This window comes from Acinonyx jubatus, chromosome E1 (genome assembly GCF_027475565.1).
Source record: "Acinonyx jubatus isolate Ajub_Pintada_27869175 chromosome E1, VMU_Ajub_asm_v1.0, whole genome shotgun sequence".
Lineage (NCBI taxonomy): Eukaryota > Metazoa > Chordata > Mammalia > Carnivora > Felidae > Acinonyx > Acinonyx jubatus.
Genome location: NC_069397.1, coordinates 54,020,214 through 54,156,168, shown reverse-complemented (window position 1 = coordinate 54,156,168; position 135,955 = coordinate 54,020,214). Strand labels below are relative to the sequence as shown.

The following is a 135,955-nucleotide window of genomic DNA, read 5'->3' as shown; positions in this document are numbered from 1 at the left end:
TACAAATTTATTATATTCTTGACTGTATTCCCCATGCTGTACTTTTCAGCCCCATGATGTACTTATTTTATAACTGGAAATCTGTATTTCTTAATCCCCTTTACCTGGTTCACCCACCTTCCTACCTGTCTCCCTTCTGGCATCCACCAGTTTTTTCTCTGTGTTTGTGATTGTTTCTGGTTGTTTTTTAATGTTTTGTTTATTTTTGAGAGACAGAGAGAGAGAGTGAGCGGGAGTGCGTGCATGTGGGGGAGGGGCAGAGAGAGAGGGAGATGGAGAAGCCAAAGCAGGCTCTGTGCTGTCAGCGCAGAGCCCGATTCAGGGCTCACACAAACTGTGAGATCATGACCTGAGCTGAAGTCAACACTTAACCGACTAAGTCACCCAGGCACCCCATTTCTGTTTTTTTTGTTCATTTGGTTTTTTTACGTTCCACATATAAGTGAAATCATGTAGTATTTGACTGTTTCTGTCTGACTTATTTCATTTAGCATCATACCCTGTACATCCGACCATGTTGTCTGAAATGGCAGGGTTTCATTCTTTTTTATGGCTGAGCTGAGTAATATCCATTTTCTTTATCCATTCATCTATCAGTTGACAGGTAGGTTGCTTCCATATCTTGGCTATTGTAAATAAGGCCGCAGTAAATGTAGGGGTGTATATATCTTTTCAAATTAGTGTTTTTGTTTTCTTTGGGTAGATATCCAAAAGTAGCATTACTGGATCATATGGGATTTCGGTTATTAATTTTTTCAGGAAACTCCATACTGTTTTCCACAGTGGCTGCACCAGTTTACATTCCCACCAGCAGTGCACAAGGGTTCCTTTCTCTCCACATCCTTGTCAACACTTACTTCTTGTCTGTCTGCTACTAGGCATTCTGACTGATGTGATCCAGTGTTGACTTTATACCACAACAGAATCAGTTCCCTTTTCCCATTAGCAGCTCTCTCTTGGAGGGGGTGGGTAGGAGGAATGAATGGGTGGGGGAAATGAATTTGAAAGGTGTTTGAAAACATTTATGCCGAGAAATGTTTTGGCATGATCTGAAATGGATGTTTTTTGCCATTACTCCCAAGGGTTTTGCGGCCTCCAGGTGGTGGATCCAATTTTTCATTAGGCTTTGATGAACCAACAGAACAACCCGTGAGGAGGAACAAAATGGCCTCTAGCATCTTTGGGACACCTGAGGAAAACCCCCCTTCATGGGCCAAGTCAGCAGGTACTGCTTATATGTGTGACCACTGATCAAAGGTACAGACCCAGCATGAATAACTACAGTTGGTTTTGTGCTGAGGAGCAAAATCTAGCCCAACCATAATGAGATCAACAACAGTTAAGTCTTGTCACTGGAGGAAAGCCTGGGAGAGGGGTCAGAATAGGGATTGAAGTCAAATTGGGCTATTTGGTTCCTCTGTAGAATTTTTAAGCTCTCACTTAACCTGTTTGCTCATTTTTTGATACAAGACTAACATGAACATCATTCACAAAAGAAGTGTTTTGCTTTCAGTCTTTCTGTCATAGTCCTTAAGGAAGTATGTTTTAATTCAGGTGCCAAGTCTAGTGGTGGCAGAGAGGATTCTGAGTCATCTGGACCCCAGAGAAGGAACTCTTCTGAAGCAAACTCTGGAGACTTCTTAGATCTGAAGGTCAGTGTGACAACACAGGGTTGGGGGGGAAAGAAAGGCTTTGAGGTTAATCCGGTTTGGAAATTGACTTCCTTCCTATTATAATAAGAGCTTCAGTTCTGTCACTAGAGCCTTACATAGAGGTGACTAGGGAAGGGCCTGAGGCCATACTGGTGCTGGAAGATCCATAAAGAGAAAAGTCAGAAAACTGAAGTGACATGATCTGGGTTGGTTCACATGCCTCTTCTACCAGTTGGATCAGTCTCTCTCTTTTCACTATCGATTTTGGGAACTTCTGGATCACACTTCCTACCTAAGTCGTATATAGTAGTGTGTGTGAGGTCAAAGACCTGACGAACCCAGTTGTTCTGAGCTGAACTCGAGGAGACTGCAGCCTGGGTGTTATCATCAGTTGTCTGCAGAGGAACATGATCCCAATGTCCCCAGGCAGGTGTCTGGAAGCCTGGTAGGGTGGCCTCCTAAGTAGGGCCCTCTGAGCACACAGTGGTGTCAGCTGTCCCAGTGTGGAACCCTCTTAATGGACTTTGGAATTTATAGAGGCCCCTCAACAGCTAGATAAGGAAAAAGGAAAGGGAGCATGGAAAAATAAACACCAGTTTCACATTCTGATAAAAGATCCTCTGAAATGCTAATTGATATTAGGCCATCGGTGTAAATGTTAAGGTTTTTTTGGTGTGTTGGGTATTGCTGGCACCGGGGCAATTTGTCATGCAGCAGTTTTGTATAGCATTGTCCCAAAGTCAGTATAAAGGTTGTAATGTAATTGTGTTGTGGCCTGACCCTGAACTTGACTGCATCAAAATGAACTTCCACGTTTGGTTTCAAATAGTAGCCTCTCAGAACTGTGACTGCTTTATTTGTTACAAAATTAAAATCCGAAGTAAAATTTTCTTTTCTTTTCCAGGGAGAAGGCGACATTCATGGTGAGTCCTTCTGAAGTACACATTTCTGGTTCTGTAAATGGTTTTAGAATAGAGCGGAATTTTTCTTGAAATAGTGTCTTGGGGAGTGAAACCTGGCTTTGCCCCAAGGGCCAGCACAGCATACCCTGGGTGGAGAGCAAAGAAACACAAAACTGGGAAGTTAGCAAACATGGCCACATGTGCGTCCACCGCAGTGAGAGCAAGGCCGGGAATGCACAAGAAAGGAAAAATGGAGAGTCCTTCACAGATAGGTGTGCAGTAGTTGGGCTGGTGGGTGTTCCTGTTAATGAGAGCTTTTTAGTAAAAGGCTCTGGCATTTCAAGCTTGGCACACAGCATTTAATTTACAAACTTTGTTTGATTTTACACTGAGGTGCTTATTCAGCAAGACGTCGGCAACTCTGTGATCTTGTGGCTGATGATTTAGGAGGCAGATATAAATTTTCATCCATGTTACCAATTATATGTGGAAATGAGCTATAATCATTTCTTTAATGATGTTAAGTCTTTGAAGTATTTATTGGCACTTCCTTAACAAGTGCCAGAGAATGACTATTGCATGTAACGAAAGGCGTAAGTGTGTCGGGCAGCAGGAATCGGGTGAAAGTTGACTCGGTGAAATGCAGCAGTCAGAAGGCCCTCTGGTCCGGAAGGAAGACCATTACATTTTGTGAGGCAGTCTTCCCGTGAAACAAGTGTTGATGAACCAGACTCCTCTTCTGCCCTCTCACACAGCGCTTCTTTCTTTTAAAAAAAAATTTTTTTTTAACGTTTATTTATTTTTGAGACAGAGAGAGACAGAGCCTGAACGGGGGAGGGGCAGAGAGAGAGGGAGACACAGAATCCAAAGCAGGCTCCAGGCTCTGAGCTGTCAGCACAGAGCCCGACGCGGACGGGGCTCGAACTCACAGACTGCAAGATCATGACCTGAGCCGAAGTCTGATGCTTAACCGACTGAGCCACCCAGGTGCCCCACAGACAGCGTTTCTTGATGGGCACGGTGGGAAGAGAGTCTGTTGGGCCTTTGTGAGCGTTACCTGGGTTCTTCCTCCGTGAACAAATCACTTTCTCACTGGATTGAAGATGTATTAGTTATTGTTCATGTCCTGTGTGTTCTGTCTGAAAAGACTCTTCCGGGGTTTAAAAAAAAAAATCTTGAAGTCTTTTCAGTTCTTCTGCTTTTCATATTCTGAAATACTTCCACTAGCAGACCTTACTTAGCAAGAATTAGCTAATCCTTAGTCACTACTTTTGGGCAATGGATATAGTTACGAATTTGGGAAGCCTGGAGAAGGATGAGAGGGCCTTGATGGAGTTATAAAAAAAAAAAAAAAAATGTGTCACTTGACGTGCTACTAGTAGTTCTCTCCTAGCTCGTTTTTTTTTCAGATTCTTCAGGTGAGTAGCACACTCATGAAATTGTCATGAAATGACAAGGGGCACAATGATTCAAGATCCATCTGGGGGAGTAGAGGTCAACCCCGATTCTGTTGCCAAATTTACTTCGAAGCCAAGCTATTCTGCTTGGTTTAAGATAGATTTGGTTTGGATATAAGGAAGGTTGCCGTTCTCTCTTAGAGAATTAAACCTAGGGATGGCTAAAGGGAGCAGTGGGAAATCTGCAGCAGAGGGAGTAGGTCCGCAGAATTTAGGTACAAGTCTTTCCTGCCTTTAGGCAAGTTAGTCTGCTGCATCTCTTGCTGTTCTGATTCTTTCACCCTCGAAATGAACCACTTTATCATTTATCCTGACGTAGGTATCTGTTCAGTGCCTTGTTGATTTGCCAAAGAAGAAAGACAAGTCAGGAGTATATTAGATGTGTATTATGGTGAAGTGTTTGTTTAAAGTCCCGTTTTTCAGTCATTAGATTCAATAAGCAAAAGCTTTCTCAGTCAATCCTCTAAAGTTTCTAAAGCCTCTCAGTTCCTGTACTTATTACTTCATTACAGACTAAGGGGACGTAGTAACAGACTAGCCTCTGTTCTTTTTGGCTGGAGCATTTCTGACTAGACAAAGGAGCATTTATTTATTAAAAATGTTTATTTATTGGGGGGGGGGTGTGGGGCAGAGAGAGAGGGAGAAAGAATCCCAGGCAGGCTCTGAGCTGTCCGTGCAGAGCCCAACACAGGGCATGAACTCACAAACCATGTACTCATGACCTGAGCTGAAGTCCAAAGCTTAACCAACTGAGCCACCCAGGTGCCCTGACAAATTTGAGCATTTATTTTTTTTTTATTAAAATTTTTTTAATGTTTGTTTATTTTTGAAAGAGACAGAGCATGAGTGGGGGAGGGGCAGAGAGAGAAGGGGATACAGAATCTGAAGCAGGCTCCAGGCCCTGAGCTGCCAGCACAGAGCCCAATGCGGGGCTTGAACTAAAAAACCACGAGATCATGACCTGAGCCAAAGTTGGATGCTTAACCAACTGAGCCACCCAGGTGCCCTGACAAAGGAGCATTTAAATTAAGGCCTACTGTTGTTTATCCTCCATATGTGCTTTTTTTCTTTTTCGGCATGTTATCTAGTGAAAGACAAAACAGTTCCTTTAATAATGAAAGACGGGGGATACCTAGATGGCTCAGTCTGTTAAGGATCAGACTCTTGATGTTGGCTCCAGTCATGATCTCATGGTTTGTCAAATCCAGCCCCACGTCAGGCTCTGCACTGCGAGCGTGGAGCCTGGTTGGGATTCTTTCCCTCTCTCCCACTCTCTCTTCCCCTCTCCTGATCATGCACGTGCTCTCTCTCAAAATCAAAACAAAACAATAACAACAAAAAAAACTTTAAAAAAAATAATGAAAGACAAATATAAGAATGGTAGGTGTGAGCTTGATTTATCCAAAAATCAGTAGGAAATAAATGATCACAGTAGATCTGCGAGGTAATGTTTTGTCCTTTAGAAGTACTCATAACTGCTTGATCCAGGCAGACAATGGATACCTGTGAGAGCCTGTGCAGTGGTGAGGCCAAGTCCTAGTAGCAGCAATGAAATTGCTTGAACTGACAGGCTGGCTGGCTCAAGTGGAACTCATGCCCTGTATTTGTCCATCTTGGATTGTTTCAAATCATGGGTTTTGGGGTTTTGTTTGTATTTGTGGTAAATGGGACATATTTTTCTAGGTTATTCACGGGACACTTATCAGAAGACTTGGGTTCTCAGTGTTGATGCATTTAATCCTGCTTCCCGTGCAAACAAGAATGTAGCAACAGGAAATTAAGGCGTGACCCTTTCTCACCAAGCTTTAAGTTAATTATCATGAGGGCTGTCATTCTGGAAAGCTCCATACTGATTTTTACTCGTAGTTCAATACTATAGAACATCATATGTGTTATGTTACTTCTATAGAATGTTATAAAAATTCTTAAAAGGAAATGTCAAAAGCAGCAGTAGCATATTTCTGAGAATTTGTTGAGTTTCTCATTGAAGACTTCTTCCCCCTTGGACTTCTCGGTATCAGTTCGCTAAAACTTGGTACAGGTGCTTTTAGGAACATGAGCTTTTAATGGTTAGTCTTTGGGGAACTTAAAGTACATTTTTTCAAAATTAGAACTTTTCATCGGTGTCAAATATGAGGGCCATATGAATTTCTTACATGGTATAGATCATAACCAGTATTTCTGTTTCACTGCTTCCAGGGCTTTGGAACACCTTAATCTAGGGGAGGAGGGAATAAATGTCTTTAAACCTTAAGGTAGTTTTCTCCCAAGTTTTATGAATTAGTGTTTGGTTTCTTACACTAAAGTTGCCTTTGTGTGTGTGTGAGAGAGAAAGATTGAGGAGAAGAGATTTTAATTCTTTTTTTTTTTTTTTTTTTTTTTTAGCATTTATTTTGAGAGAGATAGTACATGCATACATCCAAGCAGGGGAGGGACAGAGAGAGAGAATCCCAGCAGGCTTCACGCTGTCAGGGCAAACAGAGCCCATCTCGGGGCTCGATCTCATGAACTGTGAGATCATGACCTGAGCAGAGATCAAGAGCTGGGCACTTAACCAACTGAGCCACCCAGGCACCCCAAGAAATTTTATTCTAAAATTTTTTTTAAATGTTTATTTTTGAGAGCCACAGAGCACAAGTTGGGGGAGGGGCAGAGAGAGAGGGAGACACAGAATCTGAAACAGGCTCCAGGCTCTGAGTTGTCAGCACAGAGCGCAATGCGGGGCTTGAACTTGGGAACGGTGAGATCACGACCTAGGCCAAAATCAGATGCTTGACCGACTGAGCCACCCAGATGCCCTAAGAGATTTTATTCTAAAGCAGGTGTAAGATTATGCAACTGAATTGAGACCTGGCATTTTATTGTCACTTTGGACTTTGAACAAAGACTTCCATATTTTGGAAAATGCCTCATTAAGAATATATATTTGTTGGGAATTTCACAGATTAGTGAATCATCAAGCAGTCTCTAGGATGCTGGATAAATAGTACACTAATTCTGAAGCCTTTAACATGGAAAGTACCTAGTTAATATATATGGGAGTGATCTAATGGAGATATTACTAATCAGTAGGGGAAAGGTAGACTCTAATAAATGATGTTGGTACTATGGGTTATCTTTGTGGTTAGAAAAAGAAATCAGGCTCACCTAGTAATCATGGAAATGTAACATGAAACAGGAATGAAATAATATTTCACCCATCAGTTTGGCAAATTTTAAAGTGAGGTGGTTATCAAATGATGGATGTGCAAAGGTGTACGGACAGCACAGTCTGACACGGGTTGGGGGTAGAACATGGCACAGCCTCCTCTAGGGAGGGCGATGCATAGTGTCTGTTCAGATTGAAGATGGTAGCCCTTGTTTCCCCGTGGGCACCTTTGCCAGTCTATATACATTCCAACTTTGTTTGGAATGGTTGGGTCGGTTCCAGTTTTCATGACTAGTACAGCTAATGCAGTACTGTATTATATCAAATATATTGAATCATGTGATAAAATACTATAAAGGAGTTAAGTAGGGTAAATTATGACCATGTGTATAAATATGGGTAAATTTCCGAGTATAAAAAAAGGAAGTTGGTATCAGTACAACAACAACAAAACCCAGAAGTATATATTATCTGTTGGGAATAAAGTACGCTTATAAGTAAGTATAACAGAGGGGCTAGAATGGACACAATTCCGAGTAGGGCCTCTGGGAGTCAGAAGAAGAGACCCACACGGAGGTGGACTTCTAATTTAAAATACTACATCTTCATATATTTGTACAATTTAGAAATGAGCACACACAGAAAAAGGCCTGGGGACAAATAAGGCAAAACACTAAGTGGTTAGTTTTGGGTTGTGGGAACATGGGTGAATGATTCTTGTCTTATATATCTCTAGGTATGATTTAAACCATCCTCCAAAAAAAAAAAAATCTTAAGACTCTCCATCTTTCCTAGAAATAGTTGCTTAGTAAGCCTGAACTTCCTTCTGTTTTTCTAGAAAACGTGGACACAGATTTGCAGGCCAGCCTGGGGCAGAGCGAGGAGAAGCCCGTGCCCGCTGCCCCCGTGCCCAGCCCGGTGGCCCCGGCCCCAGCGCCGTCCCGAAGAAATCCCCCTGGCGGCAAGTCCAGCCTCGTCCTGGGTTAGCTCTGACTCTCTTGAACTCTGTCGTTTTATTTGTTTGTTTTCTCCATGCTTGTGAACTGCACAACTTGAGCCTGACTGTACATCTTTTGGATTTGTTTCATTAAAAAAGAAGCACTTTATGTACTGCTGTCTTTTTTTTTTTTTTTTTTTTAAGAACAGGTTTCTCTTTATCTGTCCTGATTCCTCCGGGTCTGTAGGCCATGGCATGAGTGTTTTCTAGTAGTAGATTGGAGGGAAAGTTTTGTGACACTTAGTATGGTGTTTTTAAGAATAATCTGGTTCCAAATGTGTTAGAGGATCTTTTGTACTGAGGTTTTTAAAACCCTTTTCTTGTCAGCTTTACTTGGGTTTACCAAGCCTTGATTGGGCAGACCAGTAAACAGTCCACAGGCATGTTCCTTCAGGCCCCCAAACACAGGGTTGTCTTTATGCCAAACCTACTCATTGTAGCCCTACCTTGTCCGTGCCCTTTGCTAAAAGCATCTTCCTGTGCCATATGGAACAGTAGAGGTCTGTGCCTCATGCCTTGCTGCCTGCAAAGCAAAAAACAAAAACAAAAACAAAAACTGCCTTTTTAATTTTTGAACCTTAAGAAATAAGCCAGATACGAACTCAACTAGCTGATGAGCTAAGCCTGCTGCTGTCTTGCAGAGGAATGCTTCGATGTGCACTCAAACTGACAAATTTCCAAGTGGTAAAGCAAGCGAGGGCGGTGGCCACACAGAAGTGGGTCTTCGTCATGAACAGACCCCAAGGGGGCAGTGCTCTTCTTAGATAACTTGAAGCCGTGTGCATGATGCTGGTGCTTGACCATGAACTGAAGTCTCATCCTTAACATGTGTGTTGTACTTCACAATCCTGGACTGTTGCTCAAAGTAAACAATGTGCAAATTTGGAACATCGTGTCCTGTGTCATCTTTTTGAGATCGTTTCACTGTTCTACCTGTTCAGTTGCTTTTTTCTTTACTATAAATCCTGTTGCCCAAGAACCGATGAGTCACTAAAGTTAAAAGACTATTGGAAGGCCCAGAGAAGTAAGTGGGCTTCTCTCAAAAGAGAACAGGTTTACAGTCATAGCAGGAGTTCAAAATGCCAAAAAGATAGTTAACTGATACCTGTGCTAATAAAATACAGGGATACGGATAAATGATAAAATATTTATTAGGTAGTATATTTTAGACTCTTCTACCCACTCTCTTTGCTGGGCAGTAACATGTAAGTAAGTTTTTAAGTCCTCTCCTCCATCAAGGTGCTTCTCAATGGTGGGTGGCTACAGAAGAGCACTCCAAACGAAGGGGAGGAGGATCTGAGCAGACAGAAGAGAGAAAAGCTCTTTGCGTTCAGGCAGAAGGTTCCAGATCAACATGCTATATTTATATTAAATGTCCAAATTGGGCATTAAGACTTGGCTTTTAGGTCTAGCTGCACTACTACCCAACTGTGTTCTTTAGGCTTGTCATCTTGGATCCAGTTTCCTATCTTAAAATGTAAGACCGTTGAGACGATGAGCATAACCACTGGCTTCATTTGAACTATTGGGACATTTCTTTAGGAAGAATAGATTCAGGGGGTGTAAAGCTTTTCTCCCTTAAGGTGCAAAGAAAGCGTTTGCAAAATGGAGAATCAACAGCTTTGGTATAGGATCCGTCTGATTTGATGAAAACAGGTTAGCTCTGCAAATACTAGCCTGAGTTATGGTTTCTATTGGAACCTCTTTGGAGGTAGGGAACCTGTCTGTACCCTTCTCTCTCTAATGGTGGGGATCCTGGAAAAGAGATGTCCCTGATTTGTGTCACACTTGTACCTTGGCTTTAAGTTTTTATTTTTTGAAGATAAGTGCCTAATCAAATTTCAAGTGTTGTGAGGGAGGGACAGCTCTGCCAATCATTCAGATACTATCAGAACAGATTTTATGAAATTCTATGTAACATGTTTGGTAAGGGTGTTAAATTTTCTACTTAGAAAGCTTAGGGTTTACAAAGTGGAGTTGAATGATTTTATGATGATGGCAGAACAATCAGTATTTCGTTGACACTTTGGCCTGGGTATAAACTGGGTATAAATCCAGTTTGTGTGACTTGAATGGGAAGGAGGGGGAACATTGGAGGACTCACTATTGCCTACAGCGATTGTACCTCTTCTTGAGAGTTTTTTAATTAGATCACTTTAGAAGGAGAGGCTAGTCTCCCCTTTGTAATGTGTTTCAACATTAGTTTGGAAGTATTGGGTGCTCAGATGGGGAACTAGAGGAAGACGGGTCACTTAATCAAATCTGAGTTTATGGTTTGTAGGAAAATGTATTTGGACGTAGTCAGGAAGTTGAGAAAAATCTACAAAGGAGCGTCAACAAAACTTAGCCATGTTAGGCATTTTCTAGAGGGGGCTGTAACTGCCAATTCTAGAACAGCGGTGTCCCTTCCACAGAAAGGACCTTCCCCGATTACGTGAGTTTGTTGGAAATCGTGTCCTCTGGGTGGGACTGGATGCATAAAGTGGATGCTCCCAACTCTGGTTTATGAGTTCATCTCTTAGGAGCTCCACTCACACGAGTCAGGGGTCTTCAGCAGTCATTCACTTCAAAGTTACTGGGAGCCCCCATGATTCGGGCCTCAGGGAGTTCTGGCCCGGGATCCGGTGTGATCCTGTGCCCTGTCCCACAAGCAGGGAATTGTGCCGGTGGCCCCGGGACTCGCGGTCGCGACTGTAGGGGCGGAGCCAGCCCCACAGGATTCACCCATCGCAGAATTTGAGATCCGCCCTCGAGCGGCCCACGACCCGCCCGGGTCCGCTTGGGGTGAGCGGGTACGGTCCCCCGCGGAGTTGGGGGAGGTACACGTGCAGGCGGGCGCGCTCTCGGGCCGCTCCGCGCCGCCTCCAGGGGAAAGTCGCGCCCTCCCGCGAGGCCCGGCTCACCGGCGCCCATGCAAATGAGCCCGGTGCGCCCGCCCACCGCGCGCCTCCGGAAGCTACGGCCCGCGCCTGCCCGCCCCCCCTCCCCACCAATCCCAGCCCGGCCTCTGCGGCGATGGCGGCGCGGCGCGCGCGGCCGGTGCGGGTGCTGGTGGACATGGATGGCGTGTTGGCCGACTTCGAGGCCGGCCTCCTGCGGGGCTTCCGCCGCCGGTTCCCCGGGGAGCCGCACGTGGCGCTGGAAAAGCGCCGCGGCTTCCTCGCCCGCGAGCAGTACCGAGCCCTGCGGCCAGACCTGGCGGTAAGTAGGGAAAGGGCGGGAATGCAACGCCGGGTGTCCGCGGGCAGGGAGCCCCAGTCCCCACAGTGTCCCCGGGAGCGAGGAGTCCCGACCCCGCAGGATACCCGGGAGCAAGGGCCCGAACCCCATAGGATGCAAGGGAGCCCGAGCCCCGACCCCACACGGCACCTAAGAATGGGAGCCCACCCCTTGGGCAAGACTGTCTTCCCCCTTTGTTTAACAAAACCCTCCGTTTAGAATCCATTGTTCGCCCTGGACGAGAAAGTCTGTCAGAGCGCTTCCCCCTAAGCAAAATCGTCTCCCCGAGGCTTTGATTTGGAGACCAAAACCCCCCAGGAATCCTTTGAGAGTCCTCTCTGGGGCTAGATCTGCTGGAGGCAGAAGCTGGGACAAGAACATGGTATCTTTCAGGACAAAGTGGCCAGTGTGTATGAAGCCCCAGGCTTTTTCCTAGACTTGGAGCCTATCCCTGGAGCCTTGGAAGCCCTGCAGGAGATGAACAACATGCAGGAGTGAGAAAGGGCAAAGAGGGGAGGGGCGGTGGAGAAGAAGGGAGGGCACCACCCTAAGTCTAACCTGCGCCCCTTGCGTGCAGCACCGAAGTCTTCATCTGCACCAGCCCTCTGACGAAGTATGAACACTGTGTGGCCGAGAAGGTGCGGCTGCCCCAGCGCTTGATAGCAAACTGCTTCCTAAATCTTGAGGATTAAAGTAAACTAGGAGAGGGGCACCCGGGGGCTCGGTCGTTTAGGGCTCAGGCTCTGTGCTGAAGGTGCCTAGCCTACTTGGGATTCTCTCTCTCCCTCTCTCTCTGCTCCTCCCCTGCTCTCTCGCTCGTGCTCTCTCTCAAAATAATTAAACTTAAAAAGCCCTTTTTTTAAATAAACGGGCAGAAACACAGGAAGTGTGGGGGGAGGGGAGCAGCATCTCTCAAGGGCTGGAGACCCCACTCCCACCTACTTACTCACTGGCCCTGCTGACCGACCTGTGCCCCCTCCACAGTACCGCTGGGTGGAGAATCACCTGGGGCCGCAGTTTGTGGAGCGCATTATCCTGACGAGGGACAAGACGGTGGTCTTGGGGGACCTGCTCATTGACGACAAGGACACCATTCGAGGTTAGACCCGTTTTCCTGGCAACCTTCCAGGCATTTGGCCTGCTGGATTAGGGAGGGAGTAAAAATAACCAGATTATAGACTGCATCTCCCTGCCTTTCTCTTGCATCCTGTCCCAGGCCAAGAGGAGACCCCAACCTGGGAGCACATTTTGTTCACCTGCTGCCACAACCAGCACCTCGCCCTGCCCCCCACAAGGAGACGGCTGCTCTCCTGGAGTGACAACTGGAGGGAGATCATAGACAGCAAGCGGGGGGGGGGGGGGGGGGGGGACAGTGGGTAGTAGCTGAAGGAAGGGAAGGCAGGCCATCAGGGAATACCAGCAGAGCTGGATGACAGGGCAGTGCCATGGCGGTGGCCACCAGCACCGTGGAGCAGGGAGACACAGTAACCTCGGTTCTCACAAGGCAGCCATCTGGAACCCCACAAGACGGCTGGCAAGGAATCATGGTGGGAAAACTACTCAGGAACCTGTTTAATAAAACACTTTGGCTCACCACTCTTTAAAGGCCCTTTATTTGGGAAAGTAGAGGTACAGGAACCCTAGGGAGGGCAGCTGGAATGCAGGCTGAGGAGGCTTTCTCCTGTCCTCAGTCCCACCTCCACACCCATCTGGATACCATGCCTCTTGCATCTGCCATCTTTCATCGTGACCATGGAGGTCAACCTTGAGGGACTGCAGAAGGGAGGCCAGGAAGCTCCCCATTGCTCCTGAACCCCAACTTCCCATGGTCGTCCCACACCGCTTCCCCTGTGCTGGTCAACATACACTGTGGACTCTAAACCACAGATTTTTGTCAGGAGGTCCTCTGTGTTCCCTGAGCACCACTCTTGCATTCGCGAAGCCCTCCTGAGTCTGAGACTTCCAGGGCCAGGGACCTGCCCTCACTAACCCAACCCTGATGACAGAGGAGGAAGGCCAAGGCGTTCAGGCCAGGGCCATGGGGTGGCGAGGGCAGAATATGAAGCTTCAAGGATCTGTGCCTTATTCTGATATGTCCTCACCCTCATACTCGTGGTCTTAACACCTGATGGCTACCTTCACAGTCAGCGGACTGCATCACTCAAGAGTAGAGACCACACCTTCGTCTTTGAAGCCCATGGTGCCCAGCAGATAGGCCTGTGTGGATAAACAGGTGATCCCAGGCCACAGAGTTCTCCAGGCCGGTGTCCACCATACCCAATGCCCAGCCTGGAGACCTTGTGGTGTAGGTACCCAGCTTCCATAGCCCTGGAGTGGGCATGACCAACTTCCCAGAGCTGGCTTCTCACTTGTATTCCTCAAGATTACTTCAGATACTTCTGTTATTCCCTCAAGCATGAACAATTCTAATCCCAGGCCCAGGTGCTCCTCATGAAAACCCCCTTCTGCAAGGCCTCTGGATCTAGGGTCCCAGCTGCTTCTCTCTCACATTAGGTTGAGAGCCTGGCTCAAGTGGGGGGTTGCAGGCGGGGGGGGGGGGGGGGGGGGGGGGGGGAAGGAGGCAGGCTCTTGACTTCTAGCTGGTTAAGGGTGCCAACCTATGGAAATGGCCTTTGCTCTCCTCCATGGGCCTCCAGGTCTGGCTCCCTCACTCATCTAATGCCTCTCATCACAGTGTAAATATGTGTCACACTGAGAAAACTCACCTTTAAAATACCTTAAAGGGCACCTTTTGGGGAGAACACACTCAGTGGGAGCCAGGCTGCTCCCGCTCCCTGAGTCCCCACTGGGATTGTGGTCTTGTCTCTAGCAGTCAGGGTGTCAATGGCCATGAGATCTCCCTGGATCAGGGCTGCTGCAGGGCCTCAGTCCTTGGCAGTGGGATACCCAGGGCAGAGTGAGCCCGCCAGCTACGGGCTTCCGCCACCTGGCTTGGGGAACAGAAGTCTTCGAGGAAGATCTGGGCCAGGTTCCGGAGCCTGGTGTTGGCCGAGAGAGAGAAGCGCAGCATGCACTGCACCACGGGCATGGCAGTCAGCTCAGGGTGGGAGGCAGAGCCCGGCGAGCTCAGGTACATGATTGTGGTGACAGCGGACAGCACGGTCTCCTCATTGGGACTGGACAGGCAGTTGATGATGAGGGGGATGCCCCCTGTCTGCAGGATGTGCTCCTTGTTGGCCCTGTCTGGACACAGGTTGCAGAGGCCTCCTGGGGAAGGGCAAAGGGAGACTGGATGCTCAGGCCTAGGCATCCTCCCACCACCCCTCCCAGCTTCTCTTGGCCCACTTTGTCCTGAGAAAGGGCCCAGGCCTATGAGAAGGTGGCCCAGGGACAAGAGGTCCAAAGTCCATTCTGGTACCCAGCCCTTCCTTTCAAGATTCCCGCCTGCCCATCACAGCCTAGCCTTCAGGAAGTGGGTACCAATCCCTTCCCCTCTTGGTTCAGCCAGTTCAATGGTTAATATGCTTTCCTTTTTTTTTTTTTTAAAGCAAAAACACAGGGGCGCCTGGGCAGCTCAGTCGGTTAAGCGTCCAACTTTGGCTCAGGGCATGATCTTGTGGCTTGTGAGTTAGAGTCCTGCGTCAGACACTGTGCTGACGGCTCAGAGCCTGGAGCCTGCTTTGGATTCTGTGTCTCCCTCTCTCTCTGCCACTCCCCAACTCATGCTCTGTGTCTCTTTCTCAAAAATAAACATTAAAAAAAAAATTAAAGGAAAAAAATAAAATAAAATCTGTAATACATCACTTTACAGAATTAAAAAACATAGGTAAGGTGATGGTCTCACAGGTGTATACGTATCAAATCATATCCTTTAAGGATGTACAGCTTATACTATCTCAATAAAGCAGTTATAAATACTAGAAGCCAAATTACAAGCCATCTTAATCCTACCATCTATTTAACATTTGCTTTTCATTCCTCAGTTTCAAAATATGTGAATAAATATAAACATTTAATAAAAATGTGATACAGGCGCCTGGGTGGCTCAGTTAGTTAAGCGTCCAACTCTTAGTTTCAGCTCAGGTCATGATCTCATGGTTTGTGGGATCAAGCCTTGAGTCAGCATGGAGCCTGCTTGGGATTCTCTCTCTCTGTCTCTACCCTGCTGTGTGTATGCTCTCTCACTCTCAAAATAAATAAGCTTATTTTAAAACCAAACAAACAAACAAACAAAACCAAACAAACAGGGTGCCTGAGTAGCTCAGTGGGTTGTGTCCAAATCTTGACTGCAGCTCAGGTCATGATCTTATGGTTCATGAAATGGAGCCTTGCACTGGGCTTTGCACTGACAGCACGGAGTATGCATGGGATTCTCTCTCCCTCTCCTCCTCCCCTGCACTCTCTCTCAAAATAAACAAACTTTAAAACACAAAACAACGTAGGGGTGCCTGGGTGGCTTAGTCGGTTAAGCGTCTGACTTCAGCTCAGGTCATGATCTCACAGTCCGTGAGTTCGAGCCCCGCGTCAGGCTCTGTGCTGTCAGCTCAGAGCCTCGAGCCTGCTTCGGATTCTGGGTCTCCCTCTCTCTCTCTGCCCCTCCCTCATTCATGCTCTCTCAAGTGAATAAACGTTGAAAAAAAAAAAAAAGCCCCACAACGTATTTGTAAACATCTTTCCAGGCCCACAGATCTACAACCATGGCACCATCTAATGGCCATGCAGTGACTACCTTATGGATGCAGTGCAATTTATTTATTAAAAAACATTTTTTGGGGGGGGGGGGGCGCCTGGGTGGCTCAGTCGGTTAAGCGTCTGACTTTGGCTCAGGTCATGATCTCACGGTCCGTGGGTTCGAGCCCCGCGTCGGGCTCTGTGCTGACAGCTCAGAGCCTGGAGCCTGTTTCAGATTCTGTGTCTCCCTCTTTCTCTGACCCTCCCCTGTTCATGTTCTCTGTCTCAAAAATAAATAAAATGTTACAAAAAAAAATTAAAAAAAAAAATTTTTTTTTTAACATTTTATTTATTTTTGACAGAGAAACAGAGCATGAACAGGGGAAGGGCAGAGAGAGAGGGAGACACAGATTCCAAAGTAGGCTCCAGGCTCTGAGCTGTCAGCACAGAGCCTGACATGGGGCTCTGGGCTTGAATCCACAAACCAGGAGATCTTGACCTGAAGTCAGATGCTTAACCAATGGAGTCACCCAGGTGCCCCTAGGGAAATGTCTTTAAAGGTTTTAATCCAGCTACCCTCTAGGGACTTCTCACTGTATTTGGGATAAAATCTGAACTCCCCTTTGAGGTCTTCACAGCCCCGTACCATCTAGTCTGTCCTCTCTGTCCCTGTCACTCGCAACAGCCACCACCTCAGCCCATCCTTAGGGCCTTTGGGCCCCAGATTTTCACATGCTGCCTCCCTCATGCTGGGAATCAACCCTTCACTGCTTCCTCACCAGTAAGGTTTCCCTGGAATACCCACTAGCCACTCCCCACCATGACCATGGCACTCGCCTCATCGCTGCACGTCTTCTTTATACGCTTAGTATTCCCAGAAACCATCTTGGCAGGTTGGTTTTCTTGCTAACTGCCAAGCCCCACCAGAAGGTACGTGCCTTGAGGTCAAGTCCTTGGTGCTCGGCGCAAGAGGCGCTCCACAAATATTTGTTGCAGGGGTTGTAAAGCAGTGAGCCGGGGGAGGGGGGGGTAAGGTGGGGGCAGGGGAGTAAGGGTGGAATGGCCGCGGGCTGGGGGATGGGACGGCTTCCTGAGGTGTTGCCCCCCCCCCCCCCCCCCGCCCCGACTTCTGCAGTGCTGGCATTCGAGCTGTGGCTCAGAGCACCTCCGAGGGAAGGAAGCAGCTTAGTGGCGCTCTCAGAGTCACGAGGTGAGGGAGACCAGGCACTCTGATGGGGAGCTCCCTCCCTATGGGACACTCAGAGGCCTGAGCATATCCTGGGGTCATCCTGTTGACTGCCTTCCATACTTGCTGTCTGTCCCTGTCACTGGACACCATAAGGCAAGGCCCTGCTTTCTGGTTTACTTCCGCAACCCAGGGACCTGCAATGGGGTGCTCTCACCAGAAACATGCTGGGAACATGACTGAACCCCATGAAGTGTTGCTATCACCCCTATTTCAGCGGAAGCTGAGCTGTTGGGTAACTTGCCCCGAGTCCCAGGGATGGAAACCCTATGCCACTCTCATGGCACAAGTAGAAATGCTCTGGCAGGCCTCTGGCTTCCCGGACTCACCTACACCACGTCTTCTGAACTACAAGCGGTGAACCAGCCTCCTACCCACACCGTAGTCTAATGGACCAGGGGCAGAGGGTAGGATTTATCTCCGCTGTAAAGTATGATAAGATGAATCCTGAGTCACTCTCAGCTAGTGAGTCACTATCACACGCAGATGTGCCTGGGCGGGACACTGCCACCCAGGATGGGGGATAACCAGATGGCACGTGCTGGACGGTGAAGGCAGGAGGAGGCCTCAGGACAGCTGGCCCAATCTGCTCCCTATCTGGAGACCTAGGAAGTCTCCAAGGGTGGATCCTGTGCCTGCCAGATCTCACCACTGCCTGGGGCCCAACCACAGGCACTTCTTCAAGCCCCTCTGCCTTGCTGGCAGCGATCCTCAGAGGGGAGAACACGAAGGTCTGGAAAGAGAGGGGCTTCGGGGGGGCAAGAAGTCTCAACACGAGCACCCAAAATGGAGCCAGAGGACCCAGGAGAAGCCCAGGCCGTGGGTGCTTTGAGCTTTCCCTCCTGAGTCTACCTCTGTGACCCTGCCCTAAAGAACTAAGGAGGGCTGTAGGAAGAGGGTAACACAAAAAACTGGAAGCTTCCTAAACAATGCCCAACAATAGCAGGCTGGTTAGATAAAGTTCAGTACGTCCATCTGATGGAAAATTATACAGTTCTTAAAAATCATGTTTTCAAAGAATATTTAATACGGGAAAATGCTTACAACATAAGGTTGAGGAGGAAAGAAAGTCATCAAACTGTATATACGATAAAAATACAATAAAAAAAGCAAGCTCAATAAGATGTCACCTCTTCTGAGAGCCTTCTGTGACAGCCCTAACCAGCCCCCTCCCGACCTTCATTTCCTTCCTTCACACCTAATTACTGGTCATCATGTTTACTGAAGGTTGCCCCACTAGACAACAAATCCCACAAGGGTGGGAACTTTGTCTTGTCCCATGCTGTCGCCTCAGGCTGGCATATAACACATGCTCAGTAAACAGATACATTAAAAAAAGACAAGCTGGAAACACAGCAAAATGCTAACAATACTTATTTCTGTGCAGCAGGATTAGGAGTCATTTTTATTTTATTTTCCAAGTTTTCCTCCATGAAAAAAATTTTTTTTGTAACCAGGAAAAGGATTTAAAAAAAACAAAACAAAAAAGCTGAATTTCACCTAGAAAGTAAAAGCCAGGGCACATGGGTGGTTCAGTCAGTTAACCATCTGACTCTTGATTTCGGCTCAAGTCATGAGCTCGTGTTTTGGGAGTTTGAGCCCCGCGTTGAACTTGGGATCCTCTCTCTGCCCCTCCCCCACACGTGCTCGCTCTCTCTCTCTCTCTCTCTCTCTCTGTAAAGAGAGCTTTCCTATTCTTCCTTTCTAATCTTATATTCTAATAAACTTTTGCTTGCTGCTCAAAAAAAAAAAAACCTCATCAAATGACACCATTTAAAAAAATTAATAGACTTAATATATAAAGTCTATTAATATATATTAAGTATTAAATTATATAATAATAGACTTAACATATAAAGGAATATATATTACTGGGGCGCCTGGGTGGCTCAGCTGGTTGAGTGTCTTGATTTTGGCTGACTGACTCTTGATTTCAGCTCAGGTTATGATCTCACAGTTCGTGGGACTGAGCCACACATCAGACTATGTGCTGACAGTGCGGAGCCTGCTTTGGATTCTCTTTCTCCTTCTCTCCTCTGCCCCTCCACGGCTTGAGCATGTGTGTGTGTGTGTGTGTGTGTGTGTGTGTTATTCTTTCTCTCAAAATGAATAAACATAACAAAAAAGATTTAAAGTATATTACTATCAATGAAAGATGAACACAATGTAAAAAATGAACAGAGACTTGGATAACTCTGCACAATAGGGCCAGTGTAGGACACAGTGCTCATAGCTACTTCTCAGAGGCAGGATCAGATGCCTCCACATGCCTATCATGGCTAAAACAAAGCAGAACAACAATAGTAAGAGCTGGTGGGAGGTGGGGATGCTGGAATTCTCATACACAGGGGGTATGGGGGTCTCACACTGCATAATGAAGGTGGAAAAGTATGTGGCAGCTTCACAAGTTAAACATCCACCTACCCTAGGACTCAACAATTTCACTTCTACGTAATTCTGAGAAAAAGGAGTACATACCTATACAAGAAAACTTGTGTACAAACTAACAGCTTTCTTCATAAAGGCTCTAAATTAGAAACAACTCAAATCTCCAGCAACAGGTGAACGGATGAACAAATTGTGGCATATTCATACGAAGACATGAACTAAGGACACTGTAAAAATCTGGATGGATATCAAAAACACTGAGTGAAAGAAACCAGACACAGGAGTACATCCTGTGTGATTGTATGCAGATGGAGTTCAAGAACAGGCAAAACAGGGGCACCTGGCTGGCTCAGTTGGTGGAGTATGTGACTCTTGATCTCAGGGTCGTAAGTTCCAGCCCCATGGTGGGTGTGGAGATCACTTAAAAATAAAATCTTGGGGGCACCTGGGTGGTTCAGTTGGTTAAGCATCTGACTTTGGCTCAGGTCATGATCTCATGGTTCGTGAGTTTGGGCCACATTGGGCTCTGTGCTGACAGCTCTGAGCCTGGAGCCTGCTTCGGATTCTGTCTCCCTCTCTCTCTGCCCCTTCCGTGTTCATGGTCTATCGCTCTCTGTCTCAAAAGTAAGTAAGAATTAAAATAAATAAATAAAATATGGGACACCTGGCTGGCTCAGTCGGTTAAGTGTCCGACTGTGGCTCAGGTCATGATCTCACAGTTCGTGGGTTCGAGCCCCATGTCAGGCTCTGTGCTGACAGCTCAGAGCTTGGAGCCTGCTTCAGATTCTGTGTCTCCCTCTCTCTCTGTCCCTCCCCTATTCACGCTCTGTCTCTGTCTCAAGAATAAATAAACATTAAATAAATCAAATCAAATCAAGGAAGGGAGGGAGGAAGGAAGGAAGGACAGACGGACGGACGGACAGGTAAAACCCATGGGTTAGAATATTGGTTACCTGGGGGGGTGGAAGACACTAACTGGGAAAGGGACCTTTCTGGGGAGATGGAAACATTCTAGGTCTTGATTTTAGTGGTTACATAGACATACATATACCTTAATGAATTTAACAATCCAATAAACTGCACTGGATGTTGTGTGGAAATGCTGAATCACTATATCATACACCTGAAACTAATATTACACTGAATTTTAACTAACCAAAATTTAAAACCTTAAAAAAACAAGAAAAAGTTCAAGAAAAAAAATTCGTCAAACTGACACTTAAGATATGTGCACGTCACTGTATGTTGATGGTGCTGCCATTTAAACCGTGGTTACCAAACAAAAGGGAGACCAAGTTCTGACTGGCTGATGAAAGTGTTTCAGGCAAACCAGACAAGACAAAAAAAAGAATAAGAGGCAAAAGCAGGGCCCTTCTAGACACACGGAACCACAGAAACCCCCAGGAGAGGCAAAAGAGAAAAACACCAAGTAAAACCAAGGATGAGAAACCCGAAGGCTCAGAGAGGTCAGGTAGGGGACCTCAGGTCACACAGCAAGAAGGGCGCTGATGCCGCGACAGGAAGGTCTAAGGATTGTTCTGGGGAATTAAATGAGGTCATGCCCTAGGAGAGAGTGGCCCAAGACTTTATGCCCTCTGATGACTCAGACGCCTCAGGGCACTGGGCTGGATGCAGCCCATCCCAGATAAAAGTCTTCATCTGAGCCTATTTATTCTTGGGTTTTACTTTAGCATCTTGAAAACAGTTCTTTCTGAAATTTAAATGTGGAGAGACAGAACAGTAAGTAGAGAAAGCTACCATTATGTGTAAAAAGGAGGGGAACAAGGTGACAGGCTTAGAGATGGAAGATAGGCTTCTCTGAAAATGCCTTGCACGTAGTTTTGACCTAAACTCATGAATGTTTCCCATAATAACAAACGTCAAATTACATCAAAAGAAGAAAAAACAAGGCTTTTCGCACTTCTGACCTATATTTCACTTCTGGAAATTTACTCTACAGGCATACTGCATACAGGGGAGAAATGACATACAAATAAGGTATTCCACTGCAGCACCACCTGTGAGGGCAAAGTGGCGACAACCTGAATGGCCACCCCTAAATGTGCCCCTGCCTCCGTTGCACAGAATAGCAGGCAGCATTCACAAAGAATGAGGCAGCTCCTTATGGGCTGATACTGCAGGTGCACTGAGACATGATGCTAAGCTAAAAAAAAAAAAAAGAAAAAAAGAGAGAGAGAGAGAGAAAAAAGAAAGAAAAAGCAGAACATACATATCATATGCCACCACAAGCGTAGAACTTGTAAAAAGGTGTAAGTGTAAATACACATATTTGTTCATAAATCCTGAAAATAATCTCTGGGAGGATATAAAAGAAACTAGTAAATGGCTGCTTCCAGAAGAGGCTACAGAAGGTGTTACTGTTGACGACACATCCTTTTGAATTCTGTACCATGTGAGTCAATCATGCATTCGCATAAATTAACACACACACACACACACACACACACACACACACACACACACACACACACACCTTGCTTGGGTCCAGAACTAAGTGGAAGGGAAACTGGTCTCTGCAAGTCCAGGAGGGAGGGCAGAGACTGCCCCGGTCCAGCTAGTGTGGAAGGAAGCAGTGGGGTGAGAACACTGACGTCACCCCCTTTCTGTAAGGGGAATCCTGCCACAGATGGATGGCTGAGGAATTCCTTTTTTTTTTTTTTAATGTTTATTCATTTTTGAGACCGAGAAAGAGAGCATGCGCTCGAAAGAGAACAGGGGAGGGGCAGAGAGAGAGGTGGACATGGGGCTCCACACTGACAGCAGACAGCATGACATGGGGCTCAAACCCACGAACCATGAGATCATGACCCGAGCTGAAGTTGGGTGCTTACCTGACTGGCCACCCAGGCACCCCTTCCTTGTTTTTTGTTTTGTTTCATTTTATTTTACGTGAACTCTAAGCCCGTGAGGCTTGAACTCATGACCTCCGACATCATGAGTTGAGTTGCATGCTCTACCTATTGAGGCAGAAGGTGCCCCGAGGTATTCCTTTTTAAGCAGAAAGCTGTATGATCCCAGGAGCCTACCTAACTCATCAGTGAGAGAAGGAGGTATAGTGAAGCCCCAGAATATGGAGGATGAAGCAAAGGTGGGCAGATCTAGTTAGATTCTTGGCACTGCCACTGAGGACCTAGGTGACCAGAGCAAGCAACTCAGTTTCTCTAAGCCTCAGTTTCTTTATCAGCAAAATGGCTCAAGATAATTGAAAGAATGTGATCAAGTACCACCACCGCCCCCGCCACCCAGCACGCAGTACATGTGGACCAAGCATGCACCTGTTTATAGCCCCAGAGGCTGGCACAGGGCCATACCTTCAACCCACATGTACAGAAAGAAATGACACATACAGGTAGAGTTTAACAATGAGAATGCACGTGCCCATGTAACCAGCACCAAGGTCAAGAAGGAAAATAGTCAGCAACCCAAAAGCCTCTGCATGTCCCTTCCTGATCCAATTCTCTCCCATCAGAGGTGAACACCTTCCTGACTTGTAATAGTTTAATAATTTCTAATTAACAAGCAGGAACTTTTAAATTTTTAATAAAAAATAATTTTACTATATATACCCCTGCTATACTAATACCATAACTCACTTCCGCCTATTTTTGGATTTTACGGAAATATAGTTACACTGTATGTATTATGTGTGGAGCACCATTTGCTTAACGTCAGGTAAGATTACTACATGTAGCTACAGATTGTTCATTTACCTTGCTCAGTGAGCAGTATGAATATCCCATAATGTCAGCATCCACTCTATTATTGACTGTTTCAAGTTTGGAACTGTTATAGATCATGCTGCTGGTGACATTTTTGCATGTGTCTGCATGTGCATGTACCCTAACCCTATGAATACAATTCTGGGTCATGGGGAGTGCCTGCCTTCAATTTTATTAAGTAGTATTTCCAGGGGGGCGCCTGGGTAGCTCACCTGGTTAAGTGTCTGACTCTTGGTTTCAGTTCAGGTCATGATCTCACGGTTTGTGGGATCGAGCCCCATGTCGGGCTTTGCACTAACGCAAGCCTGCTTGGAATTCTCTGTCTCCCTCTCTCTCTGCCCCTCTTCCATGTGTGTGCGCTGTCTCTCAAAGTAAGTGAGTATTAAAAAAAAATTTTTTCCCCAGAGATTGCTGAGGATTTATCTTTGTCTTTTTTTCTTTTCTTTTTTTTTATTTTTTAAATACTGGTCTTTTTCTGAGCACCACCACCATCTGGTGGCAACTACATGTATTGCAGGAAATAGAAACCGGGAAATTAATTTAACATGAATTCTGGGAAGCCACTTACTTGAACCCCGTTTTATTTATTTTTATGTATTTTTTAAGTAGGCTCCACGTCCAGCGCTGAACTCAAGACGTGAGCTAAGATCAAGAGTCAGACTCTTAACCAATGCAGCCACTTAGGTGCTCCCCGGAACCCTGATTTAGTAACAAAACTGCCAAGTATTCTGTGATATCCTAAGATTCAACCAGTTTTCTTGGAGGCAGAGAATTCTCTTCTGGCATCTCTCTCTCTCTTTTTTTTTTTTTTGTAAGTTTTCTGGCACTTTTTTAAGTTTATTTATTTTGAAAGAGAGAGATACAGCGTGAGCGAGCACAAGAAGGGCAGAGAGAGAGAGAGAATCCCAAGCAGGCTCTGCACTGTGTGTGTGCAGCCCCACTCGGGGCTCGAACTCATGAACCATGAGATGATGACCCGAGTTGAAATCAAGTCAGATGCTTGCTCAACTGACTGAGTCGCCCAGGCGCCCTCTCCTGGTTCCTTTGTGTCTCCATACAGCATCTAGGCTGATGCAGTGGTGAACACACTGCATCTAGAACGCGTCAGAGTCAACCAATAGTGCTTTGGGCAAACATTCCCAAATTAATGCCAAAGGCTTCATTTGGAGCAAGAGCTCCAAATTCTTTCACTCATTTGAGTATTTACTGAGATCCAGGCTTTTTATCTGGCTCTCTGTAATTCACCCACTCCCACCTCCCATCCCCAACAAGGGCAGCTCTGGCCCGAACCACTGCTGTCTCCCAGTGGCAGCTCCTCTTAGTGGGCGATCAAGCAAGGCCCTGGGCTGTGCACGGATAGCGTGGAAATGGCAAGGTGCAGTGGAAACAAAGAACAAAGGAAGACGATGCTCTGTAGTTTCAGCATTGGGTCTGCCAGCTGGGTCCCCTGGGCATGGAATTTGGATCCAGGGAGACTGGGTAAATTCCTGGCTCCAGTCATCACTAACAGTGTGAGCCCCAGGCAATGGACCTAACCTCACTGAAGAGCTGTTTCCTCATACATAAAGAGGGCTGAGTCCTACCTGCCTTGCGGCTGGTGACACATTCAGAGACCTTGCAGGCGGTGCTGGTACAAGGTGGGCATGTGCTGGCAAGTTGTGGGCACACCGTGGGCAGACAGTAGGCATCCAGAAAGGCAGCTTTTATCATAACAGCTCCCAACCAGAGCCCTTCACCCTGAGGGGAAAAAGGAAGCCAGGACTACAACCAAAAGGTAAAACAGTTCTACAGTTGTTCTAAACGGACAAATCCACAAAAGAAAAGGCCAAGAAAGGGGAAGGTACAGAGACTCAAAAATCCCTGCGGGCTACAGGCAACCACCGGAACCAGATTCTTCTTTAAGGTTGTAGTCATCCTCCCCAGGGTATTTCACAGGTCACAGGAAGATGGCCCCCCGGCAAGTCAATGGTCGGGGACCCCAACTCGCCACAGTGCAGCTCTCAGACCTGCCACCACAGCCCACAAAAACAACTGCAGCTGAACCAAAGTGCTGGCGGTCAGGCCCTCAGCCCCCAGGGCGGGCAGAGCCACTTGACAGGAGGTCTCATCTCAGCGCTGAGCGCATCAGCACCACCCCAGAAGCATGCCCGCCACTGTGGTGGGCTGCAAGGGCAGGCGGAAGGAAGCCTGCATTCGGACCCTGCCCTGCCATGAACCAGCCGAGGGGCAGTGCTCTCTCCATGCCTGGTTCCTCATCAGTAACATGAAGGGTTTGGAGGAAGTGCCTTTCAACCTTCCACAGACCTAGGAACTGGGAACTCCTCTGCCCTCTTCTAGAATCTGACAGCCTTGGTTTCTGTCCCAGGCTGGCACTCTTTAAACCTCGGGCCAACCCACTGATCCTTCCTAAGCCTCAGACTCCTTATGGAAAATGGAAGTTATGAGCACCACTTTCAGTGTCTCAGGGTCAGAGGCGACAAAGCACAGAAGGCAGTGCCTGGCACACAGAGGGTGCTCCCTGAGTGCCAGCTATCACTCCACGTCCTCCGAAGTGCGAGAGCACCAGCTCTGTAGCTAGGGGGGCCTGGGTGCAGCGCCAACACATGCATTAGGGCCAGGCTCCCTTTGCCTAATGCTGCCCAGACACTCGCTGGGAGGCCAACGATCAACTTTCTTTATTTTTTCTATTATTCAGTGTTTTTCCAGAAGGAAAGAACCCCTGAGGCAGACAAGTGGTTCCCCTCGTGAAGGACAGCATGCCATCCCACCTCCTCTTTGGGAGATGAGGGAACTGTTTATCCTCAGAGGGGGCCCTGGACACCAGGCCCTTGGGGTGGGGGCCTAGGGGATCCTGCAGCTACAGACACTTGATCTCATTTGATTCTCTCAACAACTCTGTGAGGCAGGTACTGGTGCTGCCCCGCCTGACATGATGAGAGAAGGCAAATCACAGGCCAGGAGTTAAGCGGGAGAGCCAGGACTTGAACCCAGGCCTGCCTGACCCCAAAGCCCAGCTCTTACCAAACTCACTACGCTCCTTGCCAACCAACGGACACTGGTTTTGGTTCTGTGGGCCACAGGCAATCTAACCCACCTCTTCTCTCTGCCAGTTATTCCAGAACCAACCCCACTCAGGGCTGCAGCAACAAGTCATGGTTAGTGCTCTGCACCTTCTGGGCCCTTCCCTCCCCTTCCCCAGAGATAGGCAAAGCTGGGCTCTGTCCTCGTGGAGATCACAATCTCAGGCCTGCCACAAGAGCCTGTTAGTAGAATAAGCACCCGGCAGCTGGCCATTTAGGGCCAGCGACATTAAGAGAAAAGGAAATGACAGCAATAGCAAAACGTGCACCTAAGTACGACGGGGACTCCCTGTCACGCACAATAAATACAAGAGAAATCTACTCTGCCGACAACCCCATGGAGGGATTCAAGGCTGGGAAAGCTACTATTCTGGGGATTAGGGATCTTGCGCTGGTGGGAAGGAGAGGAAGAGAAAATAAAGAGGAAAAGTGGCAGGGAAAAGCTTGGTGATAATGATACTAACAGAGTAACCAGCTAGGCAAAGTACCTTCACAGAGACAGACACACGCACCCGTGCGTCTGTTCCCCCCGACAGTCCTGCAGAGTAGGGCAAACACAGGTGAGGGAATGAGTCTCAAAGAAGGGACAGATGGAACTCAGCCACAAGAATCAGCTAGGAAGTGGAACAGCTGGGACTGGGGATTCCAGGTCCAGGGCTTGATCACCCACTCTGGGAAGCTGCCCAGGAGAGCAAGAATCCAGGCCAGGCCCAGCACACCAGGGGCTCAGAGAGCTCCTGCCTTGGGAAAGTTACTTCCTGATCCTGCAAAAACTTTTTTTGGTTGACTGCTCCTTTCATGCAAGTTTTCTCCAGTCAAAAGCTTGAGCTGGAGGAGCTCTACTGCTCCCAGGTGGAGGTTTAGCCACATGCTCCGCAGGGGCCACTGTCACCATTCAGATGGCAGAAGCTGTGGAGCAGAGGGAGGGGCTGGAGGACGTACACAAAAGAAAATCTTAAAGTGACCGATTGTTTAGAATATTTACTTAGCATAATAACCTTCCAGAGGGACACAGACACGAGCCAGCACCACTCGTACACCTGGGCAACTGGGGCTCCTGGCCCTGCTTCAGAGGGCCTCACTCTAAGGGCCTTCTCCACAGGTTGAAGAGTCCAGGGAGTCCACCCAGAGCCCATCCTCCTCTGCCCCATGCCTGGAGCTCTAGGCCCTGAACCTGCTCCCACAACTGCATGGGCCTCTTTCCTGGATCCTGACTCCCAGGGGGGTGGACTCGACTGATGGTGTGTACAACCCCTGTTGTGCGGACACTCCTAAGTCCGAAGGAGTGGCCACAGAGCAGGTATGGACAGAGCCAGGATGTCCACACATAAGGAATGTGAGACCTACTGTGGTGACAAGAGGAGGGACGACCCCCATTTGTACTCTGGCCCCAGGTACCCCAAATAGAAGGGGCCAACCTGGATGGTCTTTCAAAATTTTAAATCACACCTACCTATGATGTATTCAGCGCAAAAAAAAAAAAAAAAAAAAAAAAGTGTTAGTTAATTCTATCAAGGCCTACAGCCTAACTTCTAGGCTACAGAAGATAAAGGGGAAAGAGGAACAAACTAAATGACACCAGAAAGAGGCAACCAGACAATTAGGAAGGCAGGAAATTCTGCAGAACTAGTCTGGATCCTTTAATATTTAGTGTTACAAAAGAAGGGTCTACTAATGATTAAAAGAGATAACTTATTTTTTAATTTTTTATTTATTATTTTTTAAAGATTTTATTTTTTAAGTAATCCCTACACCCAAACTCACAACTCCAAGATCAAGAGTTCGATGCTCCACTGACTGAGCCAGCCAGGCTCCCCAAAAAGAGACAATTTATGTAGTGACTTCCTTCCAAAGAGTACATGGAAAGAGGAGGAAAAAAGAGTAACTTTACAGTGGAGAAACTTGACCAACACCACCTCAGCCAGGTGATCAAAGCCGTCACCCACAGTGAGAAGTCATGCTGAGAGCACGGCCCCATGACATGGTGTGATGTGATGAAAATGGCACTTAACCTCTGTGGCTGTCCTTCCCCAAACCCATAACCCAGTCTAATCAAGAAAAAGGCATCAGACAAATCCCAGTTAAGGCAGAGTTTACAAAATACCTGACCAGCAATCCTTGAAACCATCAGTGCCATCAAAAAAAAGGGAGTGTCTAAGAGACTGGCAAGTCCAAAGGAGCCTAAGATGTGACAACTAAAAGTAATATAGTATCCTGGATGGGATCCTGGAACAGTAAAAGGCTGTTACGGAAACACTAAGGAAATGTGAATAGTGCGGACTTTAGTTAATAATGTATCAATACTGGGTTTATTAATTGTAACAAATGTACCATACTAATGTCGGATGTTAATAACAGAGAAGCTGGATGTGGCATATATGGGAACTCTCTGTATTATTCTTGCAATTTTTCTAAAACTGTTGTAAAATACAAAGTTCATGGGGCATCTAGCTGGCTCATAGATGGAGCATGCAACTCTTGATCTCAGAGTCATGAGTTCAAGCCCTTCACTGGGCATAGAGCTTACTTAAAAAAAAAAAAAAAAAAAAAAAAAAATTTTTTTTTTTTTTTTTTTTTTTTAGGGTGCCTGGGTTGTGCAGTCAGTTAAGCAGCCAACTTTGGCTCAGGTCACGATCTCACAGCTTGTGGGTTCAAGCCCCACAGTGGGCTCTGTGCTGACAGCTCGTAGCCTGCAGCCTGCTTTGGATTCTGTGTTTCCCTCTCTCTCTGCCTCTCCCCTGCTCATGCGCGCGCTCTCTCTCTCTCTCTCTCTCTCTCTCTCTCTCAAAAAATGAATAAACATTTAAAAAATTAAAGAAATAAAACACGAAGTTCATTTAAAAAGAGAGAAAGAAAGAGAGAAAGAGAGAGCTAAGGAACATAACAACCAGATTAGATGCATGAATTCTGGATTGGTTCCTGGTTTATACAAACCAACAGGAAAATGTCATTTTGGGAACTATTAGAAAAATTTGCATAAGTAGGTATTAAGTGATAATGGATTTATTATAAAATGTTTTTTTCTCAGGGCACCTGGGTGGCTCAGTTGGTTAACCATCTGATTCCTGATTTCAGCTCAGGTCATGATCTCACGATTCGTGAGACTGAGCCCCACATGGGGCTCTGCACTGACAGCTCGGAGCCTGCTTGTGATTCTCTCTCTCTCTGCCCCTCCCCAATTGGCAGGCATGTGGGTTTTCTCTCTCTTTTAAAATAAATAAATAAACCTAAGAAATAAATAAAAGGTTTCTTTATGTAAATAAGATTCCTTTGGTTGTGTAGAAAAACGTTATTTATTTTTTTTTTTAATTTTTTTTTCAACATTTTTTATTTTATTTTTTGGGACAGAGAGAGACGGAGCATGAATGGGGGAGGGGCAGAGAGAGAGGGAGGCACAGAATCAGAAACAGGCTCCAGGCTCCGAGCCATCAGCCCGGAGCCTGACGCGGGGCTCGAACTCACAGACTGCGAGATCGTGACCTGGCTGAAGTCGGATGCTTAACCGACTGCGCCACCCAGGCGCCCAAAAAATGTTATTTTTTAAGATGCATATTGAAAAATGAACATTTGTCCTCAGAATAAATCCAAACTCTTTTCCATGGCCTAGATCTAAGTCCCTATAAATTGTGGTGCCGCCCACCTCTGTAACCCATTTTGTACCAATCTGCTTCATTCACCATAGCCTGCCACATCAGCCTTCTTTCTGGCTCCTCCTGCTTTAGGGTTCCTGACCATGCTGGGCCTCTTTATACAATGACTTCCCATGATGGCAGAAATGAAGCAGCTCCCACCTATGCTCTCCATCATCACCCTGTTCACTTCTTTCAGAGCCTCAGCTTTTTTGTTTGTTTGCTCACCATCTGTCTCCCCCTACTAGAATGTAAGTTCCTTGAGGGCAAAGACCTTTCCCCAACTTGTTCCCCATATCTCCAGCATTTAGAACAGCAGGGGCCCCTGGGTGGCTCAGGCGGCTAAGCATCTGACTCTTGATTTCAACTCAGGTCATGATCTTATGGATCCTGAGATCAAGTCCCACATCGGGCTCTGCACTGACAGTGTGGAACCTGCTTAGGATTCTCTCTCCCCCAACTCTGTCCCGCCCCTTCTCCCTCCCTCAAAATAAACTTAAAGAAAAAAACAAAACAACAACAGTAACTTCCTCACACAGTACATGCCCAATAAGTATGTCCACTGAATAATTCATGGGTTTTAGACCATAACAACTACAGAAGTCATAGCCACTCCAAATCACCTCTACGTCTCCTGATATTAATACATTAAGACACAGATGTTTACGGGGCACCTGGGTGACTCAGCTGGTTAAGCATCCAACTTCTGCTAGAGTCATGATCTCTTGGTTCCTGAGTTCGAGCCCCGTGACAGGCTCTGTGCTGACAGCCTGGAGCCTGCCTCGGATTCTGTGTCTCCCTCTCTCTGCCTCTCCCCCATGTGCACGCTTTCTCTCTTAAAAATAAACATTAAAAAAATTTTTTTTTCTAATAGAGATGTTTATTTTTTTTTTAATTTTTTTTTCAACGTTGATTTATTTTTGGGACAGAGAGAGACAGAGCATGAACGGGGGAGGGGCAGAGAGAGAGGGAGACACAGAATCGGAAACAGGCTCCAGGCTCTGAGCCATCAGCCCAGAGCCTGACGCGGGGCTCGAACTCACGGACCGCGAGATCGTGACCTGGCTGAAGTCGGACGCTTAACCGACTGCGCCACCCAGGCGCCCCTCTAATAGAGATGTTTAGAAACGGCATTCTATAAACGTTTTTCCCTTCAAGTGGCTTCAATCCATTCCCTCAATTATTATCTCATCTCTAAGTGGGAGGGAAAGCACGCATGCAGAGGAAGTCCTGGGCATTAGTTGCAGACCTGACTCAAGCTAGCTGTGACCCGGGACAATGTGTTAACCGAGGAGGTGGCACAGACATCGCTGGTACAGACAATGAGACGACCTGCCTTCTCAGCAGAGGGACTGCTTAAAAGATTCCTTTCCCAATGACTCACTTATCTCACCAAGTCAAATCAGGTATCTGGGAGATCTGCCCCATCCTTACCAATTGCAAACTCCACCAGGTTTTCATTCTCCTCCGACAGCGAATCGAGGAATAAATCAAGGACCTGCAGCTGCCGCAGATACTGGTAGTTATTGGGGTCATAGGCGAAGTTGGCGAGGTTGGCCAGTACTTGCTCCTTGGCGTCTGCGGTAGAAAAGCGGCATTGGGGCCAGGTTCGGAACGGCTGTGGCGGCCGGACCACTGCCCCGTCTTCTGCCCCCCACCCTGCCCTTCTCACCTTGGCTCTCCGTCTCTTGGAATTCCGTGACCAGTGCCTGCAGGTATCCCAGGCGCCCGACGTGGGGGTCTACCTTCGGCTTCTGGGCCATGGTCAGGGGGGCAGAGGGGGACCGGGGAAGGACAGGAGAGTGGGAGGTGAGGCCGGAAATAGGTTCCTTTCCTGGCCTCAGGTTCTGCCGAAGTTGGAATGTGGGGGTGAGGTGGGGCCTCAGGACCTTGTAAAAACTGGGCGTGAAAACCTAAATTTGGACGCAGGAGACGAGGACGAGCCACTAGCAACACCCAGAGCTTAGCTTCCGAGCTTGGTTTCCTGCTCGATTCCAGGTTTCCGGCGGAAGCCTCACTTAGCCCCACCCCAGAGGGCGGAAGGGGCGGGCCTAGGCAAACAAGGGGCCGGATCGTTCCTGCGCTCGGCGCGCGTGAGCGGCGCGTTCTGTGCCTTGAGCCCCTGGCTGGGGGCGACGCGCGTCCGGAAGGGTGGTGAAGGGTCGAGGTTGCATCGAGGGGTGTCTCTAAGGGCCCTTGGGAACCCAGAGGAGTCGGAGGGCGCCCATGTGGGGGGAACGTCGAAGCAGAAGGACCTCAAAACCCCCTTTGCTCTTGATGAGGGGCGCACCCCAACCTCCCAGACCAAGGAACGACTCTGGAATGAGGGCGTCAGTTCCTTGCACCCCAACATGCGTCTTTTGACCATGGTGCCTGTAGTCAGCCCCTGCCCTATGCACACCCCTTGGGACAGGAGTTATGACTAGAATCTGGGTTCTTGGGTACCCTGGAGGCTCTACTTAGGACAGTGGCCCCAAGACCCCTCATCAAGCCCTTCAACTTCTGTGGGGAGCTGATACAACCTGGGGAAGTACATCTCATCCCAAGGTGGCCAGGGGCTTCTCTGCCTCTGGCTGGACAGAGAGGCAAAGTCCTGGGCGCTAAGGGGCGCAGAGCTTAGGGACAGGATGTACGTGAGCTCTACTCTCCACTGGTCAGGAACTGCTCCAGACCCTCTCTAGAGAATTCCCAGGAAAACAGCTAAGTGTGGATTCTGGAATCAGATGGGCCGCCTTCCTTCATTTCTCTCTTCCTCATTTGTCCCCTCCGAGAGACTCAGGGGCTTTCCTCCTTGGGGAACAATTCTCGGGCCTTGGTTTTGTGCTGAGGGCAGCACCAAGACTTACTCTTCCCTGCCCAGCTCTGGCACGGAGTAAATGCTCAATATTTGTGGAAGGCATTCTGCCCAGAGATTATTGCCACTCTTGGCTGGGGGCAGATGAGGTTGAATTTCCCTCTGCTGAATGTTCACTGGTATCTTTTTTCCTTAAAAGAAATCTGTTGCCAGGAAGTGGGCCTATTAGGGGTTGCACACTTCAAAGCCTGGTGGCTACTAGCACCAAAAGCATCCACCTTCCCACCAGTCCCAACTCTCTCCTTTTCCACTCAGTTAAGATGGAGGAGACAGGACCTGGTAAAATGTGTCCAAGCATTTCCCCTTCGGTCCACAGGCTGTAGATGGTGGCCAAGTGCAGGACTGGGTGAGGAGCAGGAAGGCAATGGGGGTCTTCAGGATCAGATTTTTCAAACAAGAAGAGACTCTGATTCATCCAGTTCATCCAGGCCAACCTCCTCCTTTTTTTTTTTTTTTAATTTATTTTTAAAAATTTTTTTTAACGTTTATTTATTTTTTTTGAGACAGAGAGAAACAGAGCGTGAACGGGGAGGGTCAGAGAGAGGGAGGCACAGAATCTGAAACAGGCTCCAGGCTGAGCTGTCAGCACAGAGCCTGATGCGGGGCTCGAACTCATGGACTGAAAAATCATGACCTGAGCCGAAGTCGGCCGCTTAACCGACTGAGCCACCCAGGCGCCCCCTCCTGTTTTTAAGGCCCAGTGATGGTGCCCAAAATTACACAGCAAATTATGACAGCCCAGAACCCTTTGCTTCACCTCTGCACTACTTTCCTTGACCATAAGGGGGCACTCATGGCAGGGTCCTGGAAAAAACTGAACATCCCCAAGGATGCTTACTCACGCCAGCTGGGCAGGAAAAGAAGGAAGGCTGAAATCAGGTCACGAAAATAAAATTTATTTTCCCGATAAGGCTTTCTTGTTGGAGCCTGGTTGAGCCTGAATCAACAAACAAGGACTTGGGTCAGAGCGGACCCCTGCTGAGCAGGGAGAACTGAAGGGGGAGGGGCAGGACTTACGCCTGTTTTCCGGTTTCATTAGTTCACCAGGTTTATAACCTGCGGCAGGAACGTTTTTGTGTGTAATTCAAAGAAACTCTTTTTCCATTGCCTCAGTTGGTACCCTGCTGGGACAAGTTTGGGCTGATGACAGCTAGCCCCCAAGTGATGACCACGGTACCAGCAAAAAGAGTATGCATGTGGAGAGCACTGACCTCCATGTCACAGGCACAGGCCAACAGGGAGCAGGGTGGACACCTGTGACACAGTAAAGAGAGCAGGACAGGAGGGAGGAGTAAAAGGGCTTCTGTTGCAAAAGCAGCCCTGTCTTCACAGAGGTCCTTGGGCTCTGCCTAGCAATCCTTCCCCACCCTGCTCAGTCAAATGTCAGGTTTCCATCTACCCCAGCACTAATGTTCATGGCAAAGATTGGGGGGCAGGGGGAGGGGAGGGCAAGGGAGGGAGGGAGACCCTAGAGCAGGCCCTGCTCAGTGTGCAGGGACTCCTCACACTGATTCTAGTACTCAAGCCAAGGAAGGGCTCCCCTCTGGTTCTTTGCTCGGATGCCAGGATGGCTCTTCTACCCAACATTTCATCTGTCCATAGCCTGCGTCCAGGCCAACCCCTCAGCCTGGCCCTCCACCATCACCGGCCATAACTCATTCTCACACGAGGTTCTTCTTCCCAAGGTTCCAGTAAGCATGAGGCCCAGCAACCTGTGCTGTGGGCAGCCCTAAGGCCAAGGCTGGGGCACTTGAGAAGAAATGGGGCAGGAGGGCCTCAGAGGTGGGGTGGGCTCTTTGGAACTGTCTGGAGGCCAGAGAAGGACAAAGAGATCACATCAGAGACATTGAGCTAGACTGGAGGGTCTAGTGTGCTGAGTTGCAACAGCAATACTGGGCAGCCAGCTGAGCCGAGGAGGGTTTAGACTCACTCTGGTACCCAAGGGGAAAAGTCAGGAGGACCCGCTCCTGGATTCTGCTGGTTGGAAGGAACCCTGAGTCTTTGGAGGCCAGCCTCCAAGGTCCCAGCTCCTGGCTGAGTTCCAATGTACAGAGCCTGGATGGCTTTTGGTTCAGGCTTCCTGGTGAGCCCTTCACCCCAGCCTCTGGCAGCTGGACATCACATCCCTAGGCTGAGGCAGTGGTCACTCACTGACCTCAGGGCTCAGCCACTGGTCACACACAAGACCCTGGGGCTCAGCCGCTGGTCACACACACGATCCCAGGGCTCAGACGCTGGTCACATATGTGATCTCGGTGTACAGCTGCTTCTCGGAACTACGTGGGTCCTCCACTGTGAGCCCTCGCTCTGAGGCAACTTCTGTGATGGCTCCTTCGGCCTCGGCCGGCCTGCCTTGCCTCTCCTTCTTCTGCAGGACACAGAAGCTGCCACCCATGAAGAGGGCAGCTGATATGAGGAAGAAGCTTGACATGTAGAAAACGTAGCTAAAGTTGTTGGTGGTGTCGAGGAGGAGCCCTGGGGGACAGAGAGCAAATTAGGCCACCGTCCCAGGGATACCAGGCCTCCTTCCCACTAACTTGTGTGCTCTCAGAGAGCAGGGACTTATTTTTGGCTCTGCCATATCCCCAGTATCAGCTATTGTGGCTGGCATCTAGAAGGCACTCAGTAGAGATCTGTTGAATGAAACGAGAGGAAACAGGAAACCTGCTCTCCCAGGGGCAGGAAGAACCTCTGGGCCAGAAAAGCACCTAAGGGCCTGTCTCCCTTACCCTTGGTAGCAGGAAGCTAGCAGTCTGGGATGTCTGCCCAGCCACGCCCGGGCCCTCCTGTACTTCCTCCTGGGTAAGCTGTCTCCACTTGTTGGCTTGTAGAACTCCCTTGGAAACTGGGACTTCAGTGCCACACTTGGGAAGAGTCCCCATCATCACTGCACTACAGTACTAACCCCTGCCATGTACTGACTGTCCCCCAGCAGCAAGGGCTTCACACACCTTCGCTGTCACTTTGAATGTCACACTCTCAGCTGCCTGGCAAGTCTGCTCATGAGGGTCTCTGCTCCCACATCGGTTTGTTTCCCTCCCAGCACAAATCACCGTGCTGAGCAAATCGTGTCTCTCTGCTTTAATTCCGGACTCTCCCACCAGAAAGTCAGCCTTGAGAGGTGGGGACTAGGCCTCCGTGTTCAGCCGTGCCCACCAATGCCTGGCACAGGCTGATCGGTGGCGAGGGCAGGAGTTCTTGTCTGCATTTTGTAGATGACACTGTGGCTCAGAGAAGGAAAATGACATGCCTGGGTCCCACAGGCAGGAAGTGGGAGAGCCAGGATGTTAATAACAGGAAACATGTGCGCGCGTGGCACTTATTACGTGCCAGGCTTTCTCGTAAGCTCTTTGCTATGTAACAGTGATCCTCACAAGCCTACAAGATAGATTCTCTTATCGCCCCCACTTTACTGATAAGAAAACAGAGGCACAGAGAAGAAGGGGAAGGGCTCCAGTACAGCTGGTACGAAAATCCTTATTTTTAACTATTTACACCCTGGGTGCCAGCTGGGGAACAGTCTGCGGCCAGGCCCCTAAGGTGTTTGGGAAAAATCGGATTCCAGGTTCCTAGCCCTGGAGATGCTGGATGGCACCCGAATCTGTCCAGACTGTTCCTCTCCTCCCTGTCTCCATATCCCGCCACCCAGGTCCCGCCCTCCCTCCCTCCCGGGGCCTCACCAGCCAGTGGCGGGGAGGTAAGGATGGAGATGCTCTCCAGGATGGTGAAGAGGCCCAGGGCGCTGGAGAACCGATCCATGGGCACAATGTCCATGAGCACCTGGAAGAGGAGGGCACCAATGCCACTCATGGACACGCTGTACACCAAGCAGTAGACCACCAACACCCGGAAGTCCGCCGACGCTGCACACACCAGGTTGGTGAGGCCATTGAGCAGGGCTGCCAGGCTGAACAGGTACTTCCGGTGGCCAGCAAAGTCCCGCCGGCCTGCCAGCAGCCCAGCCACAGGCCGCAGGAAGATGTTGCTGAAGCCGATGATGGAGATGAGCAGGGCCGCCTTGTGCTCGTCCACCCCATGCCGCGTGGCGTACGGCACCAGGAAGACGTGAGGCAGCGGGAAGCCCAGGATCATCCACATAACACCCAGCGTGAACACTCGGTAGCCCGCATTGTGCCGCAGGATGTCGAAGGCCAGGTGGCGCTGGATGGCCGCACCGCACGCTGCCAGGCAGCCAGGTGAGGATGTCTTGGAAGGTGGAGGGGGGCCTTCTTTGGTCTCAGGGGCCGTGCTGGTGGCCACAGGCCTCAGGATGGCCCCGCAGACGCAGCAGTGGAGAAGGACCCCGCCGAAGATGAGGAAAGTGCCTCTCCAGCCCAGGTTCTCCAGGAGGTAGCGGGAGAGCAGTGGCCAGAGCGTGATGCCCAGGGAGACGCCCACTGAAGCCAGTGCGTTGGCCAGTGCCCGATGGCGGGAGAAGTAGAAGCCCAGCACCGTGATGCTCGACTGGAAGCTGAAGCACATGCCCAGGCCTGCAGGGGGAGAGAGACCAGCTCAAGGGCATTGGGGGGGCCTCCCACCAGCAATCAGAGCGGGGTCATGGGGTCGTGTCCCATGTCTGCCCTCCTTCCGCTCTAGCCCAGACCTACTTCCAGGTCCCCAGGGATGGAAGCAGCCTGCCTCACCACCTCCTTAGAAGCGTCCCACCCCTGCCCTCAGATCTGCCTTCCCAGGACTGCCGGGGTCACACCTGTTCCCCTTGGCACAGCACCAGAGTGATCTTTAAAGACCTAAATTGAGGGGCACCCGGTGGCTCAGTCGGTTGAGCGTCCGACTTCGGCTCAGGCCATGATCTCATAGTTCATGAGTTCAAGCCCTGCATCAGGCTCTGTGCTGATAGCTCCGAGCCTGGAGCCTGGTTCAGATACTGTGTCTCCCTCTCTACCCCTCGCCCACTCATGCTCCGTCTCTCTCTCAAAAAAGAGTAAATAAACATTAAAAAAAAAAAAACTAAACTAAATTGGGGTAAGTCCCTTCCCCGCTTAGCTTTCCAAAGACTTCCCATCACATGTAGGAAAAAAAAAAATGCCACAGAATTTACTATGCCCTGGAAGGCTCTGCACAGTCTGGCCCTGATCATCTCAGGCCATTGTCCCTGTCACTCACCATGATTGAGCGACATCAGCTTCTTTCTCTTCCTCTGGACACCAAGCTGCCCCTCACCGCTGGATATTTGTCGGTGCTGTTCCCACTGCCTAGAATATGCTTCCCTTAGACCTCCCTCTCCTGGCTCAGTTCAGATGCCACCCGCGACCCAATCCATGTCTGCCCTGCACAGCTGAACATGTTAGAGGGAAAGCTCACAACTACACCATGACCACGGCCCTCGGGCCACCTGCGATGCCACCGTCCATTTTTTCTCTCGCCCTCTTGGAAGATCACCAGTCCTTCTCCATGCATCCCCACCCGTTCCCCATCCTCACTCCCAACTGACCACCTGCCTCCCACCTGTGACACTGGACGGTCCAGACTGCCAGCTGAGACCAATCCTCCACTTACAGCTGCATCTTGTCTACTCAAAGTTGTATCCCTCCAGCAATTTCCCTCTCCTGCACCAACCATTTTCTCCTTTTTGCCAGATCATTCTCCTTTATCGTTATTTCTCCCATTAAAACCAAACCGAAACAGAAACCCTGCCATCGCTCCCTTCTCAGTACCTGCTCCTGGTGGCCCTGAGGGTCCCCAGCCCTCCCTTTGGAAGCTGGTGAGTATCATGAGCCTAGAGTAAATCATAGGCCATTCTATCCTGCAGTATAGGTGAGACAGGAGTCAGAGGCTTGGAGAGCCACAGGCAAGGGTAAGAGAGGAGAATTTGAGAAGGATTGAGGAGGAAGTGAGACATCAGAGGGAAAAGCAACTCACTTATGGCCTGCGAGCAGTTAGCACTGACCCTCCTCACTGTGACCATCATGATGAGTTTTGCCTTATGCCTTGAATCCTGATGTTTTCCCTCAAGTCCATAAGAAGATGCACCTGCTTCCTAAACTTACATGTTCACGATGTACCTTGATTGTAAACCTTTTGGTGTTACCTGTTTCTTGTGGGGCTCCTGTTATCAGCTTTTTTTTTTAATGTTTATTTTTGGTTTTTTAAAAAATTTTTTTAACGTTTATTTATTTTTGAGAAAGAGAGACAGAGCACAAGCGAAGGAGGGGCAAAGAGAGAGAGGGAGACACAGAATCCAAAGCAGGCTCTGAGCTGTCAGCACAGAGCCTGGCATGGGGCTTGAACCCACAAACTGTGAGATCATGACCTGAGCTGAAGTTGATGCTTAACCGACTGAGCCACCCAGGCACCCCTATTCTTGAAAGAGAGAGCGAGCAGGTAAGGGGCAGAGAGAGGGAGACAGAATATCCAAAGTGGGCTCCGTGCTGACAGCAGAGAGTCCAATGTGGGGCTCAAACTCACAAACAGAACTTGACCTGAGCTGAAGTCGGACACTTAACCACCTGAGCCAACCAGGTGCCCCAACCAACTTCTAATTGAATGTGGGTTTTGCTTTTGTTTTAAGTAGGCTCCATGCCCAACATGGGGCTTGAACTCACGACTCTGAGATCAAGAGTCACATGCTCTACCGACTGAGCCAGCCAGGCACACTTTTAACGTTATATTTTGACCCAGTCTGTAAGATTCTGTCAGCAGGGGAGTTTTACTCTATTGCATGGAACGATACTCTTTATATATTGTGAAGTTAATAAAGCAGTTTAAAAAAAGCAAAAAATGGGGGGTGGGGCGCCTGGGTGGCTCAGTTGGTTAAGCGTCGGACTCTTGCTTTTGGCTCAGGTCATGATCTCACTGTTCGTGAGATTGAACCCAGCATCTGGCACTGCACTGATGGCTTAAAGCCTGCTTGGGATTGTCTCTCCCTCTCTCTCTCTGCCCCTCCCCCACTTGCGCAAACATGTGCTCTCTATCCTTTCTCTCAAAATAAATAAACTTAAAAAAAAAAAAAAAACATAGGGCGCCTGGATGGCTCAAATCTGTTGAGCATCCAATTCTTTTTTTTTTTTTAATGTTTATTTTTGAGACACAGAGAGAGATAGAGTACAAGTGAGGGAGGGGCAGAGAGAGAGGGAGACACAGAATTGGAAGCAGGCTCCAGGCTCTGAGCTGTCAGCACACAGCCCGACGTGGGGCTTGAACTCATGGACTGCGAGATCATGACCTGAGCTGAAGTTTGATGCTTAACTAACTGAGCCACCCAGGAGCCCCTTTAAGCATCCAATTTTTTTTTATTTTTAAAATTTTTGTTAATGTTTATTTATTTTTGAGAGAGAGAGAGAGACACAGAGTGAGTGGGGGAGGGGCAGAGAGAGAGAGGCAGACACAGAATCCAAAGCAGGCTCCAGGCTCCAAGCTGTGAGCACGGAGCCCGACGCGGGACTCGAACCCACAAACTGTGAGATCATGACCTGAGCCGAAGTCAGATGCTTAACCGACTCAGCCACCCAGGCACCCTGAGCATCCAATTCTTGATTTCAGCTCAGATTAGGATTCCAGGGTCGTGGAATCGAGCCCTGCATCGGGCTCTGTGATGAGTGTGGAGCCTACTTAAGATTCTATCTCTTCCTCTGTGTGTGAGTGCGTCTCTCTCTCAAACAAACGCACAAACAACACAATCTAAAAAAGGCGGGGAGGAAAGTGCGCCCGGGTGGCTCAGTCCCTTGAGTGTCCAACTCTTGATTTCAGCTCAGGTCATGAGATCCAGCCTGTTCTGGGCTCTGCACTGAGCATGGACCCTGCTTGAGATTCAATCTCTCTCTCTCTCTCTCTCTCTCTCTCTCTCTCCCCCTCCCCTGTTCATGTGTGCACACGTTCTCTCTCACTCTCTAGGAAAAAAAAAAAAGGCAAAACAAAGCAAAGCAAAACAAAAAAAAACCCTCTCTTGACCCCAGCCTCTTCTGGATACTGGCCCATTTCTCCATTCCCCTTCACTGTAACTTCCTGGAAATACTGTTTATCTTGGCTGTCTCCAATTCCTGTCTTCCTATTCTCTTTTGAATCTATTCCAATCAGACTTTCACTCTCACCTCTGCTCCAGAATTGCTCTTATCAACGTCACCAACCTCCATATTGCCAAATCCAAAGATCAAGGCTGGTCCCCTCCATCCGATCCACAGCAGCCCTCACTCCCGCCATGACCCCGTGCACTTTCTTTGCTTGCTTTCGTGAGAAATCCTGCTCTCCTCTCTTCCTGCCTCTGTCACTTCTTCCCACCCAGAATGCTGGGCACTGCAGGGTCCTGGGACTCAGTGTTCAGGCCTCCTCAGCCACCCACCCTTGTTCCCTCAGGGAGAGCAGGATGATACTTCGCCTCAAGACCTGAATGCCAGCCATGTCTTCATCCCTAACTGCCTATTGCAGCTCAGATTGGATGTGTCCACACCTGAGCTTCCCAAGCGCCCGCAAACCTGCTCCTCCCCTAGTTTCCCCATTGTAGTTAAAGGCTACTTCATCCTTCTGGTGGTTTGGGGCAAAAACCTTGGTGTCACCCTTCTTGGGTCCTAGAAGCTTGGGTTGTCCTTGATTCTTTTCTGCACCTCACCTGCAGTCCTGAGCCTGACCACTTATCGTCTCCATCACATTGCCCTGGTTGAAGGTGTAGCCACTTCCTGTCTGTACCTGTTCTCCTGCTCCAACCTGGTGCGCCGCCCCCCCCCCGCCCCCCCCCCCCCCGTGCTCAATACAGGAGCCAGAGTGGTGCTCTACAAATGGCAGTTGGATGATGTTACTGAACCCCCCATCCAGCCGCCACCCCACCTTTTGACCCCCTTACTCATGTGCTTCTACCCTACTGGCCACCTCACTGCCTGCTGGGTGCTTCTGGGCCTTTGCCCTTGCTGTTGGAATGCTCTTTCCCCAAGGGCCTGGTTGCAGATTCCCTCACCTCCCCATTAGTTCTCTGCCCAAATGTCCCCTTCTCTGCAAGGCTTTCCCTCACTGCCCTGTTGAAAGTAGTAACCTCTCCCGCCCTTGCTTTACCTTCTGCATGGGGTGTTCTAGATATTTTACCTCTTTGCTTGTTGAATCTCTGCCCACCCCCATCCCGAGCCAGGACACGATCATATCAGCTGTCCTGTCTTCTCAGGTGCTTGTCATGATCAGCAACAATCCTTCTTTATTTATCTGTTCGTTGTCCTTCTCCCTCGTGTGACTAGAAGCAGCCCCAGAAGATAAGGCACACTGCCTGCACTTACGTCTGGCACTTTTTAGGAGGCACCCAGAAATTCTAGAAGTGGGAATACAGTCACCTGTGATGAATCCTGCCGTGAGGTAGAGCTGGCTAAGGGTGTGGCAGAAGGAGCTGGCCACCATGCCGAGGCTGGCCAGTGCGCCCCCCAGCATCACCGTCACTCTGCAGCCAAAGCGTCCCACCAGGATGCTGCATAGGGGTCCTGTGAGGAGGAGCAGGGAAGGGCAGGGGTGAGGAGGCAGCCAGCAGGCGGCAGCTGAGTGAGGAGATCTGCAGGGAGGCAGACAGGGGCGTCGGGAGGTGCTTCCAGCAGGAACTAGTGTGGCAGCTTAAAGGGCACAGCCCTGAGGCCTGTAAGCCTAGATTTTGATTGCCACCCTGCCACAGGCTGGCTCTGGGCTGGGGCAAACACAATCCCTCTCTGTGCCTCAGTTTCCTCCCCTACAGGAGGTCACACTGGATGACATCTGACCAGCTGCGAGGGGAGGTCCCACGAGTGTTCAGGCCCTTGCCTACCTCCCATTCTCAAGAGGACTGGCCACAGTCCTCCCACTGTGCTCCATCACGTCCAGGGTGGGCAGCCTGGGACCCTGGAGAAAACTGGGTGGGGTGCCCGCTCCCCCTACCCCCATCACATCCAGCCAACACAAAGTCTTGCACTCAGATGTTTGGCTTCTGGTGGAGAAGGGCCTGTTCTCTTCCACCCCACCCCCATCCCGAGCTGCTTTCTCACGACTCCAGAGCCAGGGCAGAAAGCAGCCAGTCCTGGCTGGCTGCTTCTCCTCACCTGGCAGGGCTTCATTCACCAGGTGCCCTGCCCTCAAGGACACATAATGGAGTTTCTCCAGAGTTACTCTCCCAGAGCACAGCCAAAGGGACAAGGGAAGTGTGTGTGTGCGCGTGCGCATGTGTGCCTCTGGGGTAGAGGGGGGTGTGAGCCAGTATGAGTAAGGGAGTGACAGAGGAAGTGAGTGGCCCATACTCAGAGATAATCAAGCAGAGGCCGCTATAGAGAGGCAAGCCTCTGCAGTGAACATGACTGCTGTCCCACACTTCTGCCATCTTCCCCACCCCAAATTCTGGCCTGACTTTGGAAAAGTTCTGAGTCATGGAGTTCGGGGTGGGGCTGAGACCTGTGCCAGCTGAGGGTGCCGGGAGGCAGGGGGTTTCCCTCTGCAGGGGCACTGCTCCCCAAACCCACTCTGCTACCCTGAGCATGCCCTGTACTCTGTGCTTGCTTGTTTTCTTCATCTCTAAGATGGGTGGGGCAGGGAGTGCCTGGGATCAAGGACACATTCAAGTTTAAAATGTCTACAATACTCTGAATGAGTATGGGCTCAAGGTGTATGTATGTGAGGCAGACAGGAATCCCAGGCCGACTGAGGGGCTGGTGTGCCTGCCAGGGGGCGGTGAGTCTAAAGCTGGTGGAGAAGTGGGGGTCCCCACTGGGTGCCGGTTTCCCAGTACCTGACGCAGACCCCTCTCCGGAAGCATGGAAGGAACTGCCCGAGGTTCCCACTTCTGCTCCAGCCTTGTAGGTGAAAAGGTCATGCGGTCTGGGCCAGTCCCAGCCTTTCCCAGGGCCCCGAGCCCATGCCCTGGGGTGGCAGGTGCAGGGATCACCTCAGTGAGGGCATCTATCCCAGTCTGACCTCCCGCCCAATTGGAAGGAAGGACCTGGAATAACAAGGAGGCTGCTGGTACCAGGTGGAGGGAGTGGCAGGAGGTTGGTAGGGAGATGGGGTCACCTGAGGCAAGCAAGCACACCCATGGGGAGAGTCCTGAGGACTGGGAGATCTGGCTGCAGTTGACCGGCCCCCACCCTGACACCGGGAGGAGGTCACTGCCTATGGAGTCTCCGTGATAGAGCTCTCAGGAGCCAGGGGCAGGCCCCTGAGCCCAAGTCTATTGTAGAGAGCCTCGCAGGCAGCCCTGGCCTTCCCCCTTCACAAGGTGAGGGGGTCACATTCCTGGAGGAGCCAAACAGGAAATGAGGTGGGGCACTGCCATCCCGGCCACCTCCCCAGCCCTTCTGCCTCAGGGTGAGAGATGGGGCTCTTGCCCTGCCCCCATCTTGCACCTGGTGCGTACCTCAGGCCCCCTTTCCCATACTGAAGACTCTAATGAGGGCCTCCAAATACTACTTTCCGGGGAGTCATGTGATCTCCCCTATGATCCCATGTAGGAGGTGGGTAGGGTGCTGGGCATTACCTCTATATTGCAGAGGAAGAAACAGGTTCAGAGAGATGACTCAAGTGTCTCTTCCTGAAGTCTGCTGACTGCCTGACATTCCTACAGTCTGCATTGATCCCCCAGCCACTGAGAGGATTGGCTTTGTATCCCAGGAGCCTCTAGCCCTCTCCCCCTCCCCAGCCCAACCTAGCCCAGACCTGCCCAGCCCAGACCTACGGGATTCCAGCCAGGGGGGCTGGCCCTGCTGAAATCAGGTGACATCTTAGGAATTCACCCCATGAGACAAAGCCTGTGGTCGCAGAGAGAGGGATCCAGGAGGCCAGGGAGACTGTGGCTTCCTCTCTCACCCCCTGCTCTTTCTCAACCCTCCCTTGGGCCCTCCCCAGGCTGCTCACCCCCAGCGTGGAGCATGGCTGTCAGGATGGAGGGGAACCAGGAGGTCTCACTGTTGCTGGCCTGGAACTCATGCTGCAGTTCAGTGAAGAAGATGCCAGTGCATGTGGGGAAGCCCAGGGTGAGGCCCTGGGTCACCAGGGAGGCCAGCAGCACTACCCAGGCCCAGCAGCCCTCTGCACGCTCCGGGACCTGGGGCATCCTTTGCCACAAATTCTGCTGTCACCGCCTCACTGTCACGGCTGCCACTGCCTGGGCCACCTGTGGAGGGGACAGAATGGAGCTGCCGACCCTCCCCGTGTTCACCTGCCACTTTCCCTGGGTGGCTGAAACCATTCCTTCCTCTTGCCCCAGCACTAGGTATCACCAAGTGTACCGCCCCCTAGGAGATGGCCAGAGGCAAACACGCTGGCCTTGGCATTTCCTTTCACCCACTTCCCAGAGCCAGCCTGGCAGGAGGGGCAGGTAGGTGAGCCAACAATGCAACAGGGCAGGTGGGTGGAACTCTTCCTAGACTTACATCGTTTGGTGGTCAGCGGGTGGTACTTCCTGGCCCAGTCTTGGGGTCCCCTCCCGCACACAGCAAGCACTCAGTAGTCGCTTGTAGAATGGAACAGACCTCTAGAGCCAGCCTAGTCCCAATGCCCCCGCAGGCACACACAGATGTATTTTCAAACATCCATAAGCAGGCCTCCTGCACACAAACACAGACTTTCACAACGCTGCCGGCTCTGCCGTCATTGCTGTTGAGACTGCCTAGGTGGGTGAGCCGGTGCTGAGTGTAGTCAAAGGAGCACACACAGAATAGTCCTCCAAGGGCACCAAACCAGCAGCTTTCGGGAAAAGGCTCAGGTCTCATCCAAAGGCCCTTGGCACTTACTCCTTTCACAGGGAGCCCATGACAGAGTCAAGTTCTACAGTGATGCTGGATAATGACCCACCACCTGCCAGGGCTTCTCTGAGCAACCCCTCCACCCACCCCGAAACATGCAGATACATACACAGCCACACATGGGCATATGCCAAGATACATGTTCACAGACACACACACACACACACACACACACACACACACACTGCATAGACAGAACCACACAGGTACACAGACGTATGTGCAGACACACTTACACCGATACACGCTCACGCAGAAAAATCTAGAGACACAGACACACACACAGAGTCACACATGCAGACATGCACAGACATATACAGACAGACACATGCAGACATCAAATGTACAAATACACACCTACACGGACACATGCAGACAAACCCAGAGATAAGCAAATGCTACACAAATATACAGGCACACCACATGCACATGGGGTCACACACCATGCAGATGAAACCGTACCACCCCCATATCTGGCTCAGTCTTATCTCAGTTTCTCACCTCCCCCCCACTCCACACCGCCCATCCGGGCCACCCTCCCATCACAGAAGCTGCCGTAACCAGACCTCAAAGCCCCAAGGCCCCCTCCTCAAATGCAGAGTGCTTTTCCAGTCCCCTCTCTCTGGGCTCTCCTCCTGCTTCCTGGTTCCCCGTGGCCTTCAGACCTCACCCGCACTCAGAGCTCTGGGCTCTGGCAGCCTTCACCCCAGTGAAGCCAATGGATCCCCTGAGCTCCGGTTCCCACAGTTTTCTTCCTTTTAGCCCCAGGTCCTGGGAAGATCCATGGAAACTCAGGAAACTATCAGAAATATGCAACCCCATCTTCCCAACATGCCGAGCGCTCCACACCTTCTGCCCCAGGCTCAGGTGCTTTAAAATAGCACCTATGGGAACCGCCCTAAACTGCCTCCTTCACACGCTCCAATCTCTCTCTTCTCTGGACACAAAGTCTGCTCCCTCCCCAGAGGACCCCCAGGAGCCCTGCCAAAGTGAGTGGTCCATTCAGCCCAACCTCAGGGTGAGTGAGAGTGTGCGTGCGTATGCTGTAAGCGCTGGCGTCCTGCCATCCTGGCTCCTGCATGTGATACTGGCCCTAGAGATCCCTCAGCCCCAATCCTCCTGGCCCAGTTCCGGGCTCGGGCAAACCTCAGACTCAGACACAGTCCCTTCTAGGATTTCTGTATCCACAGCAAATGGAAAGGCCACCAGCGCCACCTGATCCTGTCTGTGCTGGCCCAAATGTCCCCTCCACACCCTCGCCACAGTTTGTACCCCCCCCCCCCCCAGCCTTCCCGGACCGGCTGCTCTCCCCTCTTCCTCCCAGGACGCCCAGGCTTCCTCCACAACCTTCACCTCCTCCTGCCCTTTCCGTCCCCACTGCTCTACTCCTGTCCCATCCGAGCCCTGGGACCCTGCCGGTTCCCTTCAGAGTAGCACACTGTCACTGACCCCAAGGTGGCAGGGAGGAGGTGGGTGACAGGGGAGACATGTGGGGGAGGGGGTGCTGGAGGCTGGACCTCAGCCCAGCCCCTCCCCATTTCCCAGTTCTGGTCCTTTCTTGTTCCTGCTTGTCCTGCCCCTCTACAGAGAGGTTTCTATAGTACCCTTCTCAGCAGCCACTTCTCTGGGCAGCCCTTTGGGGACTTTGTCCAGGATTCTGACCTTTACTCTGAATCTTTCAATGGGGCTGACTCTTCCCCGTTTCTCCTTCCTCCAGGCCTCCAGGGACAGTCAGAGCCTAGGAAACCCCAAACACCTTTGCTCTTTCTTTGCTGGCTGGGAGCCCTGCCTCCCAGGTCTGAGGACCCCTGGCCTCCCTCTGGGAGTTCCCTTGTAAACTCTGCCTGCCACAAGAGGGCGTCCTCTTCCATACCCCCAGTGACTCCTAGGTCACAGCTTTTTGGTCCCTTTGGTCCTCCAGCCCCTTCGTCCAGTAAACTGGGCCCTCCTCAAGAACTAAGCTGTGGACATTCCAAAATCCTAGCCAGAGAGAATCCTGTTGGTCCTTCAAGATTCAGTCCTGACAGCACTCCTGGGAAGCTCCCCTGGCCCCCACCCAAGGCTGGGCTAGGCCTTCTTCCTCTATTTCTCTCTTTTTTTTTTTTTTTTTAATGTTTTATTTATTTTTGAGGTGGGGAGGGGCACAGAGGGAGGGAGACACAGAATCCGAAGCAGGCTCCGGGCTCTTGAGCTGTCAGCAGAGCCCAATGCGGGGCTAGAACCCATGAGCAGTGAGACCATGACCTGAGCCAAAGTTGATGCTTAACTGACTGAGCCACCCAGGTGCCCCTGTTTCCCTTTTTTGAAAAAGTGTTTTATTTTGGGGGCACCTGGGTGGCTCAGTCGGTTATGCATCTGACTCTTGGTTTCAGTTCAGGTCACAATCTCCCGGTTAGTGAGTTCGAGCCCTGCATTGGGCCCTGTGCTGATAGCTCAGAGTCTGGAGCCGGTTTCAGATTCTGTGTCTCCCTCTTTCTCTGCCCCTCCCCCACTCACGCTCTGTCTCTCTCTCAAAAATAAACAAAAAAATTTAAATATAAAAAAATGTTTTATTTTATTCATTTTTTAGAGAGAGCAAGTGAGAGAGGGGGGAGTCAGAGACAGGGAGAGAGAGAATCCAAAGAAGTCTCTGCACTATCAGCACAGAGCCTGATTCAGAGCTCAAACTCACAAACTGTGAGATCAAGACCTGAGCTAAAGTCAGAGGCTTAGCCTACTGAGCCACCCAGGTACCCCTGTTTCTCTCCTAAATAGTACTTTTCACACCACATTGGAGTGGATTCTTCCCTTGTTTATCATTGTCGACCCTCCTCCCCCCACCCCCACGCTATGAGCAGGGACCTCTTCACACACCCCACCCAGCCTTGGGTGAGCACAAAAGATAATATCAATGTGAGTGACCCACCTGTGTTCCCTGGGAGGCAGGCAAGGCCAGGACCAGGGGTGACCTGGCTTCCTGGCTGACAGGTCCATTCCAGGAGAGTCAAGCAGAGCAGAGCAGAGATGGGGCTGGGTGTTTTGGCTCCAATTCTGTCCCAGCAGGGAAGTGGTCTTTCCTTTGTACTGGGCACCATGAATCATGATCACTGCCTGGCATGTGGTTGAGGCAAAGAAAGAAATGCGGCTAGAGACACTTCACTCTCACTTCCTGGGACTGGAAGTGAGCAGCTTTTCACAGGAGCTGCCCACCTCAGCCCTCAGGAACCCCTCAGTAGCCCTCAGCTACTCAGAGTGAGACTCAGCCCAGAGTGAGACTACCTTCACGCCCAAGTGGCAGGGAGCTGGGTTTATGGGCAGGGCACAAATTCAAATAGCATTTCTTGTCCTTCACACATTGCACACACACCTTGGTTTGTTTTTAGGGCCTCCCATCTGATGCCAGAGCCCTCCCTAGGCCCTCAGAATCCCCTCTCTGCCCCGCTAAGCTTGCAGGCATGGTCACAGGAGTGAGCCAAAGCTCTCTTGCAGGGTCTTGGTGTGCTGAGTGGAGGGGATGGCTCCTTTCCCACGGTGAGGGGAAAAGGAAGAACCACCAGCCCCAGAGCAGTCCCTGAAGATCCCTCCCTTCCCAGACCCCATATGAGGCAGGGCCCAGGACACAGGGTGGCAGTGGTAGGGCTTCCTCTGGACAGAAGAGCTGCCAGAACCAGCTTGAGGTTGGGACTGACAAGTCTTCAAACCTCTGCACTTGGCAGGGGCTATGGAAGGAACAGGGCGTTCCAGATCTCCTCGAACTGGGGCAGGTCACCCTCCTCCTCTCTCTGCCTCCAAAGGTTCCCCCACATTCAGGGGCCGGCTGACCTCAGCCTGGGTGGGGGATGGGATAGGTAGGCCACAGGGACTTCATGAGCTCTTCCCAGCCTGGCCCCGTCCCTGCCGTCCTGGCTCTCCTTTCCATTCTGCTTTCCCACCCTCCCCAGGACGGATCTCCTCTGGGTGGGGCGTCTGGGACGCCCAGGCGGCGCCCGCGTGATTTCAGGCCAGGCCTTGCGCGGTGCCGGTGCCGGTGCCGGTGCCGGTGCCTCCCCCAGCCCCCTAGGCCCTGGAGGATGGGAACGGCTTGGGAGAGACCCCTCAGGCATGGGAGTCCCCAGCCATCCCAGGCTGGGGCAGCTCAGGAATGGGACAAGACTTTCCTGGATCCTCAACCCAGAGCCCGTCACAAGCGGGAAGGGGCCCAGGACGCCCACGGCGAGGCGGGTCTGCGACGGCGCTGGCGAGGACCTCGGCGGGAGGGCACCTTTGGGACAGTGCGGGGGAAGGGGGTCCCGGGGGGCCCGCTCACCGGCTCGCGCGGCCCGGCAGAAAAGCGGCTCCACTCCCGCCGCGCCCGGCTTCCTGCAGCCCGGCCAGCGGGCGATGGAGGAGGCAGGACGCCGACAGGCGGAGAACCGCGCCCTCGAGGGGCGGGCACAGGGCGCCGGTGGGCGGGCCCACCTCCGAGTCCGCGTCCGGTGGGGAAGGAGGCGGGGCCTCGTGGTGGGGGGGCGTGGCTGGGCGTGACTGGGTCCTGCACCTCCAACCTCAGCCTGGCCCAGTGCTCCGAGTGGCCTGGACCGTCCAGTAGCTGGGCGGGGCTTGAGATGCCAGCTCCGCGAGACGATTAGCATATCATTAGCTTGTGATTTGCATAGGTCGCAGACTCTTTTCCACTTGTGGATTTTCCTGCTCCCTCTACGCGCTAGAGCCTCCAGGAATGGGAGGGAGGGAGAAAGCGTGCCATTAAGGGGCTCCACCTCCCAGCGGGAGTCGGGTGGGAGGCCAGGGTGGAGCGTTCTTTGGCGGCTTTAGCTCCCCAGTGGTCCTTGCGTTGAAAGCCTGGAGCTTGAGGGCCGCACCAGGAGAACGCAGGCAGACACCCGCGGTCGAGCGTAGAGGGCCACCCTCAGACCTTTGGAGGCAGATCAGAGGACGCCCACCACTTCCGCATGCGCTCTTCAGAGCTGCGGGCTCTTTTCCATCTTCCTCCCCACTAGCCAGCCCTTAATATGTATTATTTAAAGCTTATTCAGTTACTACAAAGTTACGGTAATCAAGACAGTTTGGTGCGGGCGTCAGGATAGACATAGGTCAAATAGAAGAGAATTGAGAATAAGCCCTCATATTTCTGATGAGCTGATTTTCCACAAAGATGTTGAGACAACCCAGTGTGGAAAGAATGGTCTTTTCGGCAAATGGTGCTGGAACAACTGAAAATCCACATGCAAAAAGATGAGCTCGGATTCTCACCACACACCATTTTAAAAGGGGGGGGGGGAGGGGAGAGCGCCTGGGTGGCTCAGTCGGTTAAGCGTCCAACTTTGGTTCAGCGTCCGACTTTGGCTCAGGTCATGAACTCTCTGTTAGTGAGTTTGAGCCCTGAATCAGGCTCCGTGCGGACAGCTCAGAGTCTGGAGCCTGCTTTGGATTCTGTGTCTTCCTCTCTCTCTGTTCCTCCCCCCCACTCACACTCTGTCTGTCTCTCAAAAATATATAAAAAATAAGGGACTCCTGGGTGGGGTGGCTCAGTTGGTTAAGCCTCGGGCTTTGGCTCAGGTCATGATCTCATGGTTGGTGAGTTCCAGCCTAGCATCGGGCTCTGTGCTGACAGCTGGGAGCCTGGAACCTGCTTGGGATTCTGTGTCTCCCTTTCTCTCTGCTCCTCCCTCACTCACAATCTGTCTCTCTTTAAAAAAAAAACAAAAAACATATATATACACACACACACACACACACACACACACACACACACACACATATAATTTTTAAAAAAGGATCATCGGGGCGCCTGGGTGACTCAGTGGTTAAGCATCTGCCTCTGACTTAGGTCGTGATCTTTCAGTTCTCAAGTTTGAGCCCTCCAGTGGGGCTCTCGGCTGTCAGCCTGGAGCCGGCTTCAGATCCTCGGTCTCCCTCTCTCTGCCTCTCCCCAACTTTCTCTCTTTCTCTCAAAAATAAATAAATAAATAAATAAATAAATAAATAAATAAATAAAATAAGTAAATAAAATAAATAAATAAATAAAAATAAATAAATAAATTAAAAAAATAATCAAACACTTTTGTGTGCCAAAACACTATCAGGAAAGTGAAAAGATACCCCTCAGAATGGGAGAAAATATTTGCAATAATATAGCCGAGAAAGAACTTGTATCTAGAATATGCAAAGAACACATATAACCCAACAACCAAAAGACAAATAACCTCATTAAAAAATGGGTAAAAGGTCTGAGTAGACATTTCTCCAAAGAAGACATACAAATGGTCAACAAGCACATGAAAAGATGCTCAACAGCATTAGTCATCAAGGAAACTCAAATCGAAACCACAGTGAGATACCACTTCACCCACCCTAAGATGCCTTAACTTCTGGGTGAATTGTGTAGGAGATGCCTGTATTAGTTATAAGGTACATCTTGGACACATATCATCACTGTGCCTATGTCTCATTTCTTGCCAGCAGTCTCAGTGCTGGGATTGGCTCTTACATGAAGGGTCATTTAGCTTAGCCTGAATTTCCTTAGATACAAACACTGGGAGGAGGGGATGGGATCCATTAAAGTGCATCCTTGGTCCTCTAGGGATGGTCTCAAGCCTTGGGGGGGTCTGGTATGGGAGACTGAGGGGATCATACTCAGGGGTCTGCACCATCTCAGCACCCCTCATCTCAGCCTGGCTTAGTCCTGTCAGTGGCAGTTCCTGCCCCTGGGTACTCAGAACAGGCAGGATACAGCCCTCCACCCCATCCCTGGGTACTCTGGTGGGATCCAGGGTCTCAATACCCAGGGATTTCCTGGAAGCTCCTACCCTCTCTTTGCCCCAGGATCTCACTGTCCTCTGGGGACCTCCACCCTTACATTTGACCTCTGCTTCATCAAGATAAAATTTATATAGCTGTGGGCACACTCCTTCCACCACCCTGGATCCTGAGTGCCTTTCCACGGCGAGGTTTCCTCCAGGCTGGGGCATGGTCACAGTGGCTGCAGAGCTCAGAGTCAGTGTCTGGGGCTCTCAGACATTCTCTATACCTTCCCCAGCCTTCCTCTGTGACTGTCCCCTAAGTGCTGGTCTAAGTGCACAGCCTAGTTTCAGGTCCTGTGTTGTTAGGGCCTATGACAGCTGTCAATAAGGAGTGGGTGACCAAGGACAGAGTTGGAAGGGTCATCATCCTACAGATAAGGGAACTGAGGCATCTGCTCAAAGAGAGAGGGAAGCACTTGCTCAAAATCATAAATCTTCAGGAATTAATAGTAAGTAATCAGTTAATAGCACCATTGCCAAATATCAGTAATGATAGCAACCACCACCACATTTTGTCGCTGGTTGGTCAAACCCCCTGAGATCTTTGCATGTGCATGGTTGTTCACTCTCCCTGGAACACTGTTTCGAGGAGCCTTGTCTTTAACTGATTGGTTCCCGATTGGTCTTCAGGTGTCAGCTTAGAAGCTCTTTCCTCCATCCAACAATACATTAAAAAAATTATTCACCACGACCAAGTGGGATTTATACCTGGGATGCAGGGCTGGTTCAATATCTGCAAAACAATCAAAGTGATTCATCACATCAATAAAAGAAAGGACAAGAACCACATGATCCTCTCAATAGATGCAGAGAAAGCATTTGACAAAATGCAGCATCCTTTCTTGATAAAAACCCTCAAGAAAATAGGGATAGAAGCAGCATACCTTGAGATCATAAAAGCCATATATGAAAGACCCAATGCTAATATCATCCTCAATAGGGAAAAACTGAGAGCTTTCCCCCTAAGGTCAGGAACAAGACAGGGATGTCCACTCTCACCACTGTTATTCAACATAGTATTGGAAGTCTTAGCCTTTGCAATCAGACAACACAAAGAAATAAAAGGCATCCAAATCGGCCAGGAGGAGGTCAAACTTTCACTCTTCGCAGATGACATGATACTCTATCTGGAAAACCCAAAAGATTCCACCAAAAAACTGTTAGAACTGATTCATGAATTCAGCAAAGTTGCAGGATATGAAATCAACGCACAGAAATCGGTTGCATTCTTATACACCAACAATGAAGCAACAGAAAGAGAAATCATGGAGTCGATCCCATTTACAATTGCACCAAAACCCATAAAATACCTAGGAATAAATATAACCAAAGAGATGAAAAATCTATACACTGAAAACTATAGAAGGCTTATGAAAGAAATTGAAGAAGACACACAAAAAAAGGAAAAAATATTCCATGACCCTGGATAAAAAGAACAAATATTGTTAAAATGTCAACACCACCCAAAGCAATCTACATATTCAATGCAATACCTATCAAAATAACACCAGCATATCTTCACAGAGTTAGAACAAACAATCCTAAAATTTGTATGGAACCAGAAAAGACCCCGAATAGCCAAAGCCATCTTGAAAAAGAAAACCAAAGCAGGAGGCATCACAATCCCAGACTTCAAGCTGTAGTACAAAGCTGTAATCATCAAGACAGTATGGTACTGGCATAAAAACAGACACTCAGATCAATGGAACAGAATAGAGAACCCAGAAATGGACCCACAAACGTATGGCCAACTGACTTTTGACAAAGCAGGAAAGAATACCCAATGGGATAAACACAGTCTCTTCAGCAAGTGGTGCTGGGAAAACTGGACAGCGACATGCAGAAAAATGAACCTGGACCACTTTCTTACACTGTACACAAAAATAAACTCAAAATGGATGAAAGACCTAAAAGTAAGACAGGAAGCCAACAAAATCCTCGGGGAGAAAGCAGGCAAAAACCTCTTTGATCTTGGCCGCAGCACTTCTTACTCAACACATCTCCAGAGGCAAAGGAAACAAAAGCAAAAATGAACTACTGGGACCTTATAATAAAAAGCTTCTGCACAATGAAGGAAATAATCAGCAAAACTAAAAGTCAACCAATGGAATGGGAGAAGATATTTGCAAACGACATATCAGATAAAGGGTTAGTATCCAAAATCTATAGAGAACTTACCAAACTCAACACCCAAAAACCAAATAATCCAGTGAAGAAATGGGCAAAAGACATGAATAGACACTTCTCCAAAGAAGACATCCAGATGGCCAACCGACACGAAAAAATGCTCAAAATCACTCATCATCAGGGAATACAAATCAAAACCATAATGAGATATCACTTTACACCTGTCAGAATGGCTAACATTAACAACTCAGGCAACAACAGATGTTGGCAAGGATGTGAAGAAAGAGGATCTCTTTTGCATTGCTGGTGGGAATGCAAGCTGGTGCAGCCACTCTGGAAAACAGTATGGAGGTTCCTCAAAAAGTTAAAAATAGAACTACCCTACGACCCAGCAATTGCACTACTAGGCATTTATCCACGGGATAGAGGTGTGCTGTTTCGAAAGGACACATGCACCCCCATGTTTATAGCAGCACTATCAGCAATAGCCAAAGTATGGAAAGAGCCCAAATGTCCATTGATGGATGAATGGATAAAGAAGATGTGGTATACATATACAGTGGAGTATTACTCGGCAATCAAAAAGAATGAAATCTTGCCATTGGCAACTACGTGGATGGAACTGGAGGGTATTATGCTAAGCGAAATTAGTCAGAGAAAGACAACTATCATATGACTTCACTCATATGAGAACTTTAAGACACAGAAGAGATAAACACAAGGGAAGGGAAGCAAAAATAATATAAAAACAGGGAGGCGGACAAAACATTAGTCTCTTAAATACGGAGAACAGAGGGTTACTGGAGGGGTTGCAGGAGGGGGGAGGGGCTAAATGGGAAGGGACATTAAGGAATCTACTCCTGAATTCATTGTTGCACTATATGCTAACTAACTTGGATGTAAATTAAAAAAATAAAATAAAATATAAGAAAAAAAAAGAAGCTCTTTCCTTCAAGAAGGCCTTTCAGACCTCACAGTTTGAGGCATTAATCCCACTGAGTGCTGTGTGCCTCCCACTAAGCTCCTTGAAGCTTAGGAGCTTTCTTGCTGGATGATCAGTGCCTCCCCAGCCCTTAGCACAGTGCATAACACGGGATTATAAGAGCTATGAGAAGGGTCGATGTGTATGGAGTGCTGTCCAGGTACTGCCTCATTGGCTGAATAAAGAATTGCCCCTCCAAGTCACTCCTCCATTCCCGGCTCTTAACACCCCAAGCCCACAGCCTGTGTTTCTTTAAAAACATTTTAAGGGGCTTCTGGGTGGCTCATTTGGTTGAGTGTCCGGCTCTTGGTCTCCACTAGGATCATGATCTCACGGTTCGTGAGAATGAGCCCACGTCAAGCTCTGCACTGGCAGTGCGGAGCCTTCGTGGGACTCTCTCTCTCTCTCTCTCTCTCTCTCTCTCTCTCTCTCTCTGTCTCTCTCTCTCTTTCTCTTTCTGCCCTTCCCCCACTCACTCTCTATCTCTCAAAATAAATAAATTGGAAAAAAAATTTTATGTACTTAAAAGTTCCAGGATGGGGTCTTGGTCTCTCTGCCCCTTCCCCCCAGCTCTTGGCCTCTGGCTGTGACCCTGTGGTGTCCCTGGCATGGCCAGAGTACCCTCTGCCGGGACAATGGGGACAACCTGTCTGGGCTCCCCTGGGCACTGTTGGTGGCAGGGTCCCTTCACTGCTTTCTTGTTTACAGCTCCTTCCCTTCTCCACCACTGCTCAGGCGGCTTCTCTAGACTTTCTCCTCTTCACCCCTTCTGCTTGTTGCCCTACTCTGCTCAGGGCATGTGGCAGCTTGTCAGCTGGCCCTGGAGGTCTAGACCATGCCACCCAGCTGGCTGTTTGCCCAAAGACCCCCTGAATTCAGATCTGATGGGCACAGTGTGTTCTGGAACTGGCCATAGATGCTGGCCGTGATGTTGGGCACTCACTGCTCCCACTCCCCAACTCTGCTCCGGCGCACACTTCCCAGGTGACAGATGTCTTGCTCTCTCCCACTCAGGGGCAACATGTTGCCTCATGCCGAGGCTGGTCTGGGAAGCAGAACACGAGGAACCACAGGTGACCTCATATCCCCTGACTTGGGATTGTTGCTGTGCTAAGCCCTGCCCTGATTTCAGGTGTGTGGGAAGGGGTGATGATCATAAATCAGGCAGGCAGGCACTTCTAGAACCCTGGCCTAGATACGGCACACTCCCCAAATACTGCCTTTACTCTCTCCTAGCCTAGGAGGGGGATGTTGTGGGGGGTCTCCCTTGGCTTTGGTGATACTCCCTCATCTTTTAAAAAAGACTTTTTTTTAGTCTTTATTTTTGAGAGAGAAACAGAGCATGAGCAGTGGAGGAGCAGAGAGACAGAGGGAGACACAGAATCTGAAGCAGGCTCCAGGCCCTGAGCTGTCAGCACAGAGCCCGACTCAGGGCTCAAACTCACGAAGAACCCATGAAATCATGACGTGAGCCGAAGGCAGATGCTCAACCGACTGAGCCACCCAGGCGCCCTGACACTCCCTCATCTTGAGTCCCCTCTTTCTTCCTCCTGCTTCCTCCTTGTCTCTTACCCAGACTCTCCTCCTCCAGCCTGGCTCCCATCTCTCCAGAGCTCCAGGCCCCTGTCCTTGTGATTTTCCCACTGTCAACCCAAGTCAGCCTGTCCCCACTCCGGCTTTGCCATCTGCCTCTTCAGACCAGGCCTCATCTCTATTCTCTGACTTGGGCCTGGGCCTCCCTCCCTCCCCTTCACCTCCATCATCATATCCAGCTAATCGTTAATTCGACTGACTTTCCTCTTTCCCATCTTGTTTGTATGCCTTCTCTCCTTCTGATGCTGAGCCCACATCGGGCCTACGCAGTGCAGACACTGAGTCTTGATAGGATCTCTCTACTCAGCCTCCCTGCCTGGACCACCAGATTCATCTTCCAAAAGCACCCACTTATTCAGGTGCTGTACCTGAATGCCTTCCCTGGCTTTGACTTCCCGGACCACTGTGCCCACACCTTGGCAGGGCTCGGACTGACACCCATTTCCTGATACTCCCAGCCCACAGGCCTATAGCTCACCCACTGGATTCATGTCTTCATCAACCCCACCACACGTGGGTTCCTGCCCTTACTTACTTCCCCTGCTGGTGCCCTCACTTCGTCTCCAGGGGCTTTCTCTCTCACTCCCACCTGGCCTTGATCATGCAAACCGAACCATGCCACTTCCAGAAGGGCCTTCCTCCATGGTGCCCAGAGCACGCCGGAATCAAGTTCAGATTTCTGCTGGCCCCTTGTCCCTTGCTGGTCCCTTCCCTTCTTTTGCTCCATTCTTGAGTAGAGCTTGGTCACCTCCCTGTTTCCACACAGGCACTACCCCCCTACCCTGGATAACTCCCACTGTTTATAATGACAGACAGAGACTAAGTGCCACCTCTTGTAGAGAGTCGTCCCTGGTGGCCCCTGATGTCACAGCCTCCAGAGAGCCAGGATTATCTGCTTTGGTATCTCCAGAGCCGGGCAGAGCCACCCAACACATAGCCTTCAATAGGTCCTGTGTTGGTTTCTTGGAGCTGCCATAATAAAGAACCACAAACCGGCTGGGCTTAAGACAACAGAAATGTATTCTGTCACAGTTCATTGGTCAGAAGCCTGAGATCAAGGGGCGTCTGGATGGCTCAGTTGGTTAAGCATCCGACTCTTGGTTTCGGCTCAGGTTATGATTTCACGGTTCTTGAGTTCGAGCCCCGCATCAGGCTCCACACTGCCGGTGTGGAACCTGTTTGGGACTCTCTCTCTCTCTCTACCCCTCCCCTGCTTGTTCTCTCTCTCTCTCTCTCTCTCTCTCTCAAAATAGGTAAATAAACTTTAAAAAAAAATTTAAAAAGAAAGACGCTGGTCATTGGATCAGGGCCTGCCATACTCCAGTATAACCTCATCTTAACTAATTACCTCTGTGAAGACCTTATTTCCAAATAAAGTCACATTCTGAGGTTCTGGGTGGATACGAGTTTGGGGGGGAGACACTATTCAACCCAGTACAGTTGTCCAGGATGCATCCGTGGCCTGATGGAGTCACCCATCCTCAGGGTGCTGCCTGGGGCCCATCTCCTCCAAGACATCTTCCCTGGTGCTCCTGGCCTGCCCCTTCTGCACCTTAGTCTCCTTCCTGTGGGAACCGTGCGGGCTTTAGTGTTTCCTGCTAAATCTAAAATTCCTGGGGGGTTGCAAATCTACCCGGAGGAATTCTGAATCATCATGCAGATAGGCTGTTGTGCAAGATTGGCATTTAAACAAGCTCAGGTCTCTCCTAAAATGAAAGCAAGCCAGCAATCTATCCTCCTTAAACTCATATTCCCCTCCAGCTCCTGCCCCAGCCCCCCCCACAGTCCAACTTGAAATGAGAAGCGTCTCCTCCCACTAGGTCCTTTTCCACACTTTCCCTTCCTCCCTCCGTCTTCAGAAGCTGAACTTCTGCCCCTTCTGATCATTTTCATGTCATCACATCCAATGGACCTGTTTCGTCCCCACCTGCCTCAAGTGTCTGACCCCGCTGACCCCTCCCTCCTTGAAACTCCTCGGGCCATCATTCTGTCCTGGGTTTCCTCCCACTTGTCTTGCCACACTTGGCAAGAGCCACTCAGAGGTCATTTTTGGAACATTGGAGCAAACCGGGCAGAATTCTAACCACGAGTGTCCTCTCCAACTACGTGTGAAACACAAAAGCACTAAGGCACACGTTCTCCGGGCAGGAAGAATCTAGTTGTAAATGAGGAAGAATCAGCTTCCAGAAACACTTGGCAGGGAACCAAAAACCTTTTAATGGGTGCCCTTGGGCTTCTGACACTTCATTACTGATTTTGGCAGAGTGAACAAGTAAATGAATGTTATTTAACTTTTGACTTGACGTATCTGTGCACATATATATGCTGCTAACAACAGGGGTGTTTGGGGATGGCTCTTCTTTTTTTAAAAAAAAATTTAAATGTTTTATTTATATTTAAGAGAGAGAGAGAAGGAGCTGGGAAGGGGCAGAGAGAGATGGAGACAGAATCTGAAGCAGGCTCCAGGCTCTGAGCTGTCAGCACAGAGCCCGATGCGGGGGGTCAAACCTGCGAACTATAAGAACGTGACCTGAGCCGAAGTGGGATGCTTAACCGACTGAGCCACCCAGGTGCCCCCAGGGATGGCTCTTCTGAGCCTTGCAGGATATTTGACATCCGTGACACCTCCCCCTGGTCCAGCTACTCAGTTTAGCTACGCAAAGTGCCCATCTAGGTAGGGTGAGGTGAGTGAATCACTTGCCTGGGGCACCAATTTTACAGGGATACCAACAGAATTCAGTAATCAAGGTAAGTAATTTAAGACAATAATTATAGACAATCAGATCAACAATTTATGGCCAATGGAATCATCTAGTTTCATGGATAAAATTTTGTCAGAATCAGGGCCAGGCTTAGTCTGAGGGGTTACAAAGCAGGTGCTGCAAGTCCTGGGTCAGATCTGGCTTTTATTTACAATTTTGATAACCTGTCCATCATAGATTTTTGCATTCATTTTGATTTTGTAAAATATTGCGTTAAAATATTTATCCTTTTTTTTTTTTTTCGAGAGGGCGCGTGCATGCAACCTTATGCTTGGGCAGGGGAGGGGCAGAAGGAGAGGAAGAGAGAGAATCTCAAGCAAGCTCCACACCCAGAGCAGAGGCTGATGTGGGGCACCGTGAGATCATGACCTGAGCAGAAATCAAGAGTTGGAGGCTCAACTGACTGAGCCACCCAGGCGCCCCAAATATTAATCTTGATTACTGAGTCTTTTTGACCCTTTTCTTAAATTTTGTGCCTGAGGTGAATCCCTTACTTGCTTCACTCTAGTCCTGGCCCTGCTCAAAATGCACGTTTCCCAGCTGCTTGGTTTGAGAAGTACTGGGAGTTGTATAATCTTTAGCAAATATGAATGGTATCCATATCCATCAGGAAACAAAGGCTGAGAGAGGTATGTGTTTCTCATCTTCGCGCACTTGCTGGAGGATACTCAGCCTCAGAGAATCTTCAGGCTAAAGGCGAGGTTGAGGGGCACCTGGGTGTCTCAGTCCATTGAGCGTCCAACTTTGACTCAGGTCATGATCTCGCGGTTCTTGAGTTCCAGCCTTGCATTGGGCTCACTAGTGTCAGCGCAGAGCCTGCTTTGGATCCTCTGTCCCGCTCTCCTCTCTGCCCCTCCCTTGCTCTCCCTTTCTCAAAAATAAAAAAAAAAAAATAGGGGCGCCTGGGTGGCGCAGTCGGTTAAGCGTCCGACTTCAGCCAGGTCACGATCTCGCCGTCCGGGAGTTCGAGCCCCGCGTCAGGCTCTGGGCTGATGGCTCAGAGCCTGGAGCCTGTTTCCGATTCTGTGTCTCCCTCTCTCTCTGCCCCTCCCCCATTCATGCTCTGTCTCTCTCTGTCCCAAAAATAAATAAACGTTGAAAAAAAATTAAAAAAAAATAAATACAGGGAAGGTTGAAAATGGAAGCAAATGGAGGAATAATAGGAAGGTGCTTTGCTTCCACCTGGATGCAGGGCGTGACAGACTTAACTTAGCAAAAGGATGGCAGAGGGAAGAGAAGGAAGTCCGTGACAGCTGTGCCAGGACAGTCACACCCAGCCTGACCTGACCCAGGAAAGGATCTGGGTGGCCTCCCACCCTGCAAACTCTGAGAAGCTTCCTTCAGTCCTTGGGTCAATGCTTATTAGGCACCTGCTCTCTGACAGGCATGCCTTAAAGCACCAGAGGCATGAAATATGCAGCCTGCCCCTACTGCCAATGGAGAATTCACACATGAAACAAATGGATGACAGCAGGGATGCATGCAGAGGTGTTATGGGAGCAGAGAGGAGGGAACCCCACTTGGCTTAGGGAGAGGGGGGTTCAAGACAGGCTTCTTGGAACATGGAGCATCTTAAGACCACCACAGTACCTGATAAGTGATCAGTAGGACTTAAGGGCATGAGGGCAGAAGAGGGCTCCAGGCAGCGGGGACAGTATGAGCAAAGGCCAGGAGGGAAGATGCTTTGGAGGGCTACTGGAGCCTGATGCTTGTGGCAAGGAGATGGGGGGTGGAGTTGGGGCGGGACTGGGCCAGCAGGGCAGGCTGGAGATGGCCCCCCTCTCCTTTGCTGGTGGTCTTGGTTCAGGTCACCACCAGGGGCCTTCCTCACAGGGAACGCGCAGAGTTGAGCTTACGCTCTCTTGGGTGGGATACTCCCGACAGCCATTGGGTACCCCCCATATGCCAGGCATACTCTGCCCAAGGCTCCCACAGACATCCTCTCCCTTCCACACCCAGTCTGAGCACACCATTCCTTGGGGGTGGGAAGGGTTCAGGCTCCTTCCCTAGGTTCCTGCCACCTGGTCCTGCTTCTGTTCTCCCCACACTGTGGGACAGCATGAAGAGACGGAAACGATTGCTGCTGCCAGCATCCTTTGCCTTCCGCTTTGACCCTTTTCTGAGTTTGGGTCACACTTGAACATGGAGGAGGCAACATCTGTGGCTTTGGCTGGGTTTCCGCATGCCACCCACCTCCAGTGGGAATCAAGGAATCAAAGACAAAACAAAGCTACGGGAGGGGTGCCTGGCTGGCTCAGTCAAAAGAGCATGTGACTCTTGATCTCAGGGTCCTGAGTTTGAACACACCCACCACATTGGGTGTAGAGCTGAAATATACTTAAAAAAAAAAGAAAAGCCACCAAAGCTATAGGACAGATTTGTAGGATGTAATGTTATGCAGCCAGTGAATAATTTCGTATTTTGAAAGTAATTTTTTTGCATTTTGAAAGTGCACAACTATATCGTATAAGTTTTCTAGAGCAAATGCGGTATGGGAGAGGCAGTGTAGCATAATGGTTAAAAAAAAAAAGCTTAGATTTGAATCCTGGCTGCTCAATTATATACCTTCATGACAAGGACATGGGACAAATCACTTCATCTCTTCTCAGTTTCCTCATCCATACAACAGGGATAATACCTATTTATAAGGTTATGAGGATTATGTGAGTTCGTATTTGCCATGAACTTTTCATTTGCCGTGAATGGTGGCTGGCCTATGATAGATGCTATGTGTTGTTAAATAAAAGCAAAATTGCTTTGGGGCGCCTGGGTGGCTCAGTCAGTTGGGGGGCTGACTTCGGCTCAGGTCATGATCTCGCGGTCTGTGAGTTTGAGCCCGGCGTCGGGCTCTGTGCTGACAGCTCAGAGCCTGGAGCCTGTTTCAGATTCTGTGTCTCCCTCTCTCTGACCCTCCCCTATTCATGCTCTGTCTCAAAAATGAATAAACGTTAAAAAAAAAAAAGCAAAATTGCTTTTATGAAAATGCAAAAAGATTAATTTTAAAATTACCCAAGTAATACAAGAACACAATCTTTTTGTAAGGTACAACATGGGCATTTTTAAAGCGAAGCAATTCTTGGAGACAGACTAGTTTATAGCCTGCTCGGATTCACAATAAAAAAAAAATATTTGTTGAGTGCTAAGGCAGAGCAGGAAGGCATGAGAAGTGTGTGGGTGGCATTCCAGCGACGGTCCCCTCTCTGGTCTCTCCATAGGGAGAGACCTTCTTCTTCCCTTTTTCCCTTCTTCTTCTCTTCTTCCCTTCTTCTCTCCAGGGAAGGGGTGGGATTCACAGGCGTAGATTATCCAAGAGCACTGGCTGATCTTGCACCGGGAAGGACCCCTCTATATTTCCTCCACGAGGCGCATGCTGAGCCGGGAGCAGAGACCCTGACATTTCGGTTTGCTGGCTAGCCCCCCCTGATGTGCAGGCTGGCTTGCTGGTTGGCTTTTTGAAATACTAATATTTCGAAATACTAATAAATATTTCGAAATACTAATAAATAAAAACTATTTGAGGACCCCCAGCACTCTCATTGTGAATTCCCAGCAGCCCAGGAACTGCAAACGAAGAGCTGTTTAGGAAAGCAAATACCCCTATTAAGTTCAGATGTGGATTTCATGCCAAGTGCCTGAGGGTGTCAGGATGGTTCAAGCATCACACAGTACCCCGGGAGGGGCTGGCGAGGGTAGCCTCTTCCTCAGCTCCTGGATGGGGAAGAACTCGGAGATCCATGCAGCTAGCTAGCACAGACCCGTCTCCTTGTACCCTACATTCACCTCCTCAGCACTTCTGGACCCCAGCCGGGTGCTGCAGGAGCCTGCAGCCCCTTGAACCAGGGAGAACGAAGGTTGGAGGCGGGAGCCAAGATTAAGGCATTTGGATGTGAATGGCTGCTCTGGAACATTGAGGAAAAAGTTTACATTTCATTCCTACATTTCAGCATGGGGAACAGCCCATGGGGAATAAGAGTGATGGGGCGGGGATTGATTGGAATTGGTGCTGAGTGAAGGCTCCAGAAAGGAAGGTCAGCAAGACACCACAGCCACAGCTTGCTCAGAAGAGCCAAAGGGTGCCTCCCTCTGAAAAACCTTGAGGGCACCCCCCCTACATCTGTTTGGGCCTGGTCCCACCCTGGCCCCACAATGACCTCTCCAGATGGGAAAACCAGGGTCACTAATTTCTCTTCCAACAGGCCAGGTGGGAATAGAATTCAGGCACACCCCCATGGGGTGCTTTTAGGCCTGGTTCTGGACTATGTTGCCCCAGGGGTTTTCTCCCTTGACTTGTATCATTTCCTTTTCAGAGCCAATCATTAACCCAAGAGACTCAACCTGAGAAACCAGAGAAACCAGCGGCTGGTTGATGCTGGAAATGCTGCCGTGGTTTCGCCAGAGGGGCTGAGTCTCCAGTCATGCTCCTGTCAGGGTTGCAAGGCAGTAACCTGGTGCGACCCAGCCTCTGGGGCTGACTCCCACACCCTCTGCTAGACAGGCGGGATTGCAGGGTCCCGGATGAGGAAGCAGCCTCTTTGCTTCTGGGCAGTGCTATACTCTGGGGGTGGAGCGCACTGGGCAGATGGCTGGGGAAAACAGCTTGCAGCAACACAGGGGACGGTGCAGAGTGGATAGCCTCAGTTCCGCATCCGCCCCAGACTATGAGACACCAGCTGTGTGACAGGCCCTGCTCTGGGCAGTAGGCCCTCACCTTTCTTCTTTGGGCCTGAGATCAGCCTGGATTCTTTGGCTTAACTTCCCAGCCCCCAGTTAAGCAACTGGGACAGAACACCCCTAACCCATCTGTGAGGTGCCACTCTCAGTCTGGCCTCCTGGAGGGGAGGAATAGAAAGCAGCCACCCGCGAGGCCTTTGGGGACAGGGATCTGTCCCTGGGCCCCTGATGCTGAGTAGCCAGGACTCGCCTGGAGAACCAAAGTCAGGGGCCTCTGATGGGCCCGGGGGTGGGGGGGGGTGGGGGGGAGGGGGGGCATGGGGAGGGGGGGCATAGAGCCGGAGGCTGTGCACCGGGCCAGGAATTCCCCCCCCCCCCCGCCCTCGGGAGGCCACCGGACTGTCCCCAGGCCCCCCACCCCCCACCCCACAGGAGGGGAGTGGTGTGGGACTCCATCCTGGCTCAAAGCCCTTCTCCCATGGCTGCGGGAAATGAGGGGTCTGCCTGTTTCCTAGGATTCCCGGGAATACCCGGCAGCGGGCCAGCGGGTCAGGGGGACGGGAGGCCGGTTCGCCGCCCACCCCAGCCTTCAACCCGGGGGGCCGCGACCTCCGGCGGCCCGCGTCCCCGGCGCCCCTTCCCGCGGGCCCAGCCCAGCGCTAGAGTCCAACTTTATTGGCTGCCGCCTACGCCTCCGCCTCGGGGCGCTGCTTGAGCGTGACCGAGGCGCCGCTGCTGACCATGACCGCGGGGTAGAGCGGCTCCAGGAAGGAGACGAGGAAGCGGTAAAGCAGGCTCACGCCGCCGGCCACGCCGTAGAAGGAGAGGCAGCCGGTGCCGCAGTCGAGCGCCACGCCGAGCGTGCGGTGGTAACCGCCGTACAGCACCGTCTGCGTGTTGTTGTGCCACACGGAGAACTTGAGCGAGTCCCACTCCAGGCACCACGAGTACGGGTTGCGGCCCAGCAGGTAGACGATGTTGCGGCGCGGGCGGCCGCCGAGCGGGGGGCTGCGGCGGTAGGTGAGGCCCAGGCACACCCACGAGTTGGACACCTCGGCTTCCCAGTAGTGGCGGCCCTCGGACAGGCCGCGCGAGCACAGCACCTGCGGCCACTGCTTGAAGCCGGGGAAGGGGCCGCCCGCGGCGAAGGGCTCCAGAAGGATGCCCAGGTTCAGCACCGAGTGGGTCTCCTTGAACAGGAACAGTTCCTCGCTGGCCGTGGTGGGGTCGAAGTTCAGGTTGCAGTAACCTGGCGGGGGGGTGGGGGTTGGGGGGTGGGGGGGGGGGTGAGGGAGCTTGGGTGAGCGGCCCCCAGGGCTGCCGAAGAGGATGCTAAGCTGCGTGGCATCTGCACAGAAGTCACCAAGTGCTTCCCACCCCCTGCCCATCTCCTGGGATTGGCCCTTCTCTTCCCGCCCCGCCCCCTGCTTTTTTCAGTCCGCAACTCTGGCCCCAGGTCACTGACCTCCTTTGGAGGAAGGAGTTGGGTGCTGCCCAAAGGTCTACCTTTCTAGAGTAGCTGAGAAACCAATTCCTCCTCCCTGCCCCCCACTAGACTCTAACATAATCTCCCTTTTTATTTATTCAGGACACAAGAATGAGTGGGATTGAGGGAAGGTCAAGGGCTCCTGGAGGAGGTGACTCAGGGGTTCACCAAAGAGACCCATGATATCTCAGAGAAGTCCCTGGGATTTGCCTCCCAGCCCAGCTCAGGAGAGGGGCTGCCTAGGCATCAAATGTATTCGATTTCTTTATTGCCTAGCAATGAAAGGGAGCTTGCTTGAGGAAGAAACGGACAGGGTCATCCAAGCTGGCTTGGCTAAACCCTGGTGGGGTGGTGGGGGGACACTGGCAGGCCCCCAGCTGAGGGCAATGGTTGTGCCACACCAGAGCCAGGGAGGGGGGCAGAGCCAGCATCTGGGCAAGGCCCTGCCTTGCCCACCCACGGGATGGGACAGGATAGTCCCCTCCCTATCATGGCCTTGAAGTCACAGGCTGAGTCCTTCTGAGGTCTCCAGTCCCAAGTACGAGGTCTGGGCAAGAGAGAGCTGGCATCTCTCTGGTGCCCTGGCCTGAATGGAGAGGGGACTGGGGAAGTCAAGGCCCCCCGGGGGTCCCACCCTTAGGTTCGGACCTCGGTACGGAGGACTCACACTTGAGAAGTGTTTTCCTGTCCACAGCTGAGGGCAGCAACTCATAGGAGTTCATCTTAATGCCTGGAGGAGATTGAGGAGCTTTGCTGAGGACACTCTTACAGCCCAGTGTCCTTTCAGAGAGGGGCATGGGCTTCCAGGAGGCTGCGTCACCTGGGGAAGGTGCACATGGGCAGGCAGGGCTCTCCACCAGTGCCTGGAACCCCAAACACTGCCCTGCAGGGCAGTCCCACCCCCAGGGGGCAGGTGAGTCTCCAGTGGCCCCAGGCTGCCAGATACTGACCCTTCAGGAGGAGCTGATTGATGAAGCTGAGACCCACGTCCAGCAGCCGCGTCCGGAGCTCCGCCAGGGTCTCCGGCAACTGGAGAAAGCTCTGCTTCTCCTCACAGTTGGTGCTCATCAGGGCTTCCGGGCAGGCGGGAAAGTGCTTCAGTCTGGGGAACTCCTGGATGCAGGGAGTGGCCAGCAGTACCACCCGTTAGCCCGGGGCCCAGGCAGATGCCAGGAGCTCCTGCTTATGCCAGGGACCCCACCGAGCCCAGAATCTTGGGGCAGGTGGAGAAATTGCTGGTTTTCAAACCTGGACATCTCTCTCCCTCCCCCCTGGTTGTGATGTCTTAGATCAGGGCTTTGCCAAAAAGTATGGCAAAGTGCATTAAGTAGAGTGGATTAGAAAACAATGGGAGGACGATTTCTTCTGAGCTTCGAGTTGCTTAGTGAAACACCTTGCCACATTTTTCCTGTGGTGTGTGTGTGGAGGGGTGGACGCTGTGAGCAACAGCTTTAGAAATCTGCTGGGGATGTGATAATCAGCTGAAGAAAGGTCTTTGCTCAGAGTTCCCGAGCACAGGGTTTGAGTAGCCCTGGGCCCCACCCTCAGAGAAGGTTGCTGTCACCCACGCCTCCACCAGTGACCCTGCCTGGTACCCTCTTGCAACAGCAGCAGGCTGCAGGACTGGGCCAGGGCTGGTGAAGGAAATGGGGTTTTCATCCCAGGCTGTACGGATTGGTCTGGTCTCATTCCCATCCCTGGTCTGGGAGAATCTGGAGAAACTTAGACTGTGGCAGATGCCAGGAATCCCAGGGTATGCTCCCTTCTGTTCCAGGGACATGAAGGCAGGAACATCAGGTAAGAAGCCAAGGGTGTTGGTGTAAGCCCAGGACCCACGGCCTGGGGTGGGGAGGCTCCCCGAGGCAGAAGAATAGATGATGAGTTGCAGCCCCAAATGCTGATGGCTTAATCCTAGGTCTGAGCAGATCTGGTGTGTCTGGGGGTGGAGGAGGAGTGGAGTTCGGATCAGGGCCTGGGGCAGAGACAGGAGTGGGGGCGGGGGCTCGCCTGCAGGAATTGCTGGTCGCTCCTGTTGGCGAGCAGGGCGCGGAGCCAGATGCTGTCCCCCTCCAGCTTCAGGAGCCGGTTGTGGCTCTGCTGGATGGAGCTGCCCAGCTTCCCCAGAGCGGCTGCCTCCTCTTTCTCAACAAAATCCAAGACCTTCATCTGCAGCTGTTTGACCTCCTGGATGATCTCTGAGAAGCAGGCGTTCACCTCATCGCGTGTTGTCTGGATCAATTTCTGTGGGTGGGGCGGGGAGCGGGTTGTGGAGGGTGTGTTGAGAGGCATCTCTGAGCCCCAGCCCCTACTGTTATGGCCCAGAACCTGCCTAGGCATCCTGTTGCCAACTGCTGGGCCCCAGGACATCCACTCCAGGCCCTGAGAGTGCCCCTCAGCCAGATGCAGGGCACTGGGGGGAAGCCTGGGCCTGGGAGAGGGTGGGCCAGCCTTACCGAGAGAAAGGCCACCTGCCCCCGGTGCCTCTGGCTGTCAGAGTTGATGATCAGCATCTGGTTTTCCACGCTGGCCTGGACCTTCCGAACCTCCACCTGGGGTGAGGCAGGGGGAGGAGGAAAGGGCCCCTGATTCAGAAAGGTGGAGGTTCTTTCTTCTCCAGGGCCTTCTTGGAGAAACCCTTCTGCAAGCCCAGAGAAGACATACCTCTTACATTCCTAAGACGCCTATATGAGAGACAAAGGCAGAGCTGAAGGGCAGATGGTCCGGGTCTTCTACCCTCTGCTCATGCTACTCATGGTCTCTCACTCCCTGAGACTCTCTCCCCATTCTTTTTTTTCTTCTTTTTTTTTTTTTTTTTAGAGGAGGAATGAGAGAGAGAGAGAGGGAGAGAAAGAGAGAATCCCAAGCGGGCTCCACACTGTCAGCATGGAGCCCAATGTGGGCCTTGAACTCACAAACCCAAGATCATGACCTGAGCTAAAATCAAGAGTCAGACGCTTAACCTGAGCCACCCAGGTGCCCTTTCCCCATTCTTAGGAATCAGGTTCTCTGTTCCTGACAGTGATGACCACAGGCTTTCAGATCACAAAAAGGGGCTGAAGAGGATTCAGTGGGCTGAGAGGGGGCAGTGGGTCGAGAAGGGGCACATCAGACATGGAGCCCTGGAGATACCTCACTGGGGTGGCGCTGCCTGGGACACGCTGTGTCCCAAGTTCTGTGAAGAAGCCTCCAGTCTCCACCTGTTCTGGGAAGAGTCATGTTCTTGTTTATGACAGGTGATAGAACTGTGTTGTTCCAGTGGATTGTTGTGTCCAGTGGATTGTTGCTGGCACACAACAAAATGAGCAGCTCAAGCCAGACTGTACATCAACCCACTGCTTGCTTTGTTGACAAAGTCTTACTATGGACAAAGTGTCCACTGAGCTGAACGGTGTGGCCACTTGGCTTATATGCCCTCAGGAGCTCCTTGGAGTGGACCATTAAGGGGTGGCTATGTGGAAATATTACTGTTACCAAATATATTTGAGAGAATGCCTGAAATAGAAGTGTGCCACTATAAAAAGCAGTTCAAATCTGGCTTTCCACATTTTAATTTTGTTTAATATTTCCATATATTAAACAAAATTTGAAAGTAGAGAAAAGGAGGGGATCTGCTCAACCTGACATATTTCTACTTTGACATGTTTTCTTCCAGACTTTCCTTTATCTACGCAAAAAAGTTAACATGGAACTCATACATACAAACAGTTTTGGATCCTTGTTCATCAAACCCACCAACGTTTTGTTGTTGTTGTTGTTGTTGTTGTTATTTTATTACTTTAAAAAATTTTTAAATTTTATTTAAATCAGAGCTAGTTAACATATAGTGTAACAATGGTGTAAGGAGTAGAATTTAGTGATTCATCACTTACATATAACACCCAGTGCTCATCCCAGCGAGTGCCCTCCTTAACGCCCATCGCCCATTTAGCCCATTCCCCCACACCTTCCCTCCAGGAACCCTCAGTTTGTTCCCTGTATTTAAGAGTCTCTTATGGTTTGCTTCCCTCTCTCTTTTTATCTTATTTTTCCTTCCCTTCCCCTATATTCATTAATTTTGTTTCTTAAACTCCACATATAGTGAAATCATACGATATTTATCTTTCTCTGACTTATTTAACTTAGCATAATACACTCTAGTTCCATCCACGTTGTTGCAAATGGCAAGATTTCATTCTTTTGATCCCCAACATTCTATTATATATATATATATATATCTTCCATTATATATTATACATATGCATTATATATTATATATTATATCATCTTTATCCATTCCACAGTTGATGGACATTTGGGCTCTTTCCATAATTTGGCTATTGTTGCTAGTGCTGCTATAAACATTGGGTTGCATGTGAACCTTTGAATCAGCATTATTTTTCTGTCCTTCTACCAAGCCTTTCTCATGTAACGGGCATGTCCACCCTCCTGACTGTCACTTTGATGGTTGTGTGATTTCCCTCCAAGGAAAGGTGTGCCTGGGCTGGTGAAAGACTTTCAGGGACTCGGAACCACGAGTCCCGCTCCTACCCACCCCCACCCCTCCCCCACCCCTCCTCAACCCCTCCCCCACTCCACCTCACCTCCTTCCTGGCACGTTCCTCCTCTAGGGGGATGGTGTCGTGGTTCTTGTGTTCCTCCAGCAGACAGGCTCCGCACACGCAGCTGCCTTCCGTGCGGCAGTACAGTCGCCGCAGTTTGCGATGCTTCCGGCACAGGCGGCTCTTGAGATCCCACACGGGCTCCAGCAGCTCGTGGTCCTGGAACATCTGGTCCTCGAAGTGTCTGCTCAGGTGCTTCTCGCACAGGGAGGCCATGCACTGCAGACACGACTTGACTGACTTGAGCTTCTGGGCGGAACAGAAGTCGCAGGGCACGTCCCTGGGCCCCGCCAGGGGCCGTGAGGACCCCAAGGTCTGGCCCTTGACCTGGGCCAAGCAGGTCACCATCTCCTCCAGGATGCCGTTCTTGCAGAGGCGCGGTCTGGAGGGGAAGCTCTCCCGGCACTGGGGGCAGTACAGTGTCTCGCCCACGGTAGCCAGGTGGTCCCAGAAACCTTGGAGGCAGGCCATGCAGAAGTTGTGCCCGCAGGTGGTGGTGACCGGGTTGCGGAACACCTCCAGGCAGATGGGACAGAGGACTTGGTCCTCAAATGTGCGGAGACTGCTGTTACTCATCAGGAGCTGAGTGTGGGAAGGGCTTGAGGGCTGGGCCGGCGGCTGCGGGGCTGGCTTGTGGTCCTGGACTGGCCCTGAGAAGATAGAGCAAAGCCACGAAGAAGCCACGGCAGGAGCCGAGGGGCCTTGGAGGGGTACACTAGTCCTTCTCATAGAAACAGCTTCTGCCCATAGGGTACAGAGACTGTGTCACTGGTCAACCCATGGGGGGGTGGGGTGGGCGGGGCATAACATGGGGATTGTGTTCTCTGTGTCCCAGCCCTGACCCCTGCAACAAACCTTGGACGAGCAAGAGGGTGGGCAGAAGGAAGTCACATCAATGGAAAGGAAAGGAGCCACTTCTTTGGCCCTTCAGACGAAAGGCAGGAAGCCCAAGTACTTACGTGAGACTTTCTGCATGTCAGGGAGGGCTAGAGGCTTGGCTGCCCTGCGGTGGGATGGAAAAGGACCCCCAGGCATTCAGGTGCAGCGGCCTAGCCCTGGTCCCACTTCACCAACTGTTGGGAGGGTCCCCATCAGTCCCGCGTGCCCCCACCCCAGCCCTCTCCATCTCCTGGGATCTGACCGCTGCCTTCTCACCTTTCCCTTCGGCTGCTGTGTTTTGATCTCCCTATCAAGTTGGCCCCCCTCCTCGAAGGCTGCCCCTAGTTTTGTTCCCTGACATCACAATTCAAGCGTGACCAGCCCCAGCATGCTGCTTGTGATGTCAGCAGAGCGAAAGGTGGGCCACCGGACATGCTATGGGTGCTGATGTGGCCTGCCCTCTCCATGGGTGATTCTTCACGCCAGGGCAGGGTCGCTGGTGCACCGGGAGCCGCTGGCAGTGGACCTAAGGGACTCACATTAGGGACCGGAGAGGAAAGTGGCAACAAAGTGGCAGGAGGATCTTGGGCAACTCCTTTACTTCGTCTGGACCAGACATTCTTTTCTGGTGAATTGACAGGGTTGTTCCAGGAGATGATGTTCCAAAGCCTCTTCTTGGTCTAAAGTTGAATGATCAACATCATCCGATTGGTGATTCTAAAGACTGTTGCTTCCACTCTGGTTCTGATCCTCAGAAAGAGAAGAGGGATGAGCGAGGCGGAAGAGAGACTCTTCATGGCTCTCATTGCTTCTTTGTTGCCTTCTGTTTCCTATTCTCCCCCACCCCATAGGATAAAAGCCCTGAAAAGCTTACAATACATCACTGTCTTTCTCCAAAACATTAGCATTTGTTGGCTACAAATGGGAAATAGAAGGCCTCTCCTTTCCCCTTCTTAGAGGAAACATTTCAACATTTCTCCATTAAGAATGATGTTTGCCGGGCACCTGGGTGGCCCAGTGGGTTAAGCGTCGGACTCTTGACTTCAGCTCAGGCCATGATCTCATGGTTTGTGAGTTCAAGCCTTGCATTGGGCTCTGTGCTGACAGTGCGGAGCCTGCTTGGGATTCTCTCTCTCCCTCTCTCTCTGTCCCTCCCCCACTTGCTCTCTCTCTCTCTCTCAAAATAAATAAAATATACAACAAAAAAGGTTTCTGATAAATTCCTGTTAAAAAAAAGACACACACGATCTTCTCTCCATGTTGTTTTATTAGAATCATTAACAGAAAAATGACATCAGCTAAAAATACACACATTAAGATATGTGAGACTTGATTCTGAGCAGTCAGGTTTGACTTGGGGAAAATAAATACAGAGGAGGTAATAGCCACAAAAGAAAGCCCACAAAGGCAAAAGCTACAGTCCGTAAGGGCAAGAGCTAGAATTAGTTAGGTTGAGTTAAATTTCCATGGTAACATTTCATGGAAAACAATGATCTTAATAAAAATATTTTAAAGTAAAAACGAAAATAAAAACAAAACCGAGATACAATTTAATGGCACTGTATAGAAAACTCATCAAGGGGGCGCCTGGGTGGCTCAGTCGGTTAAGCGTCCGACTTCGGCTCAGGTCAGGATCTTGCGGTCCGTGAGTTCGAGCCCCGCGTCGGGCTCCGGGTTGATGGCTCGGAGCCTGGAGCCTGCTTCCGATTCTGTGTCTCCCTCTCTCTCTGACCCTCCCCCGTTCATGCTCTCTCTCTTAAAAATAAATGAAACGTTAAAAAAAAAAAAAAAAGAAAACTCATCAAGGAATTGGGCCGCATGGGTGGCTCAGTAGGTTGAGCGCCCACTCTTGATTTCAGCTTAGGTCATGATCCCGAGGTTCAAGAGTTCGCATCCCACATGGGGCTCTATGCTGGCAGTGCAGAGCCTGTTTGGGATTCTCTCTTCCCTCTCACTCTGTCCCTATCCTGCTCATGTGCTCTCCCTCTCAAAATAAACTTAAAAAAAGAAAAAGAAAAAGAAAGCTCATCAAAGAATTAACCTGGCTTACCAGAGTTATAGTTCACTCCAAGGGAAAGGTTTACCAATGGAAATCTATGGGGTGTGAGGTGTGATTCTTACTAGAAATTTAGCTGCCACTGGGCAGCTTTATGACTTTATGACTGAACAGATTCAGCAATACTCAAATGATCTATTGCAAAGGCTGATGCTGTATGGAGCTTCCAGCAAGCCCTGACTGGAGAATTACCATGCAGAACTCCAGCGTTTTGGAAAATCGCCCTGCCTTCTTTTGCAGGTAACTCTTCTCCTTTTGAGAGCCTACCTAACCATGGGACATCAAGCGACCATGCGGCCTGACCTGCCTGATATGAACTAGGTGTTGTCTAACCCACCAAGTCAGCCTGAGGAGTAGTTAACCTAGCCCAGAAATCGATGTGACTGTCTCTCAGACCGGGGAACACTGGCAATCGACACTGTGTTTCACACTGGGCAGAGGGCAAGATCACCTCTGTGTAACGCGTAGCTGCGTCTTGTTACGTAGAGACATGAAGTTTTGTTTTTACCATTGTAAGTTCAAATACGCGTGGGAGCGTGTATACGGATGCCGAGCAGCCCAAGCTGCTGGCTATTACGTCTCAGCTCCAAGCCACCCTCCAGACTCTGCTCTGTGCATCTTTAACAGCTGAGTCCCGGACAGGTGCACCCATGGGGAACGTGAGAGGGGGACTGCAACATTGGGGAGGCGGGAGGGGGCGGGGCAGAAGGGACATGCTTCTTCAGGTTAACGGAGAAACCACAGCACCTCAGCTTTGCTCTGGCAGCAAGAGCTGGTTCCAGGAGTGTGGTCCTAGAACGGTTCCAGGAGTAGCGTGGTCCTACGACCAGTCTCGCTGAGCCCCCCCTGGGACCGCAGCATCTCCTCTATGCGGCCCCTCAGCCCCTCCTCCAAGCCTGTTACTTTGTAATAATCCCAACCTCTCCCTTTGGCTCCCCTGCCCTAGAACAATAACTACGTCCCGCAGTCACTCCATCTGTGACACCTCAGTGGGCCTGGGGGCCCTTTCCTCTTCTTACCACTTGTTAACTGCTGTGGTCTGTCCCCCATTGGGCCCTGGCTGGTACAAACACACACCTCGTTCGCTGTGTGTATACACGTCTCCCCAGCTGTAAGCACCCTATGGCGGGGGGGGAGGGGGAGACTAACACCTTTTGAGGGTCCCATACCTTGCCTGGTGCCTTAAGTGACCAACACTTGGCTTGCTGGCGACTCACCTCACTTTTATTCCTCATTCTCTACCATGCAGAGAAAAATGGACACCTAGTCAGTTACTCTCTTCCAGGAAGACTTTTTCCCCCCCTTAACAATGGTCTTCTACTCTTCCCCTCCTCTTCCCAGCTTCCTGGTGGGCAGACCATCTGTCTCACCTTCTGTTCCTCACCACTCTCCTGGTCGTGAGGAGTAAGGCCCAACACACCCTCAGGCAGTTTCAGCAGCGGGAGAAACTAGGACTTTCTAAGAAGCCCAGGTAGGAAAGGTGCAGAGAAACTCCTCTCCTGAGAAGAGTTTGAGAATCATCAGTAGTGACAGGAAACCAAGGAGATTCGGCTGTTTGTTTCTTGTCTTTATTGACAAAAAAAGGTCACAGCATTTCAGACTTTATTCAAATACACAAACAGTAACAAACAATACCCACAAGTGACAGGCATGGTCCCTAACCTCTGCGCCAAAGGCCATGTCGGAGGATGTGGTTGTCCTCTTGGCCACCCCCCAGCATCTCTGTCCCTTCCTCCCCTACACCTCGCTGACACCCCTGAGATCAGTTAAGACTGCAGAAACGAAGTCACTCTAGAGGAGGTTGGGCTGCGCCTCATTGCCAAGGAGGAAGCAGGTTCTGAAGGAAAGACAGAAGCGTGCTAGTGTGGCATCTCCTAGGAGAGGCCAGGCTGCTTTGTGAGCTGGGCCTGAGTCGCCCGCGGCCTCAGGCCTGGGCACAACACGAAAAAGGAAGACACTCCCCACCTGGCAGCACTGGGCTGCTGGAGAGAGTGTGGGTCCCTGGCCACGTGACACCCCCAAACCGATGGATGGCCAGGCCTCCCTCCGAAGTAATCAGCTGGGCTCTCCCAGAAGGCTTTCAGTAAAAAAAAATACTGACTTGGTTCCTAAAGGGCTGGGGCGAATACTTTTCCAGAAACCTCAAGAACTGAATCATCCTCAGACTCAGGAGCACTGGAACAATTGTCATTGGGCTGCCAGAAGGAGGGGGACCTCGTGAAAGCCAGCCCTCTAGGGGAGCAGAAATGTCACTTGTGTTAATTTCTCAAGAGCATCGAGTGAGGGGCTCAGCAGTTTTTCTACAGGATCCACTGTGGGGCTCTGAAAAGAGAAAAGACTAACTATGCGTTCCTGAGGGGTTTGCCACCTCTGCCCTCTGGCCTGCCTCGCTTTACCCCTTCGTGCAGGCTCGGGAGCACTAGGAGCACTAGAGCACGGGGAGCACGAAGAGCACGGGGAGCACGAAGAGCACGAGGAGCACAGGCTGATGCCCAGGCGTGCCCCAGGGAAAGCAGATCTGATTGGGCTCAAGGTCCCAAATGAAGCTGCTTTCCCTCCTTAGAGTCAAATGTTACTTTTCTGGCCAAAGAGCAAGTCTTCCAAAGTCCTCTGTCCTACTCAGGTCTGAGCAGCTTTTCCTCCACACGCCCAATCTCGTGCTTTCCGAAAGATGACAGGAGGATGCCTGCGACGTCTCTGAAAGGTGACTGCTTTTGCTGCAGGTAGAAGTTCCTCTAACGTTTATAGCTGTAGAAATCGTGGGCACAGGCCAGAGTCCAAGGGGCCAATGTCAACATGCACGCTCACATTGGTGTGTAGACACACACGGAGCAGCAGACACCCCTGTACACACATTTCTATCCTGCTCCACACACACAGAGAGATAAGGTCAAAGTGAGATCCGGAGAAGAGTTATGCCATCTGCACGCAGGCAGGTCATGAGTTCCTAAGACGTTCGGCACCGTCTGTGAGTCATTTCCAAAAACCAGGGCCCCAGACCCCCCTAGTAAGCACTGAGCTGTGGGGCAGAGGGAGCCTCACTGTGAAGGAAACCAGGAGCGACCAACGTGAGTGGCTGTTACAGGTGCAGCGTGCCCCAGAGGCGCCTTCCCCTTCTCTGGGCCATTTGCCACACTGGGAAAAGTCATCGAGGGAAGAACAAGGATTCTCCAGCCCTTTGCGTTCAGTGACTGTTCACTAAGACGCAAAAGCGCAGACAGAAGGTCCAGATACAAGCTCTGTGGTCCCGGCCCGAAGGAGGGCTTTGCTCCCCTCCCTGGCCAAACAAGCACTTGGTTCTCGAGGACGCGGCGGTCTGCAGATAGAAGTGATGGCAAAGGGTCGGGCTCAGAGACGCGGGGAGTCCTCGGACTGCCCAGCAAACACATACACCCTGCAGGGGCTGGCGTGGCGTCACGGACACGGCTGCGGGGCAGGTCTGCCAAGGTTAGAAACCAGGAGACTCGGACAAATACCGAACGTTCAGTCAAGGCGTTTCCAAGAGACAGTCACAGAAATAACGACACTTTTGGATACTACAATAGAACACGTTTGGCAACTTTCAAAGAAACAGCTGTCCCCACCCAAGCCATCAGAGGATCCAAAGTCCCTTTATCTTCGGTCCAGTTCAGAAAGTCAGGTTAGGAAGATGGGTCAGTGGAGGGTGTGGCCTCCCTAAGTGCCCCTCTGCGTGGGACCGGTGTGGGATGCCGCCTGCCTCTAACCTCCACCTGAGGAGCAAGCAAGCTACTGGAGGGTCCGGGCTGCTGGAGACAGATGAGGCAAGGACGAACACGGTAGCAGCTGAGTGCCCCGAACCCAGAGCGGCGATCCCCAACCTCCACCCACAACCACGGATACCCCGTCCTCCCCTTCCTCAAAGAGGTTTCGTCCACAGGAATATGGGGTATCTATCCTTTACCCGAGACCTCAATTCGACGAACTGAAGCTAGAATCCTTGGCACCTGCTGCATTTGTGTGGGGTGCGGGGAAGAGGGGAAAGATAGCGTTACAAAGTGGCTGCCAACGTCCAACGTGGCACCCAGGCAAAAACATGGCACGGCCCAGGGACGATCCTCTGGCGTTTGCTCCAGCGTCCCTGAAGCACAGGCCTGTATGAGGAGCTAGGCCTTCCTCTTCCCCTCCCCCGCATCCCCCGTAAAGGCCCCCACTGGGAGCCCAGCCCAGCTGCTGTGGTAAGGATTTGATCTAACACTGGCTAAGAAGACAAAAGCAGGTTTCTGAAAAGGCATTCTGCAGCCGGAAGTGCGTCTGTCTTCAGGTTCCTGTGGGGGGCAGGCAGGGGTTCCTTTGGTTTTGACCAGAACACTTCTCCATTGGGGGGCCAGGCTCAGCCGTGCCTTGCAGGAGCTCGGTTACTGTACAGGAGCAAGATTTAACTTCACAAGGTGCTCTGCCGGCTTGTTCTCTTGATGGTTAAGAATCTGGAATTTACATCCGAGATCCTCTCTCCTGAAGAATCTGCAAATGGAAGATGGGGGGAGGGCTGAGGCTTGGGCCGAGGCTGCTAAGCAGACTGCTGAGGGAAAAGGGACCCGCGGCCGCTTTCCACTGGACCCCGCTGGGCAGCACAACAGTCCTGTCACCACAGGAAGCAAGGCAGGGCTGAGCCCTAACCTCCGCTGAAGCACTTCAGTTGTAAAAGCCTCTTGCTGAACACCACTGCACCCACAGTATCCGTGCTGTCAGACCCCTTCTCCCACGCTAAAGGAAATTGCCGACTTAGAAATGTTTATGAGAGACAGAGGGAGTTGGGTGGGGGGGTGGGTGGGCACAGTACAGGAAAAAGAGGGTAACAGTGTACAATTTTCCAGTAACTTAAGGTGGGGGAAGTCACAAAGGTAACCAAATACCTTTTCTCTTGAGACAGGACAAAAAAGAGAGAGAATGGTTTCAAAGAATAAACACAAAATATTTGCCAATTTTGAGTTTCACAATTCTCACTTTGCAATTAGATTTTTCACTGATTTGACAGGTGGGTACATAAAGTCTACTCTATTTCAGTACCTACTTCCTAACTAAGAACGCTTGGTCACTGCTCCATAAATCCTGATTTAAATGACAACAGTCAACAACCAAAATGAAGGAAAAATGCAAAGCTAGCTTTGGAAGGAAAGAGAAGAAGTCAGGAGCAACAAACAGTCCAGGCCAAGTCCACTGAGGGGCTGGGAACAAACGAGTCAGAGACAAAATTCTGGTGACGCGATTTCTTACCTTTGCCTTTTCACTTGGCTCTATGACAATGCCATTGGTAGAATTATTGAGTTCTCTGGAGACAACACAGAGGAATTCTGCCTGATCCTCATTTCCGTAGTTATAGGAAGATCCAATGCTGATTAGCTGACAAAACCAGAGCATGGTGAACAGTCCTCTTAAAGTGCTAAAGTGCCACACAGACCCAACCCGCCCCTGTCTGAACTTTGTGGTTTTGCTTCTCACAGGATGATGAACTGTCTGGGACTATCACGGCCCAGGGGATACCTGGATCTGTTATTCACTTGGGCGTCCTCAACAAGGCTTCCCCAGAGAAGGAAAGGATGGGATCTGCCACTGTCTCCCCACCCAAGCACTTGAAACAATCCCAAAGGCAGCAGCTAGGATGAACATGATCATATTCCTTCTAGCAAACACTGAGGTGAAAGAGAATGTTTCTGTGAATGAAAATGGACACTTGCTTTAGCCAAACACCTACACAGGGCTGGCTCATCTTTAAGCAGAAGTCCCAGACAGGAGACTGGCACTCAAAAGGCTCTGGAAAGCACCGAGTGAATCACTGAAGAGTTACCATAAGCCATATGCTGCTGGGACTTTTAACCTTTTCGGCAAATTGAATTCAGGATTTAATTTTAAACAGGAAATGCACATGCACCGAGAAAAGCGGAGCCCAAGGGTAAGGTCATCCAGGCAATCATGTAGGGCCTCAAGTCAAAAGAACAGGACTGACTTGCTCTATGAATGGGCTTTGGGTCCCTCTGCCTTCCTGTGCCTGAACTTCCTCATCCATATAACAGAGTCAGTGGGAACATGACTTCATGTTTCATGCTTCACCTGCCCCCTGAATGTTAACAAGATGAGAAAAAGAAAATAAAAAAATTATTCACTGGTTTCATCAAGAATACTTAAAAAAAAAAATTTTTTTTTTTTTTATTTGGGAATATTCTTTGCTTAAGACTTAGGGAAGGGCGCCTGGCTGGCTCAGTTGGTAGAGCATGTGACTCCCGATCTTAGGGTTATGAGCTGGAACTCATGTTGGGTGTAGAGATTATTTAAAAAGAAAATATTTGAGAAAAAAAAAAAAGACTTTTCTCAGGGAAAATACTTGTGGAGTGGAAGTATGGCAACATGTTGCAGCCCCCACATGAATAAGAACTAGGCTGACCTATAAACGAAGGGGCGCCTGGGTGGCTCCGTTGGGAGAGTATGGAACTCTTGATCTCAGGGTCTCAGGGTCGTGAGTTTAAGCCTCACATTGGGTGTGGAACTACTTTAAAAAAAAAAAAAGGGAAAAGAAAAGAACTAGGCCAACATACACAGGCAGAATTGATTCTGCAGTGGAGGGGTGAGGAATTATCCAGTGTTGGCTCTGACCACCAAGACACCTGTGTATTTGATCCATAACCCAATACCGTTAACACGACGAACAGAAGTTATTTGAGAAGGTAAGTTTATGGTGACAGTTCAACTGACGCTTAAAGCCTACATTAAAAATAGGCACGATCCACACAATACATATCCCTTCTATATATATCCATTCTATTCATGCCAGGCTCCCTGTTGCGCACACAATAGATGAACTGAACAATCCTGCCATCTAATGGAAGAAAACAGTACAATTCTGCCTGTCTGGTTTTGTTTTGGTAATTCTGCCACCACGCAAAGCTAAAGGAACAGAAATCGCAGCCTGATGGGAAATGGCCAAGCCCCACTTCTCTTCACGTCTGGCTCCTCTCATACCTGCTCTTGCTTTCTGCAGTGGATTATATATGTTCAGAATGACAGAGTTCTTATCCTGGGAAGGAAAGGTAGGGTAGTTGCTGAATCCTAGCCTTCTTTATGTACTTATTCTAGAATGTTTCAACTGAGTGCTTTTGAAAGAAATCCCTCTGAGGGAGAAAAAACCTCAGAGAGACACTTTCAAGCCTAAACAGGCTGGCTGACTCCCTCTGGGCACGATCAAATTAAAACTTGGATATGAAGTCAGGAGACATGATACTATTCTGAATTCTTCCCAACTCATCCTATACAGCTGACAGAATAATTCCCACGTTTCTGAACAGGTTCACACGTGGCCCTACGAACCCCTGGGGTTGGCTGGTTACAGATGGCAGCTGTTTGAGGGACGTGGGCTCCTGGGCTGAGATGCTGCGGTGGCTGCCACTTAGGAAACATACCTGTTCGAATTTCCAACCATCAGACATAGTGGAGACCATCTGTGTAAGCTCCTCTTCCTGGCACTGCAGGACTCTGTACACGTGCTTCACGGGGCCCTGCAACAACCAACGGACTTAGAAGAACAATTTCAAGGACATGACAGTTCGCAGCTGCGCTAGGGAGGCTCGTCCAAAGAATGAACAGTGAAAAGGAATTTGCTTGGACGTTTTTTCTGGACAGCCACACACCGTCCCCTCTTACAAGTGGCACTGTCATCTTTCTCTTCTTAAGGTTTTCTTTTAAAAGAATGTTTACTTACTTATTGGGACAGAGAGAGAGCAAGCGCACGTGCATGCAAGCAGGGGAGGGGCCGAGAGGGGGGAGAGAGAATCCCAAGAAGGCCCCCATGCGTGGCGTGGAGCCTGATGTGGGGCTCAACCTCATGACTATGAGTTCATGAGCAATGTCATCCTTCAGTAAAAACTTATCCAAGGAAAGAAAGAAAAGAAAAAGGCCCAAGGATATGAATTAGTGGGTAAAATAACTCTGAAGTTCAGGGAAATGAATTATGTGATTAGGTTTCATCTATTTCCCAGAGTAGAAAACAGAGGAAAACTGCTTTGGACAAGAGAGCCCTATTTTCTTTTTAAGTTGTTCATATCATGACATACATGCTGAAAATGTAGACCGTAATTTGGTTTTTCCAGAGCAATACCTTATTAAGGGAATAACATATTAAGAAGGAACCCCACAATATACCGATGTTCAAACTATTTCCACTGTCCGCTGATGGTACCTGGGAGTGTTTCAGTGTTAAATGGTAACATTCCTGTTAGAAAAGTGTGTAACAAAAAACAAATATTTGGTCTTTGCTCCTGGTTCCTAGCACAGAGCTCCTAAAACCCTTGGAATTTCCTGAGTGATAAAAGGGTCTTTTTTGTGCTAATGACTGGTCTCCAGAAAGACCAAGCACCATTAGAGAGTTAGAACTTTCAGTCCTACCCGCTGACCTCAGTGGAGACTGAATTCAATCACCAGTGGCCAATGGTTTAATTGAATCAGTCATGCCTACATAATGAAACATCCTTAAAAACCCCTGAACAGGGGGGTTCAGGGAGTTTCCGAGTTGGCAAACACATCGATGTCCTGGGCAAGTGGCACATTCCAACTGCACGCACAGAGGCTCCTGTGCTCAGGACCCCATCCCACGTCTCTCTTCGCTTGGCTGTTCCTTAGTCTGCTGGAGATCAACTGTAATAGTAAGTTTAGCATTTTCCTGAGTTTTAGGAGTTGTTCTAGGCAATTACTGAACCCAAAGGGGATGTCATGGGAACCCTTGAATTTGTAGCCGAATTGGACAGAAGTACAGGTAGCCTGGGAACCGGGATTTGGCACTGGCATCTGAAGGAAGGGCAGTCTCGTGGGACTGAGCCCTGACACCTGTGGAAATAGTTACTACTTATTAGTGTCAGGATAGGATTAAACTGTTGGGACACCCCAGCTGGTGTCAGAGATTCAGACAGAAGTCATTTGCTAGCTGACTCGACTTTCTAGAACAGAAGCGAAAGGCGGGATGCCCTAAAGTTGCAGCACTAAGGCCCCTATACTCTAACCACCTGAGGACCCCTCCCACTTATGACTTGGCCAGAGTCAGGTGACAGCCAGGGCTGCTGCAAGGAGGCATGCTCACCAGATGAAAGTCCCTGTTCGTCAGAGGACAATTAGAGGCCCACAGGGAGACTTGTGTTTAGCAGTCTTGGACCACTCAGTGTTGGGTCCGATAAATAGCTGCACATCCACTGCCTGTCCCGGAGGCCAGGAGGCATTTGTTAGAGCACAAACAGCAACTGAAGCTCAGAACAACGAAGCTCCATCAGGGAGAGAGGGACTGGTTAGAGTCACGTGACCTTAAGAAAATGTGGACCGTTTCCTGAAGAGTAATGAAAACCTGGCTTTAGTACTTTCGCAAAAGGATGACTGGGCTTCAGTTATCTGGAAAATCAGTTTTGGAAGAACTCACTACTGGGGAAATACTGGCTCAACAAAAGCAGCTGTGGATCACGGAGCACTAGGAGCCCAGAGCGGCTTTCCCTCTCCTCCCGTCTTCAGTGGGACACTGATGTCAGCGCGGTGTCTCGCCTGAGCGAGGCGGTGCTATTGTGTCGGAGGCAGTGCCAGGCCTCGGGCTGATCTGCCAACCACACCGCGCTTTCTTCCACGCTCTCCCCTTCTGAACCGAATGCAACTATTGTTACACGAGGTACTAAGAAAAACATTCCCTCCACCTAAAATATAGGGCAAATCTCGGGAAGACTTCAACTGGCTCTAACCACACATTTTGGAAACAACCAAGTGTTTCATGTTACAAAACTCAGTGCATCGCGAAAGATCTATGATATCAGCCACAACTGTCAAAGTTCCAGGTATTTAAGATGCATGTGTTAGCTCTTTTTAATTTTTGTCTTCCAAAGAAAACCACGAGTATTCTCAAATGCACTAAGATTAATCACCCAACATAAAATACCAAAGACAGCAAAGTTAGTAGAATTGGTGGCAGCCGCTAAGAGATATGAGGGGTCACCAAAAGAAGGTGGGGTGGGAAACCCACATCTTCGGCTTTGCTTGAATGTCTGCCATGTGTGTCTCCTTTTTTTTTTTAATTAAAAAAAAAATTTTTTTTTAAACATTTATTTATTTTCGAGACAGGGAGAGACAGCATGAACGGGGGAGGGTCAGAAAGAGAGGGAGACACAGAATCTGAAACAGGCTCCAGGCTCTGAGCTGTCAGCACAGAGCCTGACGCGAGGCTCGAACTCGCGGACCGCGAGATCATGACCTGAGCCAAAGTCGGACCGCGAGATCATGACCTGAGCCAAAGTCGGATGCTTAACCGACTGAGCCATCCAGGCACCCCATGTGTGTCTCCTTACAACACAGATAAGTTGGGGTGCCTGGTTGGCTCTGTTGGGAGGAGCGTGCAGCTCTTGATCTTTGGGTCGTGAGTTTGAGCCCCACATTGGGTACAGAGATTACTTAAAGATAAAATCTTAAAAAAAAAAAAAAAAAAAAAGACAAGTTGAAGGAGAGAATGTGTTTGAAGGGACAGCTACAAAAATACACACATGGCCAATTCGGCCTCAGAGCCACGTGTGACACATGCAAAAGAGGGTGTCTTTGAACAACCTCGAATCCACTGCTCAGAGTTTCACTCAATAAAAAGGACAGATGGAAAGATCAATTAACATCCAAAAGGCCTTCACATCCCTAGAACAAAAAAGCTTCCAACTGGGTCTACATCCACAAGCCTTCAGAACCTAGAAGACTAATTAACTTCATCGCTGTCATCAAACAGAAAACTTACAATGCTCTCAAGGAATCCGCTAATGGCAGAGCTGCGAACGTTCAGGGTTGAATGGCTTCAAGTTACATAATTCATGGCACCATGAATTTACACTAGGCAATCGAAAGCTTTTTTGGAATGTGGAAAATTAAGGATAAAGCTAGATTTTCAGAATGCCCAGCTATTAAATATCCACGATAGTAAAAGATGCCATGCAAGTTTAACACGAGATGGCGAAAAGACTGGCACCACCGGATCCTATTTTATACAATAAAATGGCAAACCAACTATAAATTCATTTTTGAACATTAGAAATCTTTCCGGGGTGCTGGGTGGCTCAGTCGGTTAAGCGTCTGACTTCTGCTCAGGTCATGATCTCGTGGTTCGCAGGTTCGAGCCCCGCATTGGCTCTCTGCCGTCAGGAGCCCGCTTCAGATCCTCTATCCCCCTCTCTCTCTCTCTGCCTCTCCCCTGCTTGTGCTCTCTCTCTCAAAAATAAACATTAAGAAAAGTAACAATAATAAAAAGAAGGCTTTCAGCCATCAGCCAGCGGGAAGAAAACTAAGGAAGCTCTTCTCACCTTTGCAAATGACTACAGATTAAGCGAATGAGAGAAATCATTTTTGAAAAAAAAAAAGAGGTGTCAGTTATTCAACCAGATAATTCCATTCAGAGCCAGAAAACTTGGATATGTAAACTCTAACACAGAAAGAGCAAGGAACTATTTTTTATTTTTTTGAGTTTTGAAAAGAAACATATTACCTTCTGCTTAATCACAGGAAAATTCTACACTGCAACAGAATGGATCTCAGGAAAGCATCTACCACCAGCATCTGATGGGATAAGAGCAAGTCCTGCTACAAGACAGATGGTCACAGCAGAGTCCAACCATGCCCTCTGTTCCTGCAGTGGTACTTTCTTAAAATAGAACCTAAATACAGGAAAGGGAGCGTCTGTTTTCCCTGCTAGACTTCAAGCTTCTGGAGGGCACAGACCCTCCCTAGGAAGCAGAGAATCTCAAGGGCCTAAAAGATGCCGCTGTGGCCACTTATGACATGTGACGGGTGATGTGATGTCAAATAAGTTACCTGTACCCCCTCAAAACTAGGTGGCAAATTGTGTGTTTCTTCCTGTTACTGTATCTACCAAGTTCATATAAAAACCCAGACTTCATAATAAACAGAGAAGCCTATTTCCTCAGAAGCATGATTCACAAGCAGCTCCTAAAGTCTAGGCCATGAGACTGCTTTCACGTGGCTATCAGGAGCTGAATGCAACACGGTCACACTTTAAAAGGCTGGTCCTAATAAAGACTTAAAGAGTGGCCAACAGGTGGAAGTAAGAGCTCACTGGGTCTTTATGTGGAGGGAGACAGATACTCTGTGAGAACAGGTTCTGGGCCTAAAGTGCTGCGGGTCCCTCCTGATGTCCCATGATAAGCAGCCACAACCTCCCCACTCTTCTAAAGGGATATGGGGGCTGTTTTGCTTTGCTATTTCTTCTTCTGTTTCCTTGTTCTGAATAAGTCTGGTGGCGTATGCGCTGTCTGCCTGGTGGATGGCCCATGTTCCACACAGACCTCCAGCTTTAAGGGGAGAGGCAGCTCTTGCCAAGCAGCACAGCATCCTTTTCAAATCCCACCCAGATGCAGGGACAAAGAGAGCCACTAAGACCTTTTCCCTTTAAGAGTTCAAAACCGTGGGGTGCCTGGCTGCTTCAGCCGATGGAGCATGCATGGAGCGTGTGACTCCTGATCTCAAGGTTGTGAGTTCAAGACCCACGTTGGGTGTACAGATTACTTAAAAATAAAATCTTAAACCAAAACAAAAAAATAAAAACCAAACCAAAACAAAAAAAGAGTTCAAAACCCATTACCTGAGAAGTTCTGTTCTCATTGTCCCGTATCCGTTCCTTAACCAGCCGCACAAGAGATGCAATGTTGTAAAACTCCGCTTCTTCCAGAACACCTAGGACAAGGACCAAATCGTATGTAGTTAAAGATGTGTTACACTCCCTGGAAAATAGTGAGAAGAAGCTAAAGTTTACATGCTTGCTAAGAACTGCATTTTTTTTTGAGAGAGAGAGAGAGAGAGAGAGAAAGAGAGAGCAAGACCATGAGACAGAGCATGTGCAAGGGAGGGACAGGAGGAGAGGGAGAGCATTTTTTTTTTTTAATGTCTATTTATTTTTGAAAGAGAGACAGAATGCGAGTGGGTTAGGGGCAGCGAGAGAAGGAGACACAGAATCTGAAGCAGGCTCCAGGCTCTAAGCTGTCAGCACAGAGCCCAATGCGAGGCTTGAACTGACAAGCTGTGAGATCATGACCTGAGCTGAAGTCGGACGCTCAACCAACTGAGCCACCCAGGTGCCCCGAGCATTTTTTCAAAGTTTATTTATTTTGAGAGAGCAAGCACATGCAAGGGGCAGAGAGAGAAGGAGGAGAGAAAATTCCAGGCAGGCTCTGCACTACCAGAGTGGAGGCAGATACAGGGAGGCCAGAACTCACACACAAGAGATCATGACCTAAGCCAAAATCAAAGTCAGGGGTGTCTGGGGTGGCTCAGTGGATAGTGTCTGACTTCAGCTCAGGTCATGATCTCACGGTTCATGAGTTTGAGCCCCGCATCGGGTTCCTGTGCTCATAGGTCAGAGCCTGGAGCCTGCTTCAGATTCTGTGTCTCCTTCTCTCTCTGCCCCTTACCCACGCATGAGCTCTCTCTCTCAAAAATAAATAAACGTTAAAAAAAAAAGATGTCTAACCGACTGAGCCACCCTGGCGCCCCTTGAAACTTGTTTTTAGAATTTTTTTAAGTTTATTTATTTGAGAGAGAAAGGGCAAGTGAGCAGGGGAGGGGCAGAGAAAGGAGAGAAAGAATCCCAGCAGGCTCTGCACTGTCAGTGAAGAGCCTTATGCGGGGCTTGAACCGTGAAATCATGACTGGATCCAAGGTCAAGAGTTGGACACTCAACTGACTGAGCCACCCTGGTGCCCCCTTTTTTTTAATTTGAGAGAGAGAGAGAGAGAGTGCAAATGGGGGAGAGGGGCAGAGGGAGAGTGAGAGAGAATCTGAAGCAGGCTCCACACTCAGCTCAGAGCCCGACACAGGGCTTAATCTCACAGTCTTGAGATCATGACCTGAACCAAAATCAAGAAAATCAAGAGTCTGACGCTCACCTGACTGAGCCACCCAGGTGCCCCTGAACCGCACTTTTCAAATTGAAGTCTAGTCTCTCTCCTTCAGCCTGGGAAACATTTCTTTGCTATTTAGGGTGTACCCCCCCTCCCTTCTCCCTAAATTGAGTGAGTCAAATTCTGGATCTGCTCTGTTCACTCTGTTTCACCGCTGCGGCTTCCCACTTGGCACCTTCTCTGACTCTCTCTGCACCTGCCCATTAGCTGCAGGGCACCTTTCCCATATGTCACTTAGTTTCTGGAACTTGTCACATTGGAGAATTCCTGAGCTTGCAAAGCTTACCTAGTCGGTCCTAAAAATTACTGGGGATGGGTGTGTGTATATAAATTTATGTGGACCAAAGTTTAATAGGGTGCTTATTATTTGAACAAGATAAAAAGCAATCACTGAGAGAATGCTTTGCCAAATAAAATCAAAGGCCTTGGACAGGACAACAAAGGGGATGTGTGATTCAGTATCAGAAAAAACAAACAAACAAACAAACTTGCTATAAAGGACATTGCTGGAACTGATAAAATTGGAATATAAGCTGTAGATAGAAGTATTTATCAATATTAAATTCCCTGATCTTGATGACCATACTGTGCTTATATAAGGGAATAACCTTGTTCTTGGGAAATACACTGAAGTATTAAGGGACTCATCTGTAATCTAGTCTCAAATAGTTCAGAAATAAAAACTATGGTGGGGGGAGGGAGAAGCGTGGTGGGGGGGGGACAGAGAGAGAACAAAGGGTAACACAGATCTCAAAAAATGGTGGTGAAGCTGAGAGTTCTGTTATTCTCGCCTTTTTCTCTGAATTTGAAAATATTTCAAAAAAAATTTTTTAAAAGCTTTCAGAAAAGATGCTTAAGATTCCTCTTTTCCAGAAACAGGACTATCCATGAGGTGGTAACTGCTGAAGCTAGATGGTGGGTGCATGAAGTTTATTGTACGGTTCCCATGATTTTTGAATGCATCTGAAATGTTGAAAAAAGAGACAGCACATGCACAAGTCCTCTTCTTACTGGTTGAAACAGATGTGCTTCGCAGCCATTTCATTAACTAGCACAGCCATTACAGCTTTCTCACTCAGAGCTAAAGCCTCCAGGTCAGGGTGCCCTGGATTTAGGGAGAGGCCCCAATCTTCAACGGAATGCCTTTGGCGAGGCCACGTCAAGTCTTTTAGAAAGATATCTAGACCCACTTAGAGTCCAAATGTCGTACCAACCAAAAAGATGATACAGCTGACAATGGACTGGAGAATGAATTAGGTCAGCTGCAAAAATTTACAAGGAAGCATGAGACCAGTCTTACAAGAAATGAGGCCAAGCCTTTATTACTTTTTACAGCTGCAAGTTCAAACTAAAAGTGAAAAAATAAATAATTAATGTCAGAGATGTGATGCTTCAGGGTATGGACATTTCACTGCCAGCAAGCACATAAGTGAAAGTAAAAAGGGATCCTGACGATTCTGCAGGTTTGAAAAATGCTCCTGAAGTGATTTGCAAAGCTGAGTTACCTATTTTTCTTCTCATTAAGGAAGACTGGACAGAGCCCAGTGGGGATCCCTTAAAGAAGATTTCCTCAGATAAGACTACGTAACTAGAGACTCCCTGTTCACTTTCATAAGTGTTTACTACACCTGCATGTGACCTTGATGAAAATCTCAAACAAAATTCCAATCTGTGAACCGGCTTTCAAGATATGGGCTGAGTTCTGAAAATGCCCAGTTAAAACACTGTTCTTACCTTCTTCAGCCAACTCCTTTGTAATGATGAGTTTCCCGTGGCGGAGGTAGTTGAGGATAGGACCGAAGTAGGTGGGGTCCCTGTCAATCAGATAGGCTCCTGTCTCGTCCTGCCAACCAAACACAAAGATAACACTTTGGAGCTGTCGGACTAAGTTGGGGCAGGGTTTCAGCCTCTCTGTCACCATTCATTAGCAAGGGGGCAAGTCTTGCTAGACATTTTTTATCACAAACTACTGGCAAGAAGCCTAGCTTTATGTATCTTGTACTCTGAGATCATTTCAGGCACGGAGTTACAGATAGATGTACAGTCATCATGCAGGCATTTACTTGAACTTCCAAAGTCTTGTTTTTTTTTAATGTTTGTTTATTTTGAGACAAAGACAGTGAGAGGAGGAGGGGCAGAGAGAGAGAGGAAGACAAGAGAATCCCAAGCAGGCTCCACAGCTGTCAGTGTAGAGCCTGATGTGGGGTTTGAACCCACAAATTGTAAGATCATGACCTGAGCTGAAACCAAGAATCAGGCGCTTCAGTGACTGAGCCACCCAGGTGCCCCTGAACTTCCAAAATCTTTACTTGGACACAATTACCACCATTCTTCTGTAAGACATCTATTAACAAGAAAGGGGAAGAAAATGCCATATTTTAATTATGTAAATCTTTGCTTGAGATGGACATTCTGACCTCTCTCTACTGCCCCCAAATCACATTCCTAATTCTAAGAAAACCTCTGTATAGTTGGCAATGCTCCTGAGCTCAAGGCCAACATCAGTGGGAGTCTGCATTGCCAGCTGTAACTCACACACCCCAGTTCTGTGCCCAGAGGAAGCTTGGCACCGCCTGGACTTGGCTCTGAGCAGCTTTAATCCTACTCATCTTTACAGTAAAAGGAACAAGAAGAAACTGGCTTCTACTGCAACAAGAAAGATTTAGGGTAGATAAAAATAATTCCTTTATAAGCAAAGGTTTTGAAATTTCTTTAAAGTTCGGGTGGGACAGGTTTCCATAAGTCTGAGATTTATTAGAGAGGCAGTTGGTGAGTTAAAAAAAAAAAAATCAGCGAATCTTTACCCAACCCCAACTCTATTTCAATGTAACTGGCTGAGTGCTACATAGGATATACAGGGGTATAAGCCAGGGTCAATGCCTTTAAGCTGGCAACTGAAAGATGAATGTGTAAAGTTAATCAATAAACACGTCAAACTGGAAACGGGTTGGAAGTGCCTCGTCACCTCTCAACTTTGTTCGTAGCCATGCATCTTGCCCAACAGCAGGCCTCAGTTTTCACTTTCCGATGGTCTCGACCAGTCAGCTTAGGTTTGCACTGGCAACTGGTAATCTCTTTCCAAGGAATGTTATCTGAGCTCTAATAGTCCTAAAACAGTGGCTGTCACCAGATAAGAGCTCAGGGCCCAGGACCACAGGAAAGAAGTGTGGTATCACCAGAAACACTTCCTGCAGCTGTCAGACCGAGGCTTTCACCCAGCTTGGCAGAGAGGTCCGAGAGGAAGTCTGAGAAAGCTAGAAAGATGCCTTAGCTCACCCTGACCCAGTTCTGGACGCATCTGGCACAGGCAGTGAGGGGCTGACGAGGAGCCAGGGGAAAACTCATGCAGATCTGAGGGGCGGGTATGAGATGTGTACGGAGAAGGGGTGTGGAGCGGGTTCTCGTGGGTGCGGGTGGGCACAGCATGGGGACCGAGTTGCTTAGAGTGAAGGGCGGGGTCAGAGAGACAGCCAGGGTGCGACTGAGGATGGGGGAGAATAGCCCCCAGGGCCAGCCTGGCGGGAGAAGGATGGGGAGGGGGTCCCGGCCCGAAAAGCCCGCCTGGGAGGAGCGTGTCGCAGGAATCTGGGGACGAGCTAGGAGGAACGAGGGGGTCCGAAGAGCGGGGGCGCGCCCGAGGGCGGGGCGCACCTTGTCCGAGTCCAGCTCCGGGTCCTCCTGGCAGCAGAGGCGACAGAGGAAAGACTTGGGCTCCCGGCCTAGGGTCTGTCTGGTGGTCACGAAGTAGGTGCCGCCCACGTTCAGCCGGACCCAGCGGGCCGCACCGCCTCCCCCTGCCCGCTCTGGCGGTCCGGGACCCGGCTCCAGTGGCGGCGCGGCGGCGGCGGGCGGGCGACCGTGCCCGCGGGGCGTGGGGCCGGCGGGGCGAGGGCTGGGGGGCCCGCGGCCCGGGCCACCCCCGTCGCCCAGCCCGCTCCCGCCACCCCCTCCCAGCCCCGCCATCGCCGGGTCCAGCTGCAGCTCCGCCATCTTGGGCCGCCGCCGCCACCGCTGCCCGCGCGCCGCCGGGCCGGCCCATCTCTCGGCAGGGAGAGCCGGGCCGGCCCATCGGCGGGGGTGGGGCCGGGGGAGAGGGACGGGAGCACCCCCAACCAGCTCCCGGGGACCCGTGCAGGGGGCGGTGACGCGCCCGCCCTCGTGGGCGGGACTTCCGGAACCAGCCTCCATTTCTACGGGCTGACCTGCGAAGCAAGGCCCTCCCCTTTGGCGTTGGGATTGGCTCTGGGAAACTTTCCGGTGACCCATTTCCGTCCCTTGCTGCTGTGGACTGTGGGCCGCCGCGGTAGGTGAAGGTGAGTGGGGTTTGGGGCGTTGGGCCCGACTCTGGCGGGCTGCCGTGCCTTGCCTCCTTCAGACCTTGCGCCGACCCTTGTCGCACCCCTGCCGAGGATGCCTGCCCTGCCGTTGTTCCGCTGCCAAAGTGTCCGGGTGTAACTGCAGCCGCCGCTCTGCGCCGCACTCCCTTCCGCTCCCCTCCCCCTCGCGCGAGGTCGCTGGGGTCGACCTGCCACCTCTGACCGAGGTGCTTCCCCACACCTGATCTGGTTCGGTCCGCCCCCACCAAGGCCGACTTCGGCAGTTCGGTCTGGGGGCTGGGGAAATGTTACCCCGAGATCGTGTTAACTTGTTGAGGGACACTCAGTCTCTTCCTCTTGAGGGTCCTGGCATTCGAGCGTGTGGAGCGTTCAGAGCAAGACAAAATCCCATCATTTATGAAGCCTACCTGCACTGGTGCTTGGAAAAGTCTCTGTCAAGGCGCTTATTTCTCTGGCGTCTTTTAAGAGTCACCTGCCCATCACCTCCACTTATCCTGAGAGGGAAAGAGAAACCAAGAGGCAGGTGTTGGAACAGTTTCTTTTTAAGATCCCGAGGAGGATTTCTTCCACCTTCCTTGTGATCCACCCCGTAGTTTGTAAAGACTTTTGACATTGTCTTTCTCCTAATGTCTGGCACTGATCTTAAATTTAGTTTTGACTATTTTCCCATTTTCTTAGTTAAGGGGAAAAAAAAATGGCTGTAACTACTTTCTATCTTCTCTCACGTTCACACATATGGAATACCTGTGTTAAGGTTATTGCTAGAATCCACAGGGCATGTGCTAGTGCTGCAGAGGATAATCAGACCTGAATTAGAAAGTGCAGGTATTACCAATCCGGTAGGGAAGGGGTAGAGAGCCCCTTAAGCTTGTAGGAGACTGTAGGGCAAATTGGTGTGCACAATTTCACTTGGTACTTTTTTTTTAAGTTAAAAAATTTTTTTTTCCATTTATTTTTGAGAGACACAGAGAGACAGAGCACAAGTGGGGGAGGGGCAGAGAGAGAATGAGACACAGAATCCAAAGCAGGCTCCAGGCTCTGAGCTGTCAGCAGAGAACCCAACACGGGGCTCAAACTCCACAAACGGTGAGATCATGACCTGACCGAAAGTTGGAACCTCAATCGACTGAGCCACCCAGGCGCCTCTTAATTTTTTTAAATGTTTATTTATTTTTAAGAGAAGACAGAGTGCAAGTTGGGGAGGGGCAGAGAGAGAACGAGAGAGACACAATCAGAAGCAGGCTCCAGGTTCTGAGCTGTCAGCACAGAGCCAGAAGCAGGGCTCAAACCCATGAGCTGTGAGATCGTGATCTGAGCTGAAGTAGGACGCTTAACCGACTGAGCCAGCCAGGCGCCCCTCACTTGGTACTTTTAACAGCTTTCTGAGATAAGCAGGGCCGGTATTATCCCCATTTTTTCCGGCATAGGGTCTGCTGTATTTAAGCTTTGTTGAAACTTGGGTATGTATCAGGTTCTGTGCACTGGAGAATCAGTGAATAAAACACATTCATTCTGAGTGGAAATGTATTTAAATGATTAACTTTTATGTAATGCATGAGTGTTACTTTAGCAATATTTCCGAAGATAAGAGCAAACGCTAAAGAACTGGGCTTTTAAGGAGGAGTGGGAATTGGGGGAATAGAGGGGGACAGTTTCAGGGGAAATAATGTGGTTATATGGCAGGTTGCATGCCTTGAATTTGCAAAGCTAAACTTGTTCCTTGTTTAGTAATCCTGATTCCTTCAGTTGATAAACATACTCACCAAGTGCTCAGAGGATGCTTCTCTATTTCTTACAGATTTGCATGTTTCTAAGGTGCCCTTTGGAGGATTTGCTCTAAGAGTCCTGTTGTTTTTTTGTTTTTTTTTTTAACGTTTATTTATTTTCGAGACAGAGAGAGACAGAGCATGAATGGGGGAAGGGCAGAGAGAGAGGGAGACACAGAATCGGAAGCAGGCTCCAGGCTCTGAGCCATCAGCCCAGAGCCCGACGCGGGGCTCGAACTCACGGACCGCGAGATCGTGACCTGAGCCGAAGTCAGACGCTTAACCGACTGAGCCACCCAGGCGCCCCTCTAAGAGTCCTGTTTTGATCTGACCTGTTTTATTTTCCAGGATCTCAAGATGGCTGGGCGAAAACTTGCTCTAAAAGCCATTGACTGGGTAGCTTTTGGGGAGATCATACCCCGAAACCAGAAGGCCATTGCTAACTCCCTGAAATCCTGGAATGAGACTCTCACCTCCAGGTCAGTACCATTCTGAGAGGGACCCTCTTAACTTGCTCCAAATGTGGAAGCAAAACAGTGCTTTGGAATTAAATATGAATTTCTGATGCTCTTCTGGTATAAAGAAATTCATACATTTTGCAAATGAAAGTAGTTTTTGGCATTCCTGGAATCTCTCTCCTAGAGAAAAGTGTGATAATAGCTCTAGGCCATAGGAATAAGGAACAGGGAAAGTACTGTGTGGATTTTCTGTTGCTCATAGAAGAATCTTAACTTTTTTTCTTCCATGTGAGCAGGTTGGCAACTCTCCCCGAGAATCCACCTGCTATCGACTGGGCTTACTACAGGGCCAATGTGGCGAAGGCTGGCTTGGTAGATGACTTTGAGAAGAAGGTGAGACTTCAGGCAGCTAAAGCACTGGTCTTGTAATGTGGCTTGTGGGTATGGAGCAGAACAGTAGGTAATTACCTGTGCAGGATGACAGTGTGGAAAGAAGGGTGCTGTTAACAGGTCCCATATTAAGGAAATATAATTTTAATGTTGGGGTAAAAAATAAAACAGGTCCAAAAGGAACCTCAGGAAAAATGGGTGTGGCCAAAGGTCTTGAGGTGGTAGTTTTATACGGTAAACGTGGAGAATTCAGGGTCTATTTATTTGGCAGATTTCTTATCCAAAGAAACAGCCCATACAGCCTTAATCAGGGAGCCAGAGGGCTGTGAAGTTAAATGTTTCCATCCCAACTCTTCCGGAATTATTTTTTAGCCCCTCACCTGTCTCCCTAACACCTTTTCTACCTTTTTTTCCCTTTTCCTGCTCCTTTTTACTGTGTCTTGTGGCTTAATTTCTCACCTACGTATCTCCATTTCTGATGTTTACATGTTAAACCTCAGTATCTGGAATTTAGTTGTTTACCCATTTGACAGATGCTTTCCAAAGGCCTACCCTGTGCCAGGTGCAGTGCTCCGTGCTGGGGCTATAGGACTCGGCAGTCTTCTAAGGAGACCATCTCCATCTCCATTATGCAAACGTTCTTCTGCCAGTCAGTCCAGAAAGAGAAATCAGAGTTTCTTCAGACTACAAGGTTCTAGGAGGCCATTTTTGAGGTCATCAAATCCAACCATCCTTTTCAGATGATGACACTGAAGCTCATTGTAATAAAGAATTGTCCAGTTAGCGACAGGACTGAGAACCTTGAGCTCCTGTTTTCAGGCTAATCTTTCTACTACAACACTCTAGATGCATACTGGTTTTCTCTTGGAATGGGGAATGTTTTTATCTATAAGGATCGGTGGTTTTGAGCCCTTTCTTGGACTCCCGGGTATATTAGTAACAACTGTCCCTGTGTTTGTAGTTTAATGCCCTGAAGGTTCCTGTGCCAGAGGATAAATATACTGTCCAGGTGGATGCTGAAGAAAGAGAAGATGTAAGTAGTTGAGACTCTGATTTTAAGATTCTCCTAATTCCTGATGGCTCCGTATTTCTTAGAAGTTAGGTGAAGTAGAGTGAGCTCTAGAAAATGCAAGTAATCTATGGCAATAGTGCTTCAGTAGTTGCCTGGGAATGGGAGGGAGGGGGCTGATAAATTTGTTCCTTGTCTCGATTGTGTTGCTGGTTTCATAGGTGGATACATAGGTCACAAGTTACCAAGTGGCATTCTTTAAGTATGTGCATTTTATTGTATGTCAGTCATACCTCAACTAAGCTGTTAAAAACAATTACGGAGTTAGAATCAGGTAGAGAAATTATCCAAGGTAGTAGTCAAATACCTATTTGCTTGAAAGTATGAAAGCCAAATGTGGGAACACCGGTGGCTCCACCAAAGAGAAGTCTGGCTAGTGATCAGACGGCTTGTCCTGAGTGTACAGTAAGCAGCCCCTGTGAAATACTGGCATTTTGTAGGTTGTCTAGGTGAGCAAATTGTTGACAACCCTGGTCCTGCTATTATAAGCTGGCTCTCCTGTATGGGCTTCTTTGTGCATTTAGGAAAAGCTGTAGTTTGCTTCCCAAAGCATGCTCCCCTCAGGAGTCGGCACACGCAGGAGTCTGCACAGAATGGGAAGGCAAGAGGGGTGGGCTCTGGGATTTTTCTGTCTTGGGAGCCTCAGAGTCAGGACAGTACAACTTGGTTTCAAAACAGAATGTCTCCCTTCTCTTTAAGGTGAAAAGTTGTGCTGAGTTTTTGTCTCTCTCAAAGGCCAGGATTGTGGAATATGAAAAAGAGGTAAGTGACCCTTGGCTGTTGTTTGTAATAGGTCCTCTCTCTCTCACGGCCACACTCCTTTCACCCAGTGGCAGTAACCTACCTTGGATTCGTTTTTGTATCTCTGTGGCCCTCTTTACCTTCACCCAATTGCCCTCTTTCCAGCTGGAGAAGATGAAGAATATAATTCCATTTGATCAGATGACCATTGAGGACCTGAATGAAGTCTTCCCAGAAACCAAATTAGACAAAAAGAAGTATCCCTACTGGCCTCACAAGCCAATCGAAAATTTATAAACTTGAGTTGGGGAGAAAGCTCTGGCCCTTGTATTATAAATTCTGGACATTAAAAATAATGATACGGTGCTGTGTGTCTGTTCCTTTGCAGCAGAGATAATTATAACTCTGAGGTGCCCTCACTGGAAGTGGTCTTTTTATTAAAATGGAAAGGTGAGCCTACAGGTTTGTGCTGGTCCAGTTATCTCATGGTTAGGATATGTAGGAGCCAGTTAGCCCCCAGAGCTGCTGAAATCTTAACAAGTAACAATAGGAAAAAAAAGAAAAACAAAAAAACCCACAAAAATAACAGTAGGGCTGATGACAGTGTATTTCACTGGAATGTAATAAGGAAGAAACATCTACTGATCCCTTGAACTTCCTCTTTGATTTCAAACCACTGGTTCCTAAGCAGTGCTCCCTTCTACTTGTCCCTAAGTCAGTCACAAGGACAGATGGTCCACATTGCAGATATAACAGGGTGAGTAGCAAGCAGGGATCTCCTCTGTTTCAGCTCTTCACCATAAATGTGGGATAAAAGGAAATTTTGTTGCAAAGTTAAAATGTAGTACAGCTTTGTGCTTGAACATAGAAAATTATTTTAATTCCATCATTTCATTAAAAAAATTCCTACTATTGATCCTAGTTAGCAGGACTTCTGAGCAGTGCCAAGAAATACATGTGGTTTAAATTTATTTTATTTTTTTATTTTTGAAGGAGAGGGAGACAGTGTGAGCAGGGGAGGAACAGAAACAGAGGGAGACATAGAATCTGAAGCAGGCCCCAGGCTCTGAGCTGTCAGCACAGCCCAGTGCGGGGCTCAAACTCATGAACCATGAGACCATGACCTGAGCTGAAGTCGGACACTTAACTGACTGAGCCACCCAGGTGTCCCAGGTGGTTTAAGGTGAGGTGCAGAGGCACCTGGGTGGCTCATGATCTCACAGTCTGTGAGTTCGAGCCCCGCATCGGGCTCTGTGCTGACTGCTCAGAGCCTGGAGCCTGCTTCGGATTCTGTGTCTCCCTCTTTCTCTGCCCCTCCCCCGTTCATGCTCTGTCTCTCTCTGTCTCAAAAATAAATAAACATTAAATTTTTTTTTTTTTTTTAAAGTAAGGTGAGGTGCAGGTGTCTGGCTAGCTTAGCCATCAGAGCATGTGACTCTTGATCTCAGGGTCCTGACTTTGAGCCCCACGTTGGGTGTAGAGATTACTTTAAAAAAGAAAGAAAGAAAGGGGCACCTGGCTGCCTTGGCTGGTTAGGCATCCCACTTCAGGTCATGATCTCACAGTTCGTGGGTTCAAGCCCTATGTTGGGTTCTGTGCTGATAGCTCAGAGCCTGAAGCCTCCTCCTGATTCTGTCTTTCTCTGCCCCTCCCCTGCTTGCAGTGTGCTTCTCTCTCTCTCTCAAAATTAAATAAACATTTTAAAAAATTAAAAAAAAATAAAGTAACGTGAGGTGGTAGAAAGCTTTCTATTACCCTTGAAGTCAGAGGACCTCGTATGCCTACCACTTTACTCTTTTGACTGTTTTAATTGCTGGTTTTAGACTACTTATTCACTATCTTAAGACTTGCCTCTTCTCATTCACAAACATCAGGATTATAATGAGAATTAAATGTGAAGTTTCTAGGTAAGCAGCTGTTCTGAGCAGAGGCATCTGACTGGATGAGGCTTAAGCCCTGTAGGAAAAACCTGGAAGAGGAAGGATAGCCTGCACAGACCAACAGTTTTGTGACATTGCTACCAAATATTGCAGACGGGCTGTACTGGAGAAATGGCAGCAATGGCTGGGAGCGCTTAGAAGGTGACGTGGTCCTAAAGGACATAAACAGGAGAGCCTAGGCACCATCACCCCCGATCGTAGGGGCAGGCACTATGCTGAAGGTAGAAGGTTAAGGGGCAAGGTGTGTTCCACTTAAGAGCTGCTCTCGTGACAGTCTGTGATGTAGCTGTGCCAGAGGCCTTTCATGCACCAAACAAATTAGTACCACACGCTTTCCGCTGTGAATCCTTCACTCAACTGGCACTGAGTCATCCCATTGAATATCGAAGAATTCAGACGAGTGAAAACACGGGGGATCTGAGAAAAAGCCGTTCAGTTTGCTTTTGGACTGCGGTTAGAACTCCCCTTCAAGGAATCTCGATGCCCACTCAGGAAGTTTTGTAACAGGAGTCCCTAGCATTGGGGGAGACCCTTTGTAAGACTTACTGGAAGAGACACAAGTGAACCGCTGAGAACATGCTCTCCTTCCAAGGCACTTGCATAGTATTGGGGCACTTCTAAATTGTATACCCTCCTGGGTGGTTTGCAGTTTTTGCATTGAGTGGACATTGATTTTACAGAAAAATTAGTCACTAGGGGGGCACCTGGCTGGCTCAGTTTGTGGACTGTGCAACTCTTGATCTTGGGTTGTGAGTTCAAGCCCCACACTGGGTGTAGAGATAACTTAAAATCTTAAAAAAAAAAAAAATCACTAGTAAAATAGGATTATATCTTTCAAATCAATAGAAAAAAGAGCAAGAGCTAAAGATAGAAATCAGCAAAAACAGTTGCATCAGGGTGGCTCAGTCTGTTAAGCGTCCCAACCCTTGATTTTGGCTCAGGTCATGAACTATGATCTCATGAACCAGGAGATCATGCCCTGCACCTGGCTCTGTGCTGAGAGCAAGGAGCCTGCTTCAGATTCTCTCTCTCTCTCTCTCTCTCTCTCTCTGCACCTCCCCCATTCATGTGCATGCTCACTCTCTCTAAAATATTTTACATTAAGAAAAATAAAAAGCATAAATACAGAATCAAACATACTTAGGATAATTATGAGTCAGTAAACACCCCTATTAGGAGGCAAATTTTCACACTGGGTCAACCCAAAATCCAACCACAAGCTGTCCATCCTTAAAAAAAAAAAAAAAAAAAAAAAGATGTATCAAGGTTCCAAGTCATTATTTAAAAACTGGCATCCTGGGGGTCCCTGGGTGGCTCAGTCAAGCATCTGACTTTGGCTCAGGTCATGATCTCACAGTTTGTGAGTTCAAGCCCCGCATCAGGCTGGCTGCTGTCAGCACAGAGCCTGCTTCGGATCCTCTGTCCCCCGCCCCCCCCCTCCCGTGCTCCCGCACTCTCTCTCTCTCTCAAAAATAAACATTAAAAAAAAAAAAAAAAAAAAAAAACCCGGCACTGAAGGGGAAAAAATTAAGCATTTATCCTACCTTTTTAAACAACTGTATTTGGGATAAACTAATAGACAATGAGAGAAAGTTTTTTACAACATATTTCAGCTAATAAATGGAAAAGAATATTAGAAAAGTGACTATTCTGTAATCCATAATGAAATAGTTAATTCAGGCAAAGCTCATCAGTGGATGAAACCATTACATGGAAAGTTGAGGAACTTGACCATGATCAGGCTGTCACCTCTTGATGCCAAGGCTATCTTCTATACCTTCTGATCTGTATTAAATACATAGCACTATTTGAAAGTTCTTTTCCCCCCCCAAACGTTGAATCTGAATTTAATTGAGGCATTGAAACTAACTTCCAATTGAGAAGAAATATCTGGTGCAATCCCAAGCAGGCTCTGCACCGTCAGTGCAGAGCCCAACGGGAGGCTTGATCCCACGAACTGAACCAACTGAACTGTGAGATTGTGACCTAAGCCAAAATCAAGAGTCAGATGCTCAACCAACTGAACCACCCAGGTGCACCAAGAGGAAATATCTAGGATAGAAGAACAAGCTAAATGACACCATGAAGAAGTAAAGATAAACCTAAAATATGAGACATTTGACCTTTGCTTTTCAACAAGTCAGTGGGTAAGGTAAGGACAGCTTACCCAACATCCAAACGTGGTGTATAACCTTATTTGGATCCTGATTTGCACCAATCAAGAGATGAATATTGAAATATGTGAATGTCTACTGTGGTGAAATGTTACGATGTCTGGGATTACTTTAAAATACTTAAGGGGCTCCTGGGTGGCTCAGTTGGTTAAGCATCTGGCTCGGTTCCGGCTTGGGTCATGATCTCAGGGTTCGTGGGTTTGAGCCCCAAGTCGGGCTCTGGTGCTGGCAGTGGGAAGCCTGCTTGGGATTCTCTCTCTCCCTCTGCCCCTCCCCCGATCATGTGTGTGCTCTCTCTCGAAATAAATAAAAGAGAGAAAAGGGGCTCCTGGCTGGCTTAGGTTGGTAGAGCACCCAACTCTTCATTTCAGGGTTGTAAGTTCAAGCCCCATGTTGGGTGTAGAGATTTTTAACACCAACAAAACCCCAACACTTTAGGGGGAAAAAGGGATTAATGGAGCAAATGTGAAAACATCCTAATGGCTGATAACTCTAGGGTGGTTCATGCACTATTCTCTGGTTTTGTGTATGTTTGAAAATTTTCATAATACACATTTTTAAAGGATGGGCAAGAATGTAGACTTATATTACCATCTAGCAAGGTAGAATTCAAGACAAAAACATGAAATGTGTCAAATGTAATTATTAAAGGGAACAGTAGACATGAAAAATGATTGGAACCTTGATGTGCTGAAAAAAAATATGAAGCATCAAAAAATATAAAGCAAGAAGAGTTTTAAAAATTGCTGGACGCATAACATTTGTATAACGTTTGTAAGGATTTTAACACACCTATTTTTGGCATTTGCAAAACAAAGACTATAGCAGACTAATAAAAAGGCTCACTTAATAGCTTATATACTAAATTCTATGTCATACAAACAAAATAACTGGAAACTGATAATGTTAGACAAGAAAGAATGCTTCAAATAAAAAAAAAAAAAAACAACTGATCCCAGAGCAAATGTTACATAAAATCAACAATTAATAGCCAAAGTATAAGTTATAATAACAAAACAAGACAAAAATGCAGGCACTTGGAAAGAAACTCCTCGTTTTCATGCATTCCAATGAAAAACCAAGTGATTACAGAGTGTTGGAAGATAAAAATAATGCAAACATTTCATAGAAATGTTCAATCCTAGAGGATTAGAAAGATCTAGAGGATTCTAAAAGATTCTTTGTTGAGTGCTAGCATTATACCTTAGTCATATCTATATTCCCCAGGGCTTAGCACTGTGCTTGGCATTCAGAAGAATCTTCATATGAATTCATAATGAATGAAGGAAAAGAAAAGATGAAATTTGAGCTTTCAGGGATTCACATCTAGCTGAGAGAATATCCTATCACATATAAACCTTGAATAATGGGGCAAAGTAGTCTGTTAGTAAATGGTGACAATCAAGACTTATAGAGCACATATTGTGCTCCAGGCATCGTTCTACTCACTTTACATGAATATCATCTCATTTACTCCCCACAACAACCCTGTGAGGTGGACAGTGTATCAGCCAAGACATTAAAGAAGTCCCCTGAAGGTGACAGGATTGCCAATGATGCCCTTGCTGTTCTCTACCCGGAGGCCTTCTCTGAGTACTCAACCAAGTGTTCCCCATCACCCCTTTTATTTTGAAACCATCCTATTCATCAGTTTACTTGTTTACTGCCTTCTCTCTCACTGGAATGTAAGCTCCATGGAGTCAGGGTCCTGAGGATGGTTTTAGAAGTGAAGCCTGAAACGGAGCGAAAAAGCAGTGGCTCCAGCGGTACAGTCTAGGGCCATGATGTTGCAGCCACGTGGAAGGGCCTGGGAGCAAGAGATAGCTTAAAAGTAACATCCACGGAGTGCTTGGCTGGCTCAGTCTGTAGAGGGTGCAACTCTTGATCTCGGAGTTGTGAGTTCGAGCCCCACGTTGGGTGTACAGATTACTTAAATCTCAAAAAAAAAAAAAAAAAAAAAAGCATCCTGAAAACTTGGTGACTGGTTTGGAGTAGAGAGGGCATGAAGAATTCTGGATGATCCTGGAGAAAGTAGAGGAAGATTCTGTACTTCTGGAAATTTGTTGTTTCTTTTGGAAAAGTACAAGGAACGGTGGTTTTTAAACTTTTTGGGGGTAAAGAGTTAGGAAAATCTAATGAACACTACAGCCGCCCCCCACGGGTAGACATGGTATCCTCCAAGTGCACATAATGTGAGAGTCAACCTGGAAAGACCAACCACTGCCCTGTGTGCTCCAAAGGAAAAAAAAAAAAAAGACAAAAGACAAAATCTGGCCAATAATAGGTTGTTTTTTTTTTAATTAAGCATTTTACTAAAGGATCATATACATAGGAAAGTGCGAAGATCATAAACGTACCTCTCTCCGCCAGCCCCTTTTCAAGCACTCCAGTGCCACCTTTTTCCTGAGGGCCTGGGCTGATAGCAGAGGCTGCACTGTCGTCGCCTTGTGCACTGCGCGTGCACGCCTGTGCTTCCGCGCACCCCTCCTCGTCCCAGCCCGGGCAGTGGGCAGGTGTGCCGTTTCAACAGCGTTGAGGGCGCGGGAATGGGCAGCACCCCCACCCTGCAAGCCCCCACCCCCCGGCTCCGGCGGGAGGTTTGAGGGGCAGGGGGCTGCCTTTTGCGCTGCTTGTAACTTTCCTGTGACGGACTCACACGCACGTGGATCTGTAGCCTGCGCAGCACTTTCACGAGGTGTATATGGATACCAACCGCGGCAACAAGGAAGTGGGCTGTGTTCGCTCTCACATGGATTTATCTTTCAAAGTGCAGTAGGATTTGATCAAAACAAAAGGCACATTACGTGCAACCGAGGCATCCACACACTCCAAAAAAAAAAAAAAGTGCTATTACAAAGGGAAAATTGTGCCCACGTGATACTTGTTTTCATCGGACTCATGATGACAGGAAAACGCACTTGCGCAAGTAAACCTTGCCACCCCAGATGGGACTCGAACCCACAATCCCTGGCTTAGGAGGCCAGTGCCTTATCCATTAGGCCACTGGGGCTTCACGTAAGCGGCGCCCGATCACATGCCTCTTGAACTGTGACGCCGTGTGGCTGCGTAATGACGTCAAGGCCGGAAGCTCTCCGGTACAAAACTCGTATCGCAAGGGAACCCTCATGCTCAGCCTAGGAGAGGGGGGCTGCGGTCAGGACCGGGTAGCGAGGCCCGACTGTGTCTAAAACGAGGGTAGGCCCTGGGATTTAGTTGCGGTACGGATGGATTAAAACGTTTCGACCACGAAGGGACTCGAACCCTCAATCTTCTGATCCGAAGTCAGACGCCTTATCCATTAGGCCACGCGGTCCCCTCACGCACTTGGCCCTGCCGGATACCTATTTAGTAATCTACAGCTGCACTATCACTGTCTACCAATGTCGCTAATTGCAGGGAGGGACCGCATCCGACTCCGACCCCGGCACACCTGTGGCACACTTGGGGGTCGGGAGCACGCGGTCCTCTCCTGCCCACGTCCAGGGGCCTCCACCTCCGAAGGGGCTGCACCTGGCCCGCGCACTGTGGCGCCCCGGGCGTCGCGGCCGCGTGGCCTAACGGATAAGGCGTCTGACTTCGGATCAGAAGATTGAGGGTTCGAGTCCCTTCGTGGTCGGCCTCTTTTTGGACCGAAGGGCAGGGCTCATGTCCTTCGGTGGCGCGGGCCATAGCAGCCTCTCTCGGCCTCGTTTGTGGGTTCGTTCGGTCTCCCTCTTCATCCCCTCCGGGGTCCCTGAGGCAGCTCGGCACGCGCCTTCCGGGAAGCCCGGTCCTCTCCGTGGAACTGCGCGCCGCCAGAGCCTGGTAGTCCCCGCGGAGCACGGCCCCGTTGCCTCGCCTCGGACTCTAGCTTTTTTGCTGGGGGCTGGTGACTACTCGGGTCCCCCGGGTTGCGCCGCGGGGGGAGTGGGGGGGGGGGGCGCGCGACTGCGCGTTACCACGGACCACGTGGGCGTCGCGTGTTGTCGCGCCCCAGTGGCCTAATGGATAAGGCACTGGCCTCCTAAGCCAGGGATTGTGGGTTCGAGTCCCACCTGGGGTGGTCTGTGCAGCCTCTCCCCCGCGTGAACTTTTGGCGCCGGGAACGCGTGCGGCTCCGCGCACCCCGGCCTCCCTCCACGCCGACAACCGGGTCCCCAGGGGCTCCACGCGCCTCGGGCCCTGAGCTCCCCGGAGCCGGGCTCACCTTCTCCTGCCACGCAGTTTTCCAGGGCTGGGATCCGGGGGTCGGAGCGGCCTGCGTCGCCGCGCTACGTCAACCCCTCGCCCTCCTCAGAAACACTGTACACCCCCTTTAAGCCTCCAAGCCAAATGCGCCTCCATACCGTCCTCCCGTGGGCTGTACAAAAGTTGCGGGGTGGCCTTCTCCAGGCTTTTTCATGCGTCCGTGCCGCGGGGGCGTGGATTCCAGGGTGCGTAAAGCACGAGGCGCCGAGAGAGCCAAAAAGGTGCCCTTACCCCAGGTGGGACTCGAACCCACAATCCCTGGCTTAGGAGGCCAGTGCCTTATCCATTAGGCCACTGGGGCCTGCGGCTTGGGCCTCCGCCATTGAGTCCCCTAGACGCGATTGGCTGGGAGTCAGTGGCGCCCGGGTGCGTGGAGCCTGCCGTCCCAGCCTTCGTGTCTCCCTCTGCAGAACGGACGAAAAACTCAGGAATGTCAGGAAAATGTAGTGTAGGGAAGTGAACGAGCACAGAACAGCGTCCATCACAAATACCGGTACCTAAACACGGGATCTTCACCATCACCAGGCAATGCACAACCAGGAGGAACAAATCTGTCCGGTCATAAATATATATCATACATAGCAAGTCATATATAAAGCCAAATAGAATGTTCAGCCTATAATTTTCTTTCTTTAAAACTCTTGTACGAAAAGTAATACAAATAAGGAATGAGCTCATTTTTAAACGCTACACACGGTTTAGAATCCACTATTAAAATCCATGAGCTTCTGAAAGATTTGATTCCCCGTCGTGCCGAGTGGAGAACTTGCCTCTCCCATTTCCACGCGTCCAGGGCGCAGGGAATTTGGACACGTTCTTCTTTGGTTTTCTCTCTCCGACATGTGCAAAGTCTGCACAAACTCATCTCCTTCCCCCCTTAACATCAGCAAGAAGGAAGAGTTTGACCCACCTGGCTCCAGTCCCCTGCCTTGAGGGTGCTCTCCTTTTAAACCATGTTTTCTTGTTGTTTTGTTTTGAAGCTTATTTGTTTATTTTGGGGGAGAGACAGAGACAGAGACAGAGAGAATGAGCAGGGAAGGGGCATAGAGCAGGAGAGAGTGAATCCTGAGCAGGTAGGTCTGGGGCCTGGATCCCACCAACCATGAAATCTTGACCTGACAGGAAGTCCGAAGCTTAACTCACTGAGCCACCCAGGGACCCCCATTCTTATTCATTCTTTTGTCCTCAGCCTCTTAAAAAATACCTTTACTCCATGCCCTACATGGGGCTTGAACTCATGAACCTGAGACCAAGAGTCACATGCTCTACCCACTGAGCCAGCCAGGCATCCTAGGCCTTGATCTTTAAGTTTACTTACTTATTTTGAGAGAGAGAGAGAAAGAAAGCGAGCGAACAGGGAAGGGACAGAGAGAGAGGGAGAGAGAGAATTCCAACTTGGGGCCTGAACCCACTAACCCAGAGATCATGACCTGAGATGAAATTGAGAGTTGCACACCTGCCCCCTCAAGAAAAAAGGTGGGGGGCGCCTGGGTGGCTCAGTCTGTTAAGCTTCCAACTCTGGCTCAGGTCATGATCTAACAGTTTTGTGAGTTCGAGCTCTGTGTCAGACTCTGGGCACTGTGCAGAGTCTACTTGAGATTCTCTCTCTCTCTCTCTCTCTGCCCCTTCCCTGCTCGCACTTTCTCTGTCTCTCTCAAAATAAATAATGAAACAACAACAACAACAAAGGGTTGAACACCCATTGGACTGAGCCACCCAGGCCCGCCGGAGGTGCTCTCCTTTAAGATGAACCAATTTGTTCCTTGAGGTGCACATGCAGCCAAGTGTACAGATCTTAAGGGTCCTCCTAGCTGGATGAATGCAGAACGCTTCATTCTTGTTCACCCTTTTGTCCTCAGCCTTTTCAAAAAAAATATCTTTATTTATTCCACGTCTTACATGGGGCTTGAATGCACGAACCTGAGACCAAGAGTCTCATGCTCTACTCACTGAGCCAGCCAGGCGTCCCAATCCTCAGCATTTAAGTTTATTTATTTATTTTGAGTGAGAGAGAGAGAGCGCAGGGGAGGGGCAGAGAGAGAGGGAGTGAGAGAATTCCAACTCAGGGCTTGAACCCACTGAGAGATCATGACGTGAGCCGAAATTGAGAGTCGGACGCTTAACCGACTGAGCCAGCCAGGCACCCCCTCAGCATTTTTAAAGGATGGGTCCTACTTCTGTGCTCTATTCCCCATCCCCTACCGAGCCTGCTGTGTCTCTACCTCTTTATCCCCTCCTGTGTGTCCCAAACACTTTTCCAGGTCTTTTCATGTACCCTTAATGTCTTCTGAGGGCCTCATGGGTCCAGCGCTTTGCTCCAGGGTCAGCCCACAGGGATGCCTCTTCTGGTTTCCCCGCTGCCACCATCTAACCCAGCATGTCCCCATATTCTGCTCTGCTCACCCTCAACTGCTCCTACCCATTCCCAAGGCTCTTCTTGTGTCCTCTGCCCTGCACACTCTAGCTGCAACCTCACCCCCAGCCCCTGGGCTGGCTGCATCCCCTCTCCTGGGCATCACTCCGTCACTCCCGGAGGCAGCTCCTCACAGGCAGAACCATCCTCACTCCACCATCCTCCCAAGGCCGCTCCCTTGTGCCTTCCCCGCCTCGAGGCACATCACACACGTCACTCACCTGCTCCCACCCCACCCGGCCCGATTTCGGTCTCCACAATCCTTTCGCGTCTGCTACTCTCTCTCCATCCCTGTTGCCACTGCCCCAGTTCCAGGATGGGTCCCTGACTCCTCCATGGGTCAGTCCACCGGCCTGCACTCATTTCCCCGCACTCTCCTCGCCCGTTCGCAGTCAGGTTAATCTTCCTCTGACAGCCTCTGCAGAGGAGGAGGCTAAGTGTCCTAGTTTGTCACACTGAAGGCCTTTCTAGACCCGGCTCCCACTGCATGTGGCCAACGTGGCTCCCACAGCTCCTCATTGCCTGGGTTTCAGCCAAACTGAACCGTCAATCATGGTTAGCATCCCCCAAGTACATGCTCAGTGCCATTAACCGCTTGATTCATTTAAGCTACACAACAATCCTATGAGGTAGGCACAGGTAACATCACCCCTAGTTTATAGATGCGGAAACTGAGGTTCAGAGAGGCTAAGTGGTTTGCCCAAGGCCCCACCACAGCTGGGGGTGGTGGAAGGCAGGAGCTGACCCCGTGCGCACTGGCTTCAGAGCCCATTCCCTGGATACTGTAGTTCACCGTCCCAGCCATAGGCAGGGCTTGGACACCACTGGAGCCTTTAGGTGACAAGGTCTTCCTGTCTTGCTCGAATGGCCAGCCAGCCCCTCCCCTCCTATCTCAAGCGCCTCAAGTACATCTTCTCTGACCCTCAAGCTAGAACTAGTTACTTCTCTGGTTCCCAGAAACTACTTACTTTATTTATCTGGTTGTTTGGGTGGGGGGTGTGCAGGAAACAATGATCATCAGCTGCCCAGGTAGCAAAAAATTATGCTTCCAAAATCTCTTGATGTTGTAGCTGCCCTACGTGTGCTTTTCATGACAGAAGCCCTTTTTTCCCCAGAACCTGCTTAGATCTTAAGTTATTCACGTTTTAGGTTGTGTTACCGTAACAGAAATCCAGTTTTCTTCTCCACTTTTATTATCACCTGATCGAATTTAAGTTCTCTGGAGGAAGGACTGTTTTTGTTCATTGCTAGTTTCCTGGGACCTCACCCAGGGCCTTTCACTCAGTATTTGTTGAATTAGCAAACAGACCAATGAATGTTCCACTGCCTTGCATATATGAGCTTCACCCCCAACTAGGCTCTGAGTCTCTTGAGGGGACTCTTGGAAGAGTCATTTATCAATAACTTGTCCCTTTTTTTTAAACATTTTTTAAAAAATGTTTATTTTTGAGACAGAGACAGAGCGTGAGCAGGGGAGGGGCAGAGACAGAGAGGGAGACACAGAATTCGAAGCAGGCTCCAGGCTCTGAGCGTCAGCACAGAGCCCAACGTGGGGCTCGAACCCACAAACCGTGAGATCATGACCTGAGCCGAAGTCGGACGCTCAACTGACTGAGCCACCCAGGTGCCCCTGTTGTCCCTTTTTTACACTTCTGTGAATGATGAGGTCCCTGCTCACATAAAGTTGTATATACCACTACAGCTAATTATCTTGCACTTCGAGCATCACAGGGCAGTATTTGCTGAACAGGTGAACTAGATCAAAATTACAGAGAACATTTCAAGAAATTCATACACACCACAGTAATCTGCTTTAGTCATGCCGGCCTGGGTTCTTCCCATACCCATAGGATGGCAAAAACCTATTTTCAGGTCTGACTTACTCTTTTCCTGCCTCTAAAATCCCACAGCATATGACAGCAACCTAACACATGGCGTTCCTTCCTGCTGAACAACCTCAGCATTTCTTGGTCACCTACATTTCTTAAAATCTAAATTCTAGAGGGGTGCCTGGGTGGCACAGTTGGCTAAGTGTCCGACTTTGGCTCAGGTCACGATCTCATGGTTCATGAGTTTCAGCCCCGAATCCAGCTGTCTGCTGTCAGCACAGAGCCAGTTTTGGATCCTCTGTCCCCCCTCTCTCTGCCCCTTCCCCCACTCATGCTCTCTTTCCAAAATTAAATAAATAAATAAATAAATACATAAATAAATAAAACCCAGCAGAACCTAATGTTTAAAAAAAATCTAAACTCTCGAACTTGAATTCGAGTCTCCACATTGAGCTTCTGTCTCCTTTCCAGACTTACCTCCCGCAACCCATGGCATGAATCCACCATTCAGATGGCTCCCTCAGCTTCTCCACCCCAGCCTTTTCTTTGGTTTGTCTTATTCATACGGTTCCTGCCAACTGGCGTGTCCCTCCCACACCTCTACTAAAATTCTAGTCCCTTTTCAAGGCCCAGCTCAGGTGCCCCCTCCCCTGTCTCAGCCCTCCTAACCCGAGGTGTGTTCCCTGAGCGCAGATACCGCAGCTCGTTCCTGTTTCCCCCTGGCTGACCGGTGCTGGTCAACAATCGTGAGGCAGATTTCAACATACAGAAAAGGTCCGAATTCTGTTCTGAAGCATTCTGAATGAGAGGCAAAGCCCACTGCGTTTACTGCACTTTACTACAGCTAATGCATTAAGTGGATAATTAAGGTTTGACAACATGTGATTGCCTATAAAGACCTTTGCAACCAGTGCCTGCCACCCTCCTTCCAAATGAACATTCTCATGGTGGCGCCCACGTTAAAGCCAAGCATTAACAGCCACAAACAACAAGGGGTCTCCTGATGGTGTTAGAGCTCGCGGCTGCCTGGATGTCCTGAAGAGGGTCTGTGTCAGCTCTGGAGGAGGATTTCAGTCCATATCTACCCTCCTGCCTGTCTTTATGACAGAATGTATCCTCTTTTTTCTCAGCCTTTCCCGATTCATGTTTTCTATCCTGAAAACAAAAAGACCGCAGTTAGGCCCAGATGCCCAATCAATGCTTTTCAAAGCGGAGAGGAGCTGGCAGCTGGGTGGGAAGGAAGCAGCCGGATCAGCAGGGGCCAGCCCCGCTCGGGTCAGCGGCTTCTCTCGGTCCCAGAGCCTTCCCACCTTCTGCTGGGAAGTCACGGACTCCCCCTGTCTCCTGTCTTCTCCGTGCAGCCCCTTGTCCCCACGACTCAGCTGAGAGAAGCTCGGGGGCACTTTCTGGTACCTTATCCTGTGTAGTACAGCATCTTCTTTGGATGGCTCCTTAGCTGGCTGGCTGGCCTCAGCAATCATGTCTCGAATTTTCTGAAGACAATCTGCCAGATTTCGGAACTGATAGCGGCTGCATTCAGAGGTGAGTATCAACTCTCCTGACTTGTTGATCTTATTTTTATGCTGCAGAGAACAAAGGCAACACCAGAGTTCTACAGAGTAAAAGGTTTAAAAACGACTGAGGGATGACGGAAAAAGAAAGGAACCGGTAGTTACCGTGATGGCCATCTTCTGCCGCGCAGGCTCGGGAATCCACTCGGCGGTTGCCAAATGGAACCTGACTTCAGCCTTGGAATTCACTGTAAATAAAGGGACCAGAGCGCATGGGTCACAGAGACTCTCAAGTAGGCTCAGCGCCCAGTGGCTGGTGACAATCCTGAAACGGGGAGGCGAGACACCCAGCCAGGTGTGACCTGTGACACAGGTCCTGTGTCAACTTGGGAATACAAGGTTGGTGATGGAATGAGCCTGCAAAGATAGTGAGGCACTTCTGGACAAAAATTAACTTCTGGGAACTAAATGCTCAGTGCTTCTCTTATAATTTAGTGGGATCTGAAAAGAAGGGGGAGGGGGAAGGGGTTCCATGAGAACGAAAGAAACCTGTTCTCGGAGCTGGCTGCCAGCTCACACTGTGATTTCCCTTTGTTTCGGTTCACAAGCCAACCCTAGTCTTAGCAACCCACAGCTGAGAGTCTAAGAATCAGACCACATTCAAAGAATAAAGAGGATTATTATAAACTGGTGGTATTTAAGCTTCTGCTAAAACAATCCCTTTATTCCACATGAATGTAAGCATAGAACTCAAGTGCATCTCCCGGCCAAGTTTCAAAGTGAAAAACAAGGTGCCTTGTACCTTTGTTAACATTCTGGCCCCCAGGACCGCTACTCCGACAATAAGATATCGTCAAACGATCTATAAAACAGAACACACACCGAAAAAAGATTATCCCATGGCAAAAATGCTCAAACTGTTCATTTATTATCAATACAGTATGACTATCCCTATTACACATCTTTCTTAAAAAAATTTTTTTTTAATGTTTATTTTGTTTTTGAGAGAGACAGAGACAGAGCGTGAGCAAGGGAGGGGCAGAAAGAGAGGGACACACAGAATCCGAAGCAGGCTCCGAGCTGTCAGCACAGAGCCTGATGTGGGGCTTGAACCCATAAACTGTGAGATTATAACCTGAGCCAAAGTCAGATGCTTAACCAACTAAGCCACCCAGGTGCCCCACACATCTCTTTCAATGACTTTTATATAACAAACATAATGTTCAAAGCAGTAAAGTCAGAGATTATTTACAGATCTCAAAGCTAAAATCAAGAGTATGTGCCTTTCCAAGGTCACACACACAGCAAAGGAGGTAAAGTTATGACCTGGGTTGTCTGCTTCTGGTTCAGTACATTTCCCCAGATCTGGCTGCCCTAGCTTCTTGCTGTTTATTTGTTTTAAAGCAAAGACTCTGTCAAAAGCTCAAACTGAGGGACAAACTTAGTTTAATGTTGTATTTTGAAATGTGGTGGATGTGGAATCCCAATAGACTGTAAGCTCCAAGGGGGCAAACATTGTGTATTCCTGGTGCCCAGGGCCCAGTTAGTCAGTGTTTAAAAACATCCCCGCTGGATGAAAGGATTCTAAGTTTATTTATTTGAGAGAGAGAGAGAGAGAGAGAGAGAGAGAGAGAGAGAGAGAGAGAGAGAGAAAGCACAAGTTGGGGAGGGGCAGAGAGAGGGAGAGAATCCCAAGCAGGCTCTGCACAGTCAGCACAGAGCCCGATGCGGGGCTCAAACCCACTAGCCGTGAGATCGTGACCTGAGCTGAAGTTGAATGCTTAACTGACTGAGCCACCCAGGTGTCCTTGGATGAAAGCATTCTAGAATCGGAGCTGGGAGTCTTGCTTCTAACACGGGCACAGCCACTGGCCGACTGTGATCTTGGCAAAGTCCCTCTGCTTCTCTGAGCCTCAGATTTGCTATAGAATGTAAAATGGGCTTTCTTCCTTCTATTTTTATGGTTCGTGAAAAGCAGACTCACGGTGTCTGAGGAAAGTAGGGAAGCGTGGTAGGGGGAAAATTTCGGAAGGCTGGATGGTGAGCCGTAAGAAGACCGGGTGGCAAAGGCCAGGAACCGTGGTGGTGGACAGCGGGCCTTGGTGGGCAGTGGTGGCCCGTCTTGGGACCGCTTCCAGGAGAACTTCCTCCTTTTGAAAAGTCAGATCAGTTCACTTTTCTGCAGAGGTAAGGACTGCACGGTACTGTCGGGGGACGGTTCTACCGCGGTGTGGGCAACCTTGCCTGTATCTGCATAGGCCGCCGAGGCAGGGTTTGCACTGCGGCCGAGTCCGTCTTCTAGGAAGGCCTGTGAGGCCCCCAAACTCAAGAGCACCCGAGGCAGGGGAGGAGCTGAGACATGGAGGGCTCCCACTCGCCTCCCTGTCTCCCTGAAGGCTGTCATGAGACTGTCTCTTTGCCCCGGTTCTGATGAGATAGGCTTTTGCCACCTCCGGCCATATGCACGCCTCAAGGCACAGCTGCCGGCGACCAAAATGCCACCTGCAGCGGGGCACCGGCTCCTAAGCCATGGGGAGGCCACTCCCTTGTGCTGCAGTTGATCAGGCTCTTTGTCTCCATGTCACCTTGAACAAGGGCCTTGGGGAGCTGGCACCCGTGGCGACTCCTCCTCGCACGGTCTGTGGACACCACAAACTGCTGGACCCTAAAAGGGGCTTGCAGCTTCACAGGCTATGTCCGTCGGGCCTCACCTTGTGTTTGGTGGTACACAAGTCTAAAGTTATGCAAACAGTTCACAGGGAGAAGTCCCCACTTGGGTTCCCCAGCCACCAAATCCTTTCTTCTCTACTCCCCCAGCCAGTCCTCGAATCCAGTTTCTTGTACATCCTTTCAGGTCTATGTATGTGCATAGAAATGTATGTTTCAGACATACAAACGTAAGACACAAATGGTAGCTTACTGTATGTATTCTTCTGCAGCTTAACTTTTTCCGGAGAACCATCAGCTCATCTACTGGAAAGACTGTTCCTTGTCATGAGGACATCAGGAGCTCTGATTCGTCTCGCACACTGCCCAGCACTCCACAGTGGCTGTGCCATCATTTCTGTGCTATTCTAAAGTGCTTAAAGGGCTCTGCTTTTGCACACCCAGAAACAGTTTCTTTACTTTTGTTAGGCTGGAGAGATCTGGAAGGATTGTGTGAGGGTGGGAGGAAATGACTGATTTTTTTTTTTTAATGTTTATTTATTCTTCAGAGAGAGAGAGGGAGAGAGAGAGAGAGAGAGAGAGAGAGAGAGAGAGAGCATGAATGGGGGAAGGGCAGAGAGAAAGGCAAACACAGAATCTGAAGCAGGCTGCAGGCTCCGAGCTGTCAGCACACAGCCCAAAGCAGGGCTCAAACTCACGAACAGAGAGATCATGACCTGAGCAGAAGTCGGACGCTTAACCAACTGAGCCACCCAGGCGCCCCCTGACTGATTTTGTATAAAGCAAAATTACTTACCTAGAGGAATGTCATTATTGGCTTGCTTTGCATCATCCTGTAATGTAATGTACACAGTGTTAAATAAATATCACCAGCTCTGTGACTCCTGAACTGGTCCAGGGCAATCAAAGAAAAGATATAAAGCCACAATGCAAATGTAATACAGCCATTTTCAGGTCCCCAGCGAAATCATATCAGGAGGACAGAAAAAGGCTCCTCGGACTCCAGAGGGCATCATGGGAGGCCTGGTTCCTTGGAGGGAGGGCAGGCTCCACAGTACACATGCCTCAGGGAGACTCCAAAAGGAATCCCCTCTACTAACCTAGAGCAACAGACCTGGTGGGCCACCTTGTTTCTCCCTAGGCCACAGGAGGCTCACATGGGGAGCCAGCTGCCTTGAGGGTCTATGTCAGAGACTACTCGTTCCAGGATTTCTCACCTCCATCTCTCTCCCGTGTTGTTCTCGGTAGTGATGTCTTTGAACCTGAGCCCCAGGCCCACAGGCCCAGTGCAGACACTACCCACTCTGAGGCTCTTCTGGCTACCAACACTCATGGTGTCCTCATCTGTCCCCACCCCTGGCTGCCTTCATCCCTTTTCATCTTAGAATTATCAGGGAGTGAAATCCTCATCCCCCTGCACTCCCTGCAGCACTGAGGAGGCCAGGCTCCGCCCTCCTTGAGGGCTGCTCTCCCTCTTCCTCCAGCTTCCTTCTTATCTCCCTAATGACTTTCCCACTCTTCTTCATTTGCTCTTTGCAATTTTTTTTCATGTTTATTTATTTATTTTGAGAGAAAGAGACAGAGCACGAGCAGGGGAGGGGAGGGGAAGGGTAGAAGGAGAAGGAGGGAGAGAATCCCAAGCACACACTGTGCGGTCAGTACCAAGCCTGATGTGGGGCTCGAACCCATGAACTGTGAGATCATGATCAGAGCCGAAATCAAGAGTGGGACGCTTAGCCGACTGAGCCATCCAGGCGCCCCTGCTCTTTGCAACACTGACATGCCCCTGGAATCCTTTCTCTTCTCTTACTCCTTCCCTAGAACATTTCATGCATCTACGATGATGAAAATATTATGGGTGTTCATGACTCCCAACTGTCTGGCTCAAACTCAAAACCTTCTTCAATTCCAGACCCATAGAGGCAATTTCTATTTGAGGTCTCCTCATGGCTGCCTCAAACCTCAAACCTCCTCACAGAGGACTCCCCTTACTAACAATCTGAAATAGTTCCCCAGCACTCTGACAGCACCCTGGTCTTTTCATCACCTATGTTTTCCCCATTTCTTTACTGTGTGCTCCTTCTACTAGAACATAACCTTCATGAAGCGGGGACCCTATCAGTTTTATCTGTGTCTGCAACGTTTGAAACAGTGTCTGACACATTAGGTATACAGTATGCTTTTTGTTGAACGAAAGAACAAATGACTTTCTCATCTCGATTAATGGCAACTCAATTCTTCCACCCCGGACTTCAATTCCTCTCTTATTCTCACTTCTTATAGAAAATACATTAGCAAGGGGCTCCTGGGTGGCTCAGCTGGTTAAGTGGCCAACTCTGGCTCAGGTCATGATCTCACATTTCGAGAGTTCGAGTACCCCATCAGGCTCTGCGCTGACAGTGCGGAGCCTGCTTGGGATTCTCTCTCCAACCTCCCCTCCACCCCGTCTCTCCCCCACTCATGCTTTCTCTCTCAAAATAAATAAACTTAAAAAAAATTACATTCTAAAAAAAAACACACACACTAGCAAATCTTATAGGTTTTCTCTTCAGAATGTAACTAGAACCTGAACCTGACCCATTCCTAAGAGTCTTTTGCTTCCTCTCTGCTTATCATCATCTCTTGCCTGTGTTACTGCAGTCTTTTAAGTGGCCTTCCTGTTCTTGCCATTCTACGGTCTACTCTCTGTAAGTCCCTATAAGAGTGATCTTTGTCGTTGCTGCTGGCATTTTAAGATTTTATCTTTAGGTAATCTCGACAGCCAATGTGGGGCTTGAACTCACAACTCCAAATCACACGTTCCACTGACTGACCAAGGCAGGCGCCCTGAGAATGATCCTGGTAAAACTAAGTTGGATCATTCCGTTCCTCTGCCTCAACCCCTCCAACAGGCCCCATCACACTCAGAATAAAGCTAAAGACCTGTTAACCCTGTAAACGGGCCTCCCTCCATCCCATCCCTCTCCTCTTTCGATTCATCTGCTTTGACTTCCCTGCTCAGCCACTGGCCTGCTTGCCGTCCCTTGAACAAGTCTCACTGCCTTGCTTCATCCGAGTCCTTACGCAAAAGTCATCTTCCCAGAGGTCTTCTTAGATCATCCTACTTAAAACTGCAACCCGACCGCTACCTTAGCACTCCTTCCTTCCAGGCTTTATTTTCTCCAAAAGAACTTATAACCATCGCACACACTCTGTAGTTCTGATTTTATTTATCGCTTGCTACCCTCCACTGGAAGATAAGCTCCAACAAGCATTCAGATGATCTCCCCTCCCCCCCATCTCCATGCCTCCATGGTACACACACCATGCTTTCAATTGAAGTTTGTTGAATGAGTGAGCGAATAAATGAATGTTTTCTTTTCAGTCCTGTATGTAGAAATTCAGTAGAACTGACTGGGTCCTATCTCTCCTGCCCTGGTGCCTGATAAAGAGCCTGAACATAGCAGGCTGGCAACAAATGCATCCTGAAGAAACGAAGCCCTGTTTCCTGTTTTCTTCAGGCGCGCTGGGGTTCTTAGGAGCTACGGACATAACTTCCCAAAAGGTTCAAAAAATTTGGCAGCTTCTGGGTTTTATTGTCCACGCCAAAGGGAAAACTCCCACATTTGGGCCTGGAGGCCGGGGATCGAACTCGGAAACGCCGGTGGTCCTGCAAGAAACACGCTCAACGTGCTCTCGAGACGCCCGTACACCCCAAGCCCTCCCGGCGCCAGGACCCAATCTGCCGCCCCGGCCCCACTGGCTCCGGCAACCAGCTCCCTCCCGCGGCCCCCGCCACGTCCTACGAGCAGCAGCCACTCCAATTTGCTCCAGCCTGGCCAATGGAGCCCGGGCTTCCTAACGTCACTGCAGAGGAGGGGAAACGCCCCTTCCGTACGGCCTTCCCCGCTCACCGGGACCGTCCAGGCGGTGTCCGAGCCCCGGGATTCGGGGTAGAGCTTGTCCAGGCTGTAGATACTCTGGAACTCTGTGCCGTCGGCCTGCTTGTGCAGAACCCGCTGGGGGCAGCACACGGGCGGCGGGAGCAGCCAGGTCCCGGCTCGTCTCAGGCCCCAGCATAGACACCGGGCCGCCGCCATGTTCGGGTGTCGGGGCTGCTTCCGGTGGGTGCCTGCTTCCGCGGTCCGCCAGCTCGCGCTTCCCTCGGGACTTTGGTTCCGAGTGGTTTTTAGCGCCCGCCAGGGTCGCTGGGAGGCGGCGAGCTGAGCTCCCGGAGTCACTCCCTGGGGTACCTTTTAGACGTTTCCCTTTGGCCGCCTCCAGGGGGACCTGGTTGGAACGCTGAAGTCCTGCAGCGGCGGAGAAGACGTTGGCTAGAAGGCTCTAAAGGGAGCCTCCTGGTGAAAAGAACCCCGGATTCCGTGTTCCCCAGAAACACCTTTTCTTTCCTTTACAGGGGCTGTGCCCTCCCGGATCGCTCTCCCCTCGAAATTTCACACCATCACTGAGGCCTGCCCTGCCTGACCTAGCTCGTCTCCTTCCCCTTTACTCTGACTCTGCTCTACTTTATCTTTTTCTTTTTTTCTTAAACATCACTCAATCTTACTTGAAGTAAGTTGCTTCTGTCTCCAGCCAGACTGTAATAAGTTCCAGGGGGGCTCTGGCTCACTGCTGGGTCCCCAGCACCCAGAACCTGGTACATCATAGACCCCCCCCCCCCCGCAATAAATATGTATAAGATGAATTCTTTGGGAGTGTGCTTTTGAAAGTTGAGTTCTGCGAGAGCTGAGTTTTAGTAACTTCAGGCTCATTCACAAGTCAGTTTAAGCATATCCCTGTGGAGCAGGTGTGTGAAGTCTTTGCAAGACAAATAACAGGTGGCAAGAGAAGCAGGCAGGTGGAGAAAGAAATGTTTTTTGTTGTTGTTTTTGTTTTTTTTTTTCCACTTAAAACCAGCCACTTATTTATTTTTCCTAAAAACCAGCCTTTTTTTTTTTAGACGTTTATTTTTGAGAGAGAGGGAGACAGAGTGTGAGCAGAGGAGGGGCAGGGAGAGAGGGAGACAAGGAATCCCAAGCAGGGTCTCTGTGCTGAGCTGTCAGCACGGAGCCAGACAGGGCTCAAACCCATGAAGGGCGAGATCACCACCTGAGCCAAAGTCAGATGCTTCATGGACTGAGCCACCCAGACGCCCCAAGAAAGGAATGTTTTTAAAAGTGGACCCACATCCCCTCACAGAAGGAACAGTAGTTTTGTGGGGCACGACGACAGTTTCTCCTAGCCAGGAGATAAAGGAAAGCTGGGGAGGTGGGTTGGAGATTCAGGCAGCCAAGGACAGGCTAAGCAGCGCCCTTTTTCAGGGTTCTTAATGATGCAGTTTGAAGTGTTGGGGTTCGGAGCTGACGACCAAGAAAGAATTCTTGAGATGTCTTTGGTGGAAAAAAGGTGGTTTTATGAAAGCACAGGGACAGGACCTGTGGGCAGAAAGAGCTGCACTAGAGTTGGGAGGAGTGACTGATTATATAAGATTTTCTATCCTAAGAAGGCAAGGATGATGTCAGGGTCTCAGGGAATTCAATCTGTAGGTTTCTGGAAGTTTGGCTATTGATAAAATTGCTTTTTTCCTTGTAAATCATCAAGATGATTACAACCGATAGAGACTCCTGTCCTGCATGACTGTGGTCTCTATCAGTTAACCACTTGTTTTTCCTCTAGCAAAGTATTAACATTAAGACAACTGGCCATTCTTGGAGGAATGTCACTCTGCTGTCTCAAGGACTTGTCAGTGGGCTGTAAGTTGTAAAGAAATTTAATTTTCCATTTACTCTGTTTCCCACATCATTAAGACATGAACTTCAAAACAAATTCCACCTCTGAGAAAGGTCCAAAGTAGAGGACGCACTGTTTGGAAACAGCTAAGTGTTGCCTAAATTACTTTATTGAGAGGCAATGTGATTAATAAAAACAGCTCAATAGATGATTAGTGATTGTTAGTAATCCTAGTGGTTGTTTTGTAATAAGGGTTCTATTTTTAGTAAAAGCACTATTACCTTGAAAAATATGCCCTAGGGGATGCTAGAGGTTTGAAACAGGAGATTGTCATCAAATACAGGCTTTACCACTCCAGCCTCATTGCTACAGGCATATTCTTTAGGAGGGAATAAACTTCCTGAGCACTGGCTTTGTGAAAGCAAACTAGAAAGGGAATGACAATTGACATAAACCTTTTGGGCTGTAGGCTGGAAGGGGGATCTCTTGGGTCCCTCCCTGTCTTAGTCCCAAGACCTCAGAGGGAACAGAGGCATCTCCATGGTGACTGGAATAAACTGCTCAAGGGAGCAAAGCCAGGAACTCACTCAGGTCGACAGCTCAGGGATTATGAATAATAAAGTCAGCACTGTTCCAAGGCGATAGCTCTGAAGCTGGGCTCCAGGCCTGTTCCTGACACAGAGTGATAGAAAAAAGGAGCTGTAGGTTTCCATGGCCCCAAATAAACACAGCCTGCTCAGGCCATCTGGTGGCCTGGATTCTGGGAGAGGAGGGGGGTAGAGGAGAGAGAGACAAGCTACCCTGGGGTGGAAAGAAGAGCAGCTGGCAAGCTCCTCTCACCTGCTGCTGTCCCGAACCATCCAGAATAGAGGCCCTTCTGGAAGAAATGGGCCTGAGAGGTGCCACCTGTTCCCTTAAAAAGGTGTGCACTGAAGGCTGAGGCCTGCCTTCTCCTTTCCCTCCTTTGTCCTCCACAGGCTGAAATGGTGCTTCAAGAAGGGGACATTCACAGGGGCAAGAGGAAAGAAGGGAAAAGATAAAGCACCACCAGGCCATTCCCGGCAGCTCGGGAGCTTGCAGGCACCAGGCCTTCTCTATGGCCTGTGAGTTGGGGGATCACTACTTTGTGGGGACCCACAGGACCTTCCTTTCTTCTTTTCTGGACTGCCCTGGGTCAGACTGGCTTTTAAAACTGAACATGACAAAGAGCTAGAGAATGTGAAATATTGCATAGTGGAATTGGTGAGTTGTAGGTTTGGATATATATATATATATTTAAGTTTATTTATTTATTTTGAGAGAGAGACAGTGCAAGCAGGGGAAAGGCAGAGAGAGAGAGAGAGAGACAGAGAATCCCAAGCAGGCTCCTCATTGTCAGCAAAGAGCCTCAGGTGGGGCTCCAACTCATGAAATCGTGAGATCATGACCTGAGCAGAAACCGAGAGTCAGATACTTAACCGACTGAGCCACCCTGGTGCCCCGGGTTTAAATAGTTCTACGTGACTTCGAATTACTAACTTAACCTCTAACCCTCAGAATCTCCATGAGTAAAACAGAGATTTTAGAGCTGCCTCCTAAGGCTGCTGAAGGTGCTAAGCACACGAAAGCACTCAACACTGCCTAGCACCAAGTCAGCAGGCAACAAAGTTAGCTGCTGCTAAGGGATAAGGAACTTCTTTTTACTCTCAGAGATCGGGTGGCTTTTACTTTTTGTTTCTCTGCAGCACGGGGGTGGGAAATCCAGTGTTACTAGCTCTATTCTGGATGCTAAGACCACCTTCCTCTCCCCATCCAACACCCCCCACCCCCTGGGGGCAGGGCAGATAGAGTGTGCCTCCTGGCAGGAGTGAGTGGGCAATTCTGCCTCATTCTTCCAGGAACCTACTTCCTTCACCACCACCTGCTATCTGCCTGGTCCCCAGAAAACACCCCTAGGCTTTCAGCTGTTTGGCTGCAAATCCCCGGGGAGCGGAGCTCAGGACTCTCAGCTCCCCGATCCCCAGAGCTGTGTGATGAGAGGTGGGGGTGTGAGATGCACAGAGACAGGACCATGGCCCCAGGGCCATTTCTGCTTTTAGAATACTGGTGCATTTTTTATTAAAGAAGAGAATAAAGCATTTGTAAATATATTTCTCTCATGTATACTTCAAAGGTGACGCGCTGGTCGGCCGCTACAGAACTGGGGAGCAAACAGGCAGGAGCCCTTCCCCCACCCTATCCCCTCCACCCTAGATGACAGAGACACATGGAGGGCTGGGAGCTGCCCAGCTCCAAAGGACAAAGGGCTCCAAGATGTGTGAACGGAAGGACCAGCCGACAGCGCTCATCACAGTGCTGCCCAGAGAGCAGGGTGGCGCCTCCAGGGAGGTCGGGCATGCTTGTTACGAAAACCCCTTTACCCCGTAGAAACAGATAAGGCATGAAGGTCCCTGCTGGATTCCCAGCAGAGGCCAGGGCTGCCGCCTTCCGCGGGGCTAGGTAGCTCCTCTATTTTCTAGGATCTCAGGATGGGTAGCAGAAGGAACTGGAAGCCCCGAGGAACTGCTCAGGGCAAGCTGGAGGCCTGGACATCTCTTAGCTGAAGCTGGACTTTCTGAAGCCTTAAAAAGTTTAGCCTGTGACCCAGCTGGGTCCTCAAAAGACCCCCACAAAGGTGAGAGGTTAAGAACAAGCATTTTACAGGAGGGGGGAGACATGGTCTCCACCAGGTCCCATTTCAATACTGTTCAGGACAGGGTGGGAAATCTTGGGGAGTCCCCCGTAAAGGGGGAGCAGGGGCGGATGCTAGGACCACTGGCTGGTGGCACACACCTGGGACATTCTGGGGGCAGCAGTCATGATCTGAGGAGGGGTTGGCCTGTGGGGAGCATGGGAGTGAATGAGACACATCATGGTCCCTGAGATGGGGGCAAGCAGAGGCTAAGCTCGGCAGGTCAGAGGTGGTGTGCAGAGATGGGGGCTCCCCACCACCCAGACTCCTGGAAGGCTTAACGGCTGGAAGGCATTTCCAGGGCTGGAGCCCCAGGAGGCTGGCTGTGAGGGAAGCAGGTGCACTGTTCATGTATGGCTGCCGAGGGGCTCTCTGTTCCCCTCCTCTGATTGGCTACAGATCTGCAGTGGGCTGAGGGTCTCTGGGGAGAAGCCCGCCTCACCAGGGCTGGAGTTGGGGGCACTCGGGGCCTGGCCGAGGCTCTGCATGGCAGGGGCCGTCTCTGACCTAGTCAGGACTCTGGGGGATGGGGCAGCTGGTGCTAAGGGGATGACAGCGTGTCACAGCTGGGGAGAAGCAGTGGGTGGTCCAGGAGACCCCTGGAACCAGCAACAGCTGGCTCTGGGATCCTCCTTCAAGTGTTTCCAGTTGTGGGAAGGGGTCAGGGAGACCTTGCATTGCAAATCTCTAAAAAAAAAAAAAAAAAAAAAAAAAAGAAAGAAAGAAAAAAAAGAAAAAGCCAAATAGTCCAGAATGGCTTTCAGAAGCCTGGCCATGAATCTGAAAGCAAGGCTCAGGGTCAGGAAGCCAAGGGCTGGGGAGCTGGGAATCCCCGGGGGAATGGGGATGTTTGGCTTTGAAACTCTTAGCTGCGTCTTTGGGCTGACGCAGGATGGTGGAGGGTTCTGGGCGATCCGGGAGGTGTTGGACACCTCCCAAGTCAGCAGAGAACAGACTGGGTCCCCCCCACCTCCCCACGCTCCCTGGGCCAGGCAGCAGCCTCCACTGGGCTATATTGCTGCTAAAGGGCTCCCTCACTCACCAGAGGCTGCATGGCCCAGGCATGAGAGGCCCTGTGACCTGACCCTGGGGGGAGGCTGCAGGCCGGGAAAGGGTCACTTGCTGCTGTGCGTCTTCACTTTGGTGGCATTGATGTCGGCCTTGGTCTTCTGGATTCTGGAGAAGATCTCTTTGAAGAGCGCCTTGTACTCGGGCTGGCTCTGCTCCAGCCGCTTGTCCACAGCCTCCACGTGCTGGCTCAGGCTCTTCTCGCCCACCCTGGCCTCCCCCTGGCCCTCCTCGCCCCCGCGAAGGTCTCTCCACGAGCTGTCGCGGGAGATGGGCCGCGAGGTCTGCACGCCAGCATGCCGCACCCCGGCGCCGTGCTGCCGGCACTTGCTCAGCAGCTCCTCGTACTTCTCGAGCAGCGCGTGGTACTGCTCGTCCACTTCCCGCAGGATGGACATGCCCCTCTTGCGCACGCTGTTGGCGTGCAGCGTCAGGTTGCCCGCGTGCCGGCTGGCTGGGTCTTTGGCCACGATGGCGTTGAGCGCCGTGTCGCTGCAGCTCTTGCGGACGGCATGGCCCGGGGAGGCGGCCGGAGAGGAGACGCCGTCCTGGGCGGCCGAGTCGTCCCCGCTGCCGGGCTGGGGGTCATCGGCCTCCGGGGCCTGGGTGAGGGGCGCGAGCAGGGCCTCGGCCAGGTGGTCCTCCCGGCCCAGCAGGTAGGTCTTCGCCTGCTTCATCTGCTGCAGCTCCAGCAGCTCGGCCTCCAGCTCCTGCACGCGGAGGCGGCAGCCCTCCATCTCGCACAGCTGCCGCTCCAGCTCCGCGTACTCCTGCAGCACCGCCGCGTACTCGCGCTCCGCCCGCTCCTTGCGCTGCCGCTCCTGGCCCACCTGGGAACGCAGCACACCTACCAACGTCTGCAGCCGCTCGTTCTCCTGCTCCAAGGGCCGCGGGCCCAGCTCCAACGAGGAACTGTGCAGGCGGAAGGCATCCTCGCACCTGACGGGGAGCAGGCCGGCAGACATCTGGTCAAGGCCAAGGTCCCGGGTCCAGCTCCCCCACGCTTAACACATCTCCCGGCCAACGGGCAAGATCGTCTGTTTGCTCCTCTGGAGCCACCCTCCGCCCTTTCTCTCCCTGCTCTCTGCCCTGGGCGGCTGACCACGGTGACCTGCGTCAGCCAGGTTTCTGCTCTCTCCTGAGCTCCACCAACGGGAGCCACCGGCAGCAGGTCCGAGCGTGGGAGCAGAGGGAGGTCAGGGAAGGTCTTCCCCAGATTCCTTCCCCGGTTAGTGCTGGCCAGGCGGCACCTGCTTGCCTTCCAGTAACCTCCTTCCCCTGGCCCCTTCAGGCCTAGGGCGGACAGCGGCCCCTCCCTGTTGCAAGCCTGGCGTGCTGCAGTGTCCCTGTGGTCTCCCCACACCTTGTCCACACCCCTTCATCCATCACCCCTCAGTTACTCCGTGCAAGGTGCTGTCTCCTGCCAGGACCTTTACTGAAACACCCACTAAACACACAATAGGTATTTTTATCTTAAGAGGTCATCCTGTTAAGGTTTACTGAGAACTGAGAGGTGTAGTGGGTTAACTCCTCCTAAGTTAGAATTCTGGCTTAGTAAAGAGGCGACCTTGGATAAGCTCACATAACCTCTGGGCTTCCGTTTCCTCATCTGAGTAGTGGGGATGATAAAACATACCTCGCGGGACTGCCACGGGAATGAAAGCACTGCGAGTGGTGGGCACACGGCCAAGGCTCACTAAATGCCAGCTGCTGCCTGTTGTTGGCAACAGGATCAGTCCCTCCAACAGCCTGACGATGCACCAACTCTCATTCCCACCTGCCGCCTGGTGCCCACCCTCTCCTTCCTCCGGGACTCGGGGATGCCGTGCAGGGTCCGGACTGCCCCCCACCCCGCGGCACCCTAGCCTACCGGGGACTGGTGCACAGCTCCTTGAGACAGGGGAAGGTGTGGATGGTGCGCCTGCGTTCCCGCTTCTCCCGGCGCACTCGCAGCTGCTCCAGGCCCCGCAGCTGCTCCACCTGGGCCTGCAGTTCCTCCACCTGGGCCTGCAGGCGCTCGATGGTCTCCGTCAGCCTGGGGGTGGGGTGGGGGACATACATGGGAGGGTCTTTAAGGGGACAGGGCCAGCCCTCCTCGCCGCAGCCCTGGAGGGACTGGGGATGGAGGTGGGGACAGATGGGCAACCTTGGGCCCCCGCTTCCTGGTGCTGAGGTCAGAGGGAACTCCCTGTGTGCCCGAGGACCCGCCCGGCCCCTCCAGGGCTGAGCTGACCATCCTCCCTGTGCCACCTCAGTTCCTCCTACACCCTTCGAGCACTTATCACCCTGCACGGCAGTAAAATATTTACATGCCTGCCTTCCCGCCCAGGCTGTGAGCTCCCAAGGGGAGGGAATGTCTCTCTGTATCCCCATCACTGTATCCGCAGTGCCTGAACAGAGCCTGGTATATAGCTGGTGCTTCAAGAAGGGCTGTGGCCTGAACGTGAAATCCACCACAATTGACAAGGGCGATCTCACCACCATCCCGGGGTCCCAGGCCCGGGTTTCTGGGAGAAGGAGCATGAGTCACACCCACCAGACCATATGTCCACCGGCAACCCAACCTGACCTCCCCCTCGCTCGCCCCCCAGCCCGCCACCCGGCCCTCACCCATGGATCTTCTGCTGGGCAGCCTTACTCTCCAGCACCAGCTTCTGGTTGGTCAGCTCCAGGTCGCGGGCTGTCAGGTCCAGCTGTTCGTACACTTTGGCATGCTGCTCATTCATGTGCCGCAGCGTGTCCAGCTGCTTGGTTAGGTACTGGAGGGGAGAAGGTTGACAGGGCTGGGGACAGTGTGTTCACGTGGGCCATTCTCCTACTTCTAGGAACACGTTTGCCTGGAGGTATTGGTCTGCAGCAGGGGGGCGGGTAATGATGGTGGAGCAACGGCTGCCTGGGATAGTTGTACAGGTTGTGAACCGGCACGAGGCTGTAGGGCCAAGGCTGCGTCTGCTAAGAGGGCACCTTTCCCTAAGTTATACAAGGGCACCACAGGCCAAGGGGTCCACAATGGTGGGGGGGGGGAGCAGGTGCAGGGCCTCCGTGGCCCCTCACCTCGATCTCCTGCACTTGCTCCTCATTGGTGGCATACATCTGCTGCAGAGACTCCTCCAGCTCCTTGTTCCTCTCCAGCAGGGTCTTCCCCAGCTCTGCGGCCAAGTGCAAGTCTAGTGGAGAGGGGGCAGAGGGTGGGAGAAACATGAGCAGCTGAATGGGCTCAGAGGACTCCCGGGAACGTTCCAAGCATTCACTCTGTGCCTTCGGGACTCCAAGACAACCGGGACACGAGCTGGCCTCAGGGAGCCCGCAGGTCTGGGAGTGGATGAAAGCCGGGAGCGAAGACTTTACACTGACCGTCGCTTCTGCCTGCAGTGTCCTCTCCCCAGACATTCCCAAGCCTCATCCCTCCTCACCTTCCAATCTGTGCTTAAATGTCACCTTCTCCAGGAGCCCTTCCCTGACTGCTGACTCAAAACCACACCCTCCCCCGCCTCATACTCCCTCTCTGTTTAATTTTTCTCCTTCGCGAGTATCACCATCTAACTTACCAATTTGCTCATTTATTGTGTTCATTCCCCGCCCCCCACCCCCAACTAATTGTAAGCTCAGAGGGCAGAGATTTTGCCCATTTTGTTCGCTGATATCCCAGGCCCTGCAACAGCAGGAGCATAATAAATATTTTCTGAAAGAATGAGAGGAATGTGCTAAGAGAATCGACAGACGTGGGGCCAAGTGCCCTGGGATGATAGGTAAGGGAGAGCTCACTCTTCCTGGGATCAGTGGGAGGCTCAGGCAATGGGCAGCGTTGGGTTTGGAAGGGTGACTAGGAGCTCGCCGAGAGGCGAAGGAAACAGAGAGACTTTCTGGGTATTAGAATCGGATGAGGGGCGCCTGGCTGGCTCAGTCAGTACAGTGTGTCACTCTTGATCTCGGAGCTGTGAGTTCAAGCCTCAGGTTGGGTGTAGGGATTACTTAAAAATTAAAAAAAATCTTAAAAAAAAAAAAAGAATAAGCTATGACTTTATAAAAAAAAAAAATTGCATGAGGCTTCAGAGCTCTTTGGCCCAACCTCCTTATTTCATGGAGGCCAGGCTGGAGAAGGAGACAGAAGAATGACCCATCCAAGGTTATGGCCACACTGGAGGCAGAATTCAGGTCTCCCGGCCCTGGCCTAGTGACATGCACCCATCTCAGAAACCTCCTTTCTCTGGGCAGCAAAACCATCATCCTCTTCCCCCACCCCCCACCCCCCCCAGCAGCCCTGATTCTTGTACCCTAGTACTGGAAACTGCTCTCCCCTCCCCCAGCCAAAGGTGCATGAACACTGTCAGAGAGGCAGTCAGGGAGGGGGTCTAGCCTGTTTCTGGGGGGCTGTGTGGTGTGTGGGGGGGAGGATTAAAAGGAAGTGGCAGGTGCTGGTATCCCTAAAAATTCTCTTTAGTGGGTCTGGAGTTGTGTGAGGGCCCCTAGACATTTGGAGTAGATATTCCTCTGTATATATGCCTCATTCTTCTTAGAAACAAGGGAAATAACATACTTACTATCATAAAGGAAAAATTTATTATTTCTTTTATTTATATACATTAAAAATTGTTTTAATGTTTATTTATATTTGAGAGAGAAAGAGATAGTGCTTGAGTGGGGAGGGGCAGAGAGAGACGGAGACAGAATCTGAAGGAGGCTCTAGGTTCTGAGCTGTCAGCACAGAGCCTCACGTGGGGCTTGAATTCATGAACTGTGAGATCGTGACCTGAGCCAAGGTCACTGACTGAGCCATCCAGGTGCCCCTATATATATATATTATATATACACACACACACATATATATTTTAATGTTTACTTACTTGGAGAGCGGGAGAGAGTGCGGTGCGCGAATGGGGGTAGGGGCAGAGATAGAGGGAGATAGAATCCGAAGCAGACTCTGCATAGTCAGCACAGAGCCTGATGCAGGGCTCAAACTTGCAAACCCCGAAATCATGACCTGAGCCAAAATCTGATGCTTCACTGACTAAGCCACCAAGGCACCCTGAGGGAGAGAAAATCTTAAGCAGACTCCATGCTCAGAGTGGAGCCCGATGGGGGGCTCAGTCCCACAACCCTGGGATCATGACCTGAGCCCAAATCAAGAATCAGATGCTTACCAGACTGAGTCACCCAGGCACCCCAAGTTGCTGTGCACTTTAAATGAGTGAATTAGCTGGTGTGTGAATTACATCTAAAAAAAGCTGTTAAAAACAAAAACAAAAACAAAAAAACCACAAAAAACAAAACAAAACACTTTAGACAGTTTAATCCAGAGACAGAGACTGATGTTAGGGAGCAAGGCCCTTAAAGAGGTTGGTGATAGGCTCTTATTGGGTTTACAAGGCTCTTTTATTTTTAATTTTTTTTTTAACGTTTATTTATTTTTGAGACAGAGAGAGACAGAGCATGAATGGGGGAGGGTCAGAGAGAAGGAGACACAGAATCTGAAACAGGCTCCATCCAGGCTGTCAGCACAGAGCCCAGAGCCCGATGCGAGGCTCGAACTCACAGACTGAGAGATCATGACCTGAGCCAAAGTGGGCCGCTTAACTGACTGAGCCACCCAGGCGTCCCAGGCTCTTTTCTTTTTAAAATCACTTTAAGGTTTGTGTTAAGTGTACTTGATGTGAAAAATCAAGCAGCACAGAAAGGTTAAAAATGGTGACCAAAAATTACTTGGAAATGTACTTCACATATTCTTAGATCTATAACTGGGAAGTCCATAAACAAATGGATGTGGCCTCAAATGGTTATGACAGAATGGTTATTTGTAAGTAATAGAAGTTACAGTCTGTGTGTGTGGCATGAGAGGAGAGGGGAGGAAGCAGGTAGATGAAAATGCCCCATTTAGAGAAAGATGCTGTCCAACATGCTGGTCACCATTCTTATAAACAGCTCTCTGGGCTTAAAGCAGCTAGAGGTACAATTTTGTATGAACAGGATGTTTTTTGTACCTGCTATTTTCACTTAACAATTTGGCATAGGGGTGCCTGGGTGCCTCAGTTGGTTAAGCGGCCGACTTCGGCTCAAGTCACGATCTCGTGGTTTGTGGGTTCGAGCCCTGCATCGGACTCTGTGCTGACAGCTCAGAGCCTGGAGCCTGTTTCAGATTCTGTGTCTCTCTCTCTCTCTCTGACCCTCCCCCATTCATGCTCTGTCTCTCTCTGTCTCAAAAATAAATAAATGTTAAAAAAAAAATTAAAAAAAACAATTTGGCATAAAGAGTTGTGTCCACGTATATCTACACGGCCACTTTTAGTGGATGTGAATATTCTATTGTATACAAGTCCCCAATAGCCACCCCTAAATATTATTGTTGGAATTTTATGTATTTCCATTTCCCCCCTCTATTGAAAATGAAACTATACAAAAATTCACAGTACAAAAATCTTTGTGCAAATCACTGCCTATATCCCGAAGCTACTTTCCCAGAAACAGAATTACCAGGACAAAGGGTAGGCCTACTTGATTCATTCTGCCAAAACGCTGTCAAGAAAACTTGAGTCTTTTTCCCATCAAGAGGTCGTTTCTTGAAACATCCCTCAATCTAGGCTGATGGTATAAATCCAGATCAAGATGTACAAGGGCAACTCTTCTGGGGCCGATGTGATGTGGTCCAGGGATTCAGGTCTTTAATGCTTTCCCTGTTCAGACAGTGATCGTTCAAGAATCCCCAGAGGACAGAGGGTCCCATAGCCCCTCCTAGCGAGTTTCATAAATATGGTTGTTTCAGCTGAGCCCCTTGCTTGGCACCAGACAGGTCTGGGGAGGGGGTTTTCTTCTCAGAAGAGCCCCAGACAGCAGTGGCTCACAGTGGGCATTTTTAGAGCAGGACCTCAGGCTTTTTGCCAGCCAAAGCTGGGCGTAGGACTGATAACACCTTATGAAAGCGAGGGGCCTGGCTAGCCATGGGGCCTGGATAAAAGGCCAGGCTGCCTGTCAGGAACAAGCCTGGAGTCTGCTCCCACACATAAAGGTAAGGTTTTGAAACAGCCAGAGTGGAGTCTCTAGGCCGGGCCGAAGCCAGGAACGCGGGGCCCTGTGCCCGGATGTCATCCGGAGGAGTTTCCCAGACAAGTGCAAAGCTGCTATCCTGGAGCAAGACTGCAAAAACTTAGCCCAGGAAAACACAAGCTGCTCTCCTAAACAGCTACCTCAGCCATTAAGAAAAAGAATCATATAGGGGGCGCCTGGGTGGCTCAGGTCACGACCTTGCAGTTCATGGGTTCGAGCCCTGTGTCAGGCTCTCTGCTGACAGCTCAGAGCCAGCAGTCTGCTTCCGATTCGATGTCTCCCTCTCTCTTTTTCTCTCTGCCTCTCCCGCCCTCACTCTCTCTCTCAAAAATAAATGAACATTAAAAAAGAAAAAAGAAAAAAGAAAAACGATCATGTAGAGCTCAGAAGAAGCTTCAGCTTTGAGCAATTAACATCTGATGACGATGGCAAGAAAAACCAGGTGCCTGATACAGACCAGTAGGGGAATGGGCCACTTGCAGTATGAACTTATTCACTATGAGTTGGGCAGAAGTCTACAAAGTGTGAAGGCCTCTGGACCCGTCCATCCACAAAGTGTGAAGTCTGCCATTTAACGTCGTACAACTGCAGCCCTATGTTATGTCGAGGGCTCAGTGGAAATTCGGGAGCCCAGCAAGACTACCGCTAGCTGGCGATGAGGGAGCCATAGCGCCTTCCTACTCTCTGTAATGCGATGGTGAATGTTTGGCTCACCCCCAAACAGCATCAGATAACTCAGGTATAAATGAAAAGCAACAGAAGGCCACGTTCACCAGTGTTTTCTCCCTCGGGAACTGTCAGGGGGGTCTGTGAAGAGGCCACTGCTACTGATGCCGGCCCCTGTGTTGGCATTGGGGGCACGGGCTCCACGGCTGATCTGCTCGGCGTTCCCGCAGCTTAACCTAGAGTCCGAGACTTCAGGCTCTGAAGCTGAGTGAGGAAAGGTCAAGAAAAACTGCATTTTATGCTTTTCCTTCCAGGTGAGCATGTGAGCTGGGCGTGCGTATTCTTGCCGCTGGCCGGCTGGGCCAGCTGCAAGTCACGCTATAAACCAGCGACATAGAAGCTTGCGCTGCAAAGGCTCCGCATGTAACCAGGCCGCCCAATGACTCAGGGGTGGGGAGGAAGGGAGCACAATAGAAGCTGTCTGGGGTGGGAGAAAAATCTCAGAGAGTGTCTCGGGGAAACTGGATCACAGTGCAAGCTAAGCTGGTCAAAGCTGCCAGGAGGGATCACAGGAGAGGTCTAGAAGGTGCAGAGCAGGGGACTGGCTGGAGCCAAGCGCTGGGGAAGGTACACCAGCTAGCAGAGGCCTGGCGGTGTCTCCGGACTCCGGGCGGAGTGCGGTTCCCCCTGGACCAGGGGTGGGGGAGGCCTGGGGGTGGGAGAATGGGAGAGCTGGCTAAGGAGGAAGTAGAAATCAGAGTAATAAACAATCTGTCATGGCCAGATTAATGGTCACACTGGACCAAGCTGGGGAAGTTACCGAGTCTGAATGGGCGTCTCCCCTTGACCCTGGGCCCTGGAGTTTTCTGGGGTCTCCTGTGGTGGGCTTCGGTAGTGTTGCCCTCTGAGTGCCTGCTGACGTGTCCCCCATGAGCCGCAGAGGCCTGAGAGGGAGTGGCCGGCAGCCAAGGGGATGTCTCTGAAAAGAAACCCTGAAATCCCACTGTCCCCACCGGTTGGGGTTGGGGTGTGGCCCCATAGACTCTGGAGCAGAGAGGTGGGAAAGGGACAGGGGACAGGCACAGGGAGGAAGGAACAAAGATAAAGGCGGTGAGAGGAGAAGATCTATCACCTGGCAGGGCTGCGGGGTTCCTGCTTACAACCTCCAGGGCATGAATGTCGGGAACTCTGGGTCCACACAGTTGGGGTCCGGTCACCTCTCTCTCCTTGTCATGTCAGAGCTCTTGCCCAAGGCTGAGACTCAAGGTCAGGCACCCAGGGCTTCACATCTGTGACTCAGCAGCCATCTCTCGGCATGGAAAGAGGTACCAAAGGCCCACCATGCCTGGTCCAAGGTCGAGGAGGGAGGCGGGCAGAGAGGGAGAGAGCCAGTGTGCTTAACAATCAATGGCTTTTTCTATTTTTACAGGTGCTTGTGTCAGTGGGCAGAAGGAACATGGTGAGGATCTAGGACCTTGCTTGTCCCAACTGCCTCCCTCCACTGGGACAGAACGGAATCAAAGTCAAACAGCAGGCCAAGCTTCCAGAGTATAAAATTGAGGTCTGCCCCCAGGGCAGGGGGGAAACAAACACAGAGGAGAGACCCAGCTGGCTGAACAAACCACTTCTGAGCCACTCAGAGGCAACCAGGGAGCAGCTGGGCAGGAGAGAATTTGGGGGTTGGATACAGGGAAGGGGGATGTTACAGGCACCTGATCCCCAGTGTAGCTGGCCTTCGGCCGACGCTTCGCCCCACCATCCAGCTCTCTGTGCCGGGCTCTAGGAGGTGGTGCTGCACTGGCTGGGCCTGAGGCTTCCTCTGAACCCACCCCTGGCACTCTAGAAGCTCCTACTTTCTAGTCACACGTGGTCTTTTCATGTTGCTCTGTGCCTTCGTACGCCATCCACTCTGCCTACAACGCCCAGGCAGCCCTTATTCAACCCTCCAGCTCAGAGGGCCTTTTGCATCAACCTTTATGAGTCTTACACCAGAAGGCCCTCTGTCTCTGCTCTCACTGCCTTCTGCCCTCACCCAGGGCGAGCAGACATTTGTGTTTTTTGGCTCAAGAAGTCCAATTTCTTCTGACACTGCCTCATTTCTGGTTTCCCTCCTTGTTCCTGGACCCTGGCTACAGGGACCCTGGCTACTGGGGCTACAAAGCAAGGCCAGCTGCTGCAGACCAGCATGGCCATCCCCTACCCTAGCCCCAGAGCATGGCAGCCTGGCCCCGCTCGAGTCTCGACACCTCTCGCTCTCCAGAAGCAGTGTATCTCCCACCCCTACTCCCTGGCTCCTTTCTCCCACATCTGGGCCGGGCACAATGCCAGAGACTTCGTTAGGGGTGCGGGAATGAAATGAGACAGCAACAATATCAGCATCAGCCTCCCAGGAAGCCATCTTCCCAGGAGCTCAGCTTCCAATCTTTCCATCTAGGCCTGCCTCTTCCATGAAGCCCTCTTACCGTATCCTAACACCCACACTTAGTTACAGGCCCACCTCTACCTGCCAGGGTGCACCCAGGAGGCCAGGGCTGGGACTGTTCCCAGCTCCCAGGACGGTGTCTGACACTTAAATGTCAGCCTGATGGGTGTGTGTGGGATGCAAAATTTGGGGGGTAATGCCCAGGATGGGGGACCGGGCTGTCACAGCCAGCATTGGACATCATACTCCAGGCAGGGAGGCTGAGGTTAGACTCTAGGGTGAAGAATATGGCAGAGTTCAGCCCAGCACCCCCAGTCCCACGCTGGTCCCCCAGAGACCGATTAACCCACCACACTCCTGAGTACAAGGACAGTCTCATCTACCAGCAAATCTGGCCACGTGGGGATGCGGGTCAGGGCCAGGAATCAAAGGCTCCAGGATCTGGTCAGATGCCTCACATGAGGGCAAAGCTAGGCATCTGGGGTCCCATGGATAGGCCACTCAGAGCATGGGGTGTTAGTAGACACTGAACCAGAGTTGTGTCCACACACCCGCCTGGCTTGCTGGGTGACAGTGGTCACTTCTCCTGGACACGTTTCCTTGCCCCTCCAGCTCTAACCATCCAAGAATGAGGCACTTTGGGGGAAGAGAGGGTGGATTTGACTGTATTCCAGCAGACCTTGGCCCTGACCCTCTTAGGCCTCCTCCTCCTTCCTGTCCTACAGCTCCACCCCCTGCTCAGAGTGATGTCACGTTGGCCACCTCATCACCAGATTCTAACCCCCTTCCAGCCACCCTCTCTACGCTCAGATGGGAGTGGGGGAGGTGGCTCCCCATTTACTCAGGCTGTAGTCTGGTGCATTGTTCAGAATGCCCAAACCCGGTTCCCTCCAACCATGAATCATTTGGGAAAAGGCGGGGAGGAAAAGGCCCTGGGGACCCCCTTCCCCTCGAGCCGTTTGGAGACTCCAAGTTTTTGCTGCTTCTTGGCCATCAGGGTCCCCAAACCCCTATACCATCCCTGGGTAGAGGGTAAAGAAGTTGGGGAAACTTTCTGGGAGCCTTAGAGCTCAGGAATCCTGGCAGGGGAGGGTGCCACCGGATTTGGAATGGGATAACTTTCCTCCAAACACACACACACACACACACACACACACACACACACACACACACACACACCATTCCTCTCAGCAAAACATAGCCAAGGAGCCACCTCCAGGCCTTCACAGACTTCTAGCCAGTACTCAGGCCCCCAATAATAGTAGGGGCGCCTGGGCAGTTCCTGCCTCTAAGATGAGGTGGGTGCTCTGGGGGAAGTATGCCCCTGTCGTTCGGGGAAAGAGAATGGCCGCTCCCCCCACTTTTGTGTGTCTCCGCCGGTCCCGCCCGGGTCTTCTCGGGCAGCGCTCCCTGTCTCCACGTCCCCATTCTCCAGACGCATCACCCTCGGAGTCCGGCGCTCCGGGTCCAGCCCAGCCCTCCCCGGGGTGATACTGCTCAACAATGGAGAAGCGGACAGGGGTCTCGGGGCGCACCCCGCTTTCCCGCCGCACCCACGCCGCCGTGCTCACCCTGTTCCAGGTCCTGCTGGTCGTACCAGGGCTCCTCTTCCTCTGTGAAGTCCTCCATCACGGCGGCTCTCCGCATGGCCCCGCGGGCGGCGGGCGGCAGGCGGGCGCTGCGGCGGCGCGGCTCAGGGCCGGGGCGCGGGGCCCGGGACAATGCGGTGGAGGCGGGCCGGGCCTCCCGCGTCGCGGACTCGGGCTGCAGTGCCCCCGCCCGCGCCGCGCCCCCTCGCCATCGGCCGCAGACCGGGCGCCCACGCGGGGCTGGCGCGCCGCCGCGGTCCGGCCCGGCCGGGGTCCTGCGGAGCCGGGGGCACCCGGCGGCGGCGGCACAAAGGGTGGAGGGGCGGAGACGGCGGGCCGGAAGGCGGCAAGGAGGGCCGGGGTCAGCCGGCACGTCTGGGGCACTAGGAGTACGCGGGGGCCACGGCGGGCGCCCCCCGCCCGGCTTCGGCCCGCGCTGCCCCCGGCCCGCCCGGCGACACCGGGAGCCGCCGCTGCATCTTGGCGGGGTCCGCCCCGCGCTTCCCTAGCCGCCCGCTCCGCGGGGTGGGGCCGGCCGCCTCTGACCAATCGGGAAACGTATGCAAAGATGGAGGCGGGGCCGAGGGCGGGATCTCCTTGGTGTCTCGGTGGGCCAGTTGCTGATTGAACCTCGCCCTCCCTCTACATCCAACTCCTCCAACTATGGCTCAGTGTCTGAAATGATTTTATTTTGTTTACCTGCTGTTGTCTCTCTCTCTCCCTCCAGATCTCCTGAAAGCACAGTTCTTGCCTCTCCTGTTCACAGCTGGCTCTTCAGTGCCTAGAACAGGCTGGCCCACTGGTAGCTTCCATGGACACCCTTTGAATGAATGAATGTTAATTTACAATCACCTTTAAGAAGTTGAGTGTTTGAATATTTGTGGCCGGAAACTTCAGGCCGGGAGTGGCGAAGTTTTGGGGTGTGTTACCTGCATTCTGGACCTTTCCCTTTAAGGTCCTGTTTCCCTCCCCTTCCCTCTCCTTCCGTATTGTATACCCAGTTATACCAGTTAAAGCCATACATGATTTCACCTTCTAAGCATCCTTTCCTTTAAGGGGTCTCAAGCATTCATGTAACTGATTTTTATTGGACCCATCATGTGCTGGTACTGTTGTGGCATCCTGAGTATATCCAACTCATACGTGTCAAATATATCCAACAAAGGACTTGTATCCAGAATACAGAAAAAAATATCTGTAAATCCACAGGAAAGACAGTCCAGTAGAAAAGTGGGTAAAAGACTTGACCAGGCACTTCACAAATGACCAAATGACCCAACAAACATGTGACAGGGTGTTCAACTTCTTTAGAAGGATCCACACTTGTAGGGGAAGAGAAAGGAAATGGGGTTTGCAGAGGTAGGAGTTGGGTTGAGAGGTGGCCTTGATAAAAGCCTTTCCCAACTCTGCACAGCTCTGGAATCTGAATCCAGAGAGATCCTTCAAAGCTATTCCAGTGGCAATGAGGAGAGGGCCTTTATATCCCTCAACCCGCCCCCCCCCCCCCCCCCCCGTCTTGTACATATCAACAAGTCATTGAATGGATGCAGGCGGTGAATGGGAAGCAGTGCGGATCTGGGCAAAGGAGCTCTTTCAGCTCCTCTTTTCTTAGAGAGGGCTGACAGCTGAGGACTGTCAGCCAGCAGGCTTTCCAGCAGTTGGGAAAACATATCCTTCAGTCCTGAAAGGGAATCTGGGAGATGAATCACAGCATTCATCATATATGCATATCCTGTAATCTAG

General features: G+C 50.2%; 9 protein-coding genes, 1 long non-coding RNA gene and 7 other non-coding genes across 37 annotated transcripts in view; 5 read left to right on the top strand and 12 right to left on the bottom strand.

Annotated features, from left to right (window-relative positions):
• JPT1 (Jupiter microtubule associated homolog 1) overlaps positions 1-8,265 on the top strand; it is a 16,455-nt gene extending 8,190 nt beyond the window's left edge. The window contains exons 2-5 of the mRNA XM_027052598.2: positions 1,083-1,225; positions 1,555-1,652; positions 2,557-2,575; positions 7,998-8,265. Of these exons, the coding sequence (XP_026908399.1) occupies positions 1,083-1,225; positions 1,555-1,652; positions 2,557-2,575; positions 7,998-8,146 (409 nt within the window). The 3' untranslated portion in view covers positions 8,147-8,265. The remainder of the gene's footprint in view (positions 1-1,082; positions 1,226-1,554; positions 1,653-2,556; positions 2,576-7,997) is intronic.
• Positions 8,266-11,132: 2,867 nt separating this feature from the next.
• NT5C (5', 3'-nucleotidase, cytosolic) lies at positions 11,133-12,971 on the top strand. The gene is made up of 5 exons (XM_027052592.2): positions 11,133-11,357; positions 11,769-11,869; positions 11,953-12,013; positions 12,360-12,474; positions 12,592-12,971. Exons 1-5 carry the CDS (start codon positions 11,172-11,174, stop codon positions 12,753-12,755), a joined length of 627 nt encoding a protein of 208 aa, XP_026908393.2. The 5' UTR covers positions 11,133-11,171; the 3' UTR covers positions 12,756-12,971.
• Position 12,972: 1 nt separating this feature from the next.
• ARMC7 (armadillo repeat containing 7) lies at positions 12,973-32,302 on the bottom strand. 5 transcript variants are annotated; one of them, XR_003417908.2, is made up of 4 exons: positions 31,763-32,118; positions 31,525-31,668; positions 24,965-25,118; positions 14,466-14,603 (listed from the first exon to the last, which is right to left on the bottom strand). XR_003417908.2 is itself a non-coding variant. In XM_027052597.2 (4 exons), the coding sequence occupies exons 1-4, from the start codon at positions 31,851-31,853 to the stop codon at positions 26,754-26,756; spliced, it is 333 nt and encodes a 110-aa protein (XP_026908398.1). In that variant the 5' UTR covers positions 31,854-32,121; the 3' UTR covers positions 26,643-26,753. The 5 variants fall into 5 exon arrangements, 4 of the variants coding, with proteins under 4 accessions (XP_026908394.1, XP_053068210.1, XP_026908397.1 ...); XM_027052597.2 differs by lacking the exons at positions 14,466-14,603; positions 24,965-25,118 and adding exons at positions 26,643-26,846; positions 29,079-29,083 and having other exon boundaries at positions 31,763-32,121; XM_027052593.2 differs by lacking the exon at positions 24,965-25,118 and having other exon boundaries at positions 12,973-14,603; positions 31,763-32,114.
• A 1,517-nt stretch (positions 32,303-33,819) lies between these two features.
• Positions 33,820-50,060, bottom strand: SLC16A5 (solute carrier family 16 member 5). Of its 7 annotated transcripts, XM_027052213.2 has the most exons (6): positions 48,539-48,670; positions 45,262-45,435; positions 44,744-45,002; positions 42,214-42,357; positions 36,625-37,434; positions 33,820-35,419 (listed from the first exon to the last, which is right to left on the bottom strand). In XM_027052213.2, the coding sequence occupies exons 3-6, from the start codon at positions 44,940-44,942 to the stop codon at positions 35,172-35,174; spliced, it is 1,401 nt and encodes a 466-aa protein (XP_026908014.1). In that variant the 5' UTR covers positions 44,943-45,002; positions 45,262-45,435; positions 48,539-48,670; the 3' UTR covers positions 33,820-35,171. The 7 variants fall into 7 exon arrangements, with proteins under 7 accessions (XP_026908014.1, XP_026908017.1, XP_053067960.1 ...); XM_027052216.2 differs by lacking the exons at positions 44,744-45,002; positions 45,262-45,435 and adding an exon at positions 49,919-50,060 and having other exon boundaries at positions 48,539-48,723; XM_053211985.1 differs by lacking the exons at positions 44,744-45,002; positions 45,262-45,435 and adding an exon at positions 49,919-50,033 and having other exon boundaries at positions 48,539-48,719.
• On the bottom strand, positions 39,483-39,555 carry TRNAK-CUU (transfer RNA lysine (anticodon CUU)). Its single transcript has one exon. It is a non-coding gene; the product is annotated as a tRNA-Lys (tRNA).
• A 14,896-nt stretch (positions 50,061-64,956) lies between the features above and the next one.
• Positions 64,957-72,593, bottom strand: LOC106987791 (E3 ubiquitin/ISG15 ligase TRIM25-like). 11 transcript variants are annotated; one of them, XM_053211600.1, is made up of 8 exons: positions 71,787-72,593; positions 71,591-71,704; positions 70,614-71,371; positions 68,487-68,582; positions 68,041-68,274; positions 66,984-67,146; positions 66,701-66,853; positions 64,957-65,796 (listed from the first exon to the last, which is right to left on the bottom strand). In XM_053211600.1, exons 2-8 carry the CDS (start codon positions 71,664-71,666, stop codon positions 65,234-65,236), a joined length of 2,043 nt encoding a protein of 680 aa, XP_053067575.1. In that variant the 5' UTR covers positions 71,667-71,704; positions 71,787-72,593; the 3' UTR covers positions 64,957-65,233. The 11 variants fall into 11 exon arrangements, with proteins under 11 accessions (XP_053067575.1, XP_053067574.1, XP_026908227.1 ...); XM_027052426.2 differs by having other exon boundaries at positions 64,958-65,796; positions 70,614-71,281; positions 71,591-71,634; positions 71,787-72,588; XM_027052423.2 differs by having other exon boundaries at positions 64,959-65,796; positions 71,487-71,704; positions 71,787-72,584.
• Positions 72,594-75,118: 2,525 nt separating this feature from the next.
• KCTD2 (potassium channel tetramerization domain containing 2) lies at positions 75,119-91,539 on the bottom strand. Its single transcript, XM_027052582.2, has 6 exons — positions 91,140-91,539; positions 89,223-89,331; positions 86,174-86,265; positions 80,979-81,074; positions 78,802-78,927; positions 75,119-78,048 (listed from the first exon to the last, which is right to left on the bottom strand). Exons 1-6 carry the CDS (start codon positions 91,476-91,478, stop codon positions 78,019-78,021), a joined length of 792 nt encoding a protein of 263 aa, XP_026908383.1. The 5' UTR covers positions 91,479-91,539; the 3' UTR covers positions 75,119-78,018.
• On the bottom strand, positions 83,627-86,167 carry LOC128313371 (uncharacterized). The gene is made up of 2 exons (XR_008293973.1): positions 83,826-86,167; positions 83,627-83,794 (listed from the first exon to the last, which is right to left on the bottom strand). It is a non-coding gene; the product is annotated as an uncharacterized LOC128313371 (long non-coding RNA).
• A 106-nt stretch (positions 91,540-91,645) lies between the features above and the next one.
• On the top strand, positions 91,646-96,614 carry ATP5PD (ATP synthase peripheral stalk subunit d). Its single transcript, XM_015086117.3, has 6 exons — positions 91,646-91,801; positions 93,940-94,070; positions 94,346-94,442; positions 95,401-95,472; positions 96,208-96,270; positions 96,415-96,614. The coding sequence occupies exons 2-6, from the start codon at positions 93,949-93,951 to the stop codon at positions 96,544-96,546; spliced, it is 486 nt and encodes a 161-aa protein (XP_014941603.1). The 5' UTR covers positions 91,646-91,801; positions 93,940-93,948; the 3' UTR covers positions 96,547-96,614.
• Positions 96,615-103,300: 6,686 nt separating this feature from the next.
• On the bottom strand, positions 103,301-103,373 carry TRNAR-CCU (transfer RNA arginine (anticodon CCU)). Its single transcript has one exon. It is a non-coding gene; the product is annotated as a tRNA-Arg (tRNA).
• A 230-nt stretch (positions 103,374-103,603) lies between these two features.
• TRNAR-UCG (transfer RNA arginine (anticodon UCG)) lies at positions 103,604-103,676 on the bottom strand. The gene has a single exon. It is a non-coding gene; the product is annotated as a tRNA-Arg (tRNA).
• A 230-nt stretch (positions 103,677-103,906) lies between these two features.
• Positions 103,907-103,979, top strand: TRNAR-UCG (transfer RNA arginine (anticodon UCG)). Its single transcript has one exon. It is a non-coding gene; the product is annotated as a tRNA-Arg (tRNA).
• Positions 103,980-104,332: 353 nt separating this feature from the next.
• On the top strand, positions 104,333-104,405 carry TRNAR-CCU (transfer RNA arginine (anticodon CCU)). Its single transcript has one exon. It is a non-coding gene; the product is annotated as a tRNA-Arg (tRNA).
• A 413-nt stretch (positions 104,406-104,818) lies between these two features.
• Positions 104,819-104,891, bottom strand: TRNAR-CCU (transfer RNA arginine (anticodon CCU)). Its single transcript has one exon. It is a non-coding gene; the product is annotated as a tRNA-Arg (tRNA).
• A 3,106-nt stretch (positions 104,892-107,997) lies between these two features.
• LOC113597060 (U11 spliceosomal RNA) lies at positions 107,998-108,111 on the bottom strand. Its single transcript, XR_003417912.1, has one exon. It is a non-coding gene; the product is annotated as a U11 spliceosomal RNA (small nuclear RNA).
• Positions 108,112-109,652: 1,541 nt separating this feature from the next.
• MRPL58 (mitochondrial ribosomal protein L58) lies at positions 109,653-117,136 on the bottom strand. The gene is made up of 6 exons (XM_015086103.2): positions 116,904-117,136; positions 113,807-113,843; positions 111,146-111,205; positions 110,509-110,591; positions 110,246-110,415; positions 109,653-109,987 (listed from the first exon to the last, which is right to left on the bottom strand). The coding sequence occupies exons 1-6, from the start codon at positions 117,087-117,089 to the stop codon at positions 109,903-109,905; spliced, it is 621 nt and encodes a 206-aa protein (XP_014941589.2). The 5' UTR covers positions 117,090-117,136; the 3' UTR covers positions 109,653-109,902.
• A 3,648-nt stretch (positions 117,137-120,784) lies between these two features.
• CDR2L (cerebellar degeneration related protein 2 like) lies at positions 120,785-134,687 on the bottom strand. The gene is made up of 5 exons (XM_027052188.2): positions 134,195-134,687; positions 125,552-125,664; positions 125,108-125,256; positions 124,368-124,532; positions 120,785-123,436 (listed from the first exon to the last, which is right to left on the bottom strand). Exons 1-5 carry the CDS (start codon positions 134,268-134,270, stop codon positions 122,545-122,547), a joined length of 1,395 nt encoding a protein of 464 aa, XP_026907989.1. The 5' UTR covers positions 134,271-134,687; the 3' UTR covers positions 120,785-122,544.
• Positions 134,688-135,955: the final 1,268 nt, after the last annotated feature.

Excerpts from the sequence above, each read along its gene's own strand:
- NT5C (XM_027052592.2), top strand. The coding sequence starts at position 11,172 with ATGGCGGCGCGGCGCGCGCGGCCGGTGCGGGTGCTGGTGGACATGGAT. Across the intron at positions 11,358-11,768 it reads CCCTGCGGCCAGACCTGGCG|GACAAAGTGGCCAGTGTGTA; the intron begins GTAAGTAGGGAA and ends GGTATCTTTCAG. Across the intron at positions 12,014-12,359 it reads AACACTGTGTGGCCGAGAAG|TACCGCTGGGTGGAGAATCA; the intron begins GTGCGGCTGCCC and ends CCCCCTCCACAG.
- ARMC7 (XM_027052593.2), bottom strand. The coding sequence starts at position 31,853 with ATGGCCCAGAAGCCGAAGGTAGACCCCCACGTCGGGCGCCTGGGATAC. Across the intron at positions 31,669-31,762 it reads CCAAGAGACGGAGAGCCAAG|ACGCCAAGGAGCAAGTACTG; the intron begins GTGAGAAGGGCA and ends TTTCTACCGCAG. Across the intron at positions 14,604-31,524 it reads CCTGGTGGAGTTTGCAATTG|GAGGCCTCTGCAACCTGTGT; the intron begins GTAAGGATGGGG and ends GCCCTTCCCCAG.
- SLC16A5 (XM_027052211.2), bottom strand. The coding sequence starts at position 44,942 with ATGCCCCAGGTCCCGGAGCGTGCAGAGGGCTGCTGGGCCTGGGTAGTG. Across the intron at positions 37,435-42,213 it reads CACGGCAGGATTCATCACAG|GCCTGGGCATGTGCTTCAGC; the intron begins GTGACTGTATTC and ends CTCCCCCTGCAG. Across the intron at positions 35,420-36,624 it reads TACCTCCCCGCCACTGGCTG|GGCTCCTCCTCGACACCACC; the intron begins GTGAGGCCCCGG and ends TCTGTCCCCCAG.
- LOC106987791 (XM_053211600.1), bottom strand. The coding sequence starts at position 71,666 with ATGCCTGGGGGTCCTTTTCCATCCCACCGCAGGGCAGCCAAGCCTCTA. Across the intron at positions 68,583-70,613 it reads AGGAACGTGCCAGGAAGGAG|GTGGAGGTTCGGAAGGTCCA; the intron begins GTGAGGTGGAGT and ends GCCTCACCCCAG. Across the intron at positions 65,797-66,700 it reads CAGGAAAACACTTCTCAAGT|GTTACTGCAACCTGAACTTC; the intron begins GTGAGTCCTCCG and ends CCCCCCCGCCAG.
- KCTD2 (XM_027052582.2), bottom strand. The coding sequence starts at position 91,478 with ATGGCGGAGCTGCAGCTGGACCCGGCGATGGCGGGGCTGGGAGGGGGT. Across the intron at positions 86,266-89,222 it reads AAAGGAGTTGGCTGAAGAAG|GTGTTCTGGAAGAAGCGGAG; the intron begins GTAAGAACAGTG and ends TCCTTGTCCTAG. Across the intron at positions 78,049-78,801 it reads AGCCAAGTGAAAAGGCAAAG|ATTCTTCAGGAGAGAGGATC; the intron begins GTAAGAAATCGC and ends TTCCATTTGCAG.
- ATP5PD (XM_015086117.3), top strand. The coding sequence starts at position 93,949 with ATGGCTGGGCGAAAACTTGCTCTAAAAGCCATTGACTGGGTAGCTTTT. Across the intron at positions 94,071-94,345 it reads AATGAGACTCTCACCTCCAG|GTTGGCAACTCTCCCCGAGA; the intron begins GTCAGTACCATT and ends CCATGTGAGCAG. Across the intron at positions 95,473-96,207 it reads ATGCTGAAGAAAGAGAAGAT|GTGAAAAGTTGTGCTGAGTT; the intron begins GTAAGTAGTTGA and ends CTTCTCTTTAAG.
- MRPL58 (XM_015086103.2), bottom strand. The coding sequence starts at position 117,089 with ATGGCGGCGGCCCGGTGTCTATGCTGGGGCCTGAGACGAGCCGGGACC. Across the intron at positions 110,416-110,508 it reads GGCAGAAGATGGCCATCACG|CATAAAAATAAGATCAACAA; the intron begins GTAACTACCGGT and ends TGTTCTCTGCAG. Across the intron at positions 109,988-110,245 it reads GCTGTACTACACAGGATAAG|GATAGAAAACATGAATCGGG; the intron begins GTACCAGAAAGT and ends TTTTGTTTTCAG.
- CDR2L (XM_027052188.2), bottom strand. The coding sequence starts at position 134,270 with ATGCGGAGAGCCGCCGTGATGGAGGACTTCACAGAGGAAGAGGAGCCC. Across the intron at positions 125,257-125,551 it reads AGCAAGTGCAGGAGATCGAG|TACCTAACCAAGCAGCTGGA; the intron begins GTGAGGGGCCAC and ends TCTCCCCTCCAG. Across the intron at positions 124,533-125,107 it reads GCCCAGCAGAAGATCCATGG|GCTGACGGAGACCATCGAGC; the intron begins GTGAGGGCCGGG and ends CCCCACCCCCAG.